This window comes from Copidosoma floridanum, unplaced genomic scaffold (assembly GCF_036245765.1).
Source record: "Copidosoma floridanum isolate Cflo_tuat_1 unplaced genomic scaffold, Cflo_Japanese_pri ptg000001l, whole genome shotgun sequence".
Taxonomy (NCBI): Eukaryota; Metazoa; Arthropoda; class Insecta; order Hymenoptera; family Encyrtidae; genus Copidosoma; species Copidosoma floridanum.
Genome location: NW_028321878.1, coordinates 5,903,158 through 6,046,109, shown reverse-complemented (window position 1 = coordinate 6,046,109; position 142,952 = coordinate 5,903,158). Strand labels below are relative to the sequence as shown.

The following is a 142,952-nucleotide window of genomic DNA, read 5'->3' as shown; positions in this document are numbered from 1 at the left end:
GATGCTCGCCAACAACAGCAGCTACTAGTAGCCAGATTATCCGAGGCGATAACTGCTCCTCGTACACGTCTTGATGGGGCTCTATCTTCCGTAGCCCCACCACCGATTATTACCATCGTTCATTTCCCCGGCTATACATGTATAGGTATTATACGTTCGTTTAAATCGAGAGCTCGTGCATCGGCCCTCGATCGCGTGATGTCGAACTAACGCGTTAGAATTGGCTCTTTGAAGGATAAACAGCTCGAACGCCGCGAAAGCACAAAAAACACAACTCTCTTGTGCACACGGAGTATACGGTATAACGTGTGAACGTCACGAAAGCTCCCCGGTTCTTTTCTCCCTCCCCCTCCTCCTCTACGGATTCACGTCTCGTCCCTTTTTCCGCGTCGTTCGTTTAATTTTGTCCACTTGCCACTGCAAGGTATACACTGCAGCGTCTGGGCTTCCCGTCTCGTAGCGCTTATCTCTGCGTTTTCTACGCAGCCCCCTCTCGATGTTCCGTATTATAAGTACCAAACGAGAGAGATTGAAAACGTCCGCAGCAGGCCATCGCGTTTTTCTCCAAGAGGTGGTTGGAGGGGGGGTTGTATACTCCGACGCGCGCACTGTATACAGGTGAATGCGATTTTGCATAATGAGCTGGGGCCTCTATCGGGAAACATGAATAAATCAATTATGCAAAGTGCGCCTATAAATTATTTATCTTCTCTTCGGGGAAATATTAATGGCCGCGTGTGTGTGTACTTTGTTGGCTGGGCAAAAAAATGAAAAGACCCCCTCGCGATTGAGATGCCACGGGGACTTTTTGGGACGCGTGTCCGTAATCTGGCCTTATATACACGCCAGGCCGGTCGCATCGATTATGTGCGGAACGTGTCACGTTGGCGCGATTTTTCTCTTTTGCTTTTCATTAATCCGCAGATCGACCCGTTAAGACGTGCAAGGATATTAATTTTGCGCTGGTCGCATTGGTCTTGATTTGAGAAACTCGACACTACCAATTTGAAAATACAAGCAAATAAACTACTCGATGTTTTTCTAATACCAATTGAGATATCGGTGATGGCGGGTACGTATACACCCTTACACGTTATAATAACAACAACACGTAACTCTTGCCTGTAGCTTATAACTTGATTATTCTCTTCCTGCCAGCGCGAAGGGGGAGGGGAAAATTACACGCCCAGCGCACGAAATTACGTAATTTTCTCTCGATAGCAGCTTGTTCGTCCACGCGTATGCACGTGCAGCGATAAGAAATCGGCTAATTTCTCAGCGGCGTACTTAAGGAACGCCTTTTTTTCTCTTGCACATCCCTGAATCTGCATACAGGCGTTTTAAACGCGCAAAAAAAAAAAAAAAAAAAAAAAAATCGTTCTCCTGCTGTACGTACCGTACCTACCGCGCGTTGTAAATTACGCTCGGGCTCATTACCATTAATTATGTTTATTCATTTATCGCTGATCTCTCGAAAATGTGTTGCGCCGACCACTAAGGGAAGGCCAAAGGTGTGCTCGAAGAAAAGCCAGAGTGTATACCTGCGTGTAATTATACAGGCACTGATTCCCAGCGTCCAAAGATAGAGCGATTATACGCTGGGCCGGCTCCGTGTAAGTGAGTTTGCTGTCAGTTAACCGCGCGAGGGTAAAGGCAGTTGCCATGGAAGCGACGCACACGGAAACACCGGCTGCGTGAACGTCCAGTAGTACCAAATTAGCGTGACGAGGGAGGGAAACAGGAAAATCCCGAGTCCGACGTAGCTCTTTTGTTGTTTCGTGTTGTACGTGGTATCGCGCGAGTGCCTTACACCTGCGCAGAGTAGGGCAGTACCGGTGAAATAATAATACGAAATTTCAAGGGGCTGGGGGTGAATTTGCGTACGCTGCTGTCGGCTTTTAGGGGACGAAGGTATATACGCGCCAGCTGGATTTTATGGGTGTACTTGGAGCCTCGCCGGTGCGAAGGATTTTCCGGGCGAATTTGTCTTCCAAGCTAGGTGGTAGTGACGATGTTGGACGAGAGGTGCTTACCGCGCGGGCTTGTGGCCGTTTTTCTTTCATCGCTCGGTTATTTTATTGGCAGTTTCGAGGGAAATGAATTTCCATGGGAGCTAGGCTACATGTGGCAGAGGAAGCTTCGGCTGAGTGTTTTTTTTTTTTTTTTTTTTTTTTTTTTTTTTTATGGGGAACGTCAGGAGATGAAAAATTAGATGTGTGATTAAGATTATGTCTTACCGTACACGCGTGTATCTACTTGGGTTTTTTTGTTGTTCGATAGAATTTGGGCCACAAATCAATCGATAGTTGACTTTATGTATTTATTTATTTAATATTTGCTTTCATCAGTACTTGGTAGGTAATCAGTAAGTAGCGATCGATTGCTACATTTTGAGATCTACGTTTATGATTCCGTCTTACCGTACACTTCTATATCTACTTGTAATATACATGAAAAGAAAAACAAAGTGTCGTCTATAAAATCTTGTTTCTATTTTCTTACTTAATATTGACTTTTCTGAGTGCACAGTCTCCTTTGAACCTGTAAATTACAACCTGTTAATTTTTTTAATGCAAGCACGAGCTCAAGATTGTGTCTTATCAAACAAGCCAGTATATACTTTAGGCACATAAATTAAGTAGCATTAAATTTTTTTGTTGATATTTACTTTTTCAGAGTACATCACTGTATTGCGATCTATTGTTAGGTACACTTTGAAATATGTGCTTATGATCATGTCTTACCATGCAAGTTTGTATCTACTTAAAATGTTTCTTTTTTTTTCATTTTCCCTCATATTTTATACTTGCTTACATTTTATAATACAAAGTAATGAAATATGCTTTAGTTACGCTTCTCCTTCAAATGTATATGCTCAAGATTACGTCATATCAAACATGTCTGCATCTACTAAAGATACATTTTTTATAGTGGTTTGTTAGAAATGAAAAAAAATTAGTATTCAAGGTACTTCTATTTTGACTGATTAGTAGTTACCCTTTATAGTACGCTACAGTCAGTTGATTACAATAAATTTCCACCTTTGGATATGTTCAATATAACGTCTTACCTAACACGCCTGTATCTACTTTAGATACAAAAATTAAGTATTATTAAATTTTTCTCGTTAATATTTACTTTTTAGAGTACACCAGCGCATTTATTGTTATACACTTTAAAATATGTGCTTGTGATCATGTCTTACCATGCAAGTTTGTATCTACTTAAAATATTTTAATTCCCTCATATTTAATACTTGTTTACTTATTAGAATACAAAATAAAGAAATACGCTCTATTTAAGCTTCTCTTTCAAACGTATGTGCACAAAATCATGTCTTATCGAACATGTCTGCATCTACTAAAGATACATTTGTTTAGTGGTTTGTTAGAAATGAAAAAAAATTAGGATTCAAGGTGCTTATATTTTTTCTACTTAGTAGTTACCTTTTATATTACGCTACAATCAGTTTGTTACAATAAATTGCCACCTTTGGACATGTTCAATGATACGTCTTACCAAACACGCCTGCATCTACTTATTTAAGATTTTTTCAATGAAATGATAAAAATACATTAGTCGGGATTTAACTTTTATTTTCACTTTTTCAGTAACTTTTGAGAGTATAAAGTAAGCGGTGCATCGTGACCTACTGTTACTATTTGTGAGATAATCTGTAAAATGAATGTGTTTAAAACTACACGTACCGCCGCGCTCGACTGCATCTACCGGAAAGTTGATAATCGATCAAACGGTAATTTATTTGGAAACGATCCTACGAAACGCTCGTTGTGCAAATAGAATCGTCACATCTCGAGAACCCCCTGCGTTGCAAAAACACGCGACACGAGCCAACGGTGACGAAAAATCGACTCGAAAAGCGCTTGATTAATCGACCCCCCCTCCCCCGTCCGTACGGCGAAACTCTCCGATATCCGACGCAAAGAGCGAGCACAAACATCGCAGCCCCGACGCATTTATGCAAACCCGATTTCAGGCATCCATCTCTTTCACACGGGATTCCGCAAATGCTCGCTTTCAACTCTTTACATCCACGCGCGTGTACGCACGGATGTCAGCTTCGATTGATTATGCATTGAAAAGAAAAAAAAAAAAAAAGAAAAGAATATACATCTCACATGCGTTACGTACAGCCGATCGCCCACAAAGAGACATTCGCGGAATCGGTAACACTCGCATGGATGAGCTACCGGCATTTCTCAACCTCCCCCCCACCCCCCGTATCGCGTCAAAGTTATGCCGGCCATCACGATGGTACGGCACCGAGGCCAAGGGCCACGCTATGCATGCGCACGTCCTTTGAGAGCCTTACGGTCACTCGAACCTACGAGCAAGGACTTTCATTAGCTATAGGTATTCGAGCGTAATTTAAGCAGCCATGCGCGTAGGTACACACGTAGCCTAAGGTCACGTGGCGCAACAATTGGATTGCAGCCGGGTGTGGCGTATCGATCGATCGGTGGAACTTTGCGTCGCGTCGAATCAATACTGTACAGTGATAGAACTGTGTCATTGTTTTGGGGAATTACGAAAACGCAGATGGTATAGGTATATGTACGTGTACCCACATATGAAAATGGGTGCATTAGTTTCGACAAATAAGCCGCGTGAGATAAATGGAGGCGAATAATCGCACGCGTGAGAGTCAGACGATGTTTACGAGCCGATCGGTGGGTGTACGCGTCGCGGCTGCTATCGATCGAGGACGGCGATCGATTGTAATTAATTTGTCGCGTCGTACGGACGACAAATGGCTCAAGCTTTCAATCTGCGAAGGCACGCACGCGCTGTTTGCTTCCTCCGGGCGCTCGGGGGTGCAAATGAGGAGTTTGTTTTAGCTGCTGCTCTCGCCGTGCGGAGGGAAAAAAAAAAAAAAAAAAAAAAAAAAAAATGCGGGAGCGCACTTGCGACCGAGTGGGTGCGCGTTTGTCTTCCCTTCGCTCTTTGTTTGCTCTCCTGCCCGGTGTCGGACTACGGGCATTTAATTTTCTCTGTTCAGCAGGGAGTTGCGTGCTTTGCCTCTTAAATTTCGATTTTTTCGTGCCGTGACGCATACACCTCCAAACAGAGGTACATTTTAAACTTTTTTCATTAAAAACAAAAAAAATAAAAAATAAAGTCATTGTACAATTTTCTACGTAGCGCAAATCGAATTTGAATTCAGTCCACTCCACCTGAAATACATTTCAGTTCAATCGGCACTGCACCTATTTGCAATTAATTTCCTGTGACTCGCAAACAAATAGCGCGGTATCTATCCCCGAGAGACCTGGTGGTCACTGTACGTATATATATATTGCTAACACTCAGAGTATCCCCGATTTATTTTTACACATCGCTCACTTGGAAACAACAATCTATTGATCTTCCCTTGGACTCAAACTTTTATAAAACTCTAGTTGAGACCAACGAGCTTAACACAACAAATAAAAGCAAACATGTATACTTCGTTGGGTATATTTATGTGATCTAACATTATAAAATTACTAAACCACGGAAGAAATTAACATCATTGTATGAAAATTTATTTATAATTGTACTAATCAACTTGAACGTCAATTTGTTACTAGCCAGATAGTCTACGTCCAAATTCAACAATTCCAACATTTCAACGTCCTTACACTCGAGTTCTCTCTCTCTGTGTACGCGTGTTCACAAGCCGCGCATACCTGCCCCGAAATTGTACATTCACGGACTAATATAATCAGGTGGCAAGGAGAGGGGCAAGTGCTACACCACCCGCTGGCACTGGATATTGAGACCCGTGACGGCGCGTTACTCGGACAACCGAGACCGGTGCATCAAAGCGCACCGGCCGTCCGAGACAGAAAAAGAAGTGGGCACCGACCGCGTGACGAATCCCGTGTTTATTTTTCTCCCGATGCGCGCTGTCATGCGCCGGCACCGTAAAAAATCTCCGACATCGAGAGGAGACGCGTGTGCAATCATGGCCCTTTTGATCGAGCAACGAGAAGAAGTTTTGCTCGCGCACGGTGTATACATGGCAAAAAAAAAGGAGCATCAGCCAGTAATGCTTCGCAGCTCGCTACACCACGTCACTATTGAAATTTTCCCCTCGCAGGCGGATAACAATCGACATCTTCGGGGCGTGTGTACACACCAGCTCGAAGCGAGACACACACCGCGACACGGCAATCTAGATGAGCCCCCGGGAGAGTATATACATATATGTAACTAAGTATACGTGTATACGTCTTCGTTTGTCTCACGCTGCGCCCTCGCAAGTGGAAGGGGAGAGAAATGAAGCGCGCGAGCCATCTCCGCCGGGGGACTTGTTACGAGGAAAGATCTCGTGTGTACAGCCCGAGCGAGTGGATCGAAATTAATGAGGCGCGCGCTCCGGAAACTACGTTCAATGTGTTGTAACAACAGTGTATGGTAGCTGTTCTGCGGTGAGCTAAAGGGGGAGGGGCTTTTTGTCTCCCCCCTCCCCAACCCTCTTTCTCGCGCGATCTGTTGAGAGACGAGATTGAATTTGGCTGGACTGATGAATAAACGTTGCGCCTCCAAATGAGTCTAAATGACATTGTGGCTCACGTCCCTCGTATCTCTCTGTACAATCAGGAAAATTAAAAGCTCTAAAAAAAAAGCACGTGCACGAGACACGCAAAATTATGATGAAAAAGGAAAAAAATTCTATCCATACCCGAATCCGATCCCTATCGCGCAAACGGCAAAAGGGAGCGAGGGAGATTTCGAGATAGCCGCTCGACCGTGTCCTACATGCGCGAGCACACGGCGAGATAGCTCGAGAGAGTCGAGGGATAATGAAAAAAAAAGAAAAAAAAAAAAAAAAAGAGGATTCCGTCGGGGCGTACGTTACCCTTTAACCGCTGCACACAATATCAAGCACACACGTGGCTACAATAGGCTCCCGGGGGCTATGCATCAGGGATACCGTATGGGGTCGCCGCGTGTTTTATCCTCCACACGAGGGCGAGGATACATCATAACGGGGAAGCGGAATAAGGAGAACACGTTGGAGGAAAGGGGGGGGGTGGCGGACAAGAAAAGAAAAGAAAAGAAAAAAAAAAAAGCCAAAGATAATCTACTAGAGGAGGAAGGGGTGTGGGATGTATATGTACGCGCGCTCATTACGTGTGTTATAATACACTCCATATACCACGTGCAGTGCGCGGCTACATTATCCCCGTTACGTCGGCGAAGATAATGTACCTACGTAACGGGCTATACGTATGGGTGTACCGATGTGCAGTATGTAGGTACGGGTGTGCGCCCGCAGCGATGTTTGTCCAAGTGCGATTATTCGCCTCCTATTCTTTGCGCCGCGTCCCGGGAGTGTGTGTAAACAGCGCGGCCAGGGCCTGCTGGAAAAGGATTGGCGACCCGCCAACCGTGCACAGAGTCGTATTGCATTGTGGCTCGTTGACGCTGCTCCTGTTTATTCATGAAAATTTGAGAGAACGGGGGACAGGCTGTAGGTATTATATGCACGGTGGACTTATACACCGGTGGACTCTCCGAGTCTCGGGGCGATTTTTCGCGACGACGTTGTTAATCGTCCCATCCGCGCGAATAAGGATGTTTCGGTGTGGGAAAAGGTGTTCACCTAGTGGATGTTGTCAGTGGCGCAATTAATTATTCCGGTCTTACATTACTGGCGACGCTTTAGTCGTATGAACTTCCCAGCGGTGTACAAACAAAACATCGGATCGCCCCCTTCCAGCTACAAATTAAAGGGATGGCCGCAGGATCCATCCAATTACTCCCACAGAGTAACGTCGCGCACGGAAGGGATGCGACCGGACGAGGTGTAGTGCGTCTTGGAGCACTTACGCTCCGACCCCTGCTCCGTACTTGGGGGCACAATATATACATATACACGTGCACACAAATATTATGCAGTTCCGTGTCCATAATGGTAACGAGAGAGTGGTCCACCGTATATACATCTATTACGCTTGTACACGACCCAGGAATTATATGTCGTTGCATCCTTGTACACGAGCCGCGAAACATGGAGAGACGGGCACGACCTTTGCCTCGGTGGCTCATTGCAGCAACTCAAGGATGGCAAAGTCAGTACGGCGAAATAAGCGAGGCCAAGGCGAGCATCGATCATCCATTGGCAAAAGAGAGAGAGAGAGAAAGAAAAAGTATATAACACGAGGCTGTTACGCCCAAGTGCATGAGAGTACACCGATAATAAGCATACATACACGTGTACGTGCAATTTCCGAGGGCGCTCGAAAATCAGCCGTCTCCGCTTTATTACGGCAGAGTTGATGGCCCGCCCGGAGGTGAGGCGCGGTGGAGATGGCTTTATTAAATACATTTCAGGGTACGGGGAGTCGGGTAAGGGACGGGATGTATTTTTTTTTTTTTTTTTTTTTTTTGTATCGGAGGACAGGCAAATGAGCTGCGCGTGACGAATTTACGCGGAGGGCAAAGCAAAGCCATCAGACGTGATCCAACCCTGCTGAGCATAACGAGATCCCTGCCTAGTTTCGTTCTCCTCGCCCGGTAGCGTAAGGACGATCGGAATCAAGAATAAAATAAAACACGACGTGTAGCTGCCGTAGGTACCATCCCTCTGGGGGAAGAAATCGAGATATAGCAGTGACTGTATACGCGTCAGGGTATAAACTTCCAAGATTACAACACTTGTTAGCTGGTCCCGTAACTTTTCACCGGTTCCCGAAGCTCGAGGACAAATTGAGGCTCCCCTCTCTATACCTATGTATCCACGCACACGGTTTTACGTGCCCTCTGGGCTCTTTTGTCGCTTCTGAGCGCCTAAATTTCTCACTGCAACTCATTTTCCGTGCTTTCGTCTCGTCTTGGGAGTATAGGAATGGTTCGGTGTACGTATCGACCTGCTGATTAATAAATTTATAAGTAAAAAAAAACAAATAAATCCCGCCCCTGGAGTATAGAAATGAGAATGAAAGGCTACGCGCAGTACTTTATGAAGAATATTCAATCAGCCTTGGGTTCCGAGTAATAAAAGCGAGAAACGTTTCTGGAAAATTTCCATACGATCAGAGGAAAATTTACGCCATCAAGACTCTTCCCCCGGAAAGTACATAAATCTCGTGCCTGTATTGAAACGTAAAAGTCCGCCTGATGTATACGTATACATCAGAATAGTTCCCAGGGGAAATGGAGGAGCTGCACCGATAGGTGTACTTTTGTACACACACAATTCTCGACGCGAGCGAAATAATCGAGCTTCAAAAAAAAAAAAAAAAAACAAGTAAAATCTGCTTTTTAGCATATTAACAGCTTTTTCCGGCAAAGCTCCCCTTTTTGCTGCGTTTTTTCTCCTTCCCCAATTTATCCGACGTTTCTCTTTTTAAAAAGCAAAAGGTGTGCGCTACCGTAAATTGTTTCGGCTCCATGGGCAGGCCCTTAAAAACGCAGGGGAAGGGAAAAAAAAAAAATGGCTCGAGGGCGCACTAAATTCAGTGGTGTCAAAAGCACCGACGACACGAACGAGGGCCATACAGTGAACGAGCGAGTCTTGGAGCTGCGGTAGTGCAGAGGTATAGTATCGGTATATATCCGGCGTGTACGAGAATTGAAAGAAGCCACATTTATCAGCAGCCGCGGAGCAGCTAGTTCCCTATATGTATTATGTACACCTACTTGCGGTCACCTCTGCTTCCTTCCGTCCCTTACGTGTGGGTATACTCTCGTAGGCTCGTAGGTATGTCGCCTAACGATTTCTCCTGCCCCACATGTAATCGTAATATATACGCTGTATACGCGTGTATGGCATTTAAAACTGCATCAATAGTATTGTACAACCATGGGCATTTCGTAATTCCTGACGAAACGATCGAGCCGATGAAATGTGATACATCCCCCTATACCAAAGCGCGCTCAGCTGCAAGAAAATACGATCTCGAGAGCACGACTGTAATTAAAGAAAAAACTCCATCGGCCAAGCAAATAATGAAATGACAGATCGTTTTTCTTTGTACGCGTTTATTATATGTATACACGTATGACCCACAAGTGCATGAAAGAACGAATCGTAATTCCTCGGTCTCTCATTCTCCGCCCCGATAAATTGCCCCCGATATTCCATTGTCCTCCTCCACATGACTATCTTGGTCGCATCTTAATGCCTCGGCAGTATTGTGTATACACACGTTCATCGACACCTCGTTGTCGCCGTGTAAACTCCATTTGCACTTGATTTCACAACACCGTCTGCGGTAGATTTATCGACTCGCGAATAAACCGCGACGGACGAGCTAGTTGTCGCGCTTTACGATTCTCACGAGTGTCAATACGCGGTTGTAACCCCCCCACTGGTGAACATCTCTGTTGGAAATGTATTAATTGTATCAGTTGTACGTACACCCTGCGTTATAATGGGATACCTCGTTGGTAACGATACTCGCGTAATTTGCACGTATTTTATGTCCACATGTGGCCTCTCGGGGGAGGGCCAAATTTACTTCGACTATTTCAATTCTCGGGACCGTCGAGTCAATATTTCAGCTTCAATTAGCGCGAGGGCAATATAAACGCGGTAAATGGAGATAATTATAACAAAATCGATGACGGCAACAGCACATCGCACAGCCGGGCCAAGGTAAATTAACGCCACTCGCCTACTTTTGTGGATCCACGCGATTACTCGTCAATACAATTGTATTAAAAACTAATTGACGAATCTATGGATAAAAGACTTTGTCTGATATATCTACTTTTTTATTTATTTATTTTTTTTCTGTCTCAAAACACAGACAAGCACAAGGCCCGATACGACTTGTATCTGGGCGACGCGCCCGGCGACGACATACTCGGCAGTAGGTCGAGGCGCCAGAAGCAGAAGCAGCCGAAGAAGCAGCAACGTCCGAAACTCGACGCCCTGGCTAGGCTCAATGCGACCTTCGTTGCTACCATAGACGCGAGCTGTTACGGCAAACTGAGGGCCGGGAAAGGCCCCGTCAAGCCACCCGTTGTCGACCACGCTGTCTCTACCAAGTTCGTCAGGTGGGCCGGACTTTGGTTTCTTTCGAAAGATTTGTTTTCACCCATAACTGAATTGTAGCAATTGTTTCCGTCATTGAATCACCATATGAACGCAAAAACTTGTACACGCTTTTATTTTGCGTTATCAGCGATTGGAAAAAAAGAAACTGATCGGAAAATGCATCTCTATCGTGCTATCGTTTACAAACGTTTATGTTGAAAAAAAAAAAAAAAAAAAATTAAATTGTATCTCTGTAGAAGCAGTGAGCAGTTTTATCTCGACAGCAAAATGAAAAAGTAAGAATTTCGTGTGTTTGTTTTCCCAGGAAAAATACTGCCGAGCCTAACAATAGATACCAGATGGTAGTTTACGAGTGCGACGAGGGATTTGCACTGAGGAATCTCGAGCAAGACCGGCTCTACTGTAGCTCGGGCACGTGGCAAGGCGCTCGGCCTGAATGTGTGAAAAATCAAGGTACGCGTATACAATACATATATTGTGCTGAATCCCGTGAAAAATCCAAAATACATAATCTCTGAAAGGCACATACAAATCGGCACAGCAATTTCATCTTATGTCGTTGAACGTTCAAGAATGTGGGTTTAGTGAAAGAATTATTTGTCACTGTATTTCGTATAATAGGGCAAAAAACCATATAATATAATATATCTCGCGTATACTCGTATAGACTCATAACTAGAGCAGAGATTAGCAGTAGTGTGTGGATGTATAACAATTGAGTCGACGGAGACCCGAGTATGATATTTTCAGATGTCGCGAGAGGAGAGGCCGAGAAGCTGCCGACAAACGGGAGCAAGAAAAGATGCGCCAGCGAGAAAAACGCCTGCGAACAGGTGTGCCTCGACGTGGACGAGGGCATCGAGTGTTCCTGCTTCGACGGCTACCGCCTCGACGGATCGTCCTCTTGCGCTGGTGAGACAAATAGTTTTTTCGGTCAATCAACGGGCACCGATATCGTTTCAATTAACCACCCCCTTTTTTTTCCCCAATCGAGGCAAGTACATGGGGGGGGGGGGGAAGCGCGAATCATCGAAAATTTTCACCGGACGATTGGAAGCCGTTGTCTCAGCCCGAAGACCAGCAGACTCCGCGAGAGACGCCTCGGCAATCGGAAAAAGTAATCAGAGCCAATCGCCGGCGGGCCGTAACGATCGATCGCGAAATTAAATACGCTCCCAGTCGGCCAACCCAATTTTCCCGGGAAACACGTTTTCTCGCTCCCAATCGTTTTTCTCTTTCTTTGTTGTTTTTTTTTTCTTTTTTTTTTTTCACGTTTTTGTTTCGGCGGATGGATAAATATGACTTTTCCATTAATCCTCGGGTCGTCGCTTCTCGCGACACCTGTGCACGCAGGCGTTGCGCAATAATCTGAAAGGCCGACAGCTCCGTGAAATTAATGGAAGCCGATACTCACTCATCCACTGATCATCCAAAAAGTAGTGGTCTACTTTGAGCCATCGCTAATAAACGCAAGTGACGTAATATTTGTACGAGAACCCATCCACCGAGAGACACTAAAACTCGTTCGTAACCGGAATAATCTCGGCGAGGCTTCGTTGACGAGTATAGAAGCGCGCCTGCATATAACGCGAGGGATTAAGTGATTCGACCACGAGAGGAAAGCGAATGTGGCTTAATGACTAGATTCTTTTTTTTTTTTTTTTTTTTTTTTATGGGAAATTTTAAGAGCCACGGCACTTTTGTGGATTAATGTCGCAGACGTACATGGGCTGCGTACGTACGTTTTCGATTGAAGCGCGTGTAGCAGGAAAAAAAGGGTAATCGTAGCAGTTGGTAGATAAAATCTTGTGGGACGATTTACTCGGGACGAAAAAAAGTACCGCCGGAAATTGGACTCGGTGCCATAATGTACATTCATGTACACATGGAGAAAAGTGGAGCTGGCGTGGGAGTAATTTTTTTTTTGTTTTCACATTAATATCCTCGCGGTAAATATTTCCTGTTGCAGATATCGACGAGTGCGCCGAGGGCAGATCTGGATGCTCGCACGTGTGCCGGAACGACCGGGGCTCCTTTCACTGCGACTGCCCGCCCGGCTATCGATTGGCCGACGACCACAAAACTTGTAAAGGTACACAACTCGACGCCCAAAGTGCATGTAACCCATAATTGTAATGATCATAGAGACAACATGTTCGACTCCCAAATCGTCATTTAGTGACAGTTGATGTACCAAGATACGAAAAGTTGAACTTGACTCGTTAAAAAAAAAAACGCGAAATTAAAACCAATGAAATAGCCATTAAGGTATAACTGATGCGCTCTCGAACGCAACCGTGTTAACGTGCATGATACACTCTTGGGCGCAGATATCGACGAGTGCGCTTTGAACGATGGACACGGGCCGTGCGACCGGATATGCAACAATCTGGCGGGCGGTTATGAGTGCAGCTGCAGCGACGTTCCGGGCTATAAATTGAAGGCGGACAATCACACTTGCGAGGACGTAGACGAGTGCGCCGACAACAATGCCGGCTGCTCGCACACCTGCGTCAATACCCCCGGAAGTGCTTTTTGCATTTGTCCCAAGGGCCACTACCTCGGCAACGATTACAAAACGTGCGAAGGTAACGTGTAACAACACGCACTGCTTTGATTGACGATGTCAATATGTTTTTTTTTTTTTTTTTTTCCCGTTTCTATTCCGTCAGACGTCAACGAGTGCAACGCCACGGAGCGGGTGTGCAAAGAAAAAACGGAGGATTGCGTCAACTTGGAGGGCTCGTTCAAGTGCGTGCCCAAACTAAAGAAGAAAACAAAAACCCTCCCGGAGGAGGATTACGACTCCGAGGAGGATGAGGAGGATGAGGACGATGACGAGGACGACAACGAAGACGACGAGGACGAGTACGACGACGAGAGCATCACCGAATCCTCGGACCCCCTGTACGAGTCGTGCGAACTGGGATTCAAGAGGGACGAGACCGGCGAGTGCACTGGTACATTATACGCAACTATACAACCCCATAATACCCGATACCTCTAGTTAACGTTTAAAATGCGAAATGGCGTGTTGTCAGACATCAACGAGTGCGAGGAGGACGACGGAGGTAGCCACGGGTGCGACCACACCTGCCGGAACCTGGTCGGCACCTACTTCTGCGACTGCAGGCCCGGCTACGAGCTGAACAAGGACGACTCCACCACGTGCACGGACGTGGACGAGTGCGCCCAGGTCCCGAAGCCGTGCTCGCACACCTGCACCAACACCGACGGCTCCTTCGCGTGCTCGTGCCCACCGGGCCGCGCCCTCGACGAGGACGGGGTCACGTGCAAGGAGCCAAACGAGACGTGCGCCACCACGAGGAGCCACCCCTGTTCCCACGAGTGCCGGGACACGCCGGCCGGTCCCACGTGCGTTTGTCCGGCCGGCCACGAGCTCGCCGCCACCGACAACGCCACCTGCGTCGACGTGAACGAGTGCCTCGGGCCCGAGCATGGCTGCACCGAGGAGTGCGCCAACGAGGTCGGCAGCTACAGGTGCATATGTCCGATGGGCTGGTACCTACGGGAGGACGGCCGCACGTGCGAGGACGTCGACGAGTGCGCCGAGCACCACTACTGCGCCCACAAGTGCACCAATACCCGGGGCTCGTACCGGTGCGACTGTCCGGCTGGGTATCTACTGGGGGACGACAGGCGCAGCTGCGAGGACATTGACGAGTGCTCGCGGGGCATACACGAGTGCTCCCACACCTGCCACAACGAGAACGGCACGTACAGTTGCTCATGCCCCAGTGGCACGACCCTCGCCGTGGACAGGAAGACGTGCGAGCCGGCCACCTCCTGCGAGACGCTCAACTGCTCTCAGCGCTGCGTCGAGTTTACCCACCGGTGCGAGTGCTCCTTGGGTTACACCCTGCTGATGGACGGCAGAAGTTGCGAGGACGTGGACGAGTGCGGGCTTGTAGGGCATGGCTGTTCGCACGGTTGCATCAACGTCCCGGGGTCGTACAGGTGCGCGTGCCCGGAGGGCCTGATGCTCGACACCGACGGCCGCTCCTGCAGGACCTACGAGCCTTGCGCCAACTCGTCGTGCGCCCACAATTGCGTCAACACGCACGGGTCGTACGTGTGCACCTGCAGGCCCGGCTACGAGCTGGAGATGGACGGTAACGGCTGCAAGGACATCGACGAGTGCATCGGCACCAACCACGGCTGTAGTCACGAGTGCGTTAACCGAGAGGGTGGCTACGAGTGCGCTTGTCCGCGGCGATGGTTCCTGGGACCGGACTCGCGGACCTGCCTCCTCGACGAGGACTTTTGCTCGAGGCGGCACGGCTGCTCCCACACCTGTGAGGAGGACAAAGACAACCTAAACAGCGTGAGATGCGGCTGCCCGGAGGGCTACGAGCTCTCCGAGAACGAGAAGACCTGTCGGGACGTGGACGAGTGCGCCGAAGGCTCGCACGCGTGCTCGCACAACTGCACCAACAGCCCGGGCGCGTACGAGTGCCGGTGCAACGCGGGCTACGAGCTCCTCGACGACCGATACACCTGCAAGGACGTCGACGAGTGCCTGCTCGGGCTGAACGACTGCTCGGACCTGTGTGCCAACACCGAGGGTGGCTACGAGTGCGCCTGTCCCGGTGGCTACCGGCTCAACGACGACCGGACCACTTGTGCCGACATCGACGAGTGTCTCTTGGGTGGGCACGGGTGCTCCCACAACTGTCGGAACACCGCGGGTGGCCACGCGTGCCACTGCCCCGAGGGTTTCGCCCTGAACCCGGACAACAGGACCTGCGCGGAAATAACCAAGGCCTGCAGCCCAGGACACGGCTGCTCGCACAGGTGCCACGTGATGGACGGCAAGGATACGTGCGGCTGTCCATTGGGTATGGAGTTGCTCGGTGACGGCCGCACGTGCATGTTGTTGGACAAGTGCTCGAGCGACAATGGAGGCTGCTCCCACGAGTGCGAAGACGTGCCGGGTGGTGTTGCTGGGGTACGGTGCAAGTGCCCGGGTAATTTGCACCTCCTCGACGACGGCAAGTCTTGCGTCGAGGTGAACGAGTGCCTGATCGACAACGGGGGCTGCTCGCACTCCTGCCACCACCACCGGGAGAATGGTAGCGTGTCCTGCGGCTGCCCCGACAACATGGTCCTGGATGGGGACGAGCGCAGGTGCGTCTACGTGGGTCAGTGCTCGAGGAACAACGGCGGCTGTAGCCACGCCTGCGAGATAAACGACAGTGGCGCGGTCGCGTGCAAGTGCCCGGCTGGCTTGAGACTCGGCCGGGACAACGGGACTTGCGTCGACGTGGACGAGTGCCTCGAGGGCAGGGCCAACTGTAGCCACGGCTGCGCCAACACGTACGCCGGCTACGAGTGCACGTGCGACCCCGGCTACGCGGCCAACCCCACGGACAACGCCCTCTGCGAAGACGTGAACGAGTGCTTCGCCAACAACGGCAACTGCTCGCACGTGTGCGCCAACACCGCCGGTGGCTTTACCTGCGGCTGCTTCCCCGGCTACGTCCTGGCCGAGGACGGGTTCGCGTGCGTCGAGTCCAAGGCCTGCGCCCGCAACAACGGGGATTGCTCGCACTTTTGCCACGTCGACGGTAGCACCGGTGCCGCGTCGTGCTCGTGCCGGCCGGGTTTCACTCTCCGCTCGGACGGCAAGAGCTGCGAGGACGTCGACGAGTGCGAGGAGTTCGAGAACGACGTGCACGCGGGCTGCTCCCACAGGTGCGTCAACCTCGAGGGTGGCTACCACTGCGAGTGCCCGGACGGCCAGGTCCTTCTACCCGAGGACAACCGGACCTGCGTCGACGTGGACGAGTGCCACCTCCGCCTGCACAACTGCACCCACGGCTGTGCCAATCTCCCCGGGGGCTACGCGTGCACCTGTGACCTGGGCCATTACCTCGATCCCGTGGACAACCGGACGTGCCTCGACGTGGACGAGTGCGCCCGCGACAATGGCAACTGCACCGACGCGTGCGAGAACACCGTGGGGGGTTACCGGTGCCACTGCCCCGTGGGTTACCAGCTCGACGACGCCGACGGCAGAGGCTGCGTCGACGTGAACGAGTGCGAACTGGGTACCAGGTGCTCCTTCGAGTGCCTCAACACCCCGGGCTCGTACCGGTGCCTCTGCCCGGATGGCAAGGTCCTGGCCAACGACTCGCGAGCTTGCCTGCCCGCGTCCAACGACGTTGAGGGGGGCTGTGGCCGGGACAACGGGGGCTGTTCCCACGGGTGCCGCGCCGACGATGACAAAGGGGGCTTTGGTTGCGCGTGTCCGTTGGGCATGTACCTGGACCCGGGGGACAACCGGACGTGCCTCGACGTGGACGAGTGCGCCCACGACAATGGCAACTGCACCGGCGTCTGCGAGAATACCGTGGGGGGCTTCGTGTGCCGGTGCACGGGGGGCTACGAGCTCGATCTGGAGGGCGATGGTTGCGCGGACGTGGACGAGTGCGCCGTGGACAGAGGGGGCTGCTCCCACGAGTGCGTCAACACCGAGGGGGCTTATCGCTGCGGGTGCCCGTCCGGGTACAAGTTGGGGGTGGACAACAGGACTTGCGAGGACGTGGACGAGTGCCTCGAGGGTAGGGCCAACTGCAGCCACGGCTGTAGAAACGCGGAGGGTTCCTTTAGCTGCGAGTGTCCAGTAGGGGAGCGGCTGGGGGCGGACGGTAGGGTGTGCCAGGCGGAGGACCCGTGCTCGTTGGGTAACGGCGGGTGCGAGCAGGTTTGTCGGGTCGACGGTGGCCGGGCAGTTTGCGAGTGTAGGGCTGGTTTTTACGCGCTCGAGGGGTCGAACGGGTCAAGGTGCGTCGACGTCGACGAGTGCTCGGGGAGCCACGGGTGCGAGCACAACTGCGTCAACACGCACGGGTCGTACGAGTGCAGGTGCAGGACCGGCTTCGAGCTGAGGGACGGCGCTTGTGTCGGTGAGTGCAGTTTGTTGGACAATATGATATATGGGTCTCGCTTGGGAGTCCGGGGCTGAGATTAAAAATGCTTTTCTATTTGTTCAGTTACTTCATCCCGACAATTAGCCGCTGTAACTGTCCTTTTGATACGCCCTGATTACTTGTAGTTGTGTCGAGCACCTTTCAGCCCCGCTCTCCTCCGTGTTATTTTAAAAAATGATGATTTGATGGATTTTTTTTTTTTTTTTCATCACGTATAGATATCGACGAGTGCGTCCAAAACGTTCACTGCGAGGGTGGCTGTGTCAATACCCCCGGTTCCTATAGGTGTGGGTGCAACGCTGGTTTCAGGAAGGAAGCGCACGGCTGTGTCGGTTGGTATTACTATACACTTGACGAGGACGAAAAGCCAATGAAACTTAATCATTTCAGACATCGACGAGTGCCAACGCGACAATGGCAATTGCGAGCAGATCTGCATAAACGGCCTCGGTTCGCACGGGTGCTCTTGCTATCCGGGTTTCTACGTGGATCGAAGGTAACGATAGTCACGACCCGTCAAACCGCAAAGTTGTGAATTTTTTTCTTTTTTTTTTTACCCCAGAAATTCGAGCCAGTGCGTCGACGTAAACGAGTGCCTGTACCGTAACGGTGGCTGCAACGGTGACTGCATCAACACACCCGGGAGTTACTACTGTGTCTGCGCGGACGATTTAGTGCTCGCCGTCGACGAGAGGACTTGCGTATCAAAGTCGAGTACCCAGAGGTGCCCGGCGTTACTGCAACCAACGTACGGCGAAGTGAGTCCCTCTCTGCTCCGCATTATTTTTTTGTTTTTGTTTAGCTCAAACATATACATATCCACGACGACTACTGTTATCCTCGTACAGATAAGGTGTCCGGGTCACCCGTCCGAGTCCCCGGATTATCCGGTCGGAGCCGAGTGCCACATAAGGTGCAGAAGAACATTTAGACTGGAGGGCTCTTATCTGCGGACGTGCGTGGCCGGAGGCCACTGGGACGGCCAACAGACCATCTGCGTTCGGGACTACGCGTCCGAGGCACGTCCCTACTACACCGGTAATGATATGTATATCACATGTTGTACGTGTACGATTTTCAAAGGGTGGACACCCGATGGTGATCCAGTCCGAGTTGGGTATAACAATCGATTGGTAGAAAACCGACAAACCCGGTGTATAAGCTCAGCCCGTGGATCCTTTGTGACGCGTTAAAGAGAGCCTCGCGGTGGCTGCTGTCTTACCTGCACAGCCATACTAAAGAGAGCCCCATACGTTAACGTCACTCCCCAATGAGTTTACTCTCTCCCTCTTTTTTTTTGCACCTTTCTTTCAAAGTCTCCTTCGTGGACACACATACGCTCTCAATCCGAAAGCCCGTATTTTCCTTGGTTCGCTTTTTCCTCTTTTGCGCGCTCGCCGGAAAATTCTCTCGCGAAAAGCCCGCGCGCTCTCATTGTTTCGGATAACGAGCGCGAGAGGGTTTTGCTCCGTCGCGGATAAAAGGAAGCTCATCCCCGTCTATTTTACGCGGACGTTTTGTCCCATCCCCCCCTATTCCATCACCCCTTTTATTTATTTTTTTTTTTTTTTGCTCGTATACTATACGGACGGGCTTTTTCCTCTTCTTCGCTGTTTCGTCCTAATACTTCGATCGCCTCCCAATGAACCGAATTTCCTTACCCTCACCGACCCTAATTACAACACCTCGGAAGAACTATACATTGAGAACCAAAGTTGCGCAACAATTAATTTCAAGTTTAATTAATCACCGGTTGTATAAACATTACGCGAGTTAATCATCAAGCTGAGCAGTTGTTGGGGAGTCTAGTAATACCCTGGTGTACCATTTTCGTTGACACAAAGAGAACGTTTACGGCCCCATCATCATGACGTATATACGTATACCATATCGGTGGTAAAAAACTTTTGCCCTGGTATTTGGAAGCTGCACGTATTGGGTTTTGATGGAAGACAGTGGCCGTTATACCGGAGATATACGTTTCCACTCGCGATCACCAAAGAGCTCGCGTGATAAATCACGAGAGCTGTAGGTGTTAATTTTGTTGTTGTTTAATTTCAGCCGCTACGACTACCCCGGCACCGAGGCCCTACATAAGGTGTCCCGGTGACGTGGACGTGGAGCTGCCTGCGAGGCGCAGCACTGCCAGGGTGTCCTTCGCACAGCCAAAGACCAACGTCGATTGGTACAGGTGAGAAGAGGCTTACGTATACCTATTCATAGGTTTTTTTTTTTTTTTCTCACTAAAGGTATACTCGTGCGAATCGGAATGTCCAGTGCAGTGACACTCGACGACACTGGCGCAAAAGTGCTGTCAGGTGCACTGCGAAACATTCATAGTTATATATATATATGTCGTGTGCTTCTTTGTCCTCTTGGTACGGCGGAATCTTCCCCTCTGTTTTTTTTGTACTGCCCTCGAGGGTCGCGTAGAAATCAAATGATATGCCCTCTCGAGTCGTGCCGATCGGTCAGCGCGCGGGTATACACACTCCGTCATCGTTCGCCGCGCACCTTTTACAAGTGTATCGATCCCCCAAGTGTTGGGGCACAATAGCGCCTAGCGAAAAAAACAACAAAAAGTTTTTGCTTTTCTCTCTCCTCCACCCCTGGATTTTTTTTTTTTTTTTTTTTTTCATTTGCACACGACGCGATCGGCTGGATATTTATATTCAAAGCACAGGAATGTCAAACTTGACAGAGACGATTTTTCGATGCGTCCGCGTGGGCTTATTGAAGATCGGTCTTTGGTGTCCCGGTGGGATCGGGTAGGATTATGTTTTCTTTAAGCCTATACTTTTTTTTTTTTTTTTTTTTTTCGTTCGTACTTTCATTTCAGTTGTCTAGCTCGTGTGGTGGAATAATCAAACGATTTTTTTGGTTATTGTTACACAAACAAATAAGTAAGCTTTTAATTTGTTTCCCAAACAGGTATGTGGACGCCTCACCGCTGTGGGGCAAACAACTGCAGGCAGACTTGTCGGCCAGCACGACTTTCCTCACTTTCACCGCGTGGTCTCCCGCTTCTAATTACACCAGCGTCTGTCGCATGATGATACGAGTTCGCGGTGAGTATTTGTGGTTCCCCCTGTTCCTGTACACCCTTTTTTTTTACGCGATCTTCTCTATGTTACAAATCTGTTCAATTTTAAACTCAAAGAATCTGTTTGAATTAAAAATCACTGTTTTTGTCAGCTGCATTAAATACAAATGTCGTGTTTATTTTTAATGGACCTACATTATCGCTTATTTCGCGATATCTCAATTACTGACGGAGATACGATTTTTAAAGTTTATACTATTTCTTTAACTAAAAATTTTTAATTTTTAATAATACCTTCGTCTTGTAGTAGTTCATAGTGACACAGTGCACTGTGTGAAAGGTTATTTGAATAGTTTAAATGATTTTTAAAACGATAGCCAGGGCCTAGTATTCGCGAATAAAAAACAAAATAAATTTTTAAGAATTTTAGTGAACCATAACTATAGCTCTTTCTGTGATATCCTTATTATTCATGGAGATACGGGCGTTTAAAGTTTGTTCTCTTTCATTAGCCAAAAATTTTGAATTTAATATAATTCGTTGTTTAATACTTACACATTTGTTGGTTACACATGGTTTGCGCAAGTTACATTATTGTCAAAAATACACAAATGTTGTACTTTTTAGCCCTACGCTAACTATTATTGTAGACAAAATTTCTTACTACCTTCCTTTTGAAATTCATAAAAAAAAAAGGAAGCTGTATTCAACATCACGATGCTGCACTCAAATGCATCCGCATTGTGATGTTAATTCGACGATGAATACATCGGCAAGTTTTCGGCCGTCTAGTTCCAAACAGAGAACAGACAGGCCTGTCCGAAGATGAAAGCTTTCGACGCTCCTAGGACGAAAAATACCGGTGAAACGTGACCTCCCGTCGAATCCGATTTTCCGAGAGAAAATCAACGCCCAAGTGCCGCCTGTACGAGCATCAATTACGGTCGGAAAAACTTGCCGCTCTAAAAATTCTCGAGAGCCCGCTTAGCTCCCTACAAATCTCTCATCACCAACATCACACATGTAGACCAAAAGATACGTCAAGCCGCACAGCAGAGCGCGACACCACCACCAGCCCGATTAATCAATCCGCATGGCTATAGCCGGGTGAATAATAGCGTCGTTGTTGAGCGTGAGGGGGTGTACGCACGCCTACTTCTTCCCTTCCCCTGAAGCACGTGTCCCAGCCCGAGTGAATTATAGGCCAGACCGAGCGACCGCTGGTTACGTGCGGTGGACGGGTGTCCGGTGCTCCTTACACCCGCTTATTGGGCTAACGCTAAACGCTCTAATTTACGAATTGGGGAGAATTTTCGCTGCGCGTTTTTCGGGTGTAATTCAACGCGACTCGTTAATCGCGCCTTTGAACGGGATCATCTCAAAGGGGTCTCGTTAAATTTCACGAGCTTACATGTATGTCGAGCACTCGCAGTCGAGTGAGCGATAACATGAGCCCAAAACCCTTTGCGCGTTATTAACTCTTGGAAGCTGCAACTCTTTGAGAGAGTGTATTTTCCAAAGGGGAGGAAAAATTAACTTTCAAAGCGAAATCTCCTTGAAAAACCTTGATTTTTAAACCGCAATTCAATCCGTTATGTATACAAAGTTGAAACGAAAAGGACAGAAAAACGCCGTTCGCGTTAGGAATTGATTTTGAACATTTAACCTCAAGTGGGACGCCATTGAATAGTTCGTGTATCAAGAGGGTTGATTATCCGTTCCGCCGCACACGATCCGAACCAACTCGAACTCCCGCGATATCGCTCCCCGCAAGCTCTTAGATTCAAGTTGTTGGGCGTATTATACGGGCGCAGAGATGTATGGGCAAAGGTATATCAAGATATGGCAGAGCCAAGATTTTCGTAGGGTCCCTCGGTTGGTTAGTTAGCAGTAAGTACCTAGATTAGTTGTACATATACCTACCGAGCACCGCAGATAGTATCAGATCCTGGGATTGGAACTTTGTCCTATTATACGTGTATACATACCTGTAGGTAGACGTACAGGGGCTGCTTGATCACTCATCTCGAGTGAGGGGGCGTGTATGGTTTAGGTGTACCTACACCGCTTCTCGCCAAATCCAAGCGCCTAATGCAATTAGTCGGAGCAAACTATCCCTCTCTGTCTCCCTTGTCATATACTTATACCTCTCGCGTACCCAAAAGGCAGGGGACATTTTTGGACTATCCAAAGCTTTTTTCCGTTGTCCTTGATTTTGAGATAAAAAGTTTTTAATAATTTTCAGACACGGAGAAGCCAAAGATCCTCAGCTGTCCCGCGTCGTTCGACGTCAGACTCAACCCCGGCGAGCGCGAGCGCATGATATTCTGGCCCGAGCCGGTCTTCAACGACAACGTGCGCGTCGAGCGTACCTACAAGTCGAGGGTGAGTACCCCACACGTATGCACCTTTATCGTAACAATCAAGACGAGGCACTTCAATCCCCCCCCTCCCCACCTTTGAAAATTCAAAGGCGGCATGTTGCGCGTTGCAGTTCTTCTCCTCTTCTAAAAGCTTTTTCCGGCTCGTTAGGACCATCTCTCCCGTTTCTTGCTGGTACAGCTGACGCGCGCACTTTGCTTCTTCCTCGCTCCGCTGCCCAACCGGATCTTCATTACCTTGGTTGTTTTTTCCTCCATCCGCGAGAACTCGTTTATTTAACGTTGTATAAACAACACACGGAGATCAAACGCTTGTTAAACGTGAAATCCTCCCGATTAAAATTCCGCGAGTGTATACAACCCGCCCCCCACGTCTGCGAAACGAGTAAAGTCTTTGTGTATGTGTGCGTGTCCCTATGCTCTCCATTGCGCGGTACAGAAACAGGGAGTTGCTCAACGGAGCGCAAAAGTAATCGAAAGGTATACTGGGTGCATACACCTGCTGGTCCTCCCCTCGTAATAACAATAACCGGCAACGGTCAAACTCCCTCGACGAGCTTCCCCCCCTCGTCTCATTTCCATCCGAAGGAGCACGGGAAAAGTAAGTTCCGGCCCGTGTACCAGTATACCTCCTATGCAGAGGTAGAGGAAGAGAGAGCCTTCCCTCTTGAAAACAAAACTCGTCCCCCCGGAGGGACGCGCGCTCTTGCTCCTAGAGGGTTAATCATCGCGGTTCGGCTGATACGGCGATCGATAACGAGCCACTCGGTAATGCACACACCCCTTTCCCCCCCCCTGTAAGATTGATTTTTGATGCGAGACTAGTCGAGCCGGGGTTGTTTTTTTTTCTCTCCCCTCCGACGTGCCGTTCAATCGTCTCTCGTATATACGCGTACATTGGAGGGGCAAATTATCCTTACGTTGTCTCGACTTTATCAAGGGGGTGTTTGAAGAGAGTCAATGTAACTCGACCAATGAAACAAGCATCTGGTCCACGTGGTCGAGCGCATACGCACATGTATACACATGTATAAACAAACAGAGGATCGCACCAAGGTTGTTCTATGCAATCGAGGAGGAGCGTGGCTTCGGGCTTATTCAAATCTTTGCTAACTATCGCGAACTTTGGGGTTCCCTCGCTGCAACTTCCCTCCGTAAATATGATTTCTGGGAGAGGAGGAGCTCTCCCCTTGCGGCGGAATTACATATATGTATACATTTATACCTTCCTCCGTTGAATCTTCGTGTTTACGTCCCTTGGCGTCCCGAACCAATTAGTCCCCCCCCCCCACACCTGTTTGTTGTACAATGGGACAAGAGTGTGGCTGTCGTATGATCAAAGTTACAGGGTGCGTGAGTTATTTAGTCGAATTGAGTAAGTTTTTGAATTGGTTTTGTTTTGCGTGTGTTCAAAGGAGCCTGGCCAGTCGCTACATCCGGGCATGCACAACGTCCGCTACATTGCCTCGGATCCCTCCGGGAATCGAGCCGAGTGCCACTTCACCATACACGTAAGAGGTAGGTAGAACCCTATCTCACTTTTGTCACTCTATTATATTTCTTGTTTTTTTTTTTTTCCTCCAATTCATCGAAAATTCGATAAAATCTAGGTCCTTTTTTCCCTTCCTCGAATGTTTCACAAATTCAGGTAAATTTATTCGTTTGCTCGAGAGAACGTGGGCGCGTGGGGGTAGGTTCGAGTGTCAGGTTTACTCGATATTTCGGAGGAGCAGACTCTCGCGCGAGGTGTACGTGCATCACGTCACGGTACGCACAGGATTACACGTGTGTGTGTGTGTGTACGCGAGTCTCTCGCGGGCTGTAGAGATTTGCAGCGGATACAACTGTATGTGATGGTTTCTAGGGTGGGTTCTTGAATTTTTCATTGCGCCCAGTACGTACCTACGTTTGCTTTTTATGGATGTTTCTGTCTTGCATCTCGTGTCGAGTGTTTTTTTTTTTTTTTTTTTTTTTTACATCATTCGAATCCACGGAGAACTGGCTTTGAATTTTTTATTGTTTGTTGCAGAGCTATGGTCTGTTGGAAGAAACATTTGTACCGAGTATTTTTTGTTGACTTCTCTTCGAAGCAACAACAAATAAAATGACACGCCGAACGCGTCGCAATGAAAAACCTTTATTTCAGAACATCAGGTTTTTTTTTTTTTTTTTTTATCTATTTACGAAACGCATTGCAAGACATATTTTTTTTTCTTCAAACGAAAACTGTCGCAAAGATACAAAAAAGTGAAAGAAGACTATACACGTCTCCGCGGCTGGCTGTAACGATGATTGGAAAAAAGAGAATAACCAAGCAACGGCAGCTCTCCCTCGAGGTGCATTATCCTCTTTCGCGACGACACGGGGGAGGAAAAGACACACACACACACGCACAGACCCATTTTTCCTTTGTAGGTTGTACACCCCACGGTTCTAAAGAGTAATGCAATTCGCGCGTCTTTTTTTGTCCAACAGAGCCCGAGCGACGAATACCATCGGCCGTGGGAGCGTTAGCTTCGGAACAGCAGCAGCAGCAGTCACCCCCGCCGTCCGAGGTAAGTCAAACGAGCTCGTTACTTTTCTTCTCGGAAAACTTTTCTCCTTTCATCCCCTTTCTCCCCATCGCCCTAGTCTCGTCGAACAAAAAAACAAAAAAAAGACGTATCTTCCATTTCATCTCTCGGCTGGTGCACGAGCACTTTTTATTAATAACTTCTTTCGCCGCGTATATATCCCTATATACGTTTTTGCTTGTCATACATCGTGAAGTATGAATTTCCCTTCTTTCGCCGATGACACGTTTATTTTTATACGTACCATAGATATTTATGACCGAGAGGGACGTGTTTGTCAGCACACGTCGAGTGAGTTCGTATAAACTCCCAACTTTTTGTCAATCCATACATCTTTATATACGCGTACGAACTTTTTCACCGAAAAGTACATTTGAACAACTTGCAGTCCCAAGCTCCGACCTACCAGAGAATGCTGATCTGTCCAAATCGACCGGCTCAGGAGGTTCCGCCGACGCACAGGGTAAGCATCTCGACGAGCGATATTTTTCAAAACCCATCGGTAGATCAATCACGAAAACAAAATATCACTCCCCCTTGCAAGCACATCCATTGTACTCGACCCATCCCCTAATTACACCATCATCCAACGTGGTGGATGAAATAAACAAGAGCTCGCACAAAAACAACATTTACTTCCCTCGCAATTACACCTACACTTGGATAAAAAAAAAAAAAAAAAAAAAAAAAAAAAACTCTCCTCCCCCTCTCGCGTAAACAGCACGCGAGAGAAGCTCTCGAGCCACAAATTACCCCGCAGCATCTCGGGCGCAATTAAACCTCATCGAGGTGCCGAGGGTGATGGGTTTGCCGGGTGGTATCATCAAGCCCCCCCAAGGGCACCCATGCGCGTGTACACGTAAGCCAAAAACGTTGAACAAGCTTGATCAAAAAGTGGCAGATCCCGAGTGGCTGCTACATGAGGTACAGGCGTCTGTTTGGGGGCTCGTACACACTGCGCCAGAGTTACAGCGTGCAGGCCTCGACGATGGGTCCGGTGGAGCCGGTGGCCAGCCACTACCAGCGCAGGAGCGAGTACCACCGGCGTAGGCAGCACTACCGGCACTACTCGGGTGCCTATCGCGACGAGGCTCGGAGGATAGCGGGCGCCCCGTCCCTCGATTCCGTGCAACACCAGCCGCACACGAGGGCCCATCCGCTCGTCAACTGTAAGTGTATGTGTTCCGATGAATATTTACAACATATTTGATTTTCAATTTCATATACTATATATATCAGCATGAGGGTGCTCATGGATGACTTTTACTTTTTGGGGTCTTGCTGTATCTTCTCTCCCCCCCCCCCGTCTGAGCTTTCGAGGGTTTTGTCCTCCCCCTCGTTTGTCGCGCGGAGAGATGTGTCGATCGCGATGAGACCGCGACCGTGGAGCGGAACGACGGCGAGGACAATTTTCCAAACAATCCTTCATATTACTTTGGGGCTTACGTTGACGCGTTTTTTGTTATCAAAGTTTCTTTTTTTTCTCGATTCTCTAATTAATTTTAGTACATGGAGATCTACACAGAGTTTGCTGATGAGTGATTTTTAATTTAAATATCAAGGTTTCGTGGGAAAATGGACAAATAGTTTCAAGGTAGGTGTTTAACGATGCCAATTTTCGTGACTCGTGTGATTGCAAATGGAGATACGTATGTAAAATCACGATTTCCCCTTTAAATAATTACGTATATACGCTCACACACGTGCTGAATATCTATACCGACGAGGATCGTTTAGCCGATTTTCCGAAGTTTAACGAGCTCGCTGGTTTTCATTTCAACCTCGTGGTCCGTTTAAATTCAAGGCAATCCGGGAAATTAATTTAGGTAACGCTATGATGCTACGGCTTTTGAAATGTAATTTGAGGTCGAACCGGAAAACGCAGGCACCTCATGTATGTCCAATTAAAATTGTATCAATGGAGCACAGTCACGAGCGAGAAAAAAAAAAGTTTTTAAAAATCCCACGTATTCCTCAATCATCACGTTTTCGACCCCACGTCTCATTATCGGAATAGAAGTAAAAGAAAAAACTCTTCAACCCCAAGCAGAACAACTCGAAGCGCAAATAAAAAAAAAAACCTATACAATCCTTCTCGCCGCAGTATATCTCATACAGCGCTGAGGGAAAAACTCGTCCAGGAAACAAAAAACAAATCGTCGTGAAAAATGTTGCAAATATACATGACGTAACGCTTTATAACGGCTGAGTGCACGCAAAGGGCAAAAAAAAGGAGCTGTACGCGCGAGTTCGTACATATATATGTATATGAATATATTATAACAACGCGCGATGCGTATTTCGTAATATTTGCGCGAGATGTTTCGTACTCCAGCTCGACAGCGTCGTCATTTCGGTTTGCTGAATGCAAGATTAAAACGCTCGCGTCGGAGTCTTGGGGGGCTGGTTTATAGGGGGTGAAAAAACGCTTGAGCGCGAAAGACGCTAAAAGCTCGGCTGTATACTCACGAGAGTAGCTTTACCCTGCACTCGCGCTTCCACACATACGTACGGGCGCGCGTGGTAATGTACGGCAGCCGACACTATAACACATAGAAGGTGGGGAACGGGCAGGAGGGGGGGGGGTCAATGTAATATGCATCCGGCACGCGTGTATTTTTTCCTCTACTTGGATCCAGCTCTTTCCGCAACCTGTGCTACCATTACCTCGACGGCCCCTTTTTTTCCCTCTCCCCCGTTACCATTTTTCACGCGTCACGAGGGAGGGGATTTTCCAGCGTAAAGGGTTTTTTTTTCCGATTTCCGAGGGAATATTGAGAATTCACCGTGCCCCTTCGCCGAAGGGTAAGCGACGCTTGCGATAATCGCGACGAGAATTTAATATCAGCGCGCAGTTCAAACATCGAAGAAGACGAAAAAAAGGGCAAACTGTTGTACGTACTTGGCAATCGGCTGGAAGCGAAGAAAGAAAAGGCCGCCACCTGATTGTACGTCCTACCCCTATGTTCGGCGAGGATTCCTCTGTTTGCCTGTTTCTTTCGAGCACTTTTCCCCGTCGCGTTTGACAAGCGCGTCATTCACTTCGACCTGCAGCACGAAACTTTGTCGAAAAAACATAAACAGAAACAAAACAAACAAGCGACAGTTGGTAGCTCACTTCGCCCCGTTGCCTTTGCCGCTGCCTCAAGTGTACATAAAACAACGAAGAATTCTTTCCCGCGTGTCGCGCTGCCGTGCGTAAGCGCGAGGCAATAAAAAAAAAAAAAAAAAAAAAAAAAAACAAAAAAACAAAACAAAGAAAAAGTAGAAAATTCCCCGTGTCGAAAAATTACGAGTAACGCGAAGGAACACAAGCAGCAAATTGGGGGTCCGTCATGAGGCGGCCAGGACCAGGACGCTGGTCACTACCGGTGAGGCACTGCTCCTGAGGGTAGAACGCGCAGAGAGACATGTTCGGCCACTCGGCGTCGACGAGGCCCGGGCTCCTTCGATCATTCAGCCAAGTGCCCCGGGCCGTCCTCGAGGGCGGCTTCGCCCTCCTCTTCGTGGCCCTGCTCGCCATTCCACTGTTCTCCCGGCTCCACCGCATGCTGGTATGTCACGGCTCGCCGCCTTTTACTTTCTCCCTCGCTACGGCCGGGGCTAGCCTAACCTATACCAGTGTGACAATGGTAACGGGTGCTCGTGTATAGAAAGACCTGCCGAAAGACGATGGAAGAACCAGCAGTGCCGAGGAGGTAAAGCCCAAGAGTCTCGCCACAGCACAATCGGACTACAGAGAAAGCAGCTATGGTCTGACGAGCATGGGCCTCGATGACGACACAGACTCGTTGTTCGCGTCCAGTTCGTGCGTCCACTTGAGTTACGTCCCACCGGACAAGCTCCGTGCGACGGACGACGAGGTGACCGCGAGGATGGCCGTAGACTTTGCCTCGGACGAGTCGCAGCACCCCGAGAGCCATGGGGCTCCAGAGTTGGAGGATGAGTCGCATCAGGGCATCGAATACCGCTCGTACAGGCACAAGATCATGGAGAACGTCTTGAAGAAGTACTACGAGGACCTGCCACCCGGCCACGTAGTCATGAACTCAATACACCTGAACGCGTTCGAGGAGATCGGCACCGACGTACGCCCGAGACATACCTATAACCCCTTCGCGGTGTCCGCCGAGGGTGTGCAAATAAATTGAAAAAAATATCACCCACCACCAACTCCCCGCAGGTCCACGATCTGGATTTTTTCGGCTTTACGGTGGACCTGTGCGATCTGGCGGAAGCAAGGAAGCACAAGGACGCGGAGTACATGCACCCGCTGGACCACTTCCTCGTGCGGGGCCCCAAGAGCTCGTTCACCGTGGAGAAGGGGGTTGAGACCAAGGACTGGCTCGACGGAGCTTCCGACACCAAGCCCGAGTTTACGCTTCCGGAGGCCTGCAAGCTCCCAAGGACGCCTAAATCGAGGTCCTCGCCCTTCGAGAAGCTCGAACGCTTTGTTTTTTTTTTTTTTTTTTTCCCTTCTCCTCGTCTGATCTTTGGGGTGTACTCACACAGGCACGAGGGCGAGGAGAGACCGAAAACCACCGGCAGCAGGACCTACTGCTCGAGCCTTGGGAAGCCAAAGACGCAGTTCGGCAAGGTGGTCAATGCGCCCGACGTCCTCAAGATTGAGCGCGACGACAGCATAACACGGTTGATATATTGTCGCCCCGTATCGAGCTTGTTAAATGAAAAAAAAAAAAAAAAAAAAAAAAAAAAAAGAAAATTGTAAAACGAATCTGCAACTCCGAATAGGCCGTTGACGGGTGACAGCTCGAGCGACCTGTGCAGCTCGACGACGTACGATGAGGGCCGCCGCTCGCGCCGCACCAAGGACGACAAGGACGGCAAGCGTATCTGGGTTGTCCTGCGCCCCGAGTCCCTGAACCGCAAGTACAGCACCAAGTCGCGGGCCGAAGACTTTTCGGAGCGCCTGCGCTCGCGGTCACTCTACCGCAAGCATGCGGCCCGAGCTCCGACAACCTCTGCCAACTCCAACGCCGATCCGCCGGCCAACAACTCCCTGGTGCCCGAAACGAAGCCCACGATGACTGGGAGCGACGCGAGCTCGCCCGGCCGGCAGCACCAGAGCATGCACAAAAAAACTGAGGTGCTGCAGAAAGTGACGATGCTGACGAGCTCGAGCATCGACCAGCATCAGGAAGAGAGCCCGTCTGGGAAGAAGTGCACCGGCAGGGTGCAGGGCAAGGTCACCAACGAGCCGAGGAGCGATCGAGGTCGGTGGTCTTTTGTCGGACCTCCTACGGAGTGCATGCCTCACGTGCCCCCCCTCCTCTAGAAGCCCAGCAGGAGCAGGTCTCAAAGGCCGAGTCGGTGGCGAGCAGCGAGAAGGGCGGGTCCGCGAACCGAAGGAACTCCCGGCTGCCCCTGCCGAAGATGAGCGCGAGCAAGGCCGGGCCAGAGGCGGGCAGTACCGATATGGGCAAGAGACGCTCGTCGGCGGACTCCAACGACACGTACACCGTCAGCCAGGCGAGGTCTCAGCGGCCGAGGACTTCAAGCGGAGTGCTTGGCCGGCCGGGCTCGAGGAAACGCAAAGAGTCCACCGGTGCCGTGGCTTTGGCCGAGAAAAAGCCCACCGTTGACAACAACAAAAAGACACTAGTGAGGAGCTACCGGGGATCGATTAATTTCCCCGTGGAAGCGTTGACTTTGGCTTTTTTCCGTTGAAGGCCGTGAAGAAGCTGGCGAGCGATGTCAAGCCCCCGAAGGGCAAGCAACTCGCCGAGCTCCAGCCCGTGGAAAGCAGCGTAAAGCCGCCGTTGACGCGGTTCACGCGCCCAAAGACAACCACCGGAGCGGTCAACAGGGAGGCGGCGAGGAAGATCGGCTCGGTGAACCACTCGATCGAGAGCACGGAGATCGAGATGGACGGCTGCGGTGGCTCGCGGAGGTCCAGCTGGTACCTCGAGTTCAACACCAACGGGGAGGCACTGAAGACCACGGCAAACACGATCGCAGCCACTAGCAGCGATAAAACGGCGAGCAAAGTAACGTTTCTTCATAAATCAGCTGTAGTCGTGCGTTATTGGTGATGACTATGGAAAAAAAAAAAAAAAAAAAAAAAGGAGCTGGTGAAGAGTACCGCATTATTGGCACGGAGGAGCCCGGTGAAAAGGAACACGGAGCTGTCTCTGAGGAAGCCGAAGCCGAGCGAGAGCGAACAGACCGATGCCAACAGGTCAAGCTTGACCGCGAAGCTGAGGATCGCCATGCTCACCGAGAGGAAATGGACCAACAGATCGTCGGTAAAGTTTACGGAGGCACCGAGTCAATTTATGGGGAGGCGGGGGTGGAAAATAAGAATGTCTCGTTGGGGTTCTGTGCGCTCTAACGACGTCTCGTCTCTGTGTGCGAAGGCCAACGAGGATCCGAGAGGGGGCGTGCAGCGTGAGTGCGGCGGGGGCAACCCAAGAGTCAAGGAGGCCGTCGATCGAGGCCTTAGGGCTTACATAGAGAAGCTCAAGCTCGCCCTTGCCGAGAGCGCCGGTGGTGGCCAGGACGACGGTTCCGAGCAGGTGTCCAAACTGGCGAAGCTCAGCTTGAGCGAGGCAATTGCTAGCGATTTTGTGGGAGACGTCAGTGCCGAGGACATGGGCGAGCTTAAGTACATACTCCAGAACGCGGAGGACAAGTTCAATAGGAGCGCCAGCAGCGATCAGTACCCCAGCAGTGACAATCTGGAAATCGCGGGATCTTGATCATGATTGCTGTTGTTTTATTTTATTTTATTTTTTTCTTTTTCTATTTATTTATCGTGAATTGAAAATTGATTGGTGCAATGGTGTTTTTTTTCGTTTTTTTTTTCCTTATTTTTTTGTTTTTCCTCTACTTTTAAAGCGCAGATTTGTAAAGGCTATTTTACTTTTGGAAATAAAACCAAACGATTAATTCCCGTGTGTCGAGTGTTGTGTGTGTCGATAACGCTGGAAAACCTTGCTCGTCCGCAAGGAGGTGAAGGTAAAAATCAAGGTTCACCGAGTCGCGTTGCGACGCACACTGGGCGATTTGCAATTTTAAGTCGCGTGAGCGATGCATCAGCCCGTGACGTGACTGTCGCTGGGAGAGTTGGCGGGTCTCGGGTGGGAAGCTTAACCCGTGACGTATGCGTTCGTGCTTTGGAGGACGAAAAGCGCAGCGCGTCACGCATACGGTAGCAATATACGGATGTGCGGGGGTAGGTGCACACTTCTCGAAAGCTCACACCATCATTCCTAAAAACTCGCGTTTTGAGTACTTTATTCGAAAGACAAAGATCGATCGACGTGATTGATTAATGCTTGTGTTTGATTGCAGGTTGGTAAATAATTGATAATCAGAGTAAACAAATTTGACCGATGATCAATTATCATTGCGATTTGGTGATTCTCATCGTCGAGTGTATACACAATTATACGTAATGTATACTAACACAATTTGCCCAACGTAAAGTGCCCTCGTGTACGCATAGTGCATAATGTATAATGTTATGTACTTATACCCTTTTCACATTAATTATTTGCAGTTGTTCTATACGTTCTTTCAATTAACCGGTTGATAATTTATCGGGGACGTCTGAACGTGCAAAATATAACTCGTTCACAAAGCACGGAAATAAAAGCTGACCTCCGATCGATCTAAAAAGGAATTTTTCACCCCTAGCTTCGTGTTGACTTTGTTTTTCTAAGGAAATAATAAAAAAAAAAAAAAATGCTTGAGCATGCCTCAGAAGACAAGTTTTAGAAATAAAAAAAAATTATACCGGAGCACCTGGGGCGTTCTTTGCAGACAGTAGGCAACACCAAGAGTACCACCGTTACCAGCAACTGCAGCGTCATCAGGCCTTGATCCATCGACAGCAGCAACAACAGCAACAACAGCAGCAATTGCAGAGACCGAGGGAGCAGGTCTACTACCCGCACAGGCAGACTAGGTTGCTTCAGTCCAGACAGCCGTGCTGTCCTAATTGAAGACCGCACGAATATTTTAATATGTGTTTTTTGGTGATTGACGAGATTTTGTGGCGAATGATCGATCGGTCGAGTTATTTTTTGATTAATTTTTTTTTTTTTTTCATAAATTGAACTTGTTTGACTTTTTTTTAAGTGTGTTTTTTTATGTGATTTTGTACGATAGAGTTTAAGTTTGTAATGCCATCAAATATCATAATAAGTTTTTATAATTAGTCTAATCGATCACCAAATCAATGTTTTATTCGATACTTTTTTTTTTTTTTAATTTAGTTACAAACTTGATTGACAGTTGATACATGTAATTGTTTTTAAATTTTTTAATTTTATCAACATATTTTTTATTTGATTCTTAAATATCAGCCCGTTATTTAATATGGTAACACTAAGTACAGAAAAAATAAAAATTATATAAATACATTTTTTGGAAAATTAAAAAAAAATTTGTACATGTTATCCAATTAGAATAATTTTAAGTTCAACTTACTAGTTAGATAATTGCAATGTATAAAATAAAATAAAAAACCATAAAGCATAAGCTGTTTTTTTCTTATAAAATTGTACTAATTCGATTGAAAAAATATAATTACGTACTTCTTTATTAGCAGTTATAGGTGCGTTCGTTTTTCGCAATTAATATTGACAATTACAATAGTTTTTCTGTCATTACCATAACATTACATAACATTAATAAAATTGCGAATCTGAAGCTCAAAATGAGAATTTCGCAAAATTATTGGACTGGAAACAAACGGTGGTTTTTATGCACTATTTACCAAGTGTACATTTTTTTTATTACTCGAAATATTTACAAAGGTGTGAAAATTTTAGTAGGCCACGAATACAACGTCACTTACTAATTTAATTATTTTCAACATTTTTTCAAAGTACCTGAAAAGGCGTCCCCATCAAACAACTTAAATATATAAAAGTATAAAAAAATTTTTAAACTATCGTATTGACAATATACACCACTTATAGTGAATTTTAAAAATTTGACAAGTTAAAGCTGTGATATTACAGATTGCTTTTTTCAATGACCACCTAAAAAATAATTTAAATGGCATTATATTTATAATTTTTGTCTCGGAAAAACATCTAGGCATTCAAACAAAAATATACACTGAAAAAAAAACGGCCTGTATAGCTTGGCTGCATATGGCTACTGCAGCCTGTCGACCCAAGCAGCTATACCTTCAGGCTAGGTTAGCCCGTGAGGCAAATATGATCGGTCACTAACTGAGTACTGTATGCTTCGGCACGTTGGCGTCGGCTGCCAAGCTGAAGCTGCTCATGCAAAAACATGCATTGCAATATAAAGAAAGAACTTTTATTATGCTACTCTATATAAGAATATACTCTATATGAATTTCAAGACACTTGGTTATTACAAGAATCCTGAAAAGACCAAACAACTGATTGATGAAGAAAGTAAACCTACTTTTTGAATAACTGATGTGACTATAATAGTTTAGCTACAGTTCTGTGTGCAATACTCTATAAATTTATAGTTGGATACTTAAGGAACATCTAAGTACCAGTCTCGTGTACATATTATACCTACGCTGCGTTTGTTTCAATTTTTAATTGTATCCTCGGCTCTACAGCACTTTTCTCGTTGAAAAATTTGTCTATTGTTATTTCCGTGTTTTTTCATGACTCTGTACATACGAGGTGAAACAAGTGGCGCGTGTGACGGTTCTAAGTATAAAACAACTGACGGAACAAGAGTTTTCGCTTAGTCCTCGGAAACTCCCGGAAAATTGAAAAGAAGCGAATATCCAAAGTGACACGAGAAACTAGTCTGGGGCAGAGTAAGCCAACTTTGTTAAACAGATTAAGAATTAGGGAGGAGAGAAAAAAATCCCTCCCCTGGGGTGGTGTCAGGAACGCGAGAAAAATTCCGCGGGAATCTATTCAGGGCATCTTGGCAAAAAAAAAAAAAAACAATGGAGCTAGAGATCCCATTATTCTCCGTGGCGCGTCTTAATTAGATCCGCAGCTTTAGGTGCTCGTCTTTCCTCTGGTCTACCCTTACTTATCCTCATCTCCATTTTCCGAGAAAGTCAATTTCAAAATCGCCGAGTCTAAACGATCGAAGGGTGGGGGGAAGGGATGGGCGTGCAATTTAGAAGACTTCCTAAACTCATGAGGTATTTATCGGTTGGTGATGGTAGAGTAGGCGATTTTTTCGTATGTTGTTATTTTTGTACACTTTTATGGACCAGATAAATAAAAGTATTAAAAATATATTAGTAGATTTTAGTTGTGTAAGTCATACGAGAAAGTAGTATTGCTGGTTGGTGCTCCTACTCACTTAACATATTTGATGACCGCGTGCTGTACGAGCGGCGCTGGCGTGAAGGTGCCATTTATGCAGGAAAGGTCGCCACGCAGCTCGTCTTCGCTCTCAGGTGGGGCCATGGGCTCCATTGACCTCAAAGACGAGGATGGGGATGGTTCAGGAATGAACTGTCCACGATCGGGGCTCTGCACCTGCTCCTGAAGAGGTGCACATGGCCGTGAAAAACAATCCTCGCCCCAAAGAACCACGTGTATTATATACATGCAGTTAAGAACCCAAATATGGCCCAATGACCTTATTCCTGGCCAGACTCGAGCTCTGCATGTAGGCGTTGTAGTCCTTGAGGGTCCTCTGCAGTACCTCGTTCTCCATGTCCAAGATCGGAAGGTCCTCGTCCGTCCTCGAGTAGCCTAGCATCCTTTCGATGTCGAATGGCGCACTAGGCTCCTTTGTCACCTTAGTGATACGCTGCTTGTGATATTGGGTGGTAGGATCTTGTAGCATAGGGAAATACGGTTCTATCCTCAGCTGGGAAAACAATCTGGACGACCAGGTCGCGTTCATGACACCTGTACGTTTTGCTATACACCCTCATTCGCTAGTTATATGACATGACGCGTCTTCAATTAGTCCCCTCTATCCATGTTAAATCTCATAAAGAAAAGTAGTCAAAGTGGCAGTCATCAACGTCTCAGTCCCCCAGATTTTTTTTTCTTTAGTTTATCTTACCTGATTTTACTTACAAACAAGTGGTAATGATGATGGTGTACAGGTCTTTGGCTGATTTGAAAAACACAAAAAAAAGTTATGAAACAAAATCTACGAAAAATTTAATTCTATTGTGAAGGATGAGTTAGTTACTATTTGCAGTTCTTTATTTAGTTGTCCCTCGAACAATGCAAATGGATTTCTACGTTTGTTTATATTTATTATTTTCATTACGAGCATTTTAATCATTATAATGATTTTCATGGAATGGAGAAAAACATCAAATATTCGGTCCACAATTCTTTATTAGTTTGATTGAAGATAAAAACGAAAATTTCTTATAATACGGTGATTTTATAATTATTGTAGTTTTTATTACACAACTGTCTTCTTCTTCTGAAAATTTTCAATCACAACACACATCTAAATTTAATACTGTCAAAGTTTCACATAGGTTTGGTATTAGAGACTTAGCCATCTTAAAATAATTTTATTACTTGAAATACAAATATTACTAAGTTCTAAATCTTTCTAATTTATTATTATAATATTACAACACTTTAACATTGTGTGGTAGTTTTTATTGTAAAAAATATGCTTATACTTTACGCGTTTACAATACTAGAATAAATATATGTTTATAACGAATCTTGGAATATATTTATATGTATATTAAAATATTTTGAGTTCTGGTAATCTTTAAATGAAATAAGTAACTGTTAAAATTAAAGTGCGAAACATCTCGTGCTCATATATATGTCGTAACGATACGAAAAGAGTCAGGATTAAGTGCATACTTTCATTTAAAAATTAAATTTAACAAAACCTTTTATTTTTGTATTATATGTGTGTGGCAGTAAAGGGTTTCAGTATCTTTAGTATGATAAGTTTAATCCACCGTTGCAATATTCATAAATATTTACACTTTACTTGTACCTTACCAATATAGTGGGAACGGTTCTGCCAATCAGTAGACAATTAGTATCAACTAACAGACACAAATTACCCGATCAAACTTCAAATTCCAAACGAGCTGTTTATAAACTGCTTGAAAATAAAAAAATTTTAAAAATCGCTTGGATAGTCAGTACAATAATGAGCAACTCGGCTTCTCCGCGTAGCCTGAAGTCGGTGGCATCAGATTTGTTCGGCTCACATCAGCGTCGTGGTCCGCAAAAAATCCATTAGCGTTCCTCTTGGTAGCGAAAAATTGCGACCGAGCCATCCTCGCTTTTTCCCTCCCATAATTTCCATTTATATTGCCTTCCAGTCCAGGACTTTCCTCACCTCGTCGACGGTGACATTAATTTTTTTTTTCTGATTTTTTTTATTTTTTTTATTTAACCGCTAACTGGTCGCAGCACAACAGTGAAGATGCACTTGGTAGTCCAGCCAGCGTCATCTGCCGCCTCGTACTCAATCTTGTGCCCACCGATGCTGAAGGTGCGACCTGGACTCTGTGAACACCAAAGTGTTTTCTTTTTCTTTTTCTTTCCTTTATTATTTTTTATTTTTATTTTTATTTTTTTATCGCATTAAAAATTAATTTTCAAGGGGAAAAAACGTCTCGTTGAAGACGAATTTTCACAGCTGGACGAGCTTAATTTTTACGAATCGCGAATAATTAGGGCCCCCTTTTTCCCTTGCATAAACGAGTTTGCTGCTTATTAAGGCCAAGTTTTAATTGCTTTTCTTGCCACGGTGAATTTCTGACTGTAGAATTTTTTCTCAGCCATGTTTTCTTTTACCGTTTTTCACGTGGTGCTGTGTTTTTTTTTCCCAACAAGTTTGCGGCTCACTCAGACGGCATTAATCATGATAAAAGTGCTTATTGCGATCTTTTCAGTTATTTTTGTTTCTTTTCTCCAATTTTCATTCAAAATACTGTCCAAAACATCGCGAGTAACGTTAATCAATTTTTTTCGTACATAGTACACGCTCTGGCCTTACATGAATTTTCGCGCCAACTGGATAAAATTGCCAGAAGTTATTCAATTTTCAAAATGAAAAGTTACACGCGACACTTTTGCACCTCAGTTAATTAAAAGAATCATCAATTGCCTCGCCCGACGATGTTTTAGCAGAATTAAAAAACTCGCGAGCGACAGAAACAGGTAATATGTTTTTACCAAGCGAACTTTCATCATTTCATAAATCAAAGTAACGTAGCCTAGCGGTAAATTTCCACCGAGAGCTTTCCCGACCGCTCCAAGCCAGCCACTTAATTAATGTTTGAGCGATTCGCAAATCAACGAGCCGCGAAAAAATCGATCGGCCGAAAAAAGAGTGCGGCTGACCGCGTATAGCTCAAGAGAGATCGCGCGTTCAATTAAAAGTTTAGCGAGCAAGAATACCAACTACTGCAGTACACCGGATCCCGAGGCAAGTTGTCGTCGAAGCGGAAAACCGTACGTTGGAAGGGCTCCCGTGGCTGCAGAAACTCCCAACCAAGGGGAGCCTCAAGTTTTTGCGGCAGAAGCCTCAGAAAGACTTTTTCCGCTCGTCGGTGCCACCGTCAACTTTTACTCGGTAAATAAAAACAGGCAGCTCCTGCTTCACCGCTGCGAAATTGCCCGTAACTAATACATCTCGCGCTTCCTTGCGTCTACGAGCAAGTGAACAACGCACGAGAAAAGAAGCAATTTCCATCCGTCGCAGCTCGTCTCTCTTTTTTTTTTTTTTTTTTTTTTTTTTTTTTTTCGAGCTATCATCCCCGCATATTGCTTGCAAGCTGCATGCAAATGTCATCTTTTGTTTCTACTCCGCTTTAGCTGTCATGTTAATTGCTCAATTCGGACTAAAAATAATGAGACGGCGTATCGATAACGCTCATGATTCACGGGTCGCACGTGTCTTTTTGTCCAAGTTCTTGACTTGGAAAATTGACCGATTGACTATCGCTTTCTGCTTTCACGCGTTATCTTTGTTTCTTTTGTGCCGTCCAATTGAGATAACACACGATAATCTGTGGCCGATAACAAAAGTATGTATGTATAATTACCTCGTTGCTTGTCACACGAGTGACCTTGACGTTATCCGTGAAAACCGGCTCGATCCATGTGATCGCCGAGCCATTTTTCCCCGTGATCTCGATATCTCCTGGGCAGCCCTGGACCTTCGGTGCTTGTCCCTCTGAAAGATGAAAAAAAAAAAAAACTCATCTCCCCCGTATTTTTATCGGCACCATTGTATCCGGACAAACGAATGCACTTTCCGAATCTAGAGCACCCATCAATTTTACACAGCAGAATAGGTGAGTTTAATATAAATGCGCCCTCCCTCGGCATTGGGATGTTTCTGTATATGCACACGCGAATCCACTGCCAAAGCCGTCCCCAAATGAAAATACTTTGGATGGTTGTGGTACGCTTTCCACCGTCGCGTGCATTGCTTAGATTCTCCGAAGAGCCGCAAACATCTTTCCTTTGTGTCCCCCCCCCCCGACACGTGTATGCACTAATTGGAGTTCTTTACAGGAAAATTGATACGAAACACGAATTTTTGGACAAAAGAGAGTTATTTAGTTGTACTGTGTGTGGGTGCATCATCTATCTTTTATTATCCGTCCGGCGATTAATTGAATACATTCAGCCGGCAGGCGCGAGGTGCTAACTTATTTGAGTTGCGGATTATTTGCAGGGGACAGCTGCTGTTTCAGCTATACACGTGCAACTTTGTTGCTGTTGTTGAAGCTCCTGCTGAGAAAAATTTCCGTCTTTTCTCTTTTTTGTTTTTGGGCGTTGCTCACAGACGGGGACGCTTCGGTGCTATACATACCTATTTCAGAATCGTATATAATTGACAGTTATCATTATTACGCCTGTTTTTAGTTTTACTAGGAAGCGATAAAAAATTATCGGTCGATAACAAATTGTAGAAGTATTGGAAAGCTTTGTCCCGGCAAGCGCGCTATTGTTGAAGCGACGTGGCGCCAAAGTGGGTCAAACGAGTCAATTTTTAAATTGAAGCTAAAAAAAACGTGGCCAACTGAATTATACGAAATCAAGCTCACATTGAACTAAAAACGCTTTCTTTTTTTTTTTTTTGCACAGCTAAGCACTGGTTTTACATTTAATTGGCTCCTATAAAACGTTTTTACGTCCCTTCAAGGAAATTAAATTATTTAACGCTGGCGGAAAAAAACAGAGCATCCATACAACCAGAGATTATCAAATGAGATGGGCGCAATTGCTTTTACTTGAAAAAATATAAATGAGCTTTCGCTGCCAACGAATGAGCTTGTTTTCCCCCGAATCGCAACTTTTTTCCTGACAAAAGTAAAAAACATCGTGTTTTAGAAAATAAAAAGTTTACCTTGAACGTTGATCTTGAGGGTGCAGGTGGCTTGTTTCTTGGATACCGGATGCCGGGCCAAGAAGGTGATCTCGTGGGTGCCCCTCTTGAGATTGGCCTCGAGCCTCGTGCCCCAGGACGGCTTTGAACGCACGTAGCGGAACCAATCCAGATCCGTCGATGGCTGGTCGTATGTCACGAAAGCCTCGTCCCTGCCCGGGGGCAGCTCGGCAATCACGTCCCTCGGACAATCCAGCCTCGGCTTGCTGTATCCTGAAAACCACAAAATCCCAACGCCGTCTTACTTTGTTGTTCCCACCGAAAAATGGTACCTCGACCCGAGACACTTACGTAGGCACTCGCCGTGTTTGGGCCCGTCCCAGGTGCCATCGGCCAAACAGGTGAGCTCAAACTCCCCGTGAAGCTCGTACCCACGGGGACACTTGAGGTGACACTTTGTCCCGGGCTTTTTCCGCTCCACCTTCTCGTCCTCCTCGCCGTTCGTCCTCTGCTGTTGTTTTTGCTCCTCCTCCTCCTCCTCCTCCCCCTCGTCGCGCTCTTCCTGCTCGTAGGTCTCGGTGGTCGAGGGATAATCATAGCCGGTGTCCGAGCAGATGAGTTGACCCCGGCCCGCTGGGTTGAGGAGCGAGCACGTGACGCCGCTAGACTCGTGGAAGCGCAACCCCAGCGCCGCCGACTCGCGGTCCATACTCGCGAAACGCTTCCCAGGCACTGTGATGCACGAGATTAGCTGACCTTTATTGGTTGTATAGGTCATAGGTCGTGCATACACGGAGGTAAGTGCATACGGAAGTAGCTCAAGGGACTGTAGTAACGTGCGTGGAGGAGGAAGCACGTTGCTGGGGTACTAAGAAAATCAGATGGGCGAGTCCTCACCTACGCAGCTCCGCCTGTCAGGGGCCAGGACTCTCTCGTCGCCCTCGCAGGCACAAAAGTAGCTGCCCTCGGTGTTCTCGCACACCTCGCTGCAGCCGCCGTTCTCTATCGAGCACTCGTCTACGTCTGAAAGAACGCAAGAACAACAGCGGGCATCAAGAACTTTTTTTTTAAATTCATCTCTTTATTTCAATGGGCCTTTTACTGTGCCATTTTTCATTCTGAATCGATTGAAAAATAGCGAACCGACCAAGTATACCAATGATTACGAGCTCCAGGTGGTGCACATAATATGGTGATCGGTGAAACTTTCAATTGCGCACACTTGTTGCAACCCATTGTTAAAATGAGGAGACGTTTAAGAAGCTCGATTCTAAAAACTTTTGCGGGCGTGAAACCTCGTCGATGGTACATTCATCATACCCGGGGTACCCACGCGACTATATATATATATATCATGCGCTTGTCGTCGCCGTTATTGTTGGCTGCAGGCGTCCCGAATTCATAGCCCCTGAGCAGCTGAATTTCTCCCGCGAGGAATGTCTTTGAGCTCGTAATCGCGGAGCGCGTTTTATGAATGCATTATACCCGTTGATTGAAAGCTCTTTGGAGCTGTAGGAAAATGTTGCTTTTTTTTTGCTCGGTTCGCTCCGTAAACACCTGCAGAGGTAAACAAAGCGTTATTGAAACTGAGCCAGGGGCCCCCGAGCTGGCGCAGCGCGTTCTGTTTATGCTGCAGAATATTTTCGGGCTTTCGTGGGGAGAGCAATCAGTGACGAGGAGGTGTGCACGCCAAGCGGAACGCTTTGACCCGAACAGACGCGAATTACACACTCGCCCGCAGATAAAGAGAGAGAGAGTCTGGAGGGAGCTTTGTTTGCTCCCCCAAGTATATTTTACGGCTCTTCAGGTGCTGCACTTCCGCTCCAGAGACCCGTTTTCCGATTGTTTAAATTGCTATTCACTAACTGTGTTTTGCGTTTTACCACTCCTCTGGGGTTTTTTTTTTTTTTTTTTTTTTCACTCTTTATCCCGATGTCGATTGCAACGAGTAAAGTGCCATTTTATGGGCTCGGAGCGTTAAATCTTCTCTATCGATTCGTTAGAACAATTATTGGAAATAAAGGTTAGATGTGCGTAATTGTGCTCTCAATCATACCAAAGCACTGTTCGAGGAAACTTCGTTTACGCAAACTTTATTACGAGCTAAAAGAAAGAGCTCTCTTTTAGAAAAATATCGTTTTTGCCCTATACGTGACGAGGGTAATGCTCCGACTATTTTTCGATAGAAATAAAACATAGGGGATAAGCAACTTTTTAGTAAAATCCTTTTTACTTTTTTTTCCTTCAGATGACTCAAGATCAAGATGTTGTTGAGATAGAGACCATCCGTGGCTCAGAGGAACTGAGCTCAGCGTGTTTCACGCTTCCTCGTCATGTTTACGAAACGCAAAAGTTGCAACCCCATCTGGACACGCGCTTTTATCTGTTTTATTTGCTGTATAAAGTTGTTTTTATCCAAAATTGCATTGCGACTGTATTGCCAGTCTCTGTGAAGTAAATTTTAGGAAAATTTAGGGTGCCCCTGTAAGTCTTCGGAATCATTGCGATTACCACTGGCAAAAATTATTGTACATTCATTCAGATTTGCCCCTCTAAATATCCATATTACTTACGCTTAAAATGTGTCAGAACATATGGGGAAATATAAGCTTTTTCAGAAACTGTATTTCTCTTGCTCAGTATCAACGTTCCTAACTGAATTAAAATAAAAAAATCTCGTACATCAGGCTTCCACAAACTTCTAAGATAAATAGAGTATTATGATAGTAGTTATCATCACTTTTATATTAGAGAGCGCAATAAATGTTCAAATACGTACAAAAAAAAAAAAAAAAAAAAACATTGCTGAAGGTAGCAAAATTGAATTTTCTTACTTTTAATTATCAATATTTTATTAGATTTGATAGAAACAGTATTTAAAAAAAAAAATTTTAATTAAAAATGCGACATAATGTGAATCCAAAGGAGTGAATTTCAGTCTTTGTGTAATACGAACAAAAGAAAAGAAATTCTTTCACCTAAGGTATTTTTTTAACTTTAGGCGTTTTCGCACTTTTCATACAAAAAATAATAGCGTTTGTCGTACTAACGCTGTCCAACCCAGGCTTTCAAAACGTGTGTCAAAATTTACTCCATTCGTATATACTATACACCATATTAATGAAACGGTAAAAAGATTTAAAAAACTTTGGAACACGAGGAGTTGCAATGAGTATAAGTAATACTAACAAAGAAAACGATGGAAAAATTCTACACATTCAAAAATTCCAAGATTACGTACATGTGTTTTTTTTTTATTGAAAATGAATTTAAATTTTGTTAAAGGTATATGTTTTTATTGAAATAATAGAAAATCTAAGGGATAAAAATGGATACTATATTATTTAACTTTTATAGTTCATGAATTTTCCAATTTGGGATCGTAAACAAATTTTTCGAATTGAATTGCTTGAGTTTTATAAATATACAAGGGTCGATTGTTAAAGTGTATACTCCGAATTGAAAACATTTTAGAAGACTTTAGTTAACAGCTATAAACAGGGCTATCTTGTTTTAAGTACGATTTCTAAACTGTGGAGGATCAAAATTCCGAAAAGTAGTATACATATACTTAGACCTTATCTATTTCTGTTGCATCTCATTCCAGAAATTTTACTTATCGTCAATTATTCATTTATGACGAATAGTTTCAAAACTAAGTTATTTCTTTAATGCTTATCTTATCCTTTGTGAGAACTTCCCCTACTTTATTTCTAAGTCACACGGCCAATCGGCAAGACACACGTTAACGTTATTTAAGCATACGTTATACCCCCCTATTTTACCAAATAGACATACTCTCTTAGTTTTGGTGATAGTATAAAAGGTACCCTCATCGCCACGGCATCAAATCACAACTGCAACTGTTGCCTTCAACAACTATTTTCAAGCAGCAGATTGAGAATTTAAAAAGCATACTGCAAGGTAAGAAAATCTAACAAAGACTAATTTTGATCGTAACAAAACTGTCCTGATTTAATTGCATATGTATTGTTTTTCTGTGTTATTTTTAATTATCCTTTGTTCCCAACATTTCGATTCTCTAATATTTTTTATTAAACATGATTGTTATATTTTTTCTTCTACAAGTATCCTCGAATACCATTAAAATACTGTTGGCTTCTTACAAAGTTTCATATTTAAATAAATTTTACAATAGGTTAGTAACAAAAAGTTGAAATTATTTTATATTTTTTTACTAATAATTTTGAATCGAAGAAGTTTTTAATAATAATTTACCCAATAAACAATTTTTCATTGACATTTAAAGTTGCCAGTTCATTTCGATTGCTAGAAGATTTATAGATTGCACTTATATGAAAAAATAGGAATAATAAGAAAGAAAAGCTATTTTTAACTAGATGAATTTCGTGTATTATATAATGCTTGTGAATAAGCTTGTATGTTGTAATTTCTTTTTTTTTCATTTATTGTAGTGTATCGACTTGCTCCTCTTTTTTACTTTCTAAGTACACTGAGTCTTTTAAAAATTATTATATCTTTAAATGCGTAACTTTTTTTGAACAATTACAACAAAAAAACTAATTATTTTAACCAAAAGTGAAACCGACAAATTATTGGAGGTTTTCCTCGTTTCTATGCATGTATTTTCAAAATCAACCAAGTAGATTTTGAAATAATTTTAGACAGGATAAATAATAAAGATTTTAGATACGTTCTAATGTCATTTCTAGTTGCAATTCTTGCATGTGGATATTACTATCAACAAGCAAATATAACGCGTAAAATTATCATTAATTTCTTTTGTTTTTGTCACCAGATGTCTGCAAAATTTATTATTCAAGATAATGTAATAGTGGGGAATGCGGTGCCAATTCCACCAACAAGCAGTATTTCGGTATCACTTTTTGATTCATTGACCGCATATCCGGATTTCGTAGGCCAGGTATTTAAAAAACATCAACGATAAAAATATCATTAATCAATTTTTGTTGGTACAAAAATAATTACATTTATTTATAGATTATTGGAGAAACTGGAGAAAAAGCTAATTTTGCTGAAATGAAAGATCAGAGTGTAAGATGCGCTTTATGGTTAAAACAACAAAATGTTGGGAAAGGCGACTTCGTTTGTTACTCAACTCCTCCTCAAAAAGACGATTCTATACCGGTGTTGGCTACACTATTCGTTGGGGCTATTTGCAATCCTTGGACTGCTGCCATGACACCCGGTAAATTTGGATATAATTCGTTAGTAATTTTTCACCCATTAAATAAACCTTATTTTTTTACAGAAACAACACGACGTTTTTTTGATACGTTCAAACCAAAAGTAGCTTTTGCTTGTGAAAATTCGATTGATCGGCTAGCTGAAGCAGCAAAAAATACAAATGTTGATTGCAAATTCGTGGTTTACGGACAGCACTCAGAATACCCATCATTGAGAAATATACTAGCAGTGCAAAAACAAGATGAAGTTGATAACTTTTATCCTGAAGAAATCCATGATCCAGAGAATCAAGTTGGTCTAATACTGTTTACATCAGGAACTACTTGCGATCCAAAAAACGTTATGATATCCTATGATTGCATCGCTAAACACCGTTGTAAGTTCTGGCACATACCAGAGTGCAAATCTGCATTATGGTATCAGCCTTTATCCTATACTTCAGGATTCTTTCCTGTACTAGCTTGTGTTCAGCATCGTGTAACACGAGTTATACATAGACAATATGATCCCATAGAAACGAGTAATATGGTCAAGACGTATAAGGTTTCTTGTAAATTATTATTATCACGACTGCTTTTGAACAATATAATAAACAAATATATGTACGTAGGTTGAATGGTTGAAAGTTCGCCCTAACTTATTGCCGGAAATGTATGACGCAAATGTCTTCACTCAAGAGAGTTATGCTTCAGTTAAATTTATAGTTGTTGGAGGAATGAAATGCAAGCAGCAAACTGTCGATGGCATCCGCAAAGCTCTACCTCAATGTCATTTATCTAGTACTTACGGTAATGTTAACTATTTTGATACATTAATAGCTGTCAAAAGAATGAGACAACTTTTGACGTAAAGCGTGGAAAACAAATTTTGCATTTTATGAGTAGAGATAGCAAGTTGACCATAAAAAGTATGCAATAACCTTTTATTCGCCCTAGGATAATACACTCATAAATTTTCGGTCTTAACACATGGGCTCCTGTTATATTTCCAATAAAAATATGTTATACAGCCATTTTGATTCTAATTATTCACGACAGATTTTGTAACATGTAGACAAAATTAATAGAAGATGTTAATCAACATTTTAATTCATTTTATAAAGGAAAAAAGTATGTTTTGAGTATTTTTTTTCCGATAAAGGGTGTATTTTTGCTGTTCTACCCTAAGATTTTGAAATCAATATTCATCAGATCAATAGCAATATTTCAAAAACAATTAATAAACATCATTCTCGGTTTTGTACATAGGATTGACAGAAACAGGGAGCGTCGTTGTAGCTCAGCACAGACACCATACAAAAGTACATTCAATTGGATACGTTATTGGAAATATTCAAATGAAAGTAACAGATCCAAAAACCGGATCCAAGCTTGGCCCGAATCAAGTAGGCGAGCTTCGCTTCAAGCTGAATTTCAAGACACTTGGTTATTACAAGAATCCTGAAAAGACCAAACAACTGATTGATGAAGAAGGTAAACCTACTTTTTGAATAACTGATGTGACTATAATAGTTTAGCTACAGTTCTGTGTGCAATACTCTATGAATTATCTAGGCTGGTTGCACACTGGGGATTTAGGGCACTTTACCGAAGATGGAGAAGTATTTTTGACTGAACGCATAAGTCGAATTGTATTTACCCAACACAGTCGTATCTCACTGCCTCAACTAGAAGATAAGCTTCTGGAACATAACAATGTCGCTGAAGCTGCAGTTTTACCTGGATCAGATGATGTCAACTTTGAGACACTAATTATTTTTGCAGTAAAAGTCTTAGGATCAGAGGTAAAACATAATTTTACTAAAAATAATCCTTAGACTTTAAATAACATTTTTTTTATGTACAAAATTTCTAGGTAACAGCAGACGAACTGATAGCATTACTTCCGGATTTCAATAAATACATACGAATGACTATTGAGGTGATCTTTCTCGATAAATTACCTCGTTCGCCTGCAGGCAAGATAAACATGAAGGCTCTACAGGAGATGGTTAAAACTTGTGCAAAATAAATCGTTTTGTCGTGATCATTCAAATTTTGCAATAAATATGCACAGCAGCTGAATTTTTAACAAAAATTTTCAATGTACTGGTTTTTATCAACAAGTATCAATAAAATAATTGTATCATACTCCATTACTATCAAACAAAGGTTGATTGCACAACATTTCCTCAGTATTATCCCTTTACAAATTTAATTTGTTTTACTTATTAGGTATATAATTATTGACATCTCCCAAAGACACGGCAAATATAGGAGCGCTTTAAGGTGTATGTATATGATACCTGACTATGTGTCACAGCTAATAAATGAAGACCAGCGAGCTTAGTCGAATTGACAATGAAATATTGACAGGCTATTCTTGTGATATCTGGATATACACGTGCATGAATATTTATAAAAATGTCCATTTAGGTTTTTTATTTTACTTTACCAATAGTACCTTTCACGGAAAAAAAAGCATTTTATAGCGTATCCACGCTTCTCAGTGTAGTATTATAGGGAAATAGATTTTCTTAGTTTACAATTCTTTTTAAGCATCAAATATACAACCATACCATTTTTCATTTTATGGTATACCTTTAATTATAAGGTATACCTAAACTATTAATTGCTATTGGATAAATATTCATGATAAAAAGGAACAAAGTTATTAAAAAAAAAACCAATATTTTTGCATTTTTAGAGTACGACTTTTTTAAGTTATTGAAGTTATACTTTTATAGGCGCGTTATGCGCGAGGGTTGATAAAAAATTTCAGATTTTGACCTTGAAAAAAAGTTTGATGGAAGTGAATTTTGTTTTACTCTTTCCCTTCGCCCCACCTTTTATGACGTACTTCCGCTTTCCTCTACACATTTTAAATTTTATATTTTTTTTTCTTTTAACTAATTCTTGAAAAAAAAAAAAAAAAAAAAAAATTCCCAAAGAGTTTCGAATTCAAGATGACTTATTGTCTGGCTGCAGCTCTATTAATCTACTACGAACTGGTCTATTAAAGGTGGTCAATTACTTTATCTTATTGTACAGTTAGTAATTTATTTTTGATAGAAATTTTGAATAAATGTATATGAATTTGTTCGGTTTGGTTATCAACTAAATAAATATACAATTTACTTCATACAATAATTTTTTTTAAAAATGTTTTTTTTTTTTTTTAAATCAGAAAGCAGAGTATCCTTTCAAATGATTATTAAATATTTATACTTACGTATTGAATTTGTTACTTATACAATAAATAAATAAGTTCTTATACAATTCTTTCATTTTTTTTCAAAAATTAAAAAAAAAATTTTTGTACTGTACAAATACAATAATTAATTTTTATTGTGTTTTACTCTTTTACAAATTTTTTATTTGTGATTGAAATGATTTTTTGACTGAAGGTCGTTCTTCACATAGTTTGGGGGGGAAAGTTCAGTGAAATGACAGGAACGCTAATGTGTACAGTAAAGCAAGCAATTGTTTTTCTTACATGAATAAACTCACATACATGCATTTACGCACGCTTCATCTCCTCGTTCTAAATTCATTTGAAATTAAACGTGTGGGTCCATTTAAAAATTTAATATCAACTTCCCCTACGTTATTTCTCAGTCACACAGCCTAGTGATAGAATAAAAGATACCTTCATTGCCACGGCTTCTTACAAATTTTCATATTTAAATAAATTTTACAATAGGTTAGTATCAAAAAGTTGAAATTATTTTATATTTTTTCACTAATAATTTTAAATCGAAGAAGTTTTTAATAATAATTTACCCAATAAACAATTTTTCATTGACATTTAAGGTTTCCAGTTTTATAAATATACAGGGGTCGATTGTTAAAGTGTATACTCCGAATTGAAAACATTTTAGAAGTCTTTAGTTAACAGCTATAAACAGGGCTATCTTGTTTTAAGTACGATTTCTAAACTGTGGAGGATCAAAATTCCGAAAAGTAGTATACATATACTTAGACCTTATCTATTTCTGTTGTATCTCATTCCAGAAATTTTACTTATCGTCAATTATTCATTTATGACAAATAGTTTCAAAACTAAGTTATTTCTTTAATGCTTATCTTATCCTTTGAGAGAACTTCCCCTACTTTATTTCTAAGTCACTCGGCCAATGGGCTAGACACACGTTAACGTTATTTAAGCATACGTTATACCCCCCTATTTTACCAAATAGACATACTCTCTTAGTTTTGGTGATAGTATAAAAGGTACCCTCATCGCCACGGCATTAAATCACAACTGCAACTGTTGCCTTCAACAACTGTTTTCAAGCAGCAGATTGAGAATTTAAAAAGCATACTGCAAGGTAAGAAAATCTAACAAAGACTAATTTTGATCGTAACAAAACTGTCCTGATTTAATTGCATATGTATTGTTTTTCTGTGTTATTTTTAATTATCCTTTGTTCCCAACATTTCGATTCTCTAATATTTTTTATTAAACATGATTGTTATATTTTTTCTTCTACAAGTATCCTATAATACCGTTAAAAATCTGCCGCTTTGTGCCCTCGGGTCACACTTTGCGCCCTTGAAATCACTTTGGGACCACGGGAAGAAAAGTATTTTGGGGGGTCCAAAGTGATTTACTAGGCGCAAAGTGTACCCACGGGTGCAAAATCGCACTTTGCGTCCTCAGTAAGAAAAACATTATACGCGACTCGGGCACCAATCTACAACAAGCGCGCCCTTCGGACGTTCGTGTTTTAACTTCGTACCCTAGTGACGTAATGTACTGATTTTTCACTAATAACTTTTTAATCGAAGTAGTTTTAATAATAATTTATCAAATAAAAAAATTCTTATTGACATTTAAAGTTTCTAGTTGAGTTAGATTACTAGAAGATTTAAACATTGCACTTGTATAAAAAAAAGGAACAATAAGAAAGTAAAACTATTTTTAACTACATAAATTTCGTGTATTATATAATGCTTCCAAATAAGCTTGTATGTTGTAAATTCTTAACTTTCGTTTATTGTAGTGTCCCGACTTGCTTTTTTTTTACTTTGTAAGTACACTGAGTCTCTTAAAAATTAGTATATTATTAATTGCGTAACGTTTTTTGAACACTTACAACAAAAAAACTAATTATTTTAACCAAAAGTGTAACCCACAAATTATTAAAGGTTTTCCTCGTTTCTATGTATGTATTTTTAAAATCAACCAAGTAGATTTTAAAATAATGTTGTACAAATAACTGATGAAGATTTCAGATACTTTCTATTGTTATTTTCAGTTGCAATTCTTGCATGTAGATATTAATATTAACAAGCAAATACAACGCCTTATATTATTATTTATTTCAATTGTTCTTATTACCAGATGTCTGCAAAATTTATTATTCAAGATGATATAATAGTGGGAAGTGCGGTGCCAATCCCACCAACATGCAGTATTTCGGTATCACTTTTTGATTCACTGACCACACATCCGGATTTCGTAGGCCAGGTATTTAAAAAACATCAACGATAAAAAAATCATTAATTAATTTTTGTTGGTACAAAAATAATTACATTTATTTATAGATTATTGGAGAAACTGGAGAAAAAGCTACTTTTGCTGAAATGAAAGATCAGAGTGTAAGATGCGCTTTATGGTTAAAACAACAAAATGTTGGGAAAGGCGACTTAGTTTGTTACTCAACTCCTCCTCAAAAAGACGATTCCATACCGGTGTTGGCTACACTATTCATTGGGGCGATTTGCAATCCTTGGACTGCTGCCATGACACCCGGTAAATTTGGATATAATTCGTTAGTAATTTTTTAAATATCAAATAAACCTTATTTTTTTACAGAAGCAACACGACGTTTTTTTGATACGTTCAAACCAAAAGTAGCTTTTGCTTGTGAAAATTCGATTGATCGGCTAGCTGAAGCAGCAAAAGATACAAATGTTGATTGCAAATTCGTGGTTTACGGACAGCACTCAGAATACCCATCATTGAGAAATTTACTAGCAGTGCAAAAACAAGATGAAGTTGATAACTTTTATCCTGAAGAAATCCATGATCCAGAGAATCAAGTTGGTCTAATACTGTTTACATCAGGAACTACTTGCGATCCAAAAAACGTTATGATATCCTATGATTGCATCGCTAAACACCGTTGTAAGTTCTGGCACATACCAGAGTGCAAATCTGCATTGTGGTATCATCTTTTATCCTATTCTTCAGGATTCTTTCCTACAATAGCTTGTATTCAGTATTGTGTAACACGAGTTATACATAGTCAATATGATCCCATAGAAACGAGTAATATGGTCAAGACGTATAAGGTTTCTTGTAAATTATTATTATCACGACTGCTTTTGAACAATATAATAAACAAATATATGTACGTAGGTTGAATGGTTGAGAGTTGGCCCTAATTTGTTGCCGGAAATGTATGACGCAAATGTCTTCACTCAAGAGAATTATGCTTCAGTTAAATTTTTAGTTGTTGGAGGAATGAAATGCAAGCAGCAAACTGTCGATGGCATCCGCAAAGCTCTACCTCAATGTCATTTATCTAATACTTTCGGTAATGTTAACTATTTTGATACATTAATAGCTGTCAAAAGAATGAGACAACTTTTGACATAAAGCGTGGAAAACAAATTTTGCATCATATGAGTAGAGATAGCAACTTCATCATAAAAAGTATGCAATAACCTTTTATTAGCCCTAGAATAATACACTCATAATTTTTCGGTCTTAACACATGGGCTCCTGTTATATTTCCAATAAAAATATGTTATACAGCCATTTTGATTCTAATTATTCACGACAGATTTTGTAACATGTAGACAAAATTAATAGAAGATGTTAATCAACATTTTAATTCATTTTATAAAGGAAAAAAGTATGTTTTGAGTATTTTTTTTCCGATAAAGGGTGTATTTTTGCTGTTCTACCCTAAGATTTTGAAATCAATATTCATCAGATCAATAGCAATATTTCAAAAACAATTAATAAACATCATTCTCGGTTTTGTACATAGGATTGACAGAAACAGGGAGCGTCGTTGTAGCTCAGCACAGACACCATACAAAAGTACATTCAATTGGATACGTTATTGGAAATATTCAAATGAAAGTAACAGATCCAAAAACCGGATCCAAGCTTGGCCCGAATCAAGTAGGCGAGCTTCGCTTCAAGCTGAATTTCAAGACTCTTGGTTATTACAAGAATCCTGAAAAGACCAAACAACTGATGGATGAAGAAGGTAAACCTACTTTTTGAATAACTGATGTGACTATAATAGTTTAGCTACAGTTCTGTGTGCAATACTCTATGAATTATCTAGGCTGGTTGCACACTGGGGATTTAGGGCACTTTACCGAAGATGGAGAAGTATTTTTGACTGAACGCATAAGTCGAATTGTATTTACCCAACACAGTCGTATCTCACTGCCTCAACTAGAAGATAAGCTTCTGGAACATAACAATGTCGCTGAAGCTGCAGTTTTACCTGGATCAGATGATGTTAACTTTGAGACACTAATTATTTTTGCAGTAAAAGTCTTAGGATCAGAGGTAAAACATAATTTTACTAAAAATAATCCTTAGACTTTAAATAACATTTTTTTTATGTACAAAATTTCTAGGTAACAGCAGACGAACTGATAGCATTACTTCCGGATTTCAATAAATACATACGAATGACTATTGAGGTGATCTTTCTTGATAAATTACCTCGTTCGCCTGCAGGCAAGATAAACATGAAGGCCTTACAGGAGATGGTAAAAACTTGTGCAAAATAAATTGTTTTGTTATGATTATTTGAATTTTGTAATAAATATGCACAGCAGCTGAATTTCTTAACAAAAGTTTTGAATGTACTAGATATTTATCAGCGAATGTTAATAAAAAATTGTATCATTCTCCATGAATATAAAAAGAAGTATGATTTCAAAACATTTCTTCATCATTATCCTTTTGGAAATTTAATTTTCTTAACTTGCGATGTATATAATTGTTTTGAGCCTGTTATTTTAACTTATTTAAAGAAATCTTTATCATCAAACAAGATGTTCAAGTTGAACTGCTTGATTATTATAGTATTAAAAAAATTATTTTCAACACCTGGACAGTTATACATTATTACAGTTTATATTAGCCAATGTTATACGCGAAGTTGTTGAAAATAACATTTAGCGTCCGTATATGCATGCACGAGTACGCCACTATTTATATGGTATAGCTACAAGTCTACGGTTAAAGCGCTTATCATTAAAAATAAGTATCACACGTAACTATCGGTAATTTGTATCGTTTAATTACTGCTAATAATTTGTATGTAGATAACAGTTTACGTTACTTTAATAATCCATGTACAACGATTACGCATAATGTAAATATTGCTATGAGCTTATGATCTTGGGCTTTGACTAACACCTAGCTTCATAATACGTGTACCCACATACATATGCTGTAGGTATTAATCTAATCAATCAGATAGAGTTAATGGATCGTTTGCTATTATTCCTTCAGGGTCCAAAAGCACGTCAACTATAGGCACGCGTTACGGTGTATGTAGGTATATGATACTTGACTATGTGTCACAGCTATGAAAAAAGGCCGTCGAGCTTAGTTAAATTGACAGTGAAATATCGACAGGCCATTCTTGTGATAATTGGATATGCACGTGCATCAATATTTATAAAAATGTCCATTTAGATTTTTTATTTTATTTTAAAAATAGTACCTTTCACGGAAAAAAATTTTTAACGGCCTGTTCACGCCTGTCAGTGTAGTATTATGGGGCCATTGATTTTCTTCGTTCACAGTTTTTTTTTTGAAGCATCAAATATACAACCGTACTATTTTTAAAGTTGAGTTACACCTATAAAACAGTTTAAAAAAGAGATGAAAAAAAGTATTAATTGCCCCAGGATGAATATTCATGATAAAAAGGAGCAAAGTTAATTTAAAAACCCAGTAATTTTGAATCTTCACAGTATGCCTTTTTTTACCAGAGAAAAAGTAAGCTACTTTATTTTTATTTATTTTTTATTTTTCTTATAGCAGAAGTATGAAAAATATTTTTGAATTTACAACTTTTTTCCCGGTTGCGTTGACCTTAATAAGTAGTGTTTTGCTTTGGCTAAAATGTAAGACACACCAGTGGAGCAACCATGACCGAATAAAATGACATTAATAAACAATTGTTACACTCACCAACGCAGCTCTTGTTGTCGGAAGGCTCGAATCCGAACCGGCAGTCACCTTTATTTTTAGCCACAGTTGCCCAGACCAGGTCCTGGGCAGTCACGTGCAAAGGTGGTTGAGTGCATCTGTACGAGCCTGGGGTGTTGATGCAGCCCCACCGGCAGACTTCCGTCTGAAGATCCGGTACAGCACACTCGTCGACGTCTACGTGCGGGCATTAATTTGTGGTTACCAATTATAACATCAATTTTCATCTTCTATCAAGTGTTTTATTTTATTTTATTTTTTTTGGTATCTTTTTTTATCTGTTACTCGAGAGATTCTCAATTTTCTGATCGCAGCGAGCAACATATTTTCAAAACACAATTTACCTGCGATCACTATCGTTACAATCTTATCGAAAAAAATGTCCTTTATGTACACAACTAGGCTAATCTGAAATTTTCAAGAAAAAAAGAGAAACCGACTAGAACATGTACGAAACAAAACCATCGTTTTTCCTCTTTTCTTTATGTGAAACCATCCAAACGATAATGAATAATAATAATCATAGGCTCCCCTGAACGAAGATATTTACACATGAGCTAATTATTGAGCTATAGATCATGCGCCAAAGTTCCCCCTCTCTCGATCCGTTTGCGTTTTTTACCATCTTCTCTGCTTTCACTTCCCATTTTCAAATCGTTCACCATAGGCTGCTCCAACCTTTTTGGAAGAAGAGGAGATGCTTTAACCTTGGAGGGCTGTAGCTAGCCGAGACTAACCGTTCATTTTGACCCCGGTATTTGCGCAACATTTTATTATTTTCCTCCTTAACAGGCATCACATTATACGCTGTGCTCGTCCTTTGAGAGGAAAGGTCTGTTTTTGCAAGAGACGGGACCAATTCTTTGGCGTCTGTCTCCTTGTTACCTCACGACGCGTGGACGGTCGTCGGGTACTTGTGGTAAGCTCAAAAGCGTACGCACCTTGACAGGTCTTCCAGTCGTCCTCGAGCATGAAGCCGTAGGGACAGAGGCAGAAGACCCGACCCATGCTCGCGAGACACGTGTGCGAGCACCCGGCGTTGTCGTAATTGCATAGGCTTCCGTCCACCCCGTCCCCAGTGTCCCGGGCAGTCGTTGCCGGTGGCTCCTGACACGTGTGGTTGTCCGGCGCAAGAGTGGCCATCGGGAGCCCCTCGCAGGAGCAAAAGTAGCCACCCGCGACGTTGCGACACGTGTCCTCGCAGGGACCGCGACCCTCGTTCGCCAGACACTCGTCGATGTCTGCGGACAGCAAAGCAAAGTTGCCGGTTTAGCGTTTATATTACACAACGAGAAGTGGTAGTTATATTGCCTCGCCTGGTTTTGATGGACTTTAAATCATGTGTTGGCCAAAGGGTCCACCGTATGTATTCGATGTTTTCTACCTGAACTTGGGGGGTTAAACGCGATTACGTACATGACTGCAGGGCATGGAATAGAAAGTGAGGTGATAGAATCTCTGGTACAATTTTGTTACGGCGAGGCAACTCGTCCGTGAAAAAATATCCAAGAGTAGCAACGAGTGGGCATTTCTTTTGTTTTCTGCCTGCACGTGTGACGTTCGCGTCGAGGAGGGTAAGGAGCTCTCAGAGAAGGGTCGAAACATCCCCTCGAAAGGTAGAGCCTACTCGAGTGTTTGTCGTTTCCTTGTCTTGACGTCGTTCGACCCCTTCCGTAGCCTACACTAAGTCCAGTCTCGGGTACTTTTATCGGCGCGCTGTTTTCTTAAGTGCTCGACGTTTGTCATGCCTGCTATACTGGACTTGTACGTATTTTGTTTGCGTGCGCATTTATGAGCTTTTCGCTCACCCTCGAGCTCGCAGATTTTTTAATGGCTTGCAACAGCACTCTCAAGGCCAACGGAATATTACTTTTTTTCTACATTCAACCGATCCGATGCTTGTTATCATGCTTGACTTGTGAAATTTTAATTCAATTGAAAATGCATTTCTTTTCAATGCACTATCACAAACTATTACTATTAGCTTTGTTCTATTAGTATTGGTGTTTCTTTAAATCCATAAAGATATTCTTTAGATGGTTTTTTATTAGAACTATTTTTTTTACACCAAAAAATACTAGTCAATTATTAATTTAATGATTACAAGCTACACGCACTCTTGAAACTTTCGTTAAAAAGTTTAAAGTCTTTTTGCGGCTTTTGAAGTTTTTTAATAATTCGAATTACTTATATACAGATCCTCTATACACAATCATAACTTTGAATAAACCTGAACATCGCTGTCCTATCTGTGTCATTGCCTTTGGAGCTACCGTAGTTTTCCCTCCATCCACAAGCGCTCTGCCGTCCCTAATCATGAAAGACAAGCGCTTCTGAAATCGTACTTCTCTCTACTAGCTAAACGTGTAAGTCTCTGCAGCGCTAGCAAGAATTTGCGGTGTAAAAATAGGTTTTTGAAATGTATTAGCATTAGTGCGCTTATTTTTCTTACTACCAGTAAAATGAAGATGGAAAAGAAAACGTCAAAATTGAAAACACGATCTAGACTCAGTTGTGGTTATTTTTTTTTTTTTCATCCCATACTGTACTATACATGCGGATATATTTTCAAATTATTATATTTGCTGGATATATTTCCAAAATAATGCAGATAAGAGAATTGTCCTTCATTCTGGTGAAGAAAGGTCGAGATAGAGGAAAAAAAAAAAAAATAATTAAGGCCAAGATGAGGAATAACGAGAAAGAACGTTTCTCGTGCTCCACTAGTTTTCGTATACCTACTCTATTTTAAGTCAAGAATCTCTTTAGACGAAATTAAAATCGTGGATTAAAAAAAATCCTTCTTCACTTTAAATACAAGCAATTGTTTTTAGCTTTTTATCAGTTTTCTTAAAATGTTTTGATGCTAGGCTGGTGCTGAAAATACATTGGTATCGCTTGAAGAAAGCAAACTTTTTTGTTTAAACTGTACAGGCACCTGAAATTTTTTTACCCGTAAAAGCTATTATCGATACAATGCATATCTCGTTACAATGTAACGTTCGAGAAATATATTAAATGTTAATTATTGAAACAGGTCTTCTTTTGTTTTAAAAGAAACATTATAACACTCTTAATGATACAACAATTACTTATACAATACAAAGTCTGAAACAAAAAAAAAATTTATCGTTACTACATCAGAAAACTTATCAATACTGATTTCGATAAAGTTTTATTCGGTAAATGACCATTGCTATAACATCAAATGCCGATGCATTCTACTAAAAACTCGGATTCGGAGTACGGTTATTTCAACAGATAAGATTTCCTGATAAAATACTCAATGCACGAGCACTTATTATTGATGATAGAAAAATAAACATCTTTATTTTCAGACAATTACAAACAAAATCTCGATTATTGTAAAAAACAACACGATACACTCACCAATGCACTTGCGTTCCTCAAGACGGTATCCCTCGCGGCAGAGGCACTCGGCCCTGCCGGCAACAATCCTGCACAGTTGATCGCAGCCCAACTCTGCGCAGCTACCCTCGTCGTCCACCCGATACTTGCACACGGGAAGCTTACCGATCCAGCGCCGGTCCCGGCAAAGTAGCCGATTGCTGCCGTTGCCCAGCATATCATAGCCATGTTCGCACTCGTAGTCGGCCTCGAGGTACTCAGGACTCGGGCTCGAGGACCTTTTTCAGAGGCAGAATGTCAGGGTCTCGTGTACGTATTATACTTACGCTGCGTTTGTTTTAATTTTTAATTGTATCCTCGGCTCTACAGCACTTTTCTCGTTGAAAAATTTGTCTATTGTTATTTCCGTGTTTTTTCATGACTCTGTACATACGAGGTGAAACAAGTGGCGCGTGTGACGGTTCTAAGTATAAAACAACTGACGGAACAAGAGTTTTCGCTTAGTCCTCGGAAACTCCCGGAAAATTGAAAAGAAGCGAATATCCAAAGTGACACGAGAAACTAGTCTGGTGCAGAGTAAGCCAACTTTGTTAAACACATTAAGAATTAGGGAGGAGAGAAAAAAATCCCTCCCCTGGGGTGGTGTCAGGAACGCGAGAAAAATTTCGCGGGGATCTATTCAGGGCATCTTGGCAAAAAAAAAAAAAAAAAACAATGGAGCTAGAGATCCCATTATTCTCCGTGGCGCGTCTTAATTAGATCCGCAGCTTTAGGTGATCGTCTTTCCTCTGGTCTACCCTTATTTATCCTCATCTCCATTTTCCGAGAAAGTCAATTTCAAAATCGCCGAGTCTAAACGATCGAAGGGTGGGGGGAAGGGATGGGCGTGCAATTTAGAAGACTTCCTAAACTCATGAGGTATTTATCGGTTGGTGATGGTAGAGTAGGCGATTTTTTCGTATGTTATTATTTTTATGTAAATGCATAGCCAATACATTTTTATGGACCAGATAAATAAAAGTATTAAAAATCTATTTGTAGATTTTAATTGTGTAAGTCATACGAGAAAGTAGTATTGCTGGTTGGTGCTCCTACTCACTTAACATATTTGATGACCGCGTGCTGTACGAGCGGCGCTGGCGTGAAGGTGCCATTTATGCAGGAAAGGTCGCCACGCAGCTCGTCTTCGCTCTCAGGTGGGGCCATGGGCTCCATTGACCTCAAAGACGAGGATGGGGATGGTTCAGGAATGAACTGTCCACGATCGGGGCTCTGCACCTGCTCCTGAAGAGGTGCACATGGCCGTGAAAAACAATCCTCCCCCCAAAGAACCACGTGTATTATATACATGCAGTTAAGAACCCAAATATGGCCCAATGACCTTATTCCTGGCCAGACTCGAGCTCTGCATGTAGGCGTTGTAGTCCTTGAGGGTCCTCTGCAGTACCTCGTTCTCCATGTCCAAGATCGGAAGGTCCTCGTCCGTCCTCGAGTAGCCTAGCATCCTTTCGGGGTCAAATGGTGCGCTGGGCTGTTTTGCCACCTGGGCGTACTGCTCGTCAAACCTGGGAGACTCCCCAGTCTCCTCACCGTTCTCCTCCTCATCGCCTTCTTCCGACAATGACTTCTCGGTCAACTGGGCGCGCGTGTACTCGCGTTCCACCTGCCTCGAGAACTCGCGCTCGACGTCGCTGGGCTGGTTGTGGTATCGGATGGTGGGCTCTGGTAGTACGGGAACACGTGGTTCGGTCGTCAGCTGGGAAAGCAAGCTGGACGACGAGGTGGCGTTCAAGACGTCTTGGACCCGCGCAGGTGCTGCGATTTCATGGAATTTGCGTAAACCATAACGTGGTGGTTTACGTACTTATACGATATTTATAATTTATAGGGTATCTCGTATTGACTTTTGAATTGGCTGCTTGTAATCCTTTAACTTTTAGTTCGTAGCTTGAAATTAAAAATTTTAGCCAAAAAGTTAGTGCACAAATAAAATTTTTTACGGCATACACTGCTAGTGGAATTGTCTAAAAAAACATAAATCATTTTTTTGAAGTAAATTTTCAAGGGACAAACACTAATCCAAAACTTTTTGTTTTTATTTTACTGAAGGAAAAAAAAAAAAAAAAAAAAAAAAGACATGAAGTATGTACAGTCGTAGAAGCTTAGAAAAATTATCATCTATAATGCAAGTTGTGCAAAAAATCGTGCGATCGAAACATTAAAAATGAATTGATATTTGAACCAAGATCCCGGATAATAATATTAAAATTTCCATGTTTTTAAAGAAATGTCATTTTGGAGAAAATAATAAAAAAAAGCCCTCTTCGCAGAACATTTATTATGTAGACTCACCAGCAGTGCCAGCTAATCTAGCCGTGCTCGACAGATTCAAGGGGTTCTCGCTGAGCATCCTGGCCTCGTCGATTTTCTGCTCGTTGAGTATCTTGATCAGCCTGACAATCGGGTTGTCCCGCCACTTGCGCTCCTCCCTCCTGTTCTCAAGCCTCACTCGACTCCGCGTGCGCTTCCTATTCCTCCTGCGCCTTCGACGCTCCTCCCTGTATTTACCTGCCCTGCTACTCCCCGGCTTCCTCATCCCGTTCGTCGACGAGCTGCTGGTCAATGACGGGGCGTCGTCGCCGCTCTGCTTCTTCTTTCCCCGAAATCGACCCCCGACGTTCACCAGGTTCTCGCTCTCCGGCTCGTCGGTTTCTCCGCTCCAGGGCTGCTTGCCTCGTCGGCGCTTCTTCCGGCGACGGTCTTTCTGCGCTTGACGAGAATCTGAGGAATCACAGGTGTTTGTTTTCATTAGACAAAGTTTCATTCAACTTCTCCAACGATATCTAGATACACTTCCGGCACATGCACGTGAAAACTCGCGCGTCTCCTTACTTTCACTGTGGAGCTCCGGCTGGAATTTCCCGTGACTCGAAGGTAGCAGCAGCAGAGGTCCATCTTCGTTCCCGGTTCCTCCCGCGTGGCTTAGTGACGGTCGAGCCACCTCCTCCCTCGATGGGACTAGCTCGTCCTCCGAGGATGACTCTGGACTCGTCGATCCCTCGAGGCGCCTCTGCCACCTGTAATCGGACAATCGACCGTCGAAACTCGTACCTGTTCTTGTACGTCGATTTGAGATTTCGACGCGTAAGGAGTTTGTGATGAGAAGTAAGTGTACCGTGTAGTGTATGTCTATAAATTAACAGAAAAGAAGGATGAAAACGATCGACGGTACTGGCATTTTGTTGGTTTTATCAGAGAGTTTTTATGCATTTTTACTCAGTTTGGAAAGGTAAAACGGGATCAAGCACCGGGACGTCAGATGACCGACAAAGAACAAGGGGCAAAAACTCCAAATTGAAAATCCAATCGATCAACGAAACAAATCCACGAGAACAGAATCCAAAGAGCATTAATTAATAAAAAAATCAACTTATACGATCCTTGAGCCCCCTACTGATTTATATATATATAACCACTCGACAATCAGCTTTAGTATTTGATCTGCAATCACTTTGCCAGCTCTTACGTGCTAGAAATTCACTTTATCCAGTCATCCGGTCTCATTTTCGTACATGTTTTATGTATGTATTCTCTTCTCTATCGTCGTTTCCCATCTCCCAGAAATCTCCTAGATAGGTATAGTTGTACTTGTCTCATTCATCTCAGTACATTTCGGCTTTGTCGTAGATATCTATGCACACTCTCGACCCTGCGATTCTGTGTCTTCCTCGATTTCAGTTAGAGGATACTCGAGAGGATGAGCAGGGCACACACACGCGTACACACGTTTATGTATTCCCAACGAGATGGCTCGTACATATAGGGGCTCATCGCTGGCCTTGATTCACCACCAGCAAGAATAACAGCAGCAACATCAGAAATTGCAGAGATCCAAGGAGCAGGTCTATTACCCGCACAGGCAGACTAGGCTGCTTCAGACCAGGCAGCCGTGCTGTCCTAATTGAAGACCGCACAAATATTTTAATATGTGTTTTTTGGTGATTGACGAGATTTCGTGGCGAATGATCGATCGATCGATGGAATTGTTTTTTGAAAATTTTTCTTACGATTTTTTACGGGAATGTTGTCATATTTTCAGAGCCTCTGCCGTAGTTTATACACATGATTTTTACTGTTGCATCAAAATGTATATAGCAAGTCGCCATGAGTTGGTTCTTCATTCTATGGGCGTAGTTGCTCGATCTTTAAATTTAACGAGATTGATCTTTTTGAAGAGAGCTTCGTCTGTGACTTTGTATAATAGAATGTATATATGTTTGTTCTATCATCAAACGTTATAAGTTTCAATAATGTAGTCCAATCGATTGCCAAATAAATTTTTTGATAGACAATTTTTTTATTTTTTATTTACTTCAGTAGTTAATTGGTTGATTGACAGTAACTGTATACACTCGCTTTTCATTTTTTTAGTTCATTGAAAAATATTCATTCGACATTAAAAAACCAGCGCATTATTTAATATAGAAAAAATACAAATAATATTGACATATTATTAAGTAATTAAGAAAAAATTTGTACGTATTATCCAATTAGAATAATTTTTAATTAAACTGACTGGCTAAATAATAGCAATGTATAAAATACAAAACGATAAAGCGAGAGTTATTTGCACATTTTATAATATATTCTAGTGCTTTCTATGCAAAAACCTTTTTTTTTTTTTTTTTTTTTTTTTAAGTTATTTGAGGGTCTGACTCTAAAATTATTTAAATTATCAAGCTAAAAAACGTCTTCATTTAGATGAGCTCTAAAAATTGAGTGTTTAACACTTTGTTGTACAGTTTTCATTTATTTCTGTAGCAAAAAAAACCGCGTTTTTTTACTGTTTTTTGTAACTATTTTGCATTATTGAACGTCTTTATTGCAACCTAAAGAATAAATATAATAAAAAAAAGTTGTATTTTAACGAGACCTACAACTTTGTCTTTAAACGTGGACGTGTAAAATGTGTGAAAAGTTTTTTTTTTTTTTTTTTCTAAGAGCGTCGCATTAAATTAAAATAAGCTCCCGTCGATAATTTGGTAATAATTGATTCAATGAAATCGACAACTATTGCGTACTTTTGTCCGAGCCCCGTTTGTTTTGCTCTGAAAAAAAACCGCTGCCCATAAAACGAGAAAAGTAAAAACATATGATATATACCTTTTACACATGTACATATTCAGTGGGTTATAACTTTTTGTTCCTCACCTTCTCCTTCACTCCATCAGTCATCCATTATAGAGCCAATTAATAAAAGTGTGGAATATATCTTCCTTCAAGGCCACTCGTAAAATATACACGCTACAAGTCAAAAACAAATTCTGCACATACGCAAATGTTGTTCTAAGTGAGGGGCCGGCACAAAAGTCTCGATGTAAAACCTGAATTTTTCAAAGACTTTTGCCATCTTTACAAGACCTTAGAATACTCTTTAAAATTATCAAAGGTCTTTGGCAAGTTTGAAATCTTTAAGAGACCTTCCAAAGTCTTCACATGATTTTTTTTGAACTGCTGGAAAAGTTCACCAATCTTTTACTTATTACTTGCGGACAGTTCTCATCTGCAAATATTACGATCTTCACCTGATGCTGTTCTACTACGAGCTAGTATCCCAATGGTTGGCTGAATTTCTGATTAAAGGCTGGGGCTAAAAGTGTGGATGCACATAAACAAATCCGAGCTAAGAGTAATTATCGAAACAGGTGAGGCTCTCGAAACAATACGGCAGCTATGGCGATTGTAATTTTCAATGGAAACAACCAAAGGCACACCTTGTACCTATTATGCACCATCCACGTAGCGTTGAACAATTTCCATCAGCAGCCAAGAAAATTACTTTTCCACCTCGTTGTCGAGTTAAAGTTCATCGGCTGCTGCTTCCAACAATGACTTCCAAGGACTGGCCTCTCCCGGTCCGCACACTACATAAGTACACGCAGCAATAATCGAGCAACCCATCCTCCGGTAGCGCAATAAGAGAGAGAATAGGAGCTGCATCATCCCGGCAAGTCTTTAGCGCCTCCTCGCCGTTTTACGGCTATCGTTCCTCCAAACTTTGCCCGTCAAGCAGCCGCTCGAAGTAGACAGTTGTACCGTACACTTTGTACGTACAATACTCGCTTGGTGCGAAAACTGCACCGGAGTTTGGTAGAAGAGCTCTCAGGAGGTGGGGTGCGTCGTTACCTTAATACTACTCTTTTGGCTCTAAATGATAATAGTTTGGCTACAACGGAGGGGCCGATTGAGTATCCGACTAGATTTATTGTACGCTTGATTTTCGTAATAGCGCATATTTGGAAAACTTTTGTCCTCGAGAATCGCGAATGAAATGTCAAAACGGACGTACGGCGAACAATCGAACCTTTTAAATTAATTTAAAATGTGCAGTGTATCGAATCGAAGGAGGCAAATTGGGTTGTAATAGATTGGATTAAAACTGCGTGACAAGGACTATACTCGAGTCTATGTCGTCGAAACAAGATTCAATCCACTGTAAGTGCCGAGGTAAGTGCGGGATCAACTTTTATGGTTACTCCTCCGATTCTACCAAGAAGTACTACCGCCAACCGACTTACCGGAGATTACGTTTTCTTCAACTGAAGTTGGGAAATTAAAATCCCCAAAGCTTTTGAATCCGTGAGAGAACTTGTGTTTTCATCAAAACTTACATCCGAGAAAGTTACTGTTAGTTACCTACGGGTATACAGTTGTGTAGGTACAGCACGTACCAGTGGTACTTGACTAGGGAAAATGAGGTTTCCGAGGTTGTAATACGCGAGATATGAATCTTGTCACCGAACGGAGGATGAGATTTGACGTGTAAGTATCTACTCGTGAAATCAAAATAGGTCGTTGGATATACATACGTTTCGTCATTCCGGCCGTCGTAGTCCATGGCAACATGCGAATTCCTGAAATTGTTGGGACGCCTGTTTGGCTCTGCATTCTGGCATGATCCTGTAACAGGCAAAGATAACAATTTATTGGTAGAAAAAAAGAGCAATCCTAAATTAGTCCATTATCAATTTTTATGGACAAAATTTTGTCGACGCAATAATACTTAAATTAAAAGAAAAGAAAAATAAAAATACACGCGAATAGACCGAGTTTACGCGAGATAAAAATTTTTAACTCAAGTTTCAACGTAGGTATAACAACTGAGAGAGAAAGAAGGGAAAAGAGTACAAATGAAGTATACTGCTCGGGTATACCACCGCTTAGTATTGGTATTTCGCGTGTGAACAGTACAGCATGAGACTGATGTAGAAGCAGCTACGAACTACTTCCAGACTCGCTCGCTTCGCACTTGCACGAGAAAAAAAGTGCGAAGGAAAGGACGTGCATATATACACATAGGCAAGTAAAACGAAAGTTCAGCCACGGCCGGCCGAGCACATCTCGCTCTGTCCATCCATCCATCCCTTGGCAACTTCATCTCAAGACCAGACGGGGAGAAAAAGAGGGAGTCAACGGGAGCTTTCAGCCAGGACTTGCGTGCTGGAGAGCTGTTCCGCGCTACTCGATATTGGACGACGACCTTTTTTTTTCTCCCCACCCCCAGCCCTTTTTATTGCTCGAGAAGTCACGAGTATAGGGGGAAGCGGAGGCAAGAGGACCCTGTGCGTTGGAGCCCTCTCGCGATGGCCGATACACCCGTAAGCACGTCCGAGAAGGAGCGAAAAGCGCAGTGTCCAACTCCTAGATTACTACTGCCCCCCCCTCCTTTCTCAGGCATTCGTCTGTCTTCCACCCGAGTTTCCGTGTATCTACATGTCGTACACACTGCACATTTTTCTCTTTTATACTTTTCCAGTTATCCCGACGTACGATTCGATTTCCGGGTTTCTCGCTTGTGCGTGGTAATCGATTGAAAAGGAACGCGGCAATCATGGTATTGGTTTTTTTTAAGCTCATATGGGCGCTTTTAATGATATGTTTCGTTATTTTTCCAGACTTTTCATACGAAAAAACTCGAGATCGGAAAGAAAGGCGTCTCTTTGGCTGGAAAAATCAAGCAGAGTTCGCGCCAAATGGAGAACCGATGACGAAAGGTGATTGCATGCTCGAGGCGCAGGGGAAGCCGGATGAAAAAATATTCCGAGTTTGGGTAAGTATGAGAGAAGCAAATGAGAGAGAAACGGGAGGAAAAGTACGTCGATGGAAATTAACGGTACGTGGCTTTTGTGGGCACTCGGTGGATCAAGTACCTGTGGGTTGCGGGTGTACATGGAGGCAGTGATCGAGAAAACGTGCCGAGGATTTGAACTTCTCGGGGTCGTGGTGAGGCTCTTTTCATCCAGTCAAGAGTGGATTTAATTTCACACTGATAAGGGGCTGCAGCCGGTGCTTCTCGATCGATCGACCCGACTTTATATGGTTTGGTTGGCGTGGATGGGTGCATGCTCGTTTGGACGATTCAACCTCTTTTGAAGGATACAGATTAAAACGTGCATATTCACGTTCACCGAATCAATGGTACGGTGCGACTGAAGAGTGGAAAATTTCTCTGCGTAAAATCATCATTACCATCTACTTTGAGCTACTTCAAGATCGCATTTTCCCGTAATCTGGATAATAGTGTAATTCCCATACAAACTGATCGAGTCGGTAAATGTTTACAAAGTAAATCCCTCTATTCCAAGGCAGCGATTTAATTTACTTTGTAATTGGATTTTTTTTTTTTTTTATCGATTCCCCTGAAATTTCGCAAAATTCCCGTCCGCGTGGCTTTTCGCTCAAAACTCAATTTCGAGGCACAAAATGACGCCCAAGGTTAGCGCACCAGCTAAGCGCATCATCGTCGTATTTATTTAACGAAAGTTTCAGCCAAAAGCGAGCGATCGATAACTCATCCGGTGAGCAAGTATCACCCCCGTAGCCCCGTTTTCTCCGTTACGTAACGAAGGAAAAAAAAAATCTCTTCTCACCCCCGTAATAGAGCCTCTCTAGAAATATCCACGCACAAAAGCCAAAGGACACGTGCCAGTGTACGTACGCACCCCAAGAGCGCGGAGAAGAGACTTCCCGCGGGACGAAGGAGAGAAAATTTGTCGCGCGTAGGGGTAATAAATCCCCGGATAAAATTACCCCGCGCAACCACCAAGCTCCTTTCGCACTTACACGAGAGAGAGAGGGACGGCTTAACGAGCAAAGTGCAGAGAGAGAGAGCGGAAGGAAGTCCCCGCGCGTGTCGCCGGTCACTCGCAAGCAGCGACCCCCGACGTACAAGAAGCCGGAAGCTCGGCCACTTAATACGGACGCCTCGGAGCTCCGGGCATAATATACACTCACGGGTGGTATATATACGTGCGATTTCCGCGTTTCCTTTTACCACTGCTGCGGGACACCTCTTTTGCGGGCTCTCCATGCGCGGAAAGATTTATGGGTCCGGGTGTTTTATTTATCGCGCCAACCAACGGACGGGCCACTGCGATAGGGAGCGCACGCTTTTAGAGTGATGATTAATGGATCCGGGATGGATCCTTTAAAGCACATTTACTGCCCACCCCGAGTTTATTTATTGAAATAATAAAAAAAAAAGTTATGGAAAACTCAGGTCTCGTGTACGCGTATGCACTGTAACTTTCTTCGAGTGCACTTTCACGTTATAAGTATTTTGCACTCTGTTAAGATTTTCCTTGGCGGGAGTTATAGTTACTTTAAGTAGATTACGCCCGCATTGGTAAGACGCAACTGAATGCTCCGCCGTACTCTCTCATTCTTTGGAGATGTTTGAGTGCTTTTGGGAAAGCAGCTTACAAAGTGTGCCGCCTGTACATATTTAACAACATAACGAGAGGAGCAAAGGTCTGATGCTCGTCGTCTATTAAATACGTGTTCTTCGGTCATGTCGACAAGACCTATGCGTTAAAAATAAACGGCTCGCAGTGTGACGTATCTGATGCATCGCTGAAATAAAAAAGGGAAAAAAAGGGATCGGAGTGGTACAGGGAGAGCGGACCGTTTTAATCAGAGCTCCGTGAGTATCCCCTGTCTGGGTGCCATCGATCTTCCCTTTCCGGGAAAGACCTCGCGGTCACGGAGCCTTTGCTTCCACGACGGGGGAAATAAAAAAAGACAACGGGACTAATCGCGCGTTTTCACGCACGGGGTGGCCCATCGAACCGACTACCCTTTGATTGTATGTTTCTTCTTTCGGTAGAAACAGAGTATTTTTGCTCCCACGGAATTAAATGAAATGTCTTTGGTGACGGAAAAGTCTTTACGAGAGGAGTCTCCATTAGTTCGCTCTTTTGGGGCTTTTTCGTGGCTCGCCAATTATTTTCAGAGCTGCTTTGCTTCGCTCGAGAAAGCGAAGAGTTTCGTTCTTTTCTTTCGCATTTGCTCGAATTTTCCGGCGATTAGTGCTAATTTTACATCTTATGGAAGCTTTGGGTAACTTTGGAAGGAAGATGACGACGGTATGCCTTTGTTTTTAAGAACCAAAGCAAGCAGTCGTGGCAAAAGGTCCCGAGTACCAGAGCGAAACATCCAAAAAGTTCATGGGAACGCGTATCGTCACAGAGTAAGTATAAGACACTCTCTGGCCGTACTTGCGGCGCATCGTCCGTTTGCAAAGTTAACGTTTGAGCCGCACAAAGTAGGTATCGATTCTCATTTGCTATGCAGGTAAAACAAGAGGTTGTGTCAAAGATGTTGGATGATGCCAGTTACGAAGCACAAAGTTCGAGGGCGAGAGAAAGAAGATATGACGATCGATGTAAAAGAACCCCCGGGGGTAGGTAATGCAGTTTAATTCGAACGAACCTCGTTATAACGTGGAAGTGCATCTTCTCTCTCTCTTGAAAGGGGACGCACAATCAGTTTACCAACTTTCCACGGCGACGCGACTTACTCGAGTTCCTTGGAGTAAGAAACGAAAATACGTACTTATTCGTACAAATTTTCCGGGGACATTAAATTTTCGCAATATACATAATATGCCCGACAGTGGAGGTATTGGAAATACGAAGGCTATGGTAGAAAAAAGCAGATGTACCTACCAACTCGACGTTTCTCTCGATATGAAATTCAAGCGCGGATTGCGCCTTTAATATCAGAGGCTCGGCTCCGCAGTGCCTAAAATACGAGCGCGCGTGTACACGTGCACTTAAATATGCTGCAGGGAGTCTAAGTTCTCCCCCTTCTATATACTGTGTATTATGCTGTACGTACGCGTAAAAAAAAAAAAAAAAAAAAAAAAACGCAATGGAGTTACCGGCAGGTTGTGCCGAGCCACTTACTTAGTCGAGACAAAGTTTAGCAAAGTACTTGGCGGTAGTTGCAACTGTCTCCGAGTCCCTCCGACACCGCCCTACTCTTTTTTTTTTTCCCCCGCTCCCAACAACCGCGGAACGAGACTCGTCCGCACCAAACTGACGAATAAATTAAGCCCCGGCTGCTCTCTTCCCTGCGGCATTCGACGATTAACGCCTCGTGTTTACGGCTCGATAAATTTACCCACCGGTGGTTCAAGTCAGGGGAGCTATTCGCAGCCTCGTTTGCGGCTTCGCGAACGTGCATGCACACACACCCCCCGTGACACAAGCGCCCCTGTTTCGGTTTTTAACTTTTACCCCGATGTTTCGAACAATCGCGCGTGTGATATCGATCTTGTTTTGATTTTCTTTTACTTTTTGCCGAGAAGAAAAAAAATGAGAAAAAAAAGGTAAAAGTCATCTCCCTAGAACCGAGGGAACCAATATCACCCGCCCAAAAGTTCCTTTCGCTGTCAACCGCGTCATTCACCCCTCCATCCTAAGCGTATCCCTCGAGTCGTTCACGTATACGCGTCGTCATCGGCCTCCTTAGAGCGGAAATAAGCGTCCATCCGACCGCGAAAACCCCCAGGGGGGGAATAAAAGAGGCCTTGAGTGCGTGCGAGAGGCGACGCGTCACAATTGCATTTTCCAAAAAGACGAGGCAATTCGAACTGTACAGGAAGAGAACGGAAGAACTGCTTGGGGGCAGACGCGTACACACGACAACGGAGGGTGGAGAAAAGAGGCTTCGGGGGGGTCGACAATAAAACACGGACGGATTATCACGGCGCCGGGGGGGGTGCTTATATTCCTTTGAGCCCCTCGAATAAAAGGTGGAGGGGCTTAGAGAGCACAAAGCTTGTCCGTAGAGCCCCTCGGGCCTCTCTTTGGAGCTCCTCTTTGTGAACGTGTGTGTTTGAAGGGGCAGGGGTGCGTTCCGGAAGTGTCGCGGAAAAAGAGAGTGGGTACGCGCGTTCAGGGAGGAGAGGCCTCTCGGTCGACCGTAGCAAAAGCAGCAATTTTGTAGTGGCGCCGCTACTACTCGGCGTGTCAGTCGTGCGACCTGGTGAGCCTTAAGCTTTTTGTGCACGGTCTTCTTCTTCTTTAAGACGCGGTGTGCCGGGTCATCGCTCGCTCTCTCCCTCGCGTGTGCACATAAAGGCTCTCTTTTACGGTGAATATGTGGCTATTTTATGTGCCTCTCTCTCTCTCTCTCTCTCTCTCTCTCTTATTTCTGTCCCCAGTGCTTTTTACCTCTTTTGTCAACGAATAATATACGCGGTCGATATCTCACGACGCGAAAACAAAGACACATTTACGAAAATCCGAGTGCATCGATGTTTCTACTTAACTACGCCTTGTTATGCCCGTGTAAAACGTCTTTTTGGACACTGCTATTTTTTTTTATTCATGGCTGGATACTTCCATCCAACGTGCTTGCGAGAGTCGAAAAAAAAAAAAAATTGTTTTCACGCGAAAAATTAATAGTACGAATCGGCTCATGTTCCACGTGCATCAACGCGCAGATCGAATCTTGTTACGCGTAGCCGCCGCAGCAGCGTCGAAAGCAACGACCAGCAGATATTGAATTTAGGTCCCCCGCACGTGTAGTACACACGCGTCACCATGACTCCTCGGTTTTCGGTACACGCGGGATTATTAGCGAGAGCGGGAAGGACCAGCCCGGGCATTCGCTAATTGCCACGAGATCTATCGACGAGCGTTCGCTGGGTGTTCGGTAACGATTGGGTGTTTTAATTCAAATATTGTGCTCCGTTTTTGGTCCAGTTTATGGCACCTTTGTTGTTTTTCAAAAAAAAAAAAAAAAAAAAAAAAAGTACGAAAAGATTCAAAAAAGTTTGGAAAGCCACGGAAGATGTAATGCCGTGGGATGAACATTCAAAATTCACCGCGAAAACTTTGCGGCTTTGCGCTTGTATAATACATAGCGCGAGGCGAGTTAAAAGTGCGGTTACTCTCGGAGTGGGCCAACCCTGGAGCGCGTCAGAGTGTGCACGCGGATAACGAGGCCGGGTGGGGAAAAAAAAGTGGGAACTAAGCGCTAATGAAAAGATACACCTCTTCGGCGTGAATTTTCGAGCCACTTTAGAGCTGCAAATTGAGAATAACTACCGACACCCTTCATTCCCCCCCCCCTGTTTTCTCGTAAAGTTCTTCTTAATATTTTTTATTGCATAAAATACACCCCCAAATAAATGTGGAAGATTAACTAATCGGAGGGTACGAAGTTGCGCGACGATTTCGTACGTATCTCGTATAAATCAAGATTTCACGTGCACCCAAGCGGAGCACCTTCGCGAGAACTTTGGAGCTTTCGCGCACAATTGCCGGGGCTAGTCGTCCCTTGCCTACTCTTTCGGTCTCTTTCGCAGCAGAGGCAGAGAGTTGAATGGAGAGCAGATCTGCAAGTGAATCGAGACTCACAATTATCGCGTTAGTCCCTTGGCCCCAGCCATGCATATATACGTACACGTTGCAAGCACCATTGAACCGAGATCACGGGTTGTACATATATACCGTACAGTATATGTAGTCCCGAGGACGGTCTTTTTGTGTCTCGGCAGATTATAGTCCCTTGAATCACTCCCGGTCTCTCGGCACTCGAGCTTACGACTTTGTTCATTCAAATATATACTATATTGGCTAAAAAATATCACCTTTTCCCGCCACGGTAAACGAGTAAGCACAAAAGTTCCTTTTGGATCCTCCAATGAGTTTGGCCAATAGAGACGTCAGCCGCGCCCACTTTGAAAGTGCGTCTCATAAATCACGGTGGGATGAAAAAAAATAAAAGTACTATAATGGCTCGCATGACCCCAGCACGCAATTACAGCAAGTGTACGGAGAGAGAAGAGCCACGTAAAACTACACCCGGCACCCTCCCTACTCCATGCCTCCTTTCGCGCTCAAAGCCCATCCCGTGGGACTTTGAAACGCGTTACCTCCCCCCCCCCCACGGAGTCATCCCCTTTCAGTTGGATTTTCCTCTCGCGAGGCTCTTTCAAAGCAATTTAATGCCCTGTGGACTCCCGCGGGTGCAGCGAGTCGGAGCTCCAAAATATCGCGTGTTGCACGGCTTTCTTTGTTTCTCGCGGCCTCGGGGAAAAATTTACGACCCCCCAACCCCTCTCCTACAGGAACTGTCTCTATTTCGGGGTGGCCGGAGGGGCTTTGCTGGGTTTTTCGACCGTGAGCGCGTGCGTTACACGTACGAACGATTTCACGCTAAAAGAATACCTTCTCTGATGCCCCTCGACAACCGGTGAACGGGAGACAATGGAGGTGTTTTCGGGCTGATGATGAAATAAAATATACATTTCGCCGCGTCCCTCGATTTTTTTATTTCCTGCACGGGTCGTCGGGCGCATGTATTATTTCAGCTTCGCCACTGTAACAACAGCAGAGGGGGAGCACCGTAACGTCATAAATGCGCAGGTAGGAAGAAATAACCGGGGGGAAACGGACCCTTGGGACGTGCCGGAGGAAGGCCGTACACCCCAAAGCGCGCAAGCACGGGCAAACAAGTTTTTTTCGCCTACAAGCGCTGACTCAGCGACGTTTCTATTTTTTTTTTTTTTTTTTCGTCATATTCCGTCCACGCTTTAGTCGCACGTTATTTCCAAGGACCATGACGAGTCCTCGAAAAGTCAAGTCAACGCTTGAATGTGGGCGTGATTAAAAAAATATCGCGAAACGAATAATTTGCGACAATAACGCGAGAGCAACGGAAAAATTCAGATTAAAGAACATGAGGGTGTTTGTTCCGGTACCATCGTATCCAACTTGCACGTGAGCGGCATACAACGGCCGGGGAGGGGTAAACGTGTACCTATACGCCTTCGCGTTTTTTCCATAGTATACAACGCATGTATGTATGTGTAGGGAGTTCACGTAAACTCCACCATTGTAATCCACCAGCAGAATCCAATTCCCAAGAGCTACTCGGTAAAGCTAAGACAGTCGACCGATTTCCGATTACTCTCCCCCTTCGTTGACAACTCCAGCGTTACACCTCCCGTCGTACCGAGATCCTCCTTACCATTGCTTCCTCGTTTCATTTCCATTACTTATACGCGTGAGTGTCGCAATCGTTCATCGCGATCGTTCTCCATTCGCGGCACATCGCGGCGATTGTGCCCCGATAGTCCGGCTACATATTTCACGAGGGGTGGTTTTATTTTTTTCTTCGTTACCTCAACGGGACTCCGATAAACAGATACGTATATACTAAAATAAAATTTCATCTCGTTCGGTTGCGCTGGCTGTGTTTTCATTTATCATTGCCTCCCTCCTGCCACCCCGTCCTGTAATTTGCTCGCTTTCCGTCCTCTATTTTTCTCCTCCCATCCGCACCGACGTCCCTATAGCCAGGTGTCCCATAATCACGTTTCACCGCAGGATCCGCGGCAAAATGAATTTCCAGCGCCACCGGGCCCCACCCGATAACGCCGTTCCTTACCTCCCCCCTTTCCCTCGTTCTCGCGTGGCCTGCAGATTTTTTCTCTCCGGGTGATTTTTCACTCCTACCGACCGATGATTCGATTCGCCCCGCTCCGGACGAGTACGGCAAATAAAGAAAAACACCAAGCTCTCGCCCCTCCCCCCACGATTTAATAAACCTCACAAGTTTACCCTCCAGTAATGGCGCTTGGATGAAGTAAAAAAAAAAGGGGGGAATAAGAAAATTGTTTCAAAACATGTACCTACCTCGAAAATCGTTATGCAGCTCCCCACATTTTTCCAAACACTCGCTTGTACACCCCCAACCCGTATTTTTTTAACAGCCGGTCGTTCCAGCCGCCGTATATAAACGACGAAAGCTCCGGTTGTTCGAGCTCAAGGGGGTAGATTTACGAAATCCTCTCTCCCCTCCGCATCATCCCGTGTACACAGACACGCGTGTACCTCCAACAACGGGGAAGCGCTCCGTTGGCAGCGGCAGGGAAATGCGGTGATCCTTCGCAAACAGCTTTACCCATTGTCGAGGCACCCTTACGATAAATCCTCATCAAGTGTAATAACATCGCGTACATTTTAATCGCTGGGACAGCAAATCCAGTTACAATGTAGCAACGAGAGGGTAGTACTTTTGCGAGAAAACACGGCCGAGTATATGCACTGTGCGAAGCTTCCTCTGCAGACTTTGAATGTAATGCGCACAAGGGATTGAGCTGATTTACGGGTGGGGGCTCAAAGTACAGCAACGGCGACGGGACCAGAGCCGCGTAACGTATTCCACAGCGCGAAAATAAACACGGTTTTTTTATTTCTTTTTTCCTCCTCCGTGACTTTTGAGGGGGAGTTGAAGAAACAGAGTTCACGAGCGCACCGGGAAAAAGGAAAACACACGTGCCACCCGATCGGAGAATCTACTTCCGACTTGTCAGCCGGGAGTTCATTATTTTCGCGTGCCCCCTCTGAATAAGCATCGTTTTTTTCTTCTTCTTTTTTTCGGATCACGCGTGTATACGTGCACACAATGCCGTAAATAGATAAGCTTATCGGATGAGAAATGAATACACCCGGGCTCTATCATAATTCCAGTGCGGGGGAGTGGCTTATACGAGATTCAAGGGTAGTCCGGAGTTGTACGGTTTGGCTGACGGTGAGCGAAAAAACATAAACTTTGACGAGAATAAATACGGGAGATGAAGGATAACCTCCGCGCCCCTTGGGAATGTGTCCCGTGCAAATATCGCCATGGCATACCGATCGTGCCCCAGTTCGCTGTGTCAGGAAGGGGATTTATCAAGACGAAGGAGCGCGCCCGTGTGGGCACTTTGCGCTTCGGGAGCTCCAGTGAAAACTTTCTACTCACCGCGCCGAGGTGTGGTTGTACGCTTTGGCCGAGCGGATGGGTGTTTTTGCAAGGAAACTGATGGCGCTCAATGGCGAGGGTGATTTTGTAAAGGTTTAAATAACGTAACAATGACGGGTGCACGAGGACCGTGATGGCTATACGTAGGAAGATGCGCAAGGAAATTATGCCGGGACAACTTAAGTTCAATATGGTACACCACGGAAGCTTAGCGCCGGAGAAACAGTGCGTCAAAGTCATGCGTCACAATAAATGATTGCGGCACAATAGTTTGACAAAGAAAGTTACGTGGGATCGTTTGGTAAAACCAATTAAGGGACAAACGAGGCCGGGAAAACAGATAAATAATTACGTACACAAAAATCAAGGCTCATCCGTACAAAGTATCCCATAATTCGTGTACACAAAAGTTTGGTCGCCCTGATGGCTAATTCGAAGCACACGCTCTTCCATAAAAGTTATATACACTCCACCCAAAAGCTAAGAGGCCGAGGAAAAGAAAAAAAAAGGGGGAGTGTTCGGAGAGTGGCTCGATCGAGAGGAGAATCTCAAATGAGGCTGTAATCGAGCAATCCACTGGCCACGCGAGAATTGACTCGCTCCCTCGTGGCTTTTTACGCCGGATGGGGTGTATCGAAAGAAGTTTCCAGCGCTGATTAATTGGAGGTCCCTTGTTGGGCGCGTTTGCCCTCTGCCGTTGTTGGGTACCCAATGTACTCTTGTTCTTCGCAATTAGCGAGTCGATGCTTCGGGTGAAGGGCGCATCGGACCATCGGAAGTTTCGAGGACGTATCCAGGAATCGACGGCCCGTGCTTTTTTTTTCCATCCTAACGCTGTTGGGTGGGCACAGTTTAATTCGCGCCTTGAGCCGAGGACTGGCTCTAGTTGGGTTGACTACGGGTGCACGCGCGTCTACGGGGAAAGGAAGTTTAAGAACTCTCACGAACACCGATGTTATTGGTGCTCGGCTCGAAAAAGCCTTTCTACAAACGCGCGAACGCAGAGTTAAGGATTTTTCAGGTTCCACGTCGCTCTCGTCATTTTTATTTTATTCACGCTATTCGACACTTTGTACTCAAAACAGAGACTTGTTTTATGCTCGATTAAAACAAATCCTCGTGAAAGCTACCGATCCAACGCAAAACTAAAAATGAAAAAAAAGGTAGGTTGAATTATCGCACAGAGCTGTCGTATTTCCGGTCCCACTGGGCCCTGCCGGAAGTAAATCCCCCCGCTTGAAGCGGCACTAATTGAGAAAGAGAAAAACAGTGACCCAAGTATAGCACAAGAACCGAGGTGGTAAAAAAAGTAAGCCCAAGAAAGTAAAGCTCCAAAGTGCCCTCGAGCGTCGACAGAGTAAGTGTCACACTCACCAGTAGAGACGAGTAGCGCAGCAGAGGCGAGCAACAACAGCAGACGCGTCGTCGTGCCGCACGTAGCGATGGCCACGCACTCGCGCACAGAAATCATGTTACAGGCCAGAGGAGACAAAGAAAAATGTATGGGAAAAAGAAAAAACCGAAAAAGCGGGAAAAGAAAGACAGCCGAAAGAGTAAGTATTGTCCAACTTTGGTGCGACGAGAGCTTGCAAGCTCAGCCGAGGCAGCGCGCGCGGCCACTCGCGTGGCTCTGCGAGAACCGTATAGAACGAGCGGCCCGAGGGTACCGCGCCGGCAGCGGCGGCTCTCCCGTTGTGCGCCTGTTCGTTGCGCAACCGGCGCCCAGCAGCAGCTGATTTGGTTGCTCGCGAAGCTACTTTAAAAAAATTTTTTTTTGTGTCCAACATCCCAATCAAATAATGTTTGTATCATCCTCTGCAAGTGCAAGCTCATTTGTTTCACTGCAAAAAAAAAAAAAAATTTTAATTAGAACCGGCTCGCTAATGTTTCATTACAGTCAATAAATCAGGATGAGTTTCAGTGTGATTAATTAACGCACGATTTTGACATGTACAAATATTCAGTTCTCACTGGTGTACGTTTTAATGATTTATTATGAAGATATGTGACATCGTTGCCAGTCCATGAAACATCAACACAATCGCGGTGAATGTATTCGGTGACGGTAACGAGTAGTAATTAATATTAGTGCTTCGGTAGTGAACAAAAAAAAAAGAAAAACAAAAAAAAACACGTATTTGCACCGCAGCTGATAATCAATTATTCTGTTTGCTGCTCTGTGAATAATTAGGGGGGGTTAAAACACGGAGCGTTGTGTTGATCCAATTCGAAGGGTAGGGAGAAAAGTAACTCGAGTACACACGTTATACCTATACATTATACGCGGGACAGACAATCTTCGATACAGCGTCCGCCAAGGCTGTGGTTGAAGTTGCCTGGCGGCATCTGGACCAGGTAATGGAGCTCTCTGCTTTACTTCGTAAAGATAAGCTCACTGAAGCGGACTCGGGCTTGGATTTGTATTATTAAACTTTCAGAGCTTGGCCGCGGACCCGAAAGTTTTGCGTGCGAGCCAGCTGGTGGTGTTTTTCGCCCACTTAGACTTGGAAATCGCTCGAAAAAATCCGGGAGAAGCTATACACCGTTCGAAAGTTTTGCCTTTTTTTTTTTATTGATAGCTCGGGCAAGTGGGCTCTGCAACAGTTTCAAGTATGAAAAAAAAGTTTTGATTAATTTTGTATCAGTGGAGGGAGCTCGGGAGGCTCCACGAGTCCCTTCGAGCGTGGACTGATAATTTTGTGCACCGCGTCAGCGAACCAAATTAATTCAATGCTCGATGATTTATCACCAACGTTGGCGTCTTCGAACGAGGGACTTTTTTCCCATTTCGACTTCTTTGAGCGAATCAACCGATTCTAATAATAGCCAAACGGAGGAACAAGCGAATGTTTTATATTTTTGTTATCACCCAATGCATTGGCTAACGTTGCGAAACTCTCGATAAGACCTTGTATTTTAAGACTTGTATCGAAAAATTCTATCACTTGTTTCCACGCTGATATGATACGGCGTTTTCCACGTTTATCGTCATACATGTGGAGGAAAAAAAAAAAAATGTATTGGTTACAAAATTCGTTCCCACCAGCCCGAAATTAAACCGCAGTCGATTTGGGCAGCCCCGAGCTTTAGTTGCTATCGTGCCCCAAACCAGTGCACTTACTTAGATATAATATACCCAGACGGGGAAAAGAATGTACGGCCTACGGCACTTTGATCTGCCAAATGCAGAGGTAAGTTGTCCAATAGATTTACTTACTTTATCCGATCCTAATAAAACCCATCAAGTAACACCATGCAGATGCCATTGGTTACATTTACGCGAGTGCATTTATACGTTGGACCGTTTTGGAGTGAAAACACAAATGACGCAACACGTGATCGACAGTTGTGTAAACAGAGTTAGAAATTTGCGTAACTTGGCGAATGCAATTTCCGAAGATTGTTCGTAGAAGCGTCGTTTAAGAAGCTTCCCCATGATTCTGCGGAGCAAAAACCGAGGCGTCGAATGAAAATAACAGAGCATCCCTGTGCACGACGTGACAAGCGAATTTCTGAGTCTCCTGGCTTCTGCGTTAAGGTTATTTGCACTCGGAGTGTGCGGCGATGACGGGGGTGTGGCTGGAGGGAGGGAAACGGTGAGCCGTCAAATTACTTGCAGCTGTGGGGCGCGAGCATCGATCCAATTTCCGCAGCCCCCCCGACGAGTCGTTGCGTTTCTCGTCAATTAATCTTGGGGAATCTCTTTCGCCGGAAATTTCGGGTTACCGAAAAAAAAAAGAAAACACACGTTCCACAACTTTTGATGACATTTGTCTCTTGCCAGACCCGTTTTTTTTTCTCATGTCTAATTCATTGCTCGCCGACTGGACTTCAGCGGCCCCTCCCACTTAACAGTGTACACGCGAGTCTACACGAGGGGGAGTCGCTTCAAAAGTGCACTCTGTACGAAAGTATCTTGAAAAAACATGCAAACTCTTTGGCAGTTATCGACTTTTACTACATGAGCCACGACCGAAAACAACATTTACTGTTGGCTTATCTCGTGGCACACCCTCGGATACAATTGACGCACGATCGGTTGAGCGTACACGTCACGAATCGTCCGTTCGTGTGTACATGATTACGGCAATCGCAAAATAAGCGTCCACTCGTTGGTTCCCGAGATTCAAGAAAAACGTTTTGGCCTTTTTTTCATTGAACTCTGTTTTTTTTGTTTTGTTTTACTTTCCGGTAAAAAGTTCGGAAAGTTCCAAAGAGGGTGTTTTATTTTAAACTTTGCAGACTTTCAAACTCCCGTGAACTGTGACTCAAACAAAAAATTCACTCAAACTGCGAGCAAATTTCGTGTTGTGCGAGCAAAGCACGCATGAGAGGAAAAAACGATTTCTCTCTCACTTTGATATTATTCACGTTATTATCCCCGATAAAACTACCGATTAAAAAAAAAAAAATAGATTACCATATGAAATGGCACACGTGATCGATCAATTCAACTTTTTTTTTAATTCCACCAATAAACTCTCGGGAAAAACATGTTTTCGAAGAAACGGTAGTTATCGTATAATTATTCCGAGTTAGCTTAGTTGGAATGCACAAGCGTCACCGAGCACTGAGGGAATAGGTAATAGAGCTTCCTGTACCGAACTTGGCGGAGATAAGCGCTGCTAAAGTGGCTAAGGGGGGGGAGGACGCGCACGCGAAACTCCAGAGCAGCTCTATATAAGGTTTGGAATCAAATTAAACTTTTACGACTTTATAGAAGCAGGTTCCGTCAAGTGGCCACGGATTGGTCATTTAAATCCAGCAGTCGCATAATGCACCCGGTACACGTATAGACAGGGGCCGAAAGTTATCCTCAATTTATCAAGCGGGGGAAAAAAACACGGAAGGCTCATCCTTCGTCTGAATTCTCGTTGCAATAATGTCAAAAAAGAGTTTTTCCAAGAAAAGCGCCTGTTTCGTCCAAATGAACCGAATAGGTAATCAAGTGATTTACTCAAACATCGTCGATTCCCCGAGCCACGTGCTCGTTTCCCCTCTCTCTCTTCAGTGTGCCATAAAATTAACAAAAGCACATTAAACGAGTACTGCGATCCATCACCCGAGAAAAACACCATCCGCGTCTTATCGCGAGCGCGAACCCTCGCAATTCCATCGCTCTCTTCTGTGGGTAATCACAATAAGAGGAGAAAAACAAAAACCAAAAAAAAAAAAAAAAAAAGTGGAAACCAGCAAGTGGCGCGAGCATTTAACGCTTCGTCGCCTTTAATATGCTGTTGTGCGCACGTACAGAACGAGTGCAAAAAAGCCGTATTATCCCGCGCGAGCGGAGAAAAACGCTGCATTCGTAAACACGCGAGCGGTGCAGCGCACACACCCGCGCGTAATAGGCCGATTTCCATACTCGCTCTTGCCGGTCTTTCCCCTCCCAACGAGCGGGTAAGCGCGACGAGTTTAAATCGAGAGCTTGCGGGCGCACGAGCATACAACCCGCTCGAAGCTTTGACGAGTCTAAGCGACTGGTGCTTTTTTTTCTCCACCCCTTGGCCTCTCGGTGGTGAGTTCGGAGTGCAGTGATTTTACTTTTCGCGTGAGACGATGAACGGATTCGTGGAGCCGGTTGTCGGCACGCCACCCGATAAGGTAATGTGCCTTATTCTTCTTTCTTTTTTATGCTTCCTCCGTCTTTAACAACGAGACAATGACGCACGGGGGGTTGTCTAATTGACCCAATGGTATTTTAATTGTCTCCGAACCGATACGATTACCATTTTGTGGTGATTTTCACGCTCCGCTGGCATACAAACTACTCCCGTATCCCATCTTGCAATCACTTTTTCATATCTTCTAATTGTTTTGCAATCCACGGGGCTATATTACCCGATAATTACGCTCGGCTTTCTCACGTGACATAGAAACCACATTATTATGGATACAGACAGGTAAACAACTCCAGCTTGTCCTCATAAAGGCAGTCACGCTTTACTATCACGTAAGGATGATTGCAATAATCAGTGTGACATAGTTGACACTCGGCGTGTCAGTGAGAGATCCATCATGTGCGACTGATTGCAGAGCGTATCGTCTTTGACCGATTTTTTTCCCCTCATTTTTCCTGTATCTCAATTATATCACCGCTTTGAAAACCTAAGGTCAAGTGAAAAGAGAGGATCTCCGAGGGCAAATCCATTACGAAACGGACGAGCCATCATCCATCGAGCGCACTTAAGCGCCTTGGGAAAAAAAAAAAAAAAAAAAAAAGATAAGGTGACAACCGCAGTGAGAGTGTATGTTTACCGAACTCGAGCAGCGCGTAAAGTGTTACGTTGGGATTGGGTTTCGTGTAGGCAAACCCGAGCCGACACAACCTGTTTGCCGGAGAAGCGGTGACCGGTAGTCTGGAAAAATCGAGACCCGATCCCATCCGAGGAGCGAATAACACGAAGACACCGATACGCCGCCTGTAATTATTTTACTCAGGTATTGATAAAAAAAGTGACAAAGTCCCTCTTCGTGTCACTCAAATAGCATAGAAAAAATTCGACAGTCGACCTCTCGTCGATACCCCAATCAGATCAATCGTGTAACATGTCGTACAGTGCGTCCTGGTAGGGCTCTTGGAGCTGTATAATGGGCATACTTGTGCACGAAATTGCGAAAAACGAAAACATTTTGTGAAAAACACACGGGACGAGCCTTCGAAAACCCTAGCAAAACCAACTCGCCAGGAGTCTAATTAATTTTGCAAATTAACGCTGCATAGCAGTCATTGTGTCCCGGAACAGCTCGTCGAAGAGTCCCGTCTGTCCTTGATCCCTCCCCCGTAAATCCCTCTTGCGCTCTCGGTATAATTAATGTGCTCCGCGCCGAGCTCGCGTGCTCCCTTCGATCGGTCGCGTCGACGAAAATTTACATGTACACCCATATAATATGTAGGCCGACACACCAGCACCGCGGCTTTTGCACGTGTATAATCCCGTGGCGGGAGAGCCGGAAAAATCGCGAAACGCGGGAATAAAAAAAAAAAAAAAAACGGGATGCCCTCGCGCGTTTATGCTAATGCGGATACACACACTCGCGCACACGTACGTATAGGGTGAATATAAACAATCCTGAAAACTAGGGTGCGAGAGAGCGCGTGTGGATTGTTGATTCAACGCAAGCCCCTTGTTATCATAAAACGTGCGAAGCTACGCTCGTGGGTTTCCGAAGCGATTACGTTCGGAGGAGTGTGAATTTATGTTGATATTTCGTTTGGAATTTTCATGCCCGTAAACGTGTAAAGTAAAATTTGGGTGAAAGAATTTTGATTATTCCTTTGTAGTAGGTATGTGTCGTAATTTTCACCTGCTCCTCTTTTTTCTCGCTCAACTTGGCAGTAATGTTTCGTCAGCCTACAGCTTCCCTATATTATGGGCAATGAGTGTTATTATGGTGCGAGTAATAATAATTTTATGGTATCCGACGAAACGTGTTTACACGAGTGTAAATAAAAACCTTAGATGCAGAATAATGTCTTGTGTGTTTTTGTTGACAGTATAATTCTCTGGGAGCAAAATTTTGTTCACCAAATTTGCACTGACCGTCACAAAAATAAGAAAATAGTACGAAAAATTGATAAAACCCTTTGTACGTAATTCAAGGTAATGCTGACCTCTGTGAAATCTCACTTTTATGGTGCGTGAGCTCATTTTAGTCATGTACCAATGGTTTGGCAGAGGTTAACGACAGTATCGGCCCCCGTTGCTACATGAGTCACTGATTCTTGATTAATTAGGAAGTTGTTTTTCTCTCGAGCCAGCGATGATAAAAATAAATACATCATAACAACACAGCAGTGTAGAGCCATGAGAGAACCTTGATACTTACCGCTGCAAGAAAAAATAAAAAGCTTGATAATTTCAAGAATTTATATTCCGCCAGAAAATAATTTTTTATAAAGATATGGTCTATTGATCCATGGTACCGTATTACGTAGCACATTGGCGTTCACAAATTGTCCTTGACTCTGAAAAGTCGGTGTGCGGACAGAAAATCATGACGCAAATTCCTCTGAAAATTTCACTTACATATCTCTGGTTTCTCTTACGCCTTCTTTTTCAACTTTTCCCTTTCGTTACATCACTCTTGATCTCCGCATGTAGCTTCCCACCGATTACGTATCGACAAACAATGTCCTCCGCAACGACGAAAAAGAGCGAAAAAGTCGTCACAAAAATACGCTATCTTGACCCGGGGGGAAAAAAAGTAACGAAACAACAACGCTACAGTCTTCGAAGCGATGCAATAAAAAGTACGCGCAACCTAGGCAATTTTCCGTATCGAGTTCTTCGCAAAGAAAGAAATTACAACAGAAGTTAGGATATACTGAGAGGAAAAAACGCAAACAAACTCACGAGCGTTGATGGAGGGGGACAAAAAAAAAAAAAAAAAAAAAAACAAACCCAATGAGATTGAGAGGAGATACAGGAGGGAGAGACACACTTTTGTATAAGAACACACGCGAGACCTGTCTCCGTAACGACGCAGCGGGTACTCGCGAGTGAGAGGTTGATTTACGAGCTCCGAGGAGTATATAAGTGTATACCTGCTATTACCGTTTTCAAACGTCTCGCGACACTTTTACTGCTCTGGTTGATCGATCCCAGAGCGCAATCGATTAAATTTTTTTTTTGTGTTTTTTTTTGTTTCCTTGTTTCCTTGTTTCTTTCTTTTTTTGTGGCAAATTTTACCGATCGGATGCCAGAAACGCGGTTATCGGACGTAAGAGAATTTGGGTGGATGCTATTGTAGCGGATAGTATAAAAATAATAAAGATACATTTTTGCTCTTCGTTACCTTGAAGCTGACCTTTTTTTCAGCCGAAACTGATGAAAGGCGGAAATTACATAAAGGAGGGCAGGGACTCATCCAAGAGCACCTGTCTCATCTTCTCGCCCAAAGAAGTCGACGAAGTCGGCGCCCTGGGACGCTACCTGCAACTTTTTGCCGTGAGTAAAAGCTCAGGGAATTCCGGCTGGCAGCTCCTCCTTGGCACGTCTCGTTTCTCCCGTCCGAAAGAGCGAGCACGCGCCACGGCTCGGGGTTTTTTTTTTTTTTTTTTTTTTTTTTTCGTTCGTATACCTGCCAGCTTCTTTCGCAGAGGCCGCGTTAACGCGCAGACTGGGATGGAAATTCGAATCGAGATATTCAGGGGCTTGATTTACTTATTATGCTTGCCTGGGAATTGAATTTTACTGCTTTGAAAAATTGTTTTCGACTTTTCGAGCCTTGAATCTTCTTTTGGGCTATCAAAAATAAATTCGCGCTCACTTTCGAACGTATGTATCACGTTTCAACGAAATTTAACGTTAAGAGGATGAGAAGAATAATTTAATCAAACCAAAATTATTATTTTAATTTTAATTGAAAAAGGTTCTACTTCGGAATTTTATTCTCTTAATTTAATTTAATGTTAAAAAAGAGTATAGGAAAATTAATTCCAAGATAAATCATGTTATGCAAAAAAGTTTTAAAAAAAATGTTACACAGTTGGAGAACAGTACCTTTTCTCTAATTAATGTGATTGGTTCAATCGTCTCCACAAATTGCAAAGTTCAAAAATAAAAAAAATAAAAAGTAAAAAAATAGTTTTTATAATTTAAAAAGTGAGGTACTCAATTATTTTCGTCCCGGACGTCGACGTGCAAATGTTAGTGTTCAAAAACTAAAAAATTCAATGACAAAATTATAGAAACATGAGGTCAATTTACTGCACATCGAATCGAGAAGCAGCTTGCGTCGAGCGAGCACATACGAATTCATGGTGGAATGCGCCCCAGGCGGCGATTTGTCGGGTGTTATCGAAGCCCTCCAAAAACAGAGCGGCTACTTTTCGATAATATCGAGGTAACATTGATCTTGAACAAAAAAAAAAAAAAAAAAAAAAATCAACGAAACCTCACCAACAGGAATTACCGAGACAACATGGGCACGGTGCCGTGGTTTCCCCGCAGGATCCGCGACCTCGACAAGTTTGCCAACCAGATCCTGTCGTACGGCTCGGAGCTCGACAGCGACCACCCGGGCTTCACCGATCCAGTTTACCGCGAGCGACGAAAGTACTTTGCGGACCTCGCCTACAATTACAAACAGTAACCACCACACCATACGTACTACACCCGACACAAACGGACTTTAATCCTTCACTTGGGACGATATTTTTATATTCCACAGCGGACAGCCGATCCCAAGGGTCGAGTACACGAACGAGGAAATCCGTACCTGGGGTGTCATATTCAACAAACTCGTCGACCTGTATCCAAAGTACGCGTGCAAGGAGCACAACCACGTGTTTCCACTGCTCATCGAGAATTGCGGCTACAGAGAGGACAACATCCCGCAGCTCGAGGACATCTCGAACTTCTTGAAAGGTGCGTGTTCAACATCACTCTTCCATAAAGCAACGCCAGTCTTTGAAATATCGACCCGTCAAATACGCTCGAATAATCGAAAATGCCAAATAGCCGTCATAATTACCGATCCACGGCTCACGTTCCACGTGACACACACACGCGCGCATACCAGTTGTACATACCATTGTAATTTCATCTACCCACGTTGTACTATGTACCAATAAATGCACCGTAGACTGCACGGGCTTCACGTTGCGGCCGGTGGCTGGTCTCCTGTCGTCGCGCGACTTCCTGGCTGGACTGGCGTTTCGGGTGTTCCACAGCACGCAGTACATAAGGCACGGCAGCAAGCCCCTCTACACCCCCGAGCCGGACGTCTGCCACGAAATCCTCGGGCACGTGCCGCTCTTTGCCGACCCGGCGTTTGCTCAGTTCGCCCAGGTTATCGGCTTGGCCTCGCTCGGCGCGCCCGACGAGTACATCGAGAAACTCGCCACGGTTGGTACATCCTCTTTTTGTGAATCATTGCAACATCCAATCTACCCAGTCGGTTGGGCTTACAAAGAATGTTTTTGTGGCGCGACAAATTTTTGTCAAACCAACCATCAGCAATTTCCCAAAAACCTCTTCCATCTAGTCTGCATGTTTCGTCGAGCCAACTTGAATTTCTCCTCCCCTCCGAGCTGTGAGCAAAGCTCTTCCTTCGATCCACCCCCGATGGCATCGAGAATTTAGCACTGCGGGACTCTCGCCCTTTGTACCTCGGATTTACTCTGCTCGGGCAGCTAATGTAATATAAGTTGGGGTCGCGGTCGCTAGCTGGGTTCGAAGGTATATACTCGCGACATCGCTGCCGCAATTGAATTTCCATGGACCGCGGGAAAATCCAATTACGTTTTGATTACGCATTCTTGGATCATTCGTTCCTTTATTCAAGTATTCCGTTTTGAAATAAAAGGACATGGCTGTCATTTCGTACATATGACTCTTGAAACTATTTACGCGAGAATCGTGTTTTTTTTTTTTTTAATAATAAAGCAATCCTTTCTTGGTCCATAAACTTTATCCTCAAGAGCGTACTCCGTTCCGTGACACTTATCCGCTCCACTGTATAGCAATGTCATCACAATCTGTGCTAACGAATCAAAGAGGAGATAATGATCGGGCCCCTCCCCCCAACAGTGCTTCTGGTTTACGGTAGAGTTCGGCTTGTGTCGTCAAAACGGCGAGCTCAAGGCTTACGGGGCGGGTCTGCTGTCGTCGTACGGCGAGCTCGAGTACAGCGTGAGCGGCAAGCCCGAGCTTCGGGAGTTCGAGCCGGCAGTCACTGGTCTGCAAAAGTACCCAATCACCGAGTACCAGCCGGTCTACTTTGTGGCTCAGGACTTTGAAGATGCCAAGGAGAGGATGATGTGAGTATACCCATTGGGGTTATTGGGTATCGCTATCGATTTTTTCCTCGATCGAGCGTCGCGAGCTTTCCATTTTCAAAGTATTAAGAAGCAGCGATTAGATTAGCGAGAAGATCTGTTTTTCTTGATGTACTCGAGTGAAGCTTTGCTGGTTCGGGAGCAGTGCGATTTTAACATTAAATCACGGAGAAAGATAAGATTTCTGTGAAGGCAGTTTCAGGTAATGACCACTTTGCGTAACTTCGAAGGTACTGCCGTCAGTGTAAAAGTATATAATCAAAAGCCATTATTAATCGCGTGTTCGGAAAAAATTGTACCGTCAGTTTCTTGGTGCGGGTGCCAAGACTCCTAAAGTTGAAATATGTTTGGCACGCGTCGGATTTAATAATCTTACTGGTCGTTGTTGTTTTTAGAAAATTCGCCGAGACGATTCCGAGGAGCTTTGGAGTAAGGTACGATCCGTACACGCAGATGATCAGCATCATAGACAGCAAGTACCAAGTCGAGGAGTTGGTAAACAACGTCAACATTGAAATGCAAATCTTGATGGATGCGTTGAGGAAATTGAAGCAATAACAAGCCCCGGCTGCCATTAATACTCATCGTTACGCAATTTGATCTCATTTATCATCGCGATGCTCTCTTCCAAACGTTAATTTTGTAAGCTATATATCTACAACTGTGGAATCATGGAGGAAAAAATTTTTTAATTACCCCAACCAAAATTTGGTTAAAAACTAACTATATTTTTTGGTTTATGTAAGTTTTTTTTTTTTTTTTTTTTCTCTTTTATAGATGTCAAGATCGTAACGTTAATCTCAAAATGTTATATATTTTTCTCGACAAATCATTAAAATAAGAATCTTTTTATCGATTATTGTGTGTATTGTGTTTCTTTTTTAATATACGTAGTTTACGACTTGATAGTGAAGGTATTTTTTCCCTGAAATAGTATCTTGTAAAAATTAGATGAGAAAGGAAATCAAGTAAGACAAGGAAAATAAAAAAAATACTGTTTTTAAAATTTCAATCAAATGTTTATTACTGATAATTAAAAAGAAATAAATGTATATTGACAAACGGACAGTGATTGCTCCCAATCATTTGGTTGTTTAATTAAAATCATACATTGCATTGAAACATCCATGTGGTAACTAATAAATATCAATTTCAACAAAATTTAATGAGGATACACCTCTATTCTTATATTAATCTTCGAAACGTACAGTAATATTGGTCACATTCATCACAACAAATATCATCGATAGTTTTAGCTTGAGAACTGATCACATGAATTGGTATTATTTACACAACATATTCAACATTGAGTCATAATAAAATGATTTATATTATATACATAAATAACAAAATATATATTAGATTTTTCGTAAATATAAGTAAGCAAATATACATATATCTGTATATATAAATATAAGCCTTCCTCTTATCAAGTTCATTAGTTACGGAGTTGACTCTCTAGATTGCTGGTAACTTAAAGATTTTCATTTCACTTGGTAGGTAGCTCCTTGAATTATTAGGAATTTCATGAAGTTAATTAACAATGTGTTTTTTGGAATGTTCAAAATCACCATAATAGGCTTTTTATTAACACAATAAAAAGACCATTGATTATTTTAATTTTGTTTAACTAATCAATAAGCTATATTTATTGTCAGTGATTATTAAAAAATGTCTTGCATTTCTTTTTTTATCGTAACTTTAATAATTTTCTTTACTGGAAATTGATGCGTTAAAAGGCAATATCGTGATTTATTCATAGGAAAATCCTGAAAAACTTTCATCGTAAATTTTGTTCACAATAATTAAAAAACCCTGTAGAAAATAGTCTTGACTCTTGGAATATTTCTCATCTTGCCTAAGTCTACACTTGAAGCAATGAATCGCAGTTGACATCAACTTTATTTTGATTTTAATTAATTAAAAAAATAAGTTAGTATATCGATTCATAAAAAACTTTTAGACGCATTCCACGAAAAAAAAACTCTTGCATATTTCGCTTAAAATGGCCTGAATCTATTTCTACAACGAAACAGCTAACGGCTACTTAGCACCTCACACCGTTTCAGCCATTTTTACATTTTACCGCAGTAACACGTGTTTCTTATCGCTGGAAACAGATACGTTAAATGTAGACAGTATGTATAGTTGTTTTTTCATATAATGGAAACATAAACTTTTGTATGTAATTTCTTACAGTTTACCCTACAGTATATTTTTGACAAAATTTTTATCATACAACTTATGCTTGGATAAAAAAATTTTACTAAATGGATTTCGTCGATACTCAGTCACACTTAACAATTTCATTGTTTAATAGTACCAATTGAATTCTAGTCATGAAAATATGTATCGAATACTTTAAATAAGCTCTTTTTTCCTTAATATAAATTTGACTTACAAGAATAATCATATTCTAACATATCTTCTAATTTGGCATAAGTTATACTTTATTGGAAAGCTCGATCATGACTGTCATTTGATTCTCATCACAATTAATTCAGCCAATCTTTATAATATCAATACAAAACATGTCTAATTATTCTTACATACGTTTTTACACACATAAGCTTCCAAAAATACTTTAATACATTTTAAAAATCCTCGTATAGTTGAAGCAATAAATATTAAATATTATAGATATGTCTTAACAAACTTTTCCACCAGGTAAAGGTAGCTTTTGACACGATAGTGTAAGTACAGAGTAGGACATCCCTCGGGGAATACATATGTTATGAAATTTATCTGAAGCACCAACAGAGGAATCGTTAAGCTCGAAATATTAAACAATATCACACGAAACTTTTACAATTTTAAAGCAACTCACCTTCGTTCTTTTTCATTTCACTGGTACTTGTATAGAAAAATTACTTTTTTTTCTTGCAAGACTTGCATATTCTTTAATCTTTGTTTTTCAGGCTTTTCTTTCCCCCAAATTGACTAAATTTTTGGCATCCGCGAACAACACAAGTGATATTAACTAAGTGGCTAGTTGGTCAATGAAACTTTGAAAAAGCTCATTATCACACCATACTACACAGGTACTATTATTGTAACACACAGTTCCATAAACGAATTCACTTGCAACTATTTCATCTAATTGTGTGTCGGCCTCTGCTGCTGATTCGTCGTCGCGTCCATGTTGGCGTAGACCAGATCGTTTTGCTGGCACATCTGAAAGTCCATGAGATCCTGATTCGCCTGCTCTCCATGTTGTTGTGGTTGGTTGAGCTGCTGAATTTGTTGTTGTTGAGGCATCATCTGAACAACGCTGCCATGGGGCGGCATGGGTGCACCCAGGACTGTATTTACGGGTAACGAGTGGGGAAACAATTCCGGTGGTACGATATTGACTGGTACTGTGATTGGCACTTCGAACACACTCACGCCCGGCACATTTTGAAGTGGCGTCGACGCACACCGGGTCGTCTGTTGGCACGGATTTGCATTGTACGCCATGCCAACCTGAAACAAAAGAACATTGATGGTGATTAAACACTCAACCACCTCGGAGATCAATTCTTACATTGAGTAACGGAGAAAATATTCCATATCTGGCTATCAGCAGCTGTTCCGATACCCTTTTCAGTTCCTCCTGCTGATGGACAATCAGTTGCTGCAACTCCTCGTGTTTGCGTTGAAGTTCATCCTGAATTTGATTTTGTACCGGTGCCAGCACCAGCCCCTGCTGTTGAATCATCTGTTGCCAAAATCATATTCACTGATTACTACTTTTCCACAGACCATGTTAATCCTAACACGTGGGTAAAACGTATCACAGTATACCCAAAGGACCCGAACGCCAACGGAGCACATGATAAAAGTATGATTATGGTTAAGTCGAGTAGATCATACCTCGTTTGTCTGAAGTGGTGAGATAATCGACGTGTCCGCAGGTCCCGCGTAAGCACCACCCACAGTCGTTTCGATTGGAACAGCCTGGTACTGCGTGGATTCGAGAAAATTGGCGCAGTGCTGCTGTTGCTGCTCGACCTTCGTTTTTGCCGAAATCTGTTGCTGCTGAGGTTGTTGTTGCTGATAAGTCGGCTGCTGCAGTTGCTGGTTGACAATTGGCCTGTCGTCTCTGCGGGCCGTCGTCGTTTTCGATCTCGTCAAGCTGTTGGTCTTGGACCTCGTAGTCGAATTCGGCGCCGAGCGGATCGATCTCGTGTTGAGGGAGCAGGTCGACGACGACGTGTCGGACTCCTTGCCGTGGCGTAGACGCGGACGCATCGTCGCCGACCGCGTGGTTTCCAATGACTTTGACGACCACGACGGGGCACGAATGTGACTTGGTGTGCTCTGGAATGCGAATTGTTCATTGTGATCATTGTTTGTAATTGCAAGGTGGGAAAACGTGTCAAACAAGTGTATCTACGTTTACTCGTTTCGTCGTGGACGTGGTTTCGTTTTGTGCCTTGAAATTCAAAGATTTGTCCGAGTCTCGTCTCATCTGTTTGACAACGTCGACGTAGCTGACCACGTGATGCGTGCAGACAATGAACTCTGGCTTGGAGTTCCATTGATTGTACGTTATGTAAAATCGAGTTTGCAGCCATATCCATTGTTGGCCTTTTGTCAAGAACCTGTAGTGACAGGAGGTACCCTCGCCCTTCTTCATAACTGTTGAATGAATATTTCGTTAAAAAACCAAGCGCCACCGATTATACGTACGTATATGTACATTATGCAAGATGTTTCGCCAACTTGCGTTGAACTTACGAGACTCGTGACACGTAACGACCTTGTCGAGATCGTCCGTGTGGTAATAATCGTATCCAGATGTTCCCAAGACTTCGAATGGTAAGTAGCCAATAATTGGTGGTGCTCTGTGGTCCAGAAACAAAAATTTCCATTCCAAACTGTGCCTGGACGTGAACTCGGTTTTTGTGTTGTCGACCACGGACATCTCTCGTATGAGTTGGGGCACTTGTAGCCGACCAGTGCATACGAATACGATTCTACTGAAAATTAAAATACGCAGTTTTATAGCTCGTTTCAATTGTCTGATTCATTCATTGTTATTTTTATAACACTTATTATTACTTTGATTCCCCCGTCGTGCTGTTGCCGAATTTATCACTCATGCTGTCATAGTCCGTGTCACTGTCCATTCCTTAAAAAAAAAAAATTACATGTTTAAAAAATTCACTTGTATATTCACGATTTAATAGCATCTTTTTTTGTTTTTTCAATGGCAATTTTAGGCAGGACAACTCACGAAAGTATCCGACGAATTGAACTAGCTCGTAGATGGGCTCTTCTCTAAAATCCAGCCCTCCCCTTTTTATATGGCACGTGAACGATACGTTTTGCTGATCTGTAAATCGACCACGAATATTGTGAAGCTCGCGTCAGTCAACGGATCGACTGGAAACTAATTGGCACACACGTGTATATAATTATGTCGTATGGTTCGTACCTTTCTTAATACTATTTTGATCCCTGGCACTCGCTAAAATGTTGTACAAGTGCGACTGGTCGTCTTGAAAGGTTATTTCGTAAACCGTAGAGTTGACCACCTCACTGGGAAGGTAGCCCAGAAGGGAAGTTATGCTCTCGGAAGCGTAATAAATGCGCCCCGAGGATGAAAAAACCATGATGAAGCCGTCGAGCGCCTCCAGAGTTAAATGCGTAAATTCCTCGTTCGATAAAAAGGAAGGCTTCCAGTCTTCTTGTATCTCGTGAACCCTCGACTTTACCGCCAACTCTGAGTACGCATCCATCAATTTAATTAACACGATTTTTAACTTTCGGATCAAACTGATCGATACAGGCTTTACATTTGTGGCTCACCATTGTGATTTTTTAAAAACAGTATCGTTGATTTCAACACCGTCGATTTGTCCATTTTTCTGGTGTTGGTGCTCACCATGTTACCGAGCTCGTTAACCAGCATGTTGAATTGATCTCTTCGTTTCTTTTCGCTGAGATTCCGTGATTTCCTGGAAACGACACCCAAGTTGTATTTTTAAGCGTACAAACAATTCAAAAGCAACCTACGACTTTCCGGCACAAACCTCTTTGTGTCGTCCTTCTCGTCGTTCTCATCGTCCATGGTTTCGCTGAAATAACAAAAGCACGTAAGCATCAAGCAACACCCGCAATACCGAGCATGTCGTTTGACGAAGAATCCAAAGGTCAACTACAATCACGACTCTGCGTAAAAAGTCCAGGGTTGAAAAGTTTATAGCATAACAAACAACAATTCCAAGCCGGCACCCCGTGTTTCGGTACACGCATCGAGCACCGGGCCTCACGAGACCGGCCTTTGACTAATTGTTTTTTTTATGTTCACCCCCTCCGCGTACTACTAATCCAAGGGTGCTTGGGAATTTTATGTGTACAGCTCGAGTCGTTAACCACGACACTTTTGCCAACGATGGGGAAATCGTGCAAACAAAGATTGAAGTAGTAACAGCCACTGGAGTACCAACGTGGAGCCCGACCACCTGTTCGAGGCACGGGGGCGAAAAAAAAAAGAAACGCCGAGAAACGTACAAGTGACCGGAAGGTTATTCCGCTGAAACGACCGAGGGAGCAGCGATAGGAAGGCGCGCGCGTGACGTCGAAGTACAAAAGCGCGAACAGGCGAGAAAGAGAGAGAGAGAGCTCTCGGATCGATATGGCACCGCGACTCGTGCCATCGCCGATGATGCGTTCAAATAAGGCTACTCGGGCTTGGGTGATAAATTAACCGAGAGAAGTACCGCTGGAGTCGAGTTGCACAAACTTACTCGGACTGCCGAGTCGAGTCCCTGCTTCCAATGTAACTCGCCATTGCTGCTGGTCTTTCTCCGCTCGCGCGTGTAAACGCGCAAGCGAGACGGCTGCCGGGGATGCGGACCCGATAGAGACGGCGACTGTTATACCCACTGCACAGATGTGCGCGACGCAGCACCCGCTGGCCCCGTCTCGGTGCTGAGCACTGACGCGCCAGGTCGGCGCATACCGATTCCTCCCTCGTGCGTAACCGGTTTTTCGTTTGTTTTCTCCCTTTTGCCCAAAAAGCCACGCACGATCGGCTGCGAAAAGCTTCGCCGCACACTGACAACCCAACAGCGAGAGCGCGCGCACACCACACGCTCCGTGTGTCCACTGCTCGCCCCTCCGCCCCTTGCTCACTCGTCCCGCACTCTGGACCTGATGCGAATATGCGCAAGTCCGCGAGAAAGTCTGGGGACGAGAACCGCGAACTCTGCGAACGTGAATGTAACTAGCGGACAAGTGTATAGGTACTTTTCTTTCGCGAGGAATTTCAATGTAGAGACCAACTCGTTACGCGAGGATTTTTTTATTGTCACTTTGTTCACGTACAATCACGCACGTGTACGTGCATTATCTAGGTCTTTTTCAGCGTTTTGAGTCTGGTGGGGACGGCGCCGCGGCTCGTTGGAGTTACCGGTGCCGCGATCTTCCCAACCGGTTTCCGTCCCACCGAGCCGCTCGTCGCCAAGTCAACCTGGACCCCGGAGTCCCTGGTAGACCGGGCCATCCTGCCGCACGCGTCGAACTTGCGCCCGACCTCGTCGCTGGTCTGCAGGTAGCGCTTCATCAGGTACGACATGCCGCTGTCGTCCGAATCGTCGCTCGCGCGCCACTCCTTCACATCGGAGGCTGGCTTTTTAGCGCTTCCTTTGCCGGTCGCCCTGCCGATCGACTTGGACCTCGTCCCACCCGGTGCCCGCCTCTTGAATCTACTCCGTGGGCTCTTCGTCCCCGGCGTCCTTCGTTCGATCGCCTCCTTCGAGCCGCCACCGGTTTCCGACTCGAACATCAGGGACTTGAGGTACTTTTTCCGCTCCTCCTCCGCGACGCGGGTCTTGCCGATTTTTCCCGCCGCCCGTCCCTCGTTCACTATGACCGGGTGCAGCTCTAAGCTCTCCCCGGCACCGGCAAGGAGGGCCCGGGGCAGCTTGCTCTGCTTCCCCGGCAGCACTCTGTAGGTCGACTCGGCCAGACTGACGCTTGCCGATCGCGGGACGAGCGGCTCGGCTCGGCTGCTGCTGGTCGTCTGGCTCGAGCTTTTCTTCGCCGTGGCGCGCACGTGCTGGCTCCTCGCGAGTTTTTTGAAGCCCTGGCTCGACCCCAGCTCTCTCTCCATGGCCAGCAGCTTCGACGTACCTTTTAGCCTCTTGTACAGCACCTCCCAGATGGCATTTGACGCGAATATCTGGGCCGAGTATACGAGCTGTACAGCGAGAGTGCGCGAGAGAGTCTGTTGGGGGGGTATACCTCGTTGCTCTGGCGGGACACGCGGAGTAAGCTGGCGATGTCGTTCAGGCTCAGGTATCGGACGAGTCGTTCGATCGCGCGGTTCGGCAGAGTCAGCAGCGTGGCGCTTCCTCGCGAGGTTAAATTCTCGATGTGGTCCAGCACTCGTGGTCCTGTACGCGCGGATAATCGTTTCGACGGTTAATCGATGGGCTCAAGTTTGGTGGGTCGAGTTGGTACTTTACCGAAAGCGAACGAGATCTCGTCCTTGAGCACCTTGTCCTCGGGGAAATCGGGTAAGCTAGTTGTTCTGGTGATCGGCGACAGATGAGGCCCGTGAGTAATTTTCCATATGTACAGAATGACCTATAGGGTACGGAGTTTTTGAGCTGCAATGAGGGGCTTAGCCATCGTGGTACTTTGGTTACTTCGTACTTGCTCGCCGAGGACTTTCAATCCATAGTAGTCTCGACTGGGGCTTGGGGCTACCGAATACTTTTCGAAACGTGGTAACTTTTTTGTCATGCTACGATGATGATTGGGGTTAGGAAAGAAAAAGAAAAAAAAAAAAAGTTGATATCACGTACGCATCGGTGTGAAGTGAGTTTGTTCAATAAAGTATTTATACATATACTTTTGTGTATGTGTATACATATACTTTTTTGGGATGATTCGGGAGGGAAGGGAAGGGTTGGTTTGAACAAAAAGTAAAATTTTTACGTGTATAGTCAGTCGATTTCACAATTTTTTATTATAATAGATTTGATATGAAGAAGTGAAGATATAAATACAGTTATGTTAGAAAGTAAAAATGGAAAAGTCGAATGTGGCATTCGTCGTTAGAACCGTAATCGTAACGATATTACAAGATAGGCTATACAGTAGTATCACAATGCATGATTTTCAAACTTTCTTACGAGTGTGTGTACACGAGAGAGAAAATGTGATTGAAAATATAGTATTTGCCGTTGGCAAGCGTTTTTCGGAAGGAAAAACGAGTTTGAAAATAATTACGAATAAAATCAAACAATGCGAAACGCTTGCGTACTTTCGAACAAATTAAAAAATTCACACCTCGACAAAGGCTTTGTTTTCGTAGTAAAAGAATATTCCTTCGTAACAGTACGTGATTGTTACGAATCACATTTCAGTATCTAGCTAATACAACGTTTCTCGTATTTAAAAAATTATTAAAAAATTTTATCTTTTCAAGATTGAGTAGTACGACGCTTTTTTCCTCCACCCCATTAGCTTCCTCTACTTTGTAGATTGTTTCTTTTGCTTTCTTTTTTCGCAGTAACAAAATTTTTTTAATTCACACAATAAGAAAAAAAAAAAGTTTCTTGTTTTTTCTTTACTCATTTTTCGTAACATACAATTTTACACTAATCAGAAAATCACTACAGATCACAAGTACGAATACGAAAAAGTAAAGATGAAGGTATACATGGTACAAAGAGAAAAAAGCAATAGAAGAATGGAGAGAGTCTCAGAGGCTGAACATTAGATGAGAGTGTGGTCGATTTGTGAAAATAAATTACTAGGCGCTAGTGTATCTCAAAAAGTCTTACAGGCAACGGTAGAACGATAAGTAGGAGGATTTTTTTATTTTCTCCGTATACTTTTTTTCCATCTTCATCGTCCTCGTTGTGTCTTAGCAATTATTCTTATTACTTATTCGTAGAATATCAAAAATTGCAGGAGTTTCTGGCGATTGAGAAGTTATATATATTTTTTTAAATTTCTCTTTCGTTATATTTCCTATACGCGTTTCACATGAGTGTATTAAATAGTTGATAAAAAAAGAGATTTGACGCAGAAAGAGGGCAAATTCGTAATTTTTTTTTTTCAACAGCAAGAGTTTGCTCGCTCCCAACGCTTAAACGTCATTCGTTATGTAACAACGAGTATAGAAAAAGTCTAACATCTCACACGTTGCGTCGACTTTGTAGTCGCTTCAAAATAGTATCTGACTCGCAGAGTACAAAGCCACGCGGTGCAAGATCTCACTTTTTTCAACAGCAAGCGTCTTTGGGAGAAAAATTCGAGCGTAAGCGACAGCGACTCAATTTTTTTTTTTTTAATTTTCCACGCTTAAGAGCTTGATTTTTGTAAAATTCGATCAAAAATTGCGCAACTTGGCTCAACCTTGCTTATTGTAAATTGTCTTCGTTCCTCCTTCGGCCGCGAGAAATATCACCAAACACACATCGACGTTACACATTACGTATAAAGTTTTATGATTGTAGCTTCGTATAACAATTGTTTGACGTAACAGGAGAAATGGTGCGAGAGTAGTAAAAATATTTGTGGAATGCAAGAACGATTCGTTTGAAAATGTTTTCAAGTGAGGTAAAAATTACCCTATATGGCTCCGTTAAACGAGTTACAATCGATTTTGCCGACATCCATCAGTCCGTTCGCAAACTTTACTACCAATAGAAGACTTAAAAGAAAAAAAAAAAAAAAAGGACAAATTAATCGAATGACAATGTCTGATGTATCTAGTCGCAGGAAAGTACACTGGGCAAAGGCATGCAGTCTTATCACGTTCGACGCTGGCCGAAAAGTTGGCGAGCGTCTCAAGATTATATTTGTAACAAATCTAATTACAACATTTGCGGCTTCATTCTCTCTCTCTCTCTCTCCACTTTGTTTCATCTTTCTACGGCTATTTTCCTCACGCTTTCCTGTTCCTTAATATAATAAATATATAAATATATAGAGACACATATATGTATTTACTTTGTCATTCTCTTTCGCTAAGGAAGAAGTTGAAACGCTCAAGTATATGTTACGTAGGTAAAGAATCATTGTGCCGATCAGCACGATTTTTCTCGAATACACGTAACGTCGAAAGAATTTCTTACACGTATGTATATAAGTGCATATGGAAAGCATCATGTATTACAGTGTGTTTAATCATAGTTATAGATACTGACAAAATATCACATTGTTGATCGGCACAAGTACTCCCTGTACACTTGCTATACGAAGAAATAAAGTTATATCAGTGTTCTGACTTTATGATACAATCGAATTCTGGAAGAACAGATTTGCACAAATATTGTATCGGTATATATGTATATGTACGTGTATTTACATAGTATGGGTAGTATAGTATAGCAGAGAAGAGTACAAAGACGTCTTGCGTGCAGCGCGTCAGCTCAGACCTCGGATTATATTACGCGGATATGTCATCTTTATTTAAAAGTAGCACCATTTCGTTTGTTTGTCATAACTTCCGTATGACATTCTCGTCATCGTTTTCCGCGGAGTTGTCATACATACTACGTGAGACAAACGATGAAAAATTTTTTTCACCCTTGCATTGCTCTTTTCTTTCTATCTATTATTCCTCCAAGGTCCGACCTGGCACACCTTGACTAGACGTCCCTTCTCATTCGTTTTACATTTCAATGCAGTCAAGTATACTTTATGGAGCTCAATTGTATGTAGTAAAAAGATTATAGATTCCGATGCTACAGAAAAATGCTCGAAAAACCACGACTTTACATCATCGACACACACGTGTCCAAGAATAGCGAACGATTTGTACAACATCCACAAAATCGAATTTTGGTCAATATATACATCGTAACAGCAACTCCGATTTTCCTTTACAGACATCAGATGCTTCTCATGTTTACTGAGCAATTTTACGAGCCATGGGAACCTTTGTAATGCCTAAATTGATGTTTTGAAAGGAAAAAAAAAAAAAGCTCGAAAGCACTCAACGGGCAATAATTGAGATAAAACGCGTAGTACGTAAACGACGATACTTTGTTCTCTCCTCGAGGGTCCCCTTTATTTTCGCAATCCCCAACTGTATACGTAAGAAAGTATATGAACAATCGCAAGAGAAGGGCAGTCTCACTTCGAATTGGATCCCTTCTATAGCCCCAGCTCGTGTCAGACTTGAAGTTTCACAATAACTACATAATAACAATGTCCTCGCCACACACCAGTGTCCCCCGAAACACCTCGGAGCACGAAATTCCCGCAGCCTTGGCTCGGCCCTACGAGCGCTGAACCACCGAGTGCACAGCTACTGCGGGCCTCCCGATCGATCCAGACGCCACTGCCGCGCTATCCTCCTCGGGCTCCCGACCCGAGCTCTCCCTGCATATGCTGCTACTGCCACTCGTGGTCGTCGTGTCCTCCGTGGGCGCGAGGCTGCTGCTCATCAGTTGGCGCTGCTCCATGTGGTCGAGGGTTTTCTCGATGGCCCGCAGCCGCTTCTCCAGGCTCGCGGTGCCCAGTATGCCGACCTGCAGCTGCGGACTGAGCGGGAGAATGGCCAGGAGCCACCAGGCCCAGGCGGGCCCGTCGGCCAGCCGCTGCCAGTCGTCCTCCGCCTCGGGCATCTCTCCAAACACCCGCCTAATCTCCGAGCGCTGGGACTGCGGCACCGTCACCCACCACCTCCGGCTCTTGGCTCGAACCTGCGACAAACAAATTCCCACGTTTTTTCTCCTTTCCTTTTTTTTTATTTTTTCTCTTCACTCACCTTGTTGTGCAACTCGGCGACGCTCAGCAGCTGATCTGCCGGAATGGGCGTGTCGCGCAGGTACTCGACCTGAGCCGTGTCGTAGCCGTCCCGCTCGCCACCCGCCAACACTCGAAACCTCCGCGCTCCCAGGGTACTCAGTATACTGCAGCCGTCCTTCAGCAGGACTCGGTCCCTTATCTCCAGCACCGTGCCGTACTCCGCGTACCTGTCACCGAGAACGATCGTCACCACCACCATTGTTTAATACCAAGGGCCACTCTATCGTGACGACGGGGGAAATTGTAATTGACGAGTACTCATTGTCATGGAGTCGATGAGGCACTCGTAGAAATATCGATGACAATTTCCCTCGTCAAAGTGTACGTATATGGGTGTAACTCGAGCGAAAGGACTCACCTCTTGGTCCCCGTGGCCTCTCGGTTCAAACAAGCCGCGATGCCGAATTGCTTGACCCCGGTGTCGAGGCACCTGCGCACCATCAGCCTGTACCTGGGCTCGTAGACAAAGAGGGGACACGCGACGCAGGGAAAAGCGGTCGTGCAGACAAACACGGCGATACGCTCACTGGTGGTCGTCGTTTCCCCACCGACCACCTCGTGCTGGACGAGCTCGTGCCGGTAGCCCAAGGCCCGGGCCGCGTACTCCTTGGGCGCGGCGAACTTGAGCGCCCGCTCGACGAACTCCGTGACGGTCTTCTGGCTGCTCGCGAGGTACTGAAAGAATGAAAAGGGCCATGAGATTACGGCACCTGGGCCCCACCAATGTCAACGCCGCGAGATCGATCGATCGGTAAATTTGCTCGCACGCGCGGTGGTCACTCGATTTATGATAGGCCTATACGCGCGCACGGCTATACCGAGGCAGTTGGCCCTCTCCCTTCCTCCCCAAAGTCTCAAACTGCATAATAAATAGTCGTATAATGGCTGTACATTGGCTCGCGGCCAGCTCCCCCTTCTCGCCTCTGACTGTGGGTACACACGCAGAGCCAGCCGACTTTGGGCTAATTGGATACGAAATTAATAATTCCCGCTGATGAATTTTAAATGGAAGCCTGCACATTGGCTCCGAGGGCTTATCTTCGATTTTTTTTTTTTTTTTTTTTTTTTTTGGAAAAATGGGTATACCACAATTGAGGGATAATGGACCCACACTGGTGGATATAGTGTACATGCGCACCACTGCACGTGGAAGCTCAACCGGAGAGCCGTATAGACCGCAGGCAATCATTTCGATCGGGTGCATCGTTAACCGCGTCGCTGCCGCTACTGTCGTCGCTTGCAAACAGGTGTCCCCCCCCCCCCCCTGTTTGATCTATAGTCAGGCGCGATATAGCTCGATCGTTTATCGGTGACGAGTGACTGCCTCAGAAAAAGATGAGTCTTGGGTTATAGTTAAGTAGATTTTCGAGGAAGTGGGTACCGATTCGTGGTTACGTGATACGTTGAGACCGGTTATATATTCAAAGATTTTTCTCCGATCGATCGACCACTTGTAGGGTACATCCACGTTTGTGTGATCGATACGAGTGGGCGTCAAAACTTATACCGATCCCAAAAATCGGTTGCGCGATATCGCGCCAAAACTGTACTTTGGGTATATTTTTTGTGTATAAAGAGTTACAAAACACACTCACGTCGGCGAGGGAGGTGACGCAGAGCGGACAGGCCGATGAGTAATCGAGGCACCTGTCCAGGCACATCCAGCAGTAAGTGTGCCCGCACGGCGTGGTTACCGGCTTCCAGAGCAACCGGCAGCACAGTATGCAGTCCAGGTCGCCACCCGCTACTCCGCCGTTCGGTGGTGGCAGGAGGATCTCTGCTGGCTTTGGCTCTACTCCTACGTGCAAGCGTCAACAATTAAAATACATTCACGTGCATTTTTCTGGTTTTTTTTTTTTTTTCTTTTTTTTTTTTTTCTTTTTGCTCGACTCTCACTTACTTTTCAACTTATCAACCTCCTGGTAGAGCCGGTCGAGCGTGGCGTACAGTTTCGAGTTATCCTGCGGCATCGTACTCGAGAGCAGCCTCCGGCAAATCGACTGAAACAAAGACATACGTATATATAAAATACAAGTTGGATCTCTTTGAAACAAAAAGTTATATGTATTTGTCCCATCGATTATTAGAGCGTGGCCCGCAAAATAATAACAATAACCGAGGGTTGCGCAATTTCATGTGGTCTCGCGAAAAATAGTCGCGTTAAAAAAAGAGTAGGTGTACAAACGATAGAATAATATTATGACATTACCGTGGCGGCGTTTATGTAAAACCGAGTCGGGAAAAACTAACTTTAATTAGCTAGCGATAATTCAATCCCCGAGTTAAATAAGAAATGTGAGAGTAGGGGGTGCAACAAGAGGGTCCAGAAATAGAGCGTGGGCAGGCCTTAACAATTCAATTATGTAAGAAGCTCTCTCTCTCTCTCTTTTTGAGGGGCGGGGCAAAAATCGCGTGTACTATAAATTATTTCTCCTTCGTCGTCCCTACGCTGTTTCTCAGCTCCCGTACAATGTATATTTAATTGGCCGCGACAGTGTGGACGAGTATTTACGAGCGTTTTCTATTTCAGTGGCGGCTGGTTTTATTTTTAACGAAACCACGTGGACTCTGTATTGGTGAGGAAAAAAAAAAAACTTTCGCATCAAAATTCCCTGCCAAATCCATGAGGGAAAGTAGGGAAAAATGCATACCTGTGAGAACTCCTCCTCGCCTCCGCTGCTGTTGTCCTCGCAGTCCGAGGTATTGGGCGCGTTGGCGCGCCTGTGATGGTTGTGGTGGTGTTGGCGATGCCGCCGATAGTGCTTCGAGTTTATGAGCGGCAGCAGCAGGTTGTGCCTGTTTCGCCTCATGCGCACCTCAACGAGGTCGTAGGGCGTGCGGAAACCGACTCCTCCCTGGCGGCGCACGTTTGACGCTAGCATGCGGTGCAGCACCTGCGTGTATAATTACAATATTTGGTCAGTGCAATCATTCGACCGATGCTTTTGGTAACCGGTTTCTGGGATATATATATTTTTATCAATTAACTGTAGAGATCGTGCTCATGTAGCAGGAGGGTTTGAAAAAAAAAAAAAAAAAAAAAACCGATAAACACGTAGAATTTCGACCTAAGCAAGCCGAAAGATCACTTGCATCGGCCAAATTCTTCGAGGGCAATGTATCACGGTCTCGTTGGATTCTCCTCGCTTCGGTAAATCAATATAAAATATCTAACGCCAAAGCCCAGCGGCTATTGTTCGCTCGGAATAATTTTAGCTACCCCCCGATAAATCGTCTCGTGGGGTAATCACCAAAATCAACTGACCCATCTCATCCAAGCTGAATTAATGGATACCCCAATTTTTTGTTTTTCGTACGCATACTTTTTTTTCATTTTTTTCTTTCTTTTGTTAAACGAAACGTCAACACCGTCGTAATCCTCGCTTTTATACCGTACACGAACTGCTCGAGGTCAATGCCATCGGCGTGTGTGTGTCAATAAAAATCGCATAAAACGATAAAAAAAAAAAGCGGTGTTAAACAGCGCGACGTTTCTGTGTATATATTATTGAAAGAAAGGAAGAAGAAAAAAAGAAAAAGAAAATCGACTCCAGCAACATTTTGAAAGGACAGCTCTCAAGCGAGGCGTTACAGCGGAGTCTTTCGCGGGTCAGTCAACTCGATAGCGGCACGTCAGGGTTATTCAACTACCGTGTGTGTATGTGGGTACGTTTTTTTCGCTCGCATCGAGACAGACCATTGGAAATCCGACGCGTGTGCTGTTATACATCATATCGGTGGTAGTGTGTACGTATGTAGAGCTGCCGTCGGAAGTTGGGATGAACCAAGCGTGACGAGTGTAACGTATAGCCTCAGTACACATATGACGTACGGGTAAAACACAAAGAGATGCGCGCCTTTGTTGGACGAGAAAAGGGTAAGAGAGACTTTGTAATTGGTTGAAAGATAAAAAAAAATAAAAAAATAAATAAAAAATTGAGGGATTGTAGGTAACCGCAGTAGTAATGGTTAGTTGTTTTCGCTTACCCTTGTGAGCTCGTGTCGCACTTTGTGTGGATTTTTGTCGAGCACCGCGCTCGTACACAGGGCCAAGAGCGCCTCCTCGTTCCTCATGAGAGCGGATAGGGCCAGACCTCTGTGATAGTGCCCCTACAGCCGGAACAAAAAATAAAAAATTTACTCAACCCTGTCAGATAAGTATTAAATATTTGGTGTACTGGGAGCTAGCTAGTGAATATGTGTGTATTGTGTATAGGTGTGGTGGTGCATGTGTAGCTTCGAGCCTCACCTTGCCCCAGTCCGGGCGCAGTCGAACTGCGTGATCAGCATCGGCCAGGGAGGCCTGCGGTCGATTGAGCAGCAGCAACGCGTGTGCCCTGTTGCTGAGATGGAGCGGACTGTTGGGTGCTGCAAAAACACAATACATGGTACAATCATTTATTTGGGTTCATCATGGCTTTGGTTGTTCATTATTGTGCTACACCGGTGATTTTAATGGCTACGCGATCGACAAAAAAAAAATGTTTCCTTAAAAAAATTTAACAAGTAAATCTGAGATATCAGAGTGTTTTGTTTTTCCTTGAAACCCACCGGAATCTGTGTTATAACGCCCAAAACCATCGGTCTGGAATCTCTTTTGAAAATTTCACCCAACGTAAACACAGCTTTGAGAAGAAAAAAAAAAAAAAAAAAAAAAAAAACGTGTGGAGCCCCTTACACCCTTGATCTCTTTTCTCCCCCCGACAACAAAAGAAAAGGGAGGCGAGGGGGAGGGGGGTGTAGCACACTAGATGGTAACGCATTACGTAAACCCGTCGCTGTCTGTCGTCTAACGATGTACCTACACGTGTGCACACAAAGCCCCACGCCCCCGATCGAAATCGCGACGTGCTTCTTGACTACCAACACATCAGCCCCCTTCTACTTTTTGCCTCCACCCCTTGATTCTCGCCCACTCGTGTATTGCTTCCCGATGCAATTTTTTCGAGACCAGTACCTATTCGTAGATACCAATCGCCTGATTACCCTCGTGTATACACCTCGGAGTGGACCAGGACGCGCGTACAAGGGCGATGGAAGAGTGAGGGGAGGTACCAACTTTACTTCCACCATCGGGCGAGCTTACGTAATCGCGCATCGATCGAGCACTTTGACGCTCTCGCCACCCCCCGCTTCGTCATAATTTTGCTTTACACCGTTTGTCACCAATACCTCTCTACTGTACACGTGTATATCCACCAGATTCAAGTAGACATTCCGGCGATTAGTACTGTACCGCGCTTGGAACGGACAGCCAAGAGCTTTTTTTTTTTTTTCATTTTCGTCATCCCCTGATTTGGCCCGCAGTCCTCTCCCTGCTGATTAAAATCTCCCAAGATGTCTCGACACTTGGCAAACCGAGCAATCACCCGAAAGCTTCTCCATGTACGATGCCCGTGCACACGCACACCGAGAAAACAAGCCAGGATCACCGCTCCGCTGCACAACGTTACGTAAGCCACGCGCGAGCGCCAGAAAAGCTACACAGCGCATGAACCTCGTGTAGGTACTATGCCTATATAATACGTAAAGTGCCGTGTCACGCTCGCACGGACGCACGCGTGTGTATACACGAAAAGCGCCTAAGCGCTTACCTCCCGTTCTCTCGCGTCCCGTGAAAAGTCAATGGCAGAGCAAGTAGCGCCGTAGAAGAGAGGGAGCCAGCTATTACACGTATAGGTGTACACGTGTGGGACGGCGCGCCGGAGCGTGAAATCCGTGATTATCTAGACGTCGCCGGGGAGAGTACAGTTACAGAGAGACCGTCGGGGATTCCGAGGCTTGGCCATTGATCTTGATGCGTTACGTAACTGCACGCCAACAGAGACACACGCGGAAGGAAAGAGAAAAGGGGGGGGGGGACTCGCTACGCGGCTCTTCTTTCGCGCTGTATTGTACGGGCCGTGGATAATTGTCGCGGCTTTGCGCGTTTCACCGGCTGATTTTGCGGTGCGTTTGTGTATAATTGCGGGGTGATTTATCATCGGCAATTAGCGCAGATTTTGGTAAATAACGTCATTTCGTTGTAAAGGGTACGTCGGACGTATCTTTGATGGCTTTATCATTAGTGCTTCGCGCAGTGCCAAGGAGCTACGAAAATACTGCAGTCGGAGGGAAAAAGATTGAAGAACAATGGGAGAAAAACTGTCAGGTTGAAGGTTTTCGGACAAAAGAAAAGGGGGATGGAAAAAAAAAAGAGTAACGAACGAGCTCTGATCGCCGGGCGATTGTAACGAAATGAAAAAAGGAAAGACGGAGAAAAAAGCTTTCGGCCTGAAAAGCTCTACCTGTCTTGGCTTTCTTTGCTGCTCATCGAATTTCTACGGCACACTCCGCGAGACGCAAAATAAGCTTCGGTATAACCCGTCCGACGTACATGTAACTTGGTACGCGTCTGACCATGCACGGCTGTATCTACTGTTCGCTGTCATTAAACTCGCAAAGTATAAATTGGGATTGTCAACAGCTTATGGACGATTGAGTTTCAATAAACTAATGTGCACGAAGTGAAAAACAAAGTGTGCACGTCCTTGCATTGCAAGCTGACACGTGTATACGCACCGTCTGCGTCTGTCTGACCATACACGGCCGCATCTACTACGCGTCCTCGTTTACGAGTGTAAATGAGGGTTCACAGCTTGTAACATGTCAATTTACCGATATCTGTGCATGAAATGGGAAACAGAGTGGCTGACACTCGAGGTAGAAAAATGTTTTCCATTCCATAAGTCAAGACCATCCAGGAATTCTATATACGTATACGTCGTGTTTCCGACTGTGATAGCTCGGGAAGCTAGTATTGCGTAATGTTGGAAAATCGCTCGTATATTGATTTTGACATTTGCGTGTAAGTACACGTGTAAACGTATACAGCTATTTGTTAGTATGTTTTTTTTTTCTTTTTTCCTCGACCGCCTGTACTTATCTATTTCCCGTTTTTTTACCTCAGTACGGTGCGACAAAAATATAAAAAAACGCGTACTTTCGAGGGAAATCCCCTGAAAGCGTCGTCAAGGGCAGAATAAATTTCGATTCGTAAAAAAAAAAGTCGTCCCATAACAGTGCCTGACACGATTTCCCCGTCCCGCATCGGTGGTAAACACAAGCCCCTATCGGTTTCTCTCAACCCTTTTTTTCCTACCACACGAAACAGGAAATGAAAAAAAAGAGCGATAAAAGAGAGGCAAAGGCGATTGACGGAGTTTTCTCTCTGTACACACACACACGTGCGCAAATGCAAAGACGATTGTAAATACACGCGTCGACGCATGAATGGCTGTAGGAGTGGGGGGAGGTTTGAGGGGGTGCTCGGCAAGAGACAGAGAGAGAGCGGCGTTGACTGATGACGAGCTTTTGTAGCTCGAGCGCGCGCATCCTATACACACACGCACGGCGCGAGAGAAAAAGAAGGAGAAAAAGAGAGAGAGAGACGCGACCAGAACTCATCTCGCTAATTCCCGTCGCGAGTCGTGAGGCGCAATGTCATTGCCTTCGAGTCTCGCGCGCGCGTCTGTTTAGTTGTCCCGCGTGTAGGTGTGTCTGTGTACTATATTATGTATCCGTGCTAACAGTCGCGTGTTTACATAATGCCTACTACTCCCTCGCTTCCTCTTCTCCTTTTCTTTGTTATTATTATTGTTTTTTTTTCTTTTCCAGCTCGTGTCTTTACCTCATTTCTCTTCTCTTTTTTTTTCTCACTCGCGTGCGTGCGTGGGGGCTCTGTTATACGAGCGATCGATGATCCCGAGCTTTTTTCGTGAAAGAAGCTTTCGTGAAAATACATGAACACTTTACCTCCTCCGTCGATCAGGTTAAAAAAAAAAAAAAAAATAATGAGGCACCGACACGAGGCATCCCTGCCGACCGCAGCGGCGAGTACACTGTCATCGTCGTCCGACACGCAGTGCAGCTAGGTGAGAGATGTTTCCGCCCGTTTCCCGCAGCGAACGTCGCGAAAAGGTGTTTCGCGATGGCGTACGACGATGACGAGGGCAAAAAGCCGAGAACGCGTGCCCACTTTTGACATCGCGTAAATCGGTTCGAGGAGCCGTTACGTTGTACACGGATACCGTTGCTCTTTGGTAACCCAAAAAAAAAAAAAAAAAAAAAAAAACACGTTAGTTGCTTAAATCATACTTGTAGAGAAATGTGCAGCCACGGATAAGCCATTCGCCAGCCTTGTACAACCCCCTTCGTGCTGATCCCCTGTAAATCCAGAGCAATCAGCAAGTACGTGATGTGTTGTCTGCCGAATCGACAACTATACAGCGAGACGCATGACCCATTGTATATATGGTTGCATCGAAAGGCGCGAGCGTCGCATTGAGCGCATACGCATGTGTGTCACAGGTGGCGCTTAGCAGCTCTGCTGCTGACGGATCGATATAGCCGCGCGCGGAGACGACAAGCAGTTACACACATATATACGTACGCCCGCAAGCACGACTACAGAATACTAGGTGTGGTGGGGTTGCAAAAACATAGCGTGCAATAAAAAAAAAATGTTTTCACTGCCCCTGTTTCCTCTTTTTTCCCTGCGTGCCGTACGCCTCGGCGAGCCTTTGACAATAATCCAGTACAGTGTGAGCTTTGTCTATGTTGAAAGAGCTTTCCGGGGAGTACAATTAAATACAATACCGCAATTGCTTGGAAACTAGAGGACAATTATTTTCCCTTTTCTCAACTTCCGCAGCCAGGACCGCTGCAAGCTCTACTTTCGACTGTTGAGGGGAGGGGGGGGGTAACGATGTCAGGGCCACACTCCCGTGCTACAGAGGGCTCGAGCGTGAAATGTACGCCGTGCTGTACTCTTGACGCTCGAAAAAGTACAGCCTCGTGTTCGAAATGTATTAACCGCGCGAAAGCTCTGTGTGGCGTGAAAAAAAGCTCCGACAAGAAAAAGAGGAGTGAGGGGGGTGGAGGAGGAAAATAAGACCGAGTGCGGCAAAAGTATATTTCAGAGCGTGCTCATAAATCTTTGGGGATCCCGGGCTCTGCAGGACGCACTGCTACAACTCTGGGCGCCCCGGGAGGCTCCGTTGGGGCCAGTAGCCTCCACGGCGATTCATTTCTTATACCGATATATTATTACCTTATATTATGCTACACATAGATACACTCATCGCAGCGAAGCACTGCGGCACGTAATACTTTGGAACGGAGATATAACCCACGAGACCCAAGACTACATGGCGCAATGCGTACGCACGTACTTTGTCTAAAGTTTTTTTAAATTCATGCGCAGTATTGGCAACAAATCTGCAAAAAAGGGTCTCGACATTCGCGTTCAAAGCTCGCTTGCAGTTTAATGCGACGCGTAGTATTGGCTTTTACTCTTATTTTACGTACACCGTGTATGACGCCACGAAATTCATAAGTGGGGCTGTGAAATTTTAAATCGATCACGTATAAGTTAACCCAGCTGAGTACGCGATCGAATACCAATACGGGACCAGCCATCTTCTCCAAGTGGTGCACGAGACTCTCGTACTATTTTTTTCTGTACTTATGCGTGCCTTTTTTTAATCGGTGATCTTGATGGTGACGATGGTGACCAAATGGCACATCGTATTCATATCGACTTTTCGACTATTAAGACATGCATCTCGTCAAACGCGTCGATTGGAGCAAATAGCGTCCCAACAGTGGAAACTTTGGGAAAGCTGGCGGTGCATCGCAGCCTCTCGGCTCTATGTTCCTCCAGCGCCGCGCTCCTCTCGAAAAGCATCGCGGATACCTGTACCACCTACAATTCGCTAAAAGGAAGGAGAGCATCAACGACGCAACTGCACATATAATATATATATATATATGCACGCGAGCGTGGCCAAACGACAGTATACGGGGGAAGAAGAGGCGCGCGCGCGCAAGCGAGCGTTCAAGTGCAGTACGCGGTGACCGGGTGACTGACCTTTACGTAATCGCACGGCCACCGCCGGCATGACGTTCGTGGTTTATTGCACGTATACACACTCTGTGGCACGCGGCCCGATGCTGCGCTATCATAACTATAGCTTTTACTCTCCAGCGGATGCTTGGGGATCCCGTTTTCCCTGCACTGCTCCTTTTCACCTCGTTGCGGGGCATCGATCGGCCTTGCGTATTTTACTTTTTATTTATTTTTATTTTTTTCATAACACTGTTGTTCGCAGTACGTGTCAAAGGTATATACGTTAGATATAGGTGTGAATTTTATTTTTCAATGGAGCGGAAGTAGACACTTTTCGAGGGGTGTACAGGATCGGAGGATGGGTCGCACAATGACAAACGGATCAAAGTATACTGGCTTGTGACTAACCGTTTGAGCGTCGCAGTACATAATATTATATACACCTAATAGATCTTTATTGAATCAGCCGCAGAATAATACAGAGGGAGCGGGAAGAGGAGCCAAAAAGATAGTAAAATCGAGTATGTATATACAAATGCGGCGTCAAACGCCACACGCGCGAGCTCTTATTTTCGCACTTCCTCTGCACGTGTGCACGTATATATATATACCTGTACACCCTCGCACTCTCGATAATACGTATACACGCACGCGTGGAGCTGTAAAGACGCGGCGTAGAGAGATTTTGCGAGCGAGGGAGGGGTGGGGGTTGCGAAAATATAATAGCCGCGCGCAACTTTACGCAACTTTGCGCCTGAGTGAGCTCTGTGTATCTATACGTCCATCTGTCTTGGTTCTTCTCCTGCGGGCGAGAGATCCCAAATCGACGCTGCAAGTGCTCTTTTTGCCCCCTCGTGTGTGTGTGGGTATTATAAACTCGGTATATACTCGCTGATTTGCGCGTATACATGAGGCTATTAATAGTATCGCGATGTCGTCGCCGCGAGCGTGCGACTTTTCACTCGCGGAAGCGCGCTTACGGAGATATAAGCCCTTGTTGTTTGGCTTTTCGTTTTGTTTGATTAATTAATGCGTTGCTCTGCTTTTTTTTTTTTTTTTTTTTTTTTTTTTCTTTATTTAGAGCTGCGGTGAATTGCACCGTTCGAGCATGGTGGTTGAATTTATGGTGCGGATGGCTCGAGCCGTGTGATTTCGCACTGCTTAAAACTACGACTATTTTGGCACTTTATGACGCATCGACAAAATCATGCAACATTTTCGTTAATTTCGACATTTATCGCGAGTGTAAAATTATAATATGATTTCGTATACGAAAATGTTCGGGTTGCGCTGATTTTCGCAATATGACGTATATATCGCAAGGATACTCGAAAAACAGGCACGAGCTTATATAAATAAACAAATGTTTGACTTTTAAGAAATTTTAAATTCTTCCTCAAAACTTTCGCAAGAGTTAAAGTTTTGTTTGTTGCTACGTTTCATTTGCATTTTTACATATACTTAAACGATTGATACAATAAGTCACCGTCGTGAGCATGTTAACTTCAGATATCAGATTTTTAAAAAAAAATAAAAAAAATAAAATCTTAAACAGAAACTATTTAAAAATTGTGATGCATGTCACTTACTCCATCTTTTACGTATCAATTACCTTGATACTTCAAAGCTATACTTTTATCGATTTTGTTTGGACAATTTGAGTACTGAAGTTGACACGCTTACGAATTAAGTTGGTACGTTTATGTTTACTTAAAAATTTTACAAAAAATAAAAAAAAAGTTTATGAAAACGTGTGTACAAATCGAAAAGTCAAGAACCAATCCTTTTCCCGATGTGACTTTACTATGACTTCCGAGTGGTCTTGAAAAGATTTTACTTAAATCTTGTAACTTAACTGATGTCCAAGGTTGATTAAATTCTCAAAAAGTATTTCAAGTTGACACACATGAATGATTCAAAATAATCTCTCTTTTTCAAAAACGAAGATCTCATAAGGTCTGACGTATATAAATACGTTTCTATCGATGTGCACCCTTGGATAACGGAAAATTCACAAAATTTTCTCTAAAATCGAGGCCAGTGTCTAAATGCGATCACTGGATGTACTATCGAAAAGGGAATGCATAGGCGAAGAAAAAAGCACTGGAGCAGCAGCAATTATTTTACATGACCAGCAAGTTCCGTCACAATAGAATTTTTAATCATCAGAAAAACGTGAGCAAACTGCTGTACTTGTGTAGAAATGTAGCAACTCTATGCTCGCCTCACAGCCAACTTATACATAAATCGACTCCTGATGGGCACAAAAAAACCTTCTGTCCAAGCTTGCATTTGTTTGCAAAAGCTCATTTAATCTTTATAACAACAAAGAAGAAGGTTGGATAAGAGAAATTCAACTAAACGGTTATTCAGAGATGCTACCGTTGTGTATCCGATGCAGCTCTTGAAAGATGTGCGGGACAACAACAACAAAAATTACTAGCCAAGCATGTATGTGCTGAAGAGTACCTACAGGTTGTCCCAACTGTTTGCTCGTAGGTAATAGTCTATGATTTTAGCGCAATGTCGTCGGGCAGGAAGCATCTCTCGTTAAATTGGCTCTTTGCATACCTCACGTTTTCAAAATTTGCGAATGATTTACTTCGATGATTATCTTTTTTTTTCTTCTTTTTTTTTTTTTTTTTTTTTTGCAAGCGAGCACCGACGTTTGCTGTTTGTTTTGTTTTAAACTGTCTCACTACTTCTTTTATTTTTTAAACTTTAGTTTCCAGACGCCAAAAATGAATAAAAGCTTGCCTACTTTTTTTCCACGTCACGAGGACAAAATCCAGATTAATTTCTCATTACCTGAATATTACGAAAAAAAAAATCGGTAAATAATTTTAAATAAACATACCGATACGTGAATGAAAAACAAAAACACCCACTTGCCTAGCCTCTCACGCTTCGACCCGATTGTCGAGTAAAAGCTCACCGCTTTTTTTTTCACTGAAAGTGCACGCGATATAGTATGGTACTGCTCACTCATCGGACAACTCAACCACGCCAACTATGCCAAGCCGAACACGTGAGAGATACGCCACCAGTAGCTAGCACACGTTTCTCCTCTTGATGGCAGAGGGAGAAGAAATCCGATATTCCGCTGTATACACACGTATATTACGAGGTAGGCGCAACTATTCAAATCGTATTTATATATATACTCTGCTGCCGCGCGTCGCCGACTCGTTTTTTCTTTCTTCTTCTTCTTCTTCTCCCCCGTACTATACTCCCGTTCCGTCCTTTTATTTACATAACAATTGACGTAAGTACATCGCTGCCTACAACACTTGCGTAACCCAACGTGTAACCTTTCCTCTCTCTCTTTCTTTCTACGATTTTTCTTCTTTTCCTTCCCTCGTACATCGACGCGCGTAACGACACACCGCAGTGGTCCCTTCTCTTCGACCGATCAAAAAACCATCCTCCCCTCGCGATTCCTCCGCTACAGTGAGCACCTCTTCGCAACAACAAAGTACCCTCTTGAATAATGGATATCGATAATTTTTTTTTTTTTTTTTTTTAAACGTAGAGCCGTCGTGTTGACGATAAAACACCGACTAGAGATTTATATAAAACCCTTGACGCGCGCGTATACGTATATACAAGCACATCACCAGACTCGCGCGCCAGTCATCTTGCCAAGAAGAAACCGAGCCTTCTCTCTTTCTCTATAGATGTATATACATCGGCACAAACGAAGCCACGCGCCGATTCAATTTAATCGACATCCACCTACTTTGTGCTGTATATTATAAATATGCTAGTGTAGGTATGAGCACTTATATTCATTATGATATGTTGGAGGGAAAGAATTCTCTGCTTATATCGACGTGACACACGAAGTGTAACTAATTTTTCATATGTATCGAAGAAACAAGTGTAAATTAGGCTCGTCCTCGTAGAGTCGAAATTTTTAATATTAATTACTCCACCGGCCGTTGAAAAATGTTTGCTCGTAACGGCGCGTAGCGATGACGACTGTAGGTTTCTTTCGTTTTTTTTTTTTTTCCACCCAACAACGACAATTCAAACGGTTCGATAACCGTTACAACGCGGGGAGTTAAACGACTCATTGCGTAATTTTTTTTTTTCTCTCCCATTCTTTAACCGTCCGCGTTGTAGCCGAGGGAAACGCAAAAACTGCCATCCATCCGTATATCATGTATATATACATCGTCGCTCGCTCTCGTTACTTCTACAGCGTAACAATCTATCTATACGTGCACGCGTAATGACGCCGTAACGCGTTCATTGTTTTCCGTTGTCGACTCCAATTTTCCGATTAAGTACAGACCCTACGGCCATTACGCTGTACCCATACATGTATAATATACCTGTGGCCCGGAATATCATGGCGGCACGTAATTATTTTCATACGAAAATATAGACCGTGTTGCGTAAAGCTCCATCTCCCGCTCCTTTGTGTACACGTATATACATATATAAACCGTGGAATTACCAAATAACGGACCTCGAAACACTTTGTGCTAGAGTTGTTTCTACATCTATGTATATTATATATATACCATGTACCTATTTATGTACATCGTAGGCATGTATATATATGTATGTATCACGTGCACGCGTTTTACATAAAAGGTAATTAGGACGCGAGTCTTGCGCTAATGTATTCTCTTGCCTGTTGTATAATTTATCGCTCGTTTTTACCCTGTACACTTTTGTCTCGAAACATCGTGTCCCAGAGGAATTACTATACAGTGAGAAAGAAAAAAAAAAAAAAATCCTTGAAAATGGCACAAAAGAGAAAGAGGCTTTACCCAACCATTTATTTGTCGACTATATTTACAATATATACGTGCCACTACAACAGTTGGAGGGAGCTGGCTCGTTACGGTGCTTTTCACGGTCAAGTACCCCACGCCGCTTCCGTTCGACAGTATAGTTTTCCACGCGGCCACGCTTCTCTCGCCGACCTACTCTCTCGCGTTCTCGTTCGCATCGACGTTTGCTCTCGCGCTGGGAAATTCGACTCTTTGCGCGGCCACACAGATTTTTCGTCCCCACTTGCTTGGAGCTGCTCTGCGAATCGAGAAAGTGTCCGTCTATACGTACAGATGTACCCAGAGGTCAATGTCCCCACAAGCCTGTCTTGTCCCACTGGAGGATCCTTCTCCTCCGGGTAACTTTCAAAATTTTGTCCTCGAATTTGAAGAAAATCACCTGAAGAATTTACATGATCCGTTCTCAAGTGCAAGATTACGTAGCATTTGATTGAAAGCACAAAAAGTCTTGAAGGTATACCTATCTCTCCATGTGATAAATGTATTCGCGAAAAAAGTTATACGATTAAATAAACATTGAATTCTCGTGGGATAACAATTTTCTGCGCGTCAAATGAAAGTTTCCCAAAGACGTTGTTTTGTCGTTGGTACAGGCGTGTGATTAAGTCGATGAGGCTCACGTGACAGTAATGTACGCGTGTGGTTAAAAGCGCGTGAAATAGCGGCTATGATATTCGGGAGGGAAAACAACAATCATTAGACAAGTCGCCGGTGGACGGTGAGGCAACAATGCACAATCACGTACGGTGACTAATACTCGGAAATGAAAAACAAAAAAAAAACAAAAAAAAATAGAGACCAGTTTATAATAAATCAAGAGGTATACAAGCGTCTTATCTCTCGACCGTAGGTTTTTTTTTTTCTTCCGCGCGATAAAAGTTTTACCAAGTGTCACGGACGTCCGTCGCCGAAGATACAGTCCCAAAAATAGGCGGATGAAAATTTATCGCTCGTGCTCACACGAGCCGCAAAAATAGACATTCTCCAACCGGCTTTTTTACTCCCCCCCCCTTCGAGCGCCCACCACAACAAAACGGCCAGTTTGTCCTCTCCCGTTTTATACGCCCGCGACAAACAGCAATACGTGGTAAAATCCACAGCCGATAACGAGCCCGCGAAGGAACAATCCGACGAAAAAAATCAATACGCTCCGCGGCACATCGCGCGAACCGTACAACACGTACTGTACCTACACACAAATTCACCCACGCACCGGCACACGCAGAGCGAAGTTACGCAATATATAGCAGCGACGGCGAGTGTACCGTTACTCTCTATATATACGAGCTGTTTGCCCGCGCAGGGTTACAACGGACTCTCAACAAAATTAATGGTGATGTTATAATATATTTACAGCTGCTTGCAGGTACCTACGTTTTACCATCCCCATATACGTGTCAGGTATTTATTTGTGGACAACAGTTGTAGGCATCTACGAGGAGATGACAATTGTGACGGTTGGTGGTGATCCCTTTCGTGCGGTTGTTCTCTAGTATCAATACAATATACCCACACCCGTTGATACCCACATGTGCATGTGTCACGTTCGTTCATTCATTTTATTCTTCGTCGGAGCTTTCTCAAACAAATCAAGCTCCTCGTTAATGAGGCTTGAGTCCACACGACGAAACGGTATCATCCTAGCTGCGTACGTATGATTCATCGCCAGCAAGAGAGAGCAAAAAAAAAAAAAAAAAAAAAAAAAAGAGGAAGTGGAGGCGAAATGTACCCATTATGAAAGAGAAAGACTGGGTGCAGGCGAACGAGAGGAGAGACAAACGCTGTGTAGGTGGTGGTAGGCTCTTGCTTTACAATGCCGGCGACGACGGCAAAGACGACGTTTGCCTCGCGTCCTTACATAAGCGTCTCTCTTTTTTTTTATTATTATTATATAATTGACAGAACGAACCATCGCGTACGTGGCAGTTTGCCGCAGCCCTACACGCGCGCTTCTGTGCTTTTGCAACCTATACACATACACGACTCTGCACCGGAAACCCTCTCTCTCTCTCCCTCTTTTGGTTGGGGGGGTAACGGAGGTAATGGAGCCTCTGCCGTTTGTTCGAAGGTCGATGGTCCGTACGTTTGCTCGTCTCTCCCATGTCCCTTCGCTTCGTTTGCTCGTAATGATGTGTCCAGCATTCGCTCGTTTCTTAGCACGTTGCACAGCTCCCATGGTCTCGTGTTACACCAAGTGTTACATAAAGCACAAAAGGGCGGCAATTATTAAAATGCCAAGAAAAACGTAATAAAAAAAAGAAAAAAAAAAGATACACCTCGTTAACGTTGCGTCACAAAAAGCCCGTGGTCGATTTTGTTAGGTCACGACTGTCGAGCTTTGCAATCCAGTTCTCCCCCTCCTTTTGCGTCGCTAAAACAAAAGCTCTTTCGGCGGGGGGGGGGTAATTAATTGCCAAAAGACATTCCCTTGGGTCTCGCGTCAATGTACAGTGTATAATACATATAACCACCAGCGGACCGAGCGGACCGTATTGTAATAGCTGCTTCTTTCTCTGGCTCTCATCGTTAGATAATACGTGATGCATACACATACGAAGCCGAGAGAGCTGCTACTAGATGCTTCCTACCTCCTTCTCGCGCCAAATGCCGTGGTGTCGTATAACTGTATATATACACACAACTGCCGGTGCTGTGTTGCTGGTGTATACATATACGTGTATACTGGCGGTGGTGTCAACGTAACCATTTATATAAATCCGCAGTTGCGTAACTCGAATGTGCCAGCCGGCGTGTACCTCATAAGTGTATATACGTACATACATATACCCTACCACGCGTGTACTGTACGCGATGCTCCGGCTCATTCCATCGTCGTCGTTTTATTCTCGATCGCAAACGCCAGATAGGAAGATGTATAGATCTCCCCCTCTCTCTGTTTGCGTACAATCAGATGGATAAAATATATGTACCTATGTACTCCTCTTCTCTGTGTGTACCTACTTTCGGTGTTGATATACATATTGTGCACATAACACTCGAGGCCGCAGGGAAGGTAACGTAAGTCGCGGAGTGTAAAACGTTTGCACGACCACGTACATTGATTTGGTACTTTTGGGGGTGTAACGGTGTACGGGAGTGCGAAAATCTCGTAACATTGATGTTTTTTTTTTTTTTTTTTCATCCGAAGGCTGATCAAGACTGACTAAACTAGAGGCTCTCCTCTATACGCTCAACACGCATTTATAGGTCGTTTTACAAAAATATATTATTATTTGAAGCATGTTTTTTTTTTTTCAATTTACCCGGTGGTTGATCGCCTCGTTGCGCAAAGTGAAAAAACGTGCAAAAAAAAAAAGCAAAACACTTTTCGCAAAATATTGTTGTACGCGCGTCGCACGAGGATATGCTTGTACATTTATCCGAAACACGTGCGCGAGCGGCACACGTTGGTTTACATAATCTTAGCCTTAGATAACGATTTCCGTTTCTAGGTGGAATAATTGTTGAGTAAAATATTGGCTCCGGCCCTACGGAGCTTAACGGCTTCAATTCTAGTCCACCTCTCTGCCTACTTCTTTGTGGTAAATATAATTGCATAAGGTTCGTATAGTGTTTCGTTTGTAAAACTAAAATTAAAGAAATTCCACCCTCTATGACATTTCTGGGAACAGCAAGGGATATTTTTTAATCAATCCTTTGGGCAGGACTCTCGTGATGTCAATGGGGATGAATTATCATCGAGCCGAAATGCGCTGCGTTAAGTATTTTGGTGAATTTTGATGCCCGATCTCGATGGGAGCAGGAGCACTCGGTGTCGTCGGAGCGGGAAAATCGTTACGTTAGATGCAAAGCGCGCGGGGTACATAACATCGCGATACTTTGGCTTTATGTAACGAGCCGTGCTTTTAAAAAAAGTTTCATACCTATATGTTTTTTTTTGCGTTTCTCAACAATGAATTTCGGCAAAGGCGCGTTGAGCAACTTTTCGTACTCGTGTACTGTGTCCTTTACTTATTTTTTTCTTTTCAATTCTTATTTAATCTTTTTCATCCTTGCGTATCGTGCAGAGGACGTGTTGCGAAGTACTACCTATAAATCCCAAAAAATTTGATTGAATCAAAGAAGAGCAAAGAGACTGAAAAAAATCATGTATGAGTCGAATGAACGAAAACACAAGAAACAATGGATATTGAGAGCAAAATAATATGCATGATCAATCATAGACAATAATCGGGAGGATGACATTTGAAAAATTAGATGGAAAAAAGAAAACGTTTGCTAGAAAGGGAGAACGAAATGAGGAAAAAAAAAAAAAAAAAAATAGAGTTGCTGTTCCAAGTGTCGATAAATATTGACGCGTTCGAAGCTCGGCGGGGGAAAATGCACTCGATTGCGAAATCACCAAAGAATTAAAAGCAATTGAAAAACCAGCACAACTCGAAAATAATATAACGAATCAACGGCTAGGAATGACAATGCCCATGTTGTCATTCACAAAAATGCGTGGTGAGCAAGTGGTCAAAGAGAGTATTACGGTGTCGAGGAGGTATATATGGGAGCGGGGGAGGCTCATCTGTAACAACTTTTCGGGCCATGTGGACCGAAACTCGGACAAACTCGCGCGGGACGCACGGAAAGCAAAAGCAGAAGAAGAGATGGTGGCGTCCGGCCAGGGAACGTGCAAAGTTTACATAACAGAGACGAAGACGACTCGGGCCAAAGAGAGAAGAACAACCGGTGGCGTTCGAGTTTGACAGTGAACGCCTGCCGCGAGCACGTGACTCGTCATATACTATACACATACATGTATACAACAATACACCACACCACCTTTGTCTTATCTCCCTCCCTTGTATATACATGCACACGCCTCTCTTTCTCTCTTTTTTGCTCCGCGATTCTGCGCGCGACGCCGTAGAGTTACGTATGGATTATCGCGCTCTCTTCCCGCGCTAGAGATTCTTCTTCTTCTTCTTCTTGTTTACGTAAGACCCTATAATATACCGGTGCCGACTCCGAGGAGCAGACCACGGATCGGACCATTTTATTTTTTCTTCCATCCCCCCCGTCTCTCGACCGGGTCTTCCTCTCAAACCACCAAATTCCTCCTTTTTCAATCGAGTATAGGTATGCCTGCTCCGAGCGGGTAAGATCATTGCATAATGAGCTCGAGCACACGCGCGTGCGGACGCCTGTCGTTGGCTCGGTCAATTGATCGATTGCAATCGTCAATGTAGTATATACACGCACGTGTGCTCTCGTCTCATCTTATTCAAATTGACGCGCTGTATATGTGTATATACAGCTCCAACGGGGCAAAAGTATACGTCGAGGATGCACGTGTGCGTATGGCGGTGCGCCGCGCAACCTTCCAGCTGCTCCGATTTCGCGAGAGCGACAAAGTAGGCCGAGAGGCTATACGGAGCAGCTGACGGGCCGGAGAGCGACGAGTGACCGAAGCGCGCGCAGATAGACCAGTAGCTTCTTTAGCTCGCCATCACCTCGAACCGCATGAATGAAATACTCGCGCGGCAGGCCTCCTGTGCATATACATACCATGGGACACGTATCATCATCAATTATTTTCTCCTTCGCGAGATATCCTGAGATGGGGAAGTTTGGCCAAAGCATCTGCCAAAATAAGCTCCGGTTGTACAAACGCCACAAGCTATATATAGCGGACAAGAGGAGGTGGCCGATGCGACGCACCTGCCCAACGAGCAAAAAAGGTCGGTGATAAAAAAGATCCCGTCGAGGGGCGCCGGCCGATGTCTTTTATCGATTACATAAGGCGCCTGCTGGCCCGATGTTTCGCGTTTGTCGCGCCGAGAGCTAAATCTGATGATGCCGGCCGTACACATGCATTGCACAACGCGGCATTTCCGCGATGATGCGCTCGCGAGTCTTGTTTTGCGCGAAACCAGGCTTTTTGCTATTCGTCCAAGATACGATACCCGTTGCGTACATATTATACATAGGTCCACCAAACGGGAACGCGTGCGCGTGACATAACTCGTTTTTTTTTTTTTTTTTTTTCTTTCTCTTTCTTTTTCTTTCCACACGCGACCCAATGACTGGACGTTTGCGTTGAAATGAGCACCGATTACTTGAGTTGCGTATTGATGTTCGGGTCGAGCGCGTTGTACGTACATAAAAATATATATGTATATGTTTTAGCGACGAGTCACAAGAACGTCCGATCAATACTCACACGGGCGGGAGCGAGGCATCTATTAAACGTAGCAACGAATCAATTACCACGATGATGAGGGCGGATATGGTATTTTCGTTTGTGTCCCTACGCGATAACTCACTCTGTGTGCCGAAAGCCCCTTTTCTCGATTACGCCGATCGATCGGTCACGTGCGGCGTTACGTCACCGCTCGGGAGTAAAAACGCTACGTACACCGGCAATCGGACGAGAAAAACCTACGTGGCGCTCCAAATTCAACAAAACAAAATATGCACGCGCTTTGCCCCTTGGTTCGATCGACTAAAAATACCCCCCCCCCTCTGAGTTTCGCAAGCCGTTTTTTTTTTCCCTCGTTTGTCGTAATAACTCGCGGGAGCACCGAAAAGAAGGGAACGAGGGGTGGAGAAAAAAGGCCCCGAGTCTATACAGGTTATACGAGCGCGTGCAACCGAGAGTAGTGTGGTGAGGCAACGGGCATTGAGCAACGCTCCCCTCCGCGCAATTACGAATTAGGCAATATGCGCGCTCTCGCCGAGTCCTTTCATCTCGTCGACCGTATATATGTGTACACACTCCGTCTCTGCTTATACCGCACACACGCTCACGTGCGGGAAAACTCGAACCGGGGGCCAGCTCGATTCGTGGGCGAAAAACCGTACGGGTCACTGGAAATTTTCTTTTTTTTTCTCCCCCCCCCCTACCTGCTGTTTCCAAACTCGGCTGGCACGTGGGAATGTGAGAGGGAGATTTCCTACCAAGGGCGTGGTGTTAGAAACGCCCAAAGTAAGAAAAATAATCGTTTAGCCCTTAAATTATACATTTGCACAACTACGTTCCCATACCTTGCAAAACGATGATAATCGTATTGGGCAAAAAAAGCTTCTCCATCTTTGGGTCGCATCGACGAGACTCATCCCTTCGCCCAGTGTATATACATGCCAACTAGTAAAACCAAAGAGGCTAGGCGTGGGCGGGGGTACATACCGAGAATGGCGCCTTGGCCGTATAGTTACGTAAGGTTGTTGCCGCTGCTCCGTCGGATGGATACGGGTTGCTTCGTACAGTGAAAATGCCGAGAGTGAGCGAGCAAGCGACCAATTTCACGTGTGTGTGCGCGAAAGATGTTTAATTCCAACGGCGGTGAGCGTGCCTTTGGTGCGCGTATAGGGGCGGCAAAGGAGCGACGAGTTAATTTTGGAACGCTGGAGCGGCCGAGAGGTGGGTGTGGGGGACTCTTTTTTTTTTTTTTTTCTTCCCTTTCTCGCTAAAGCACGTCGGCAGCGTTGCTTCGTCACTCGGGCATCGATCGGAGCTCTTTTTTCCGACAAATTGCGACCTAATCGAGGGATGATAGTTGCAGGTTTTGAAAGAGGGCGTACTTTGTTCGATACACAAAACAACGCGATTTCAGCCACCAAAAATTTTTCTCTTGTCGAATATTACTTAACATATCCCACTCCAGCAAAGAGGACACAAGTATACAACGCTGGAGCGCGTGATGAATAGCGCAGATATTAATAGGATCGACAGCGATGATATAGGCTATAGTTGGTGGGGTGTTGCGTAACTTTGCGCGATTCCGTAATCGTATAGGGCCGATCGTGAAACGACCAGAAAGTTTACTTACGGCGCGATTGGTCGGCGATGGTGTGAAAAATCTCAGTTCGTTTACTCACCTGAAACATAAAGGGAAAATGGTTTTAATGCACACGTGACTTGTTGTAAACTCACAAGTATACATTAAATGGCATATGAATAGTGCATGGTGACAAAAGTAGGTGAACCATATATTGTACGGCATCAAGGTGCATTTTCCCCAGTGTAAAATTATTATTCGGTTGACTAATGGTTACATTCGCGTCCTTACATGGAAGCAAATCCACACGCTCGTCCACGGCCTCGTAGGCCTTACATGGGCCCACAATTTACGATTGACTCGTAGGTTGCCGCGACTCTTGCAAAAAAAAAAAAAAAGAAAATAGAACGTGACAGTCTTGGGATCTAACGTGTACAGTTGTTGCATTATACGTTAATATTGCCCACGTAGGCTTATTTGTTTGATGGCTCCCTCGATCCACCATTAAAACCCAAACGTTTTACCTACACTTTTGAGTATAAAACAGCTCGAGTTGCAAAAGTGAAAATAAGCTGAGAGACACACGGAATGGCAAACTACAGTGATTCACAAATTAGGTATTCGCAAACAAAAAAAAAAAATTTCTCATCGGAACAGAGATGAATATGTAGTTATAACCAAGCGAATTTTACTGTGGATAAAAAGTGCATATGGGCTACAGGTTGCGCAACCTACGTCCCGCCAAAAACATTATTCTCAAAACACCAGTACGTAACCCGATGGTGCCGAATCACCGATGTAAGTACAGGCAAAAAATTGCAAATCGAAAAAGAAAGGAGCTTGCGTCGGTGATTTTTCATACTTTGGGAAATTCGGCACGTGCAAGCTTTGGGCGTACACGCGCTTTAAAAAAAAAAAAGGGGGGCGAGAGACAGAAAAGAGGCACACTTAGCCCGCAGCAGTTCACCGTCGTCGTCTGGTGCACGTGTACTGCCTACATACACATACACACACACACTCGCCGATGTATATAAGTACACACCACGTAAACGTATATAAACACTCGCCTTGACACGAATCGCGGAACGCGCAAGGCGGATTAATTTCGTGCGGTAATTACGTAACCAAAACGCGTGCGCACCTCCGCGTCCTCCCCTCTGCCGCCGCGAATATTCGTGGGTACTTATAATATAGACCCTCGGACACCTCGCTACCGGCTGGGATGAATAGTACCCAATGGAGGGGGTGGCAGAAAAAGCTGCTTCTCCGTGTACGAGCTTGCGATTTCAATGCGCGAACTCGCGAGAGAAGGAGTTTAGTGAGATGCAGTTTGATTTTTCCTAGATCAAGGCAACGGAGGATTTTTCAGTATCGGACAAACGACGCATAAAGGAGAGGGCGGAGGGCCAGACTGCACCTAAAGCGAGTTACCGATCGTCACGTAACTGCAAGGCCCCGGAATATATGTATATCCATGAGTAATCGAAGATTGTAAAAAAAAAAGGTTGGAGCATCGAGAGATGAAAAATCGCCTCCAAAAACGTATCGCGTACGCTCGGCCAAGTGAATCATCGCCGCGCGTGCGTATATATGTATGTACCCAAAGACGATTGATTGGTGGGGGCAAACATCTATACATGTTATGTTAATGGATACGCGAAAAAAAAAAAAAAAAAAAATGAAAAAATCTAAAGAACTTTGTTGTTGGTTATGTAAGGCATTTATCTCGTCTGGTGTATGTGTGTTTGCGGACGCTCCGTCAGCTGTTTTTTGAGATTAGGAGTCTGGTGCGCTGGGCTCTTCTAGTGTACGTTATGTAATTTTATGTAATGCTCGGATTAGTATCGGCACACTATCGACTTCTCGAGAGTGCCGATATGTGCGCCGCACACGCCTTTTTTTTTTTTTTTTCTTTTACGCTTGTAAACGCGCTCCGTTGGATGTACTTATATCCACCGAAGGTGTAACTTGCGAGCAAAAATAATTTTTTTCCACCTGCGTCCCTATGGTTGACCCTCGAATGATATACCTTCGTCAACTATTAGGGGCAAATAAATCCTGTCAACACACATATACATGTATATTCACCGAAAAGGGTATAAGTACACGCAAACTGTACATGCAGCGATTCACGCTTGATCCGATCGACGGAAATAACCGGCAAGTTTTACGATTTGAGTACGCGACCGTGTGTGTATTCGTGGTCTCTTTTTTCCCCCCCGCGTAGAAAAAGAAGCATGGGATCGGAGTTTACGAGCACACGCGAGACTCTGCATGTACCGTAAATGTGGAAACGGTGGCAGCGAAACGTGACTTAACGTATACACAAACGAAGCTGTAAAAATATTTTCACTCTGGAAATTCGAGCTTTCCTGCCTATCGATGTAGGACCAATGGCGTAGTGGAGTACGATGTCGAAAAACAAGGGAGACCTGTACGGGACACTTGGGTAAATTTTATCCCTGCCGAAGGCAAAATAAAAAAAAATTTTTTTTGAATGTCTAAAATTGAACAATCAAATTTAAAATGGTGTACACCAAAGCTACAAGGATTTTTATACCAAGAGGATAGCCATATAAGGATGAAAAAGCCCAAACACGTGTGTGCGAATAATCGTGACATACCAAAATGGAAAGGGGGATGCTTTTGGCACGAGCCGAACACCTCTCGCTTGAGGACTCCATCGAAAGGTCAAGGTTGAATGCGTTTTAAAAACAAAAGAGCCGAGCTTGCATTCGGCTGATATTCAAAAGTGTGCGCGTAGGCAAAAAAGCCAGCATTATCTTTGAACCAGCATAAGGATAATAATGCTAAGTGCGATTATCGGTACATCTTAACCCACATTTGATGCCAGTTGGCGAGAATCGATACACACGTGTATAGGCCGGCTCTCGATGTTACATATCGTACACACGAGTCGCGCGCTTTCGGCTGGAATTGAATTTCGGGGTGGGAGGGGATGCGAGCGAGCGCTACTTTTCCTCCTCCCCCCGACGTCTCCTCGGCCTTGACACATTGTCGTTGTCCCTCGGGTGTCGCGCTTTCATATTCTCTTTCTGCCCCCCTGCGATTTCGCTTCCAGCACCAGCTCGTCCTTGATCCTCTGGCTATCTATCTCTTTATCTCTGATTCTCCGCTGGCCAAGATGTAGGTACACTTTCGGGTGCAGTCTAGCCCTGAGTTTGGCTGAGATCCATCCGGTGGCTGCACACACACACACACATACAAGGTACGTTGAACTCGAAAATTTCACGTACCGTGCAAGCGAGGGCGGAACGGAGCCCATGGGAGCTTTGAAATTTTAAAGAGAACACACGGGCTGACACTGAATTATTCATGTGACTCGGGGCGGTGGGAAGGGGGGGGGGTAGAGCTGTGCCGCTTGTGATAACGTTTTCGCCCATCGACCGCTACGTCGACGCTGCAGCCGATATGTCTACGAGCTCTGACTTTAGATCGGTGGCTTTTGCTATGTTCTTTTTTTTTCCTAATGACATATCATTGCTGCAACGGAGTGTTTGCATGTACAATGTGTTATTTGATTTTTTTCATGCCATATTGTCGGTCGACATCATTGTAAACAAAAATGTGTTTTTTCACTGCAAGTAGATAAATGCTTGATATGGTCAGACATTATCGTCACAACATTGTCAAGGGAAGAAAAACAAAATTGGTTTCTTTCGTCAAATCGACGTGAACATGCTTTATGAATAAACTGTGCCATAATTTTGTTGTATCGTTACAATTTTGCAAACCCACTGAGTTTTGCACATTAATTTGCTGCGGTGGAGGTGATTGTGAGAAGAATCCACGTATAATATTTCAAGTGGAGCTGCTCTATACCTCCAGTACATCTGTAGGAGTTTTTGAGCACATGTTATGCTTAATCATCCGATTTTATCTCAATGCGACGATCGATAAAAGGTAATGAAGAGAGGAAAAAAAAAAAAAAAACCGCGAGGGAGGAAGAAAACATCCGAGCTATATCAGCACACAGCAGATGTCCAGCCGTAAACGTACACAATAACAGTGGGAGGAGACGTAAGTGGTTACTTATCAGAGTATCAATAAGAAAGGAAAAAAAGGCAACGAAGAGACAGAGCTTGAACAGAGGCGTAAACGCGAGAAACCGAAAGCTCGAAAAGCTCCAGCCATCGGATCCTTACGTAATCACCCATATCAATAAGCATATAAATATGCATGTGCGAGCGATGAGCCAGCACTGGATGCGATGTGTCACCATGTGATACAGGCAATATAGATAAATCAAAACCTTCCGCTGCGCCGATACGACGCACAAGACCCCGTGTTTTACGCAGCAGCTGTGTGCTTGTTTGTCCTCTATCGATACCTACATTAACACACACATGTATATATTACATCTCTCTCTCTCGGACGCACCGCTCTTTGCGTAAATATGAACGTTTATCATCGCATATTTTTCATTTTTCCACTATTCATCTCGTAGTTTCTCGTTTCGCTTCATTTCCCCCGGCATACAATGTTTCCCTCGTGTGATTGCGCGCGAGTGTAATTGATTGATTGCGCTCCCAATAATCGCGAGGGGAGAGTCGATTGATTTCTCATGAGCCTCTCGTTGATTGTTTATAACCATACACCGTATTTTTTGGGGCCGAGCGATAAATCCTTTGTGTGTATCGTACGAGGCATCGCAGGCGAGAGTCTCGGTTTCCAAATCGATTTTTTGCTCCCGGTTTATTTCGAGGCATCCGAGGAGAGGAGGGGAAAAAAAAAAAATGAACCAAGAGTGCGATCTGTTTTTTGTGTACGCGATCGAGGGAGGAGAGGAGCGCGTGTACGAGCGCCTATATACCCGCGCACATGCCAGCGAGTTTAATTATATCCGCGCTCCTTACCATATGGGAAGAACGTGTGTGCCGCCCTCGAGACGCGGTGTACACGAGCATTCCAGTTATGCGATCGGGGATGAGTGACTTGCTGGATTATTAGCCTTTTTTTTTTTTCTTTTGCCCTTCCTCCTGAAAGAGGCGAGATTTCGGGGAAGGCTATTTTTCGAGCTTCTCGGAGCCGATGGATCGATGGTGCGGCAATACAAGTGATATCCTTGACTATATATTATATGCTTTGATCGCTAATTCTCCGTTTTCGTACCAGAAATTCTTCGGTTACCCAATCTTCGGGGCACGTGGACGCATTTGAATGGGTGGCATACAATTATTAAATTGCTCCCGATTAATTAATCAATTGGGCCTGCGTAACGTGGGCATTACGTGCCGCAATGTAGCTCCTCGTTGTGCCGTTATGTGCGCGCGTGGAAGGTACCATTCAAGTGTACCCACTGCCTGCGAGATTACGAACAGACGACGAAGCCGTAGGTTTTGGTCCTTGTGTATTTTAGGATATGGTGCATGGATAATTGCGCTTAATAATTCTCCTTTCTTTCTCTCTCTCTCTCTCTCTCTCTCTCTCTCTTTGTTGAGAAAATTCAGGTTTTTCATCGAACCAGTTTTCAACCTTGTGGGGTAAAAGTTGAGAAATATGTACTGCTGTACAAATGCAAAAACCAAGGGAGGTGGGGAAAAGGATCGAGCAATACATTTGTGAGTATAAGTATACGTATGGGTATAATATATATATATGTGTCGTCTGTGGAAGCGGGGGCAGGTGAACTCTTGGTGAGCAGGTGCTGTGCGCTCGAGTGCAGCTGCGCGTCGACCGTAAGTTGCTACTTTTTATTTTTTTTTGTAGGTATACACTTTCGCCACGATCTTTTTTTTCGCGTATACAACTCGCACCGGATTTTTCAAGCTCTGCAGGAGGAGAGAGCTGTCGAAAAATCCCGGCCGAATTTCTTTGGTTAATTAAACAGCGAAAGGCTTTTTTCTCTGGATGCTTTGAATCAAAAATTTGTTGGTTATTATGGATGGGGCGAAACGTACCGTGATAATTATAATGATTATTATTGTAAAAATTGCCAGCTATTCGCAACGAAATGGAATATGAAACTAAGATTTTACCCCATCAAGAAGTAAAAATGATTTTCAGAGGCCATTTGTGCCCTCATCAACGTGTGTTTCATCGTCTAATTTTTCGTCAAGGTACAGTCACTTAACTCAAATGACTGCAATACACAGTCATTAGGTGTAGATTAGTACTGATAAAAATGCTCGCCGATCCTATTGCCATTTGCAATAATGGACCTTTTCTCAACAAAGTATCGCTACTTCCAATAAAGACATTCGTAGCCTTTGTGCCAGTGGAACTGAAGGCACGCATAGTAGCCGATGGTGCATAAATGTATACCACACATTGTGGTCGGACACGAGCAAATCACGCCAACTCCAACAATCTCTTCCTTCTCCTCCAATTTTGTATTTTGTAACAATTAGCGCGGAACGAAACGTATGCACTTAGTTTTCGAGAAACTCCGTTTTCCAGGCTCTGACTTCTCTCATCCGCGAGGAGTAACGTGTCTGGCTTCGTCTGGTTGCTCGTTTTAATTGCACTTGACGTTTCATTGTCTCAATTGTACCACCCCTCTCCTACTCGTTTCCTTAACTCGATTGAATGCTCCCGATGTCGTAATCACATTAAGGAATCACCTATTGCGAATCTTCGGCGAGACCCACATTTTCACGGTGTATATATATATGTACATACTTACTTTGCTTATTTGTGTTTTTCATTTCGAAATTGTTTCAAAACAGTATACCCACGCGTACCTCCTTCGCTCATTAGTCGGAATCGTTCGTGAAATCCAACTCTATATACGTAATACACGTATATACATAACTCGCCGAGTTACAAAATTTATTGCCGTTTTATGTGTATACGCGCAAATACCAACGCAATGGTTCGCGATCTAATTGTATTCAATTGTATTTCGGCTCATTGGTTTATTCTCGGATTATTTCTTATACACGTTGCGCGTACAATGGTCCGAGAGCAGCTCACTCTGCTCGTGGTGCAATTGTGTTGGCTCGGTGATGGCGCAAATTTGCGCGAAAGGGGAGCCATTTATATATATATCTACTGATAGATTACAGAGTAAATTTTACGCGGGTTATGACTATTACAATGCCCGAACACTCATTGAAAGAGACTCTTTATGTAAACGCGGTATACTTACACCTTTGCATCTTTAGTCCACACAAATTCACCCCTCTGATCCTTAAAATATCGAAATTCGCCTGAAAAAAAAAAATCCTTACGTTTTTATCTATTATCCATATGCAACAGGACTAATACGAGACAACTGTACAACAAAAAATATCACCAATGATCGCCAGTGGGACATATATTATGTGTGTGTTGCAGGTACGAGGTCCCCCGTTTATGTAAGTGCAATTTGAGCCAAGTCGTACGTATGTGTACCACGTATAAACGTAACATACATCGCCATAGTGTATTTATCTAATCTTGGAGCGAACGCGCGCGCGCGTTTAAGAGTAGCCTACTGTGTGTACCTATAGGTATATTACAACAACGCGCTTTTAACATAGTACCATATAGCCCCGCGATGTATGGTTTTGCCTCCGGTGGGTATAGGTGGGCCTTTTTGTGCGAGTGTGCGTATGGTTGCATCATTGACAACTATTGAACTATTTGCTGGCCTAATGAGATTAACTACGCCTCGATTGTTATGTTATGTGGGTACCACCAACTGTTATCTGTCATAAATTTTTTTTTTTTTTTTTTCACGTCTTTTTACATGTTTTTTTGTACGCAAACAGTCACTCATTGATCAGACGGTAGGTAAAATGGTCCCTTCATCCATTCTCTTTTTTTTTTACTCGGCGTTTTTGAATAATGAAGTCTGCAGATTGGAAACCGATGACTAATGCGTAGCTGAGTCGCCGGCGATGCGATTTTTTTACTCTGACTCATACTTCCTCTGCACACTCGCACTGTGACCTAGTTATTCGATCGAAATTTTGCGAGTGCTGTCCTTGTCAACCGCAGGACAGTGCGTTCTTTCAAATTAATCTTTCAAAAGTTTGTATGCAATTTTTGAAAACAAGAATTGGACAGTAGGAAAAATTGCTAGTGTTTGAAACTTCTTTTTTCAACTCAACGGGAATTGTCTAAAATTAAATCTTTTTCTTGAGATTGATCGACTTATAAGAACCACTGGATGAAAAATCGCGATCAATATAGCCGTTACGTAACTTGAAAATCAGTCAATTTGAAAGATATGGAGAGATTCGTATTTTAAAAAGGTGTAAAATGTTCAAGGAACTTTTCGTGAAACGAAGCTTGGAAAAAAGATGCTTGAAAATATTACCTAATTTTTAGACTGTCACATATGGTCTAAGATCGGAAAAACGAGATAACCCGAATGATAAAAAGATGTACAGTTACACCCCAGAAAGGGTGACTTTTGTAGATTCTCCACCTCCACCCCTCCACCTCTAAACAGCACGTACTTTTAAATAAATGGTTGAGTGTAAAGTTTACTTCCTTTTCGATTAATCGATGTTTTCGATGATTTTTTGATAGCTGGTTGAATTTTTATAGTTTACGTAAGTCTTGTTCTCTCATCATACGATCGGAGATTGCGTCCATGAATATTTCATTGATTCGTTTATTCATTTCATAACCACCATCTGTAATTCGCATATCAATCGAACATTGGACGATTTGAAAAAAAAAAAAAAAAAAAGAAAAAAAAAAGAGAGAATATGGTTCAATTATCATCACACTCGCACGTGTACTTGCGTTACGTAAAGGTCCACGGATTGACAATAGTTTGGATTCTAAATTCTGAATAAATTAGCCATTCATTAGAGACAAACATTTAAAAAAAACTTTTTTTTCCCTTTGGTACGAGTTCCTGATGCATCCATAATATTTTCAACCTATTTATCCGCACCTGAAAAACTCTCTCGTTCCTCGAAACAGTAGATGGGACGATAATGACGATGTTTACGAAGCGCAGCTCGCAACAGCTGCAAAACAATCATGCGCATGTAATATGCACGTCCTTCGTGTCGAGAATCGTTAAACGTTTTTATTTGTAGTTTATGTAATACACTCAACTGCTCAAGTTTCACGAATTGGAAAAAAAAACTTTTTTTTTTCGTGCGCTGCGCTGTTTTACCATTTTATTCGCGAAAAAATACCTCTGGATTGATATTTCGCTATGTATGACGATCCTCCCCGCGTATCTTTTCATGTCCACCTTGTGCCAATTAGGCGTGCCCAAGGGGAGACCACTAAAGCATCCCCCCACACTTCTGGTTCTTTGTCTCGCCTCGCAAATCTGCCGTTCCAGCAGACCCCAAAGATCGGTATCGGCAGTCTGGAACGATTTACGGTCTCGTACCTCGGAATTCCTCGAAAAATCCAACCGAACCACCTTCGTCACCCACTGACTAAGTGTTTGTTGGCCTGCACTAACAACAACACCGGGAGGAAAAAAAAAAAAAAAGAGTGAGTCGACAAAAAACATGGCAAAAAACACCCACGAAAACAAGAACGAGATCTGCCGACGCCTCGTAAATCCGAGCGCTTCTGTTGCCTCGATCTCCCAAGTGCATACTTATGACTTTGTTCCATATACACCGCATAGGCATGAGTATAATATAGGTATACAAGCAAAGCGTATACCGTTGCATATATGTATACACAAGAGAGTACGGGGAGAGAGAGAGAAAGACTTGGCGTGCGCTTTATATAAGAGGCTGGTTGGTATGTCCGTCTCCCCCGGCGCGGCAGACTGGCCGTGAACTTAGTGGCGTCCGAACGAACGCGCCGCAGCTGTCCTTTCCTCGCATGAGTGCGGGGTACATTATACTACTTACACGTCCCCGGTAAACGGGAGTGCATATATATGTATACCTACACGCAGTGCTGATCACTGTATGCATGTAACTATCGTAGTGCATGGGGAGGACAAGAAGAAAAAGGAAGTGGGATCCCCAACGGCGGAGGAAAAAAGTTTATCTCCTATACGTGCCTACGGCTGGTCGAGTGCGCTAGAGAGGGAACAATGGATCACCCGGAGAGCTGGTCCCTCTTTTTGTATACTTATATTTCTTCCCCCTTTTTTTTTTTTATTCCTTTTGCTCTCTCGCTTATCCCTCTCCTTCTTGGGAAACAGGTCCTTTCGCTCCGAGCGCCTTTCCGACGATTGCGGACTGCTGCAGTCCTAATTGTGCTTGTACTCTCAAAGGGAGCCATTGTCGATCATTTCTTTTTCTCGTCCGCTTTTGAGAAACGCTTTCGCATACGAGTTCCGTGCTTATACAGTCGAGAGTTTCCGAAGCGTCTTCGGGCCCTTGCGTAAGAGCCGTATATTCTCGAGCGATCTCTTGGGATTACGTACCGAGAGATCAATCGTTTTTCCACGTATAACATCCATCGAACTGGTAAATTTTGTTTTTCCCGGTTAAATTGCCTCCCCATCTGAAAAATGTACCAAAAAAGGTACACGGTTTTCACTAATCAGAAATGGGGAGAGAGAGAGAGAGATTGCACGCGCAAGGTGTTTTTTGGCGTGAAAACGTCAAACGCGCCGATTAGCCTTTTACTCTTCCTCCTGTCCGTCTCTCCTTGGCTGTAGCATTGTACAGTAGGTAGTTGGCCTGCACCGCGGCTATTAATAGCCCCGCGATGATCGCCAGGTGGTTATCCGCACGATCTCATACGGCGATCTACCGGCCGCGTGCATCGACCTATCGCGCGCGCTCCGACTACTACGTACACACGTGTGGTGTGTATACGCGGGGAGGTTTCGCTCGCGTTTTCCCGTCGAAGAAGAAAATCGACGCGAAGATTGCCCTTGAGTCCATGAATTAACACTCGAGAGCTTCAACAATTGGAAAAATCTTTTTTCTTTTTTTTTTACGTTTAACAAACGAGCAGGCCAACAGGGGGGGGGGGATAGTTTTTTTCGACTCCTTTCTTTAAAACGCAAACACAAAGCTAACAACAAAAATAACAAATTTCGCAGTTTGCTTTTGTGCCCTGGCTAAGTATAAGTATATACACTCTGCAGACAAAACAATCCCGACATTCCTCATCAAGTTTTCCCTCAACAAAGTGCTTGCATTTTCTGGAGCCAACGTTTGCCAGTGGTTTAAAAACATACCTCAAATTACTACTCCCTTTCGTACCCAAAAATTGATGAAAAAACATAAGAGAAAAACCATACAATATCTAGTAGTGTGAAGTTTATTTCAAAATCCTTTGTTTCAAGAAACCTTAATGAACGAGAATTAAAAAAGAAAAAAGAAAAAAAGAGTCACGTCCCGCGTCATCATCGTAAGTCTCTCGTTCATTCACGATGTGCATCCATCAAATCACACTCGCGTCCTCCGACATACCAATACGACAGGCCATCAGCAGCTGCACCGCCAACAGCCGACAAAGAAAGAGAGAACAAAAAAAGCTCTCTCTCTCTCGTCCCAAGGAAGCAGCAGAGGAAGAAAGAAAGATCTTTGTGTTTGTGTGTATCGCCTATGCAGCGCGTATATATATGCGTTCGCGCGATCATCCGAGAGAGCGCCTCGTCGCAACACCTGACCTTGGGACTTTTAGCGGGAGAGGAGTTCGACGACCTCTCTCCCCAGCCGGGCAAGGTCGCCCTCCACCGCTCGCGCTGCAGCGAATCGTGCATTCCTCGATATTATTACGGGCTTTTCTCTAAAAGTTTCTCTCTAAATGCATTTGTCATCATATTGTCATTAGTTTTTAATGCAGTGGTTTTTTCATGAAAAAACAGGTGGTCACGCTCTCTGACGATGCTACGATTACCCGGGAGTTCAAGGGTACACTGGCCTTTTTTTTTTATTTTTCGAGATCGCAGAGAGTCGTAAAAACATCAATGACGACTCGAGCTTCATTCCTCGATAACAATGAAAAACACAACAACTCGCCAATTGTTAAATTACTGATGCTCCCGCGTGCGAATGAAATGTGTTAAAATTGCATCGCAAGTGTCTGACACACGAATACATGTGTATACGAATGTGCGAACAATGAGGAGAATAATAAAAGACGCCAAGGCGAGCGAGAGAGGAGTATGTATATAATATGCCGCGTAAACGGCAGTAAATAACACCACGAGTGGCGGGCTGTCAAAACGTCGTTCGACAACAAAACAGAGAGAGGGAGAGACGTCTCTCGTGCGGGGAGAGTAGCCAAAATCGATGTCAAGATCGGCTCGAAGAAAGAAAGAAATAGAGGCGGGAAGGAGAGCATGTATGCGCACCGGGAGCAATTTTCTCCCTGCGGTGGGGCACGATTTCGATGTCTGGGAATCCAGACAAAGGAGTTTCGAGGGCACGGGAGGAGAGGTCGTCAGCCGGACGTTTGATTAAAGCATTGCAGGGAGAGGAGGTCTTTCTTCCCTGTGGAATAATTAGTGGCTCGGGGCTTTTGCAGGCTAAAGCGGGTACGATTTATTCGGCGATGGCCGACGCAATGGCTCGCGAGTGTTGGATTTGCCACTGATTGAGATGGCTTTTTTGGGGACAGTAGGAGATTTATTTATGCTTTTACAAATAAAAATCAAAGTTTTTTGCAAGTCCATACGTTTTTTTACTTACAAATAATGTTGACAAAGCTTACGACTTTGAAGTTCTTACTGGTAGGGACATTTTTCACTCGAAACGAGCCGAGGAATTTGTATAAAGTTTGTTCCGCGGTTCCACACCAACGAGCGTCATGTATTAGTAGAAAAAAATTTTTTTTTGCGTAATCGCTCACACGAGTATCTGAAATGTGGTGCCACGTGGATGTTATTTTAATTGGTTTGTCCGCGTGTGGGTATAACAATGCGCGATTTTCTATTTTGACGCGATGATAAGAGCCGAGAAGAATGACAAGGTCGTGGACACGATTGTACGTGTGAGGCAGAAAAATTAAATTTGAAATACGACGTATGAGCAACAACTGCAGAGTTTATTTACCCCGAGTGCGCGCCAAGGTTGCCGGCGAGAAAGTCGGATATGCGCTCGTTTTGTTATTTTTTCTTCGTTTTTTTTTTTTTTTTTTTTTTATTTAAACAATCGTGGACGCTCGTGCAACGAGAAAAACACGTCGTTTTCTTCGTAAAGATTCGGAGACTCGGGGATGACTCGAAGCGACGTCTCTCTTTCAGATAAGATACAAATTAGCGTTTACAACACGGTGTACTACGCTGCAGCCGCGTCTCTTGTAAACAAAATCGTTCAACACTGTTCCCGTGCGAAAATAATAAAAACAACGACGATCGGAGCAGATACCCGCTTTTTTTCTCTTTGCTCATCCGATCCTCCTTGAACCCTGAATTATCTTTCAATGTCAGATACACACGAAAATAATATCACGTTTGCTTTTACGCGCAAAAATACGAGATTAAAATTAAAAGACAAAAAAAAAGTACACACAAACAAACAATGTCAACGCGTAAACCGGCAAAGTTTTCGGTACGATCGTAGGCCCTCGCAATGTTTAATACCCCTCGCACAACCAACCTGTAAACAAATGAAAAAAAAAAAAAAAAAAAAAAAAGCATTAAAAATTCCCTTTTTCCTTATCGGACCGTCACGAGCTACTAGCTTCCGATAAAGAGCTTGTATCTCCCGTCTCACAGCACCAATGCCCGCGTCCCGAATCTTCTCTCGGATACAGTTTTTTATACACTCGCGGATGTCAACGCCGTCCCACTATACGCGTGACTCATCACCCGCATTACCCTACACGCTGCACGCGAGCTGTACATACATATACGTCATACATGACACATATTAGCAAGAGCAAAGAGAAATTTGTTAAGCTCTGCCTTAGACGCGCCTCCGAGAGCAAATTTCCTGCTGCTTAGCTGACCAACTGGCTAAGAAGGAGGAAAAACATATTTGCGTAATTTTTTCTTTCATTTTCGCGTACTCGGGTGATCTTTGAATTGGCGTTGAAACGACGGTTCGTTAATATCCGTACCGAGCTTGCGCTCCGAGCTAAGCTTTTACGTAACGCGCAATACCCACACGAGGGACCTCTGGTGTTTTGCATACACCGCATCGTATACGGAGGGACGATGATTGCGATTGATGAAACAATTGACTCGTCGTTGTACTCCAATTTATAAATAAACCACGGGTATATCGCTTCCCGATAACAGAGCTTTCAATTATATAACGGAAACACGGGCACAACCGACTATCTGCCATGTGTATGCTCCACGCGTATATATATATATATGTATATTTATACACACAGGACTGATTTTCTATACTTATTTGCTTGAATTGCCGTACAGTGTCACAAAATTTTCTCTGCCGATATCACAACTGTAATTGTACACGATTCATCCGAGAGAGACGCGAGTCTATTTTGTACATGTATATGTGTATATATCATATAACGCACGCGAGCGGCGTCTCCCGTGTATTTGTCTGGCAGCTCTCGTCTTTACGTAATTTTTTAACACGTCGAAACATTGTGTAACCTGTTTGATGATGAAGAAGAAGAAAAAAATAGAACTTTGTTATATAAAAAACGAAGTTAGAGGTTACTCGGCGATTACACCCAATCTCCCCCCACCCGTACATACATGCACGTTGTAATATTAGCCGATGACGTCTATTGTTGAAGATCCCCCACCCTATAGCCCTCGTGTGTTACATGGATTGGCGCGCGATTTGCTCCTGACGAGGTGATTCACGGGTTGAAATTTCGTACACCAACTCGATTAATGGGACAGAAAAACCCCGGGAGCTCATCGTGTGCGTTTAAACGACGCCGACGATTCATTCGTTGCGTAACCTTCGCGAGGTGAGCTCCGAACGAATCGCTTGCGGCTCATGATTTCATAAAAACGCATCTCGCGTTGAAAAGCTCTCCAAGTCGCATCGAGTTGTTCCGTATATAGGTGGGATCGAGCGATCATCACAATCAATCGCCGTCCATGCATTCGCCAAATATATTCTTCGCCTCTCGTTAGGGGGAAAAAAAACAACAAAAAGTTTCCTCCCCGTTATACGCAATAATCGTTGTTTGGTTTATGTGTAGCTCCCGGACCCAAAGAAGCTGCAAAGGGAAGGAAAAACTTACCGAGCTGTACCGCCAGATCGTATCTCTCGAGGGCCTGGCCGAGGTGTCCCTTCTTGAGCATAGCGTCGGCCTCGTGCCTCGCTCCGCTGGCCTCCGTCTCTGCCGGCCACCACTTCTCCGCGAGCCTCTGCACGAGCACGTTCGTCTCTAGCCTGGCTTCGCGCCTCTGGCCGCACAGCTTGCAACTCGGCGCCTCGAGGACACAGGCCCGGCAAAAGGTGTGACCGCAGTCGAGGCTCACCGGCTGGTACAGCGCGCCCTCGCACTCCGGACAGGCGAACGAGGCCCCAAGTTCCGCACCACCCCGCCACGACTGTCTCCTGTCGCTCGCCGTCGACAGCCCGAGCTCCTCGAGCAGCGCGTTCACCAGGTGCCGGAGCTTGTCGGTCGGCACGTTACCACCCAGGGCCAAGCAACGCGAGTACACGTCCACGGACTCGCGCAGCCGGCCGCACCGCGCCAACGACTCCCCGTACCCGAACAACACCTCGAAGCTCGGGCTCTGCTGTTTCATGCACCTCTCGTACATTTCAACGGCCAGCCGGTAATTGCGCGAGGCAAACGCCTCCTTTGCCGTGTCCGTCATCCTCCCTGCCCCCGCAAAAGTGTGTTGTCCCCCGTCCGCACCTTTACACCGAGGTTCCTTCAAAATCCGCCCCGTAGAATCCACTGCCGGGTGCCACTGTGCACTTGAAGCCTCTACACATGTCTGCGGCCCATACGGGGGGTGAGCTCGATCAGCCCCGAGACTGGTATCGTGCCACCACCACCCCGTAACTGTCGATGCAAACTCACGAATCACCGGATCACTCGTGCAACGAAGCCGGCGGTTGTGTTTCCTGACCACCGACAACAAAAACACTGGCCGACCGTAGCCGGGGGTGAACTACTTGCGCCAGGTGGGTTATCCCCGTCCGTGGGCCACCCCTCGACAGGAGCAACGACGTAGGAATCAAAACAAAACAAAAAAGCACAAAAACGGCCGATTGGTACATGTGCTTTCGGCGACCCTCGCTTCGACGCGCCTACATGTATAATATATACAGAGGCGCGGGACAATGGGACGGTCGTATACGCGCGCCGGTCGAGCTTCTAGCCAAGACTGTCTCTGCTTTCGCGCGCACCGGCTCCGATGCTCGTGGCGGTGGTGGTGGTGGTTGTGCGCGCGGCTTCGATCGACGCGCCGCGACTCGGACGGAGCCGGGAGATGCCCGCCTGCGACGACGGCTATGTAACCTTCTGCGCTTGTATATACATATATACGTACACATACAATACACTCGCCTCTCGGTTTTGGTTGAATAAGATACTCGGCAGCTGCCACTGGGATGTTGTGTGCGTGCTGGTTGGACGTAACGGGGGATTACGGAGCCGAGGTAAGCGGGGGTATATGTATATATATTCTTTTCTCCCTTTTTATATAAACACAAGCTCGGACGGAGATGTTAGAAAGAGGATGGCTGTATAGGAGGGTGTTACGCGCTATTGCGCAAGGGACGCCTCGTTTTGTTTATTACTCGTGTGCCCTGATGGGCTATACGAGCACTCGTTGTTGCACGTGGATTGCAGCTGCTTGTGAGGTAGTCCCTTTTGTTTCTTCCCCCGAGGTGGTACATGGAACAGCGACAAAAGTCACCCCCTCGAATGTTCAGCCTCGCTCGGATGGGCTCACGTATCTTGGCAAACATTTTTTGAGGAGATGGTACCAGAGAGCTATACGTTCGAACCACGCCGTAGGATGTGCCGTGTGGGGAGAAGCACGTTGTATGCGATCGATCGAGTGCTGCCGGGTGAACAGTGCCAGCAGGTCACGGACCGGGGACACTTTAGGGTGGGGGAGGGTGCAGTTGTTATCGCAAGCCGTCACCACATACACGCTATATGGTGGACGCAGTGGCAAATGTTGACGTTGTACCCTGTTGCAACGCGCAAATTACATAGTCGCCGTTATGGCGATTACAGGTCATCTCTCCCTTTTTTCTTCCTCTTCGCCCGACGTTACGTGTATATCGAGGGCCATTGCCGCCAATGGGGGCGAGCGCGTCACCAGAGTCATGCGCGCGGATATCCCAGAAAATCAGTTGTCCGCGACCACTGTGGCTCCTCGCGAGGGGGAAAGGAGCGCGAACGAGGATAACTACGCTCTGGCACCGGTGCACGCATGAGCAGAGGGACGGCGCGTGCGCGCGTCACGAGGGGGTGGCTTTTTGCGCGTGGGCTCGAGGTTCGCGCGCCAGGTACGTGTATATATACAATCGACGCGGACCAGCTGAGCTGGATTGGGTGCCGTTCTCCTATCGCTGAAATTCACGACTTGTTTACTGCAACCCGTGTGTTGTAATATATACCTAGGCTACCCCTTTAGCACTCGCTCATATACGCGCCTGGTGTACTCGTGTATATACATTACCTGGTTTTTTTTCTTTGACTGGGGTGCTTTGTCTTTGTAAGGACATGCGGACATTGTGAAAAAGGGATTTTGGACAAAGCTTAGACAACAAAAAAAACAAAAAAAAAAACAAAAAAACAAAAGGGACAAGAGAAACATCGGTACAGCTGAAAAGAAAAAAAACCTTGACGAAACTCGACAAAGATATGGTTATACGGGGTTTACTTATCGAATTCGCGTCCAGTTAAAAGTCAATTTCCAATGTAAAGGGGGCCCGAGTTATCGGAGCAAACACGAGGTAATTAGTGCGCTCGAGAAATTTTACTTTGAAATTCGAGCGAGCCGACGGTGTACTCTAGCCCGAGCGCGTCAAGTATATAAACGCTCGCACAGTGTCAAAAGCACGGCTTAGCCGGTGGGTGGTGGTGGCGTCTAAACGCCAACGTCGTTAATTATGACGGACCCCGAGTCCGTCGCTCCTCGTAAATATAGCCTGATTTATTATACAAGGAGGAGCAGCTCGGGCTCGTCTATAGCACTTACGTGTACACTTACAGCGTTGCTCCGTGGATTGGGAAACATTTTGGAACTTCTCCGTGACGTTACATCTCCGATAATTTGCGGCTTGTCTTATGTGTACACGGTGTACCCACCCACAGCGTTTATGAGCAAGACCGTGCATTGTTCCGCTCGTGTGCCAGTGTTTTTTTTTTTTTTTTTTCTTGTACCTTTGCGAAACAATTTACTACCCATTCAGTGCTGAAAAATTGCGTAAGGGTACTTTTATGATGTTCCCGTTATTAGACTTCCACACCGAGTGAATCTTCTAGTCCCATACAGAGTAGATTTTGTATTTGTAAAAAAAATAGCTTGTGTTGAGAAAAAATGGCACTAGTTTCTTGTGGAAATTTTGAATGGATGTGCCATTAGTTATAGTTTGCTTATCAATAACCAATTATCAGTGGACATTTTTTACACCAAGTAAAAGTATTAAAGATCACCTTTCCCTCTCGTGCGACTTATCTTATCACCGGTTGTTGTTTCAGCGATGCATGAGCGATCCTCGAGGAATATATATATATATATATATATATTATATAAAAGTCAGTGATAACAGTCATACATCATATAATAGAATGTCATGTGAGCAACTAATCCTACTTTCTTTTGTTACCTTTAAAAAAAAAAAAAATATATATATATAACAAAGTTTCCTATCGACGCTTGGTGATAAATAATTCTGTTTTTTTTTGCCGTACGACCAGTACAGATGGATGGATTCATCAAGTTTTGTCTTTTAGGATTATTTTGTTGCAGATGCAATAGGAAATTATTTTTTCGATGGTATAATTCACTCGAATAAAATAACACAAACACCAGAAATTTCACATGTTTTCAGAGTTTTGATACATCAGTTAAAAAAACGAACTCAATTACCGTGAAGTACTATTTTTTGGAAGTAAAAGCCGATAGCCTTTTGTTTACCACGAACGACAAAATAATCGACCGAAAAAAAAGAAAAAAAAAAAAAAAAAAAAGTCGAGTTGATGCATCGTATGACCTTTCCCGTGCGTGTTTACGCCCGTGCGAATCGTTCATTGACTGCACGCACATTTACATACACACACCCACACTGCAGAGCTTGCAAAGAGCCCCGCTTGTGTTTGCTCGCTGCAGATACCAAGTATCAATTTTCAATATTTTATTGACGCATCGCGGCGCCTTACGTAATTTCAAACGCTGCGGCGTCTGCGTATTTGCGTTTCGCGTGAACTGCAATTGTATAGATATAACAATGAAAAAAAAAAAAAAAAAAAAAAAAAAAAAAAAAAAAAAAAACAACAACCACTCTGCTGCTAATTGAGACGTGGTTTTTCGATACCAAGTGCTAATCGTAGAGTAAAATATACTAAACACCTCTTCCAATAACCACAAGTGCCGATTTTACGCCGAAACGACGCTCCGATCGGCGAGCCTTAATCTTCGACTTTGTCCGCATTTATATACATACAAGGGCTTACGTAAGCTGTTTGCGGTGTAGTATACGCGCGTACGTATAAACATATGTATACAAGTAACGTGCGAGTGTCGCGCGACGCGAGGAGAGTCACCTTTGCTGCCGATCATGAAACAAATTGTTAATCATCGAAACACCGGTTACGTAAACCCACAACGACGCGCGAAAACAAAGTCGCTACTCGGAGGTTCTACATAGTTCTCTGCGTAATGTATATACCCATAAGCGAAGCTCAAGATTCAGCGCATTTTCGGTATATTCTATACCGATCTAGAGCCAGTGCTCTTCGGCTGTCGATACGTGTGTTACTCACCGCCGGGGATGTACACTGCGCGATGTTCTCCGTCTGAATCATCCGTGCTCGTGGATTATGGTTACGCGATTTTCCGCAGTAATTTGTGTTACGTGGGCATACGATGATTTTTCCACAAAATTCCCTCGTCATCGATCCATCGAACGGTATCCGGTTTAGAGA

At 44.3% G+C, this 142,952-nt stretch overlaps 7 protein-coding genes across 8 annotated transcripts in view; 3 read left to right on the top strand and 4 right to left on the bottom strand.

Annotated features, from left to right (window-relative positions):
* The window catches only part of LOC106644362 (uncharacterized), a 40,385-nt gene extending 6,082 nt beyond the window's left edge, over positions 1-34,303 (top strand). The window contains exons 3-21 of the mRNA XM_089589152.1: positions 10,764-11,013; positions 11,319-11,467; positions 11,765-11,926; positions 12,984-13,106; positions 13,345-13,602; positions 13,687-13,974; positions 14,056-17,943; positions 18,186-18,299; positions 18,358-18,463; positions 18,530-18,725; positions 18,816-19,005; positions 20,029-20,158; positions 20,899-21,035; positions 23,256-23,395; positions 24,807-24,909; positions 25,867-25,946; positions 26,353-26,427; positions 26,860-27,139; positions 33,750-34,303. Of these exons, the coding sequence (XP_089445278.1) occupies positions 10,764-11,013; positions 11,319-11,467; positions 11,765-11,926; positions 12,984-13,106; positions 13,345-13,602; positions 13,687-13,974; positions 14,056-17,943; positions 18,186-18,299; positions 18,358-18,463; positions 18,530-18,725; positions 18,816-19,005; positions 20,029-20,158; positions 20,899-21,035; positions 23,256-23,395; positions 24,807-24,909; positions 25,867-25,946; positions 26,353-26,427; positions 26,860-27,139; positions 33,750-33,931 (6,851 nt within the window). The 3' untranslated portion in view covers positions 33,932-34,303. The remainder of the gene's footprint in view (positions 1-10,763; positions 11,014-11,318; positions 11,468-11,764; positions 11,927-12,983; positions 13,107-13,344; positions 13,603-13,686; positions 13,975-14,055; positions 17,944-18,185; positions 18,300-18,357; positions 18,464-18,529; positions 18,726-18,815; positions 19,006-20,028; positions 20,159-20,898; positions 21,036-23,255; positions 23,396-24,806; positions 24,910-25,866; positions 25,947-26,352; positions 26,428-26,859; positions 27,140-33,749) is intronic.
* Positions 34,304-37,298: 2,995 nt separating this feature from the next.
* Positions 37,299-77,654, bottom strand: LOC106644374 (uncharacterized). The gene is made up of 15 exons (XM_089589148.1): positions 77,454-77,654; positions 65,846-65,936; positions 61,869-62,053; positions 61,329-61,757; positions 60,358-60,791; positions 60,076-60,260; positions 58,998-59,254; positions 56,549-56,848; positions 55,590-55,784; positions 42,135-42,260; positions 42,074-42,097; positions 41,589-41,993; positions 41,259-41,510; positions 39,946-40,076; positions 37,299-38,401 (listed from the first exon to the last, which is right to left on the bottom strand). Exons 1-15 carry the CDS (start codon positions 77,548-77,550, stop codon positions 38,285-38,287), a joined length of 3,228 nt encoding a protein of 1,075 aa, XP_089445274.1. The 5' UTR covers positions 77,551-77,654; the 3' UTR covers positions 37,299-38,284.
* On the top strand, positions 44,966-54,244 carry LOC149375998 (uncharacterized). Its single transcript, XM_089598565.1, has 15 exons — positions 44,966-45,161; positions 46,018-46,143; positions 46,221-46,428; positions 46,492-46,970; positions 47,038-47,215; positions 47,675-47,899; positions 47,981-48,210; positions 48,282-48,416; positions 51,753-51,878; positions 51,956-52,163; positions 52,227-52,705; positions 52,773-52,950; positions 53,410-53,634; positions 53,716-53,945; positions 54,017-54,244. The coding sequence occupies exons 2-15, from the start codon at positions 46,018-46,020 to the stop codon at positions 54,170-54,172; spliced, it is 3,183 nt and encodes a 1,060-aa protein (XP_089454691.1). The 5' UTR covers positions 44,966-45,161; the 3' UTR covers positions 54,173-54,244.
* A 3,838-nt stretch (positions 77,655-81,492) lies between the features above and the next one.
* Hn (phenylalanine hydroxylase) lies at positions 81,493-88,926 on the top strand. Its single transcript, XM_014359870.2, has 8 exons — positions 81,493-81,683; positions 84,902-85,030; positions 85,774-85,928; positions 85,991-86,173; positions 86,256-86,452; positions 86,670-86,932; positions 87,617-87,846; positions 88,260-88,926. The coding sequence occupies exons 1-8, from the start codon at positions 81,639-81,641 to the stop codon at positions 88,420-88,422; spliced, it is 1,365 nt and encodes a 454-aa protein (XP_014215356.2). The 5' UTR covers positions 81,493-81,638; the 3' UTR covers positions 88,423-88,926.
* A 1,175-nt stretch (positions 88,927-90,101) lies between these two features.
* Clk (circadian locomoter output cycles kaput protein Clock) lies at positions 90,102-94,887 on the bottom strand. Of its 2 annotated transcripts, none has more exons than XM_089598405.1 (11): positions 94,602-94,887; positions 93,885-93,944; positions 93,661-93,809; positions 93,287-93,574; positions 93,086-93,184; positions 92,911-92,980; positions 92,587-92,825; positions 92,243-92,487; positions 91,720-92,166; positions 91,391-91,564; positions 90,102-91,329 (listed from the first exon to the last, which is right to left on the bottom strand). In XM_089598405.1, the coding sequence occupies exons 1-11, from the start codon at positions 94,643-94,645 to the stop codon at positions 90,961-90,963; spliced, it is 2,184 nt and encodes a 727-aa protein (XP_089454531.1). In that variant the 5' UTR covers positions 94,646-94,887; the 3' UTR covers positions 90,102-90,960. The 2 variants fall into 2 exon arrangements, with proteins under 2 accessions (XP_089454531.1, XP_014215354.2); XM_014359868.2 differs by having other exon boundaries at positions 93,885-93,929.
* A 319-nt stretch (positions 94,888-95,206) lies between these two features.
* Positions 95,207-96,603, bottom strand: LOC106644359 (uncharacterized). The gene is made up of 4 exons (XM_023392055.2): positions 96,514-96,603; positions 96,324-96,444; positions 96,100-96,251; positions 95,207-96,037 (listed from the first exon to the last, which is right to left on the bottom strand). The coding sequence occupies exons 1-4, from the start codon at positions 96,601-96,603 to the stop codon at positions 95,207-95,209; spliced, it is 1,194 nt and encodes a 397-aa protein (XP_023247823.2).
* Positions 96,604-99,814: 3,211 nt separating this feature from the next.
* LOC106644358 (LON peptidase N-terminal domain and RING finger protein 3) lies at positions 99,815-139,148 on the bottom strand. Its single transcript, XM_089598311.1, has 9 exons — positions 138,072-139,148; positions 104,879-104,997; positions 104,617-104,739; positions 103,281-103,523; positions 102,530-102,629; positions 102,225-102,427; positions 100,988-101,304; positions 100,589-100,796; positions 99,815-100,523 (listed from the first exon to the last, which is right to left on the bottom strand). Exons 1-9 carry the CDS (start codon positions 138,655-138,657, stop codon positions 100,098-100,100), a joined length of 2,325 nt encoding a protein of 774 aa, XP_089454437.1. The 5' UTR covers positions 138,658-139,148; the 3' UTR covers positions 99,815-100,097.
* Positions 139,149-142,952: the final 3,804 nt, after the last annotated feature.

What these genes read in the sequence shown, in the direction of transcription:
- Clk (XM_089598405.1), bottom strand. Translation starts at nt 94,645, where the DNA reads ATGGCGAGTTACATTGGAAGCAGGGACTCGACTCGGCAGTCCGA. An exon ending in GAGAAGGACGACACAAAGAG is followed by an intron (nt 93,810 to 93,884) that starts GTTTGTGCCGGA and finishes TGTCGTTTCCAG; the next exon opens with GAAATCACGGAATCTCAGCG. An exon ending in CACCACTTCAGACAAACGAG is followed by an intron (nt 91,565 to 91,719) that starts GTATGATCTACT and finishes TTTTGGCAACAG; the next exon opens with ATGATTCAACAGCAGGGGCT.
- LOC106644359 (XM_023392055.2), bottom strand. Translation starts at nt 96,603, where the DNA reads ATGACAAAAAAGTTACCACGTTTCGAAAAGTATTCGGTAGCCCCAAGC. An exon ending in CGAGATCTCGTTCGCTTTCG is followed by an intron (nt 96,252 to 96,323) that starts GTAAAGTACCAA and finishes CCGCGCGTACAG; the next exon opens with GACCACGAGTGCTGGACCAC. An exon ending in TGTCCCGCCAGAGCAACGAG is followed by an intron (nt 96,038 to 96,099) that starts GTATACCCCCCC and finishes TACTCGGCCCAG; the next exon opens with ATATTCGCGTCAAATGCCAT.
- LOC149375998 (XM_089598565.1), top strand. Translation starts at nt 46,018, where the DNA reads ATGTCTGCAAAATTTATTATTCAAGATAATGTAATAGTGGGGAATGCG. An exon ending in ATCCGGATTTCGTAGGCCAG is followed by an intron (nt 46,144 to 46,220) that starts GTATTTAAAAAA and finishes ATTTATTTATAG; the next exon opens with ATTATTGGAGAAACTGGAGA. An exon ending in GACTGCTGCCATGACACCCG is followed by an intron (nt 52,164 to 52,226) that starts GTAAATTTGGAT and finishes ATTTTTTTACAG; the next exon opens with AAGCAACACGACGTTTTTTT.
- LOC106644374 (XM_089589148.1), bottom strand. Translation starts at nt 77,550, where the DNA reads ATGATTTCTGTGCGCGAGTGCGTGGCCATCGCTACGTGCGGCACGACG. An exon ending in TGCGCTACTCGTCTCTACTG is followed by an intron (nt 65,937 to 77,453) that starts GTGAGTGTGACA and finishes TGCCTGTTACAG; the next exon opens with GATCATGCCAGAATGCAGAG. An exon ending in GTGCTTCCTCCTCCACGCAC is followed by an intron (nt 41,994 to 42,073) that starts GTTACTACAGTC and finishes CAACCAATAAAG; the next exon opens with GTCAGCTAATCTCGTGCATC.
- Hn (XM_014359870.2), top strand. Translation starts at nt 81,639, where the DNA reads ATGAACGGATTCGTGGAGCCGGTTGTCGGCACGCCACCCGATAAG. An exon ending in CTCGCCTACAATTACAAACA is followed by an intron (nt 86,174 to 86,255) that starts GTAACCACCACA and finishes TATATTCCACAG; the next exon opens with CGGACAGCCGATCCCAAGGG. An exon ending in CATCTCGAACTTCTTGAAAG is followed by an intron (nt 86,453 to 86,669) that starts GTGCGTGTTCAA and finishes AATGCACCGTAG; the next exon opens with ACTGCACGGGCTTCACGTTG.
- LOC106644358 (XM_089598311.1), bottom strand. Translation starts at nt 138,657, where the DNA reads ATGACGGACACGGCAAAGGAGGCGTTTGCCTCGCGCAATTACCGGCTG. An exon ending in TGCGCCCGGACTGGGGCAAG is followed by an intron (nt 104,740 to 104,878) that starts GTGAGGCTCGAA and finishes TTCCGGCTGTAG; the next exon opens with GGGCACTATCACAGAGGTCT. An exon ending in TCGCCGAGTTGCACAACAAG is followed by an intron (nt 100,524 to 100,588) that starts GTGAGTGAAGAG and finishes TGTTTGTCGCAG; the next exon opens with GTTCGAGCCAAGAGCCGGAG.